The 110,765-nt window shown below is 43.2% G+C and overlaps 4 protein-coding genes across 6 annotated transcripts; 2 read left to right on the top strand and 2 right to left on the bottom strand.

Moving 5' to 3' along the window:
* Positions 1-8,299: 8,299 nt before the first annotated feature.
* Positions 8,300-94,215, top strand: TESK2 (testis associated actin remodelling kinase 2). Of its 2 annotated transcripts, XM_052800613.1 has the most exons (12): positions 8,300-8,519; positions 10,186-10,243; positions 16,608-16,911; positions 37,940-38,061; positions 46,687-46,735; positions 66,628-66,774; positions 77,291-77,373; positions 79,960-80,035; positions 81,681-81,764; positions 82,894-82,980; positions 86,453-86,588; positions 89,282-94,215. In XM_052800613.1, the coding sequence occupies exons 3-12, from the start codon at positions 16,690-16,692 to the stop codon at positions 90,292-90,294; spliced, it is 2,019 nt and encodes a 672-aa protein (XP_052656573.1). In that variant the 5' UTR covers positions 8,300-8,519; positions 10,186-10,243; positions 16,608-16,689; the 3' UTR covers positions 90,295-94,215. The 2 variants fall into 2 exon arrangements, with proteins under 2 accessions (XP_052656573.1, XP_052656572.1); XM_052800612.1 differs by lacking the exon at positions 10,186-10,243.
* A 1,378-nt stretch (positions 94,216-95,593) lies between these two features.
* On the bottom strand, positions 95,594-100,825 carry TOE1 (target of EGR1, exonuclease). The gene is made up of 7 exons (XM_052800614.1): positions 100,658-100,825; positions 100,547-100,587; positions 100,265-100,361; positions 99,920-100,078; positions 99,320-99,579; positions 97,676-97,847; positions 95,594-96,532 (listed from the first exon to the last, which is right to left on the bottom strand). The coding sequence occupies exons 1-7, from the start codon at positions 100,766-100,768 to the stop codon at positions 95,738-95,740; spliced, it is 1,635 nt and encodes a 544-aa protein (XP_052656574.1). The 5' UTR covers positions 100,769-100,825; the 3' UTR covers positions 95,594-95,737.
* A 371-nt stretch (positions 100,826-101,196) lies between these two features.
* MUTYH (mutY DNA glycosylase) lies at positions 101,197-106,782 on the top strand. The gene is made up of 16 exons (XM_052800615.1): positions 101,197-101,429; positions 101,647-101,780; positions 102,642-102,681; positions 103,046-103,119; positions 103,267-103,308; positions 103,387-103,458; positions 103,664-103,777; positions 104,052-104,149; positions 104,424-104,568; positions 104,668-104,743; positions 104,818-105,003; positions 105,209-105,354; positions 105,578-105,730; positions 105,872-105,925; positions 106,189-106,335; positions 106,425-106,782. The coding sequence occupies exons 1-15, from the start codon at positions 101,318-101,320 to the stop codon at positions 106,291-106,293; spliced, it is 1,551 nt and encodes a 516-aa protein (XP_052656575.1). The 5' UTR covers positions 101,197-101,317; the 3' UTR covers positions 106,294-106,335; positions 106,425-106,782.
* Positions 106,783-107,361: 579 nt separating this feature from the next.
* HPDL (4-hydroxyphenylpyruvate dioxygenase like) lies at positions 107,362-110,440 on the bottom strand. Of its 2 annotated transcripts, none has more exons than XM_052802261.1 (2): positions 110,393-110,440; positions 107,362-108,996 (listed from the first exon to the last, which is right to left on the bottom strand). In XM_052802261.1, the coding sequence occupies exon 2, from the start codon at positions 108,942-108,944 to the stop codon at positions 107,865-107,867; it is 1,080 nt and encodes a 359-aa protein (XP_052658221.1). In that variant the 5' UTR covers positions 108,945-108,996; positions 110,393-110,440; the 3' UTR covers positions 107,362-107,864. The 2 variants fall into 2 exon arrangements, with proteins under 2 accessions (XP_052658221.1, XP_052658220.1); XM_052802260.1 differs by having other exon boundaries at positions 107,362-109,060; positions 110,393-110,437.
* Between the last annotated feature and the right edge of the window lie 325 nt (positions 110,441-110,765).

The following is a 110,765-nucleotide window of genomic DNA, read 5'->3' as shown; positions in this document are numbered from 1 at the left end:
ATGAGCCCTCTTGTCCTGCCCCATCAGTTCTCACAGAAAGAACGGGAAGGTTTGGGGCTCCTCTGCCTGTAAGGTGCAAGAACATGGGGCCTCAGAGGCATGTGAGGGCCCCACATCATAGTGTGGTCCTTGCTGACCCTCTCTGGGGCTGCTTTGGCAGAGGTGGGGCTGTGGGTCCCCTTCTCCATCCCAATACCTGTGTCTGCAGCACCACGGGACAGAGGAGGAAGGTGGAAACAGGTATTTTTGTTCCCCAAGAGGTCTTGCATTCTTTCTTTAATGTGGGTCTCCTTGGTAGCTCCTGTCCTCAGTTCAGAGGCAGGTAGAAGAGAACAGGGTTGATCTGATGCAGAACTGATCATGACTTTTACTGGCTCTTTTGAAAAAAAAAAAAAAAAAAAAAAAATTAAATTTCAGCCCCTTGTTGGAAATGTGTTTCTAGCTGCTTGCTACTTCTCGCCACCAAAACTAGATGTACCATTTTCTGGCATCCCATTAAGGCAGAAGTAATTGGGCTTGTACAAATTTCCGAGTTCTAAGGGGATTTATTTTAAGGGTATTTACAACTTTTTGGTAAGTTATAGGAGTCTTCTGCTCCCCCCAGACGCTGCAGGGCTGCCCGGCAGAGCAAAGCCTCCTTTGCACCAGACAGGCCTGAGCTCTCGGTGCCGCAGTGTGCACCACCCAACCCAGCACCTCGGAGCCTGCCAAATCTCACCAGCGAGGGACCAGGCCATTTCCACCCCTCCCGGCACCCATCTCTGGGGAGGACATGAGCTCCAGGGGACGTCAGCGCTGCTGCCTGTGACCACGGTTCACGAGTGTGTCGGACGCCTGCAAGCTTTTGACTGGCGTCTCTCCTCTGGTCTCTCTCTGGAGATGCCGAAACAATATCCATCTCAGCTGGCTTATAGATAGCGGCTCTCAGTTGTCAAGGTTACCGGTCCCTCTGCTTTAATTAAGCGTATAGACAAGGCACGGGGCATCTTCAACAGCTGGGGGACAAGGAGAGCAATGGGCTGGCATTCCCCAAGGGGTTTGTGAGGAGCATGATAAACTTGGGCAGATGAGCCCCCCTGCAGGTCACTGCTATTACTTTAGCTGATCTCCGCACTCATTAGGATTATGATTAACACACTAATGAGGCACCTTCGGCTCCCCATAGCATGAAGGGAGTGGTTGGGAGTGAGAAAAGTGACTGCATTGGTGTGATGGCGTCTTTGCAGTGACACTGCTGCTCTCCCACCCTGGAGAAGGGAGGAAAAACAAGGGGCACTTCAACATCCTGTGGGTGCACTGCCACTTTCTCATGGAGCGAGCAAAAATATTCTCCTCAGCTCCCAGGCAGCAGCCCCCTATGTTGGTGTGGGCTATATAGGGGCTCTGACTTGCTCAGGGGGTAGTTGCCCTGGGCTGTTCTCGAGGAGGACTGAAAACGCCTTTGCAAACCCATGCAGCATGTAGATCAGGCAGGTCTGGGTAGCAGCAAGAGTTGAGGACTTAGCGTAACTTCTGAAAGAAAGTTTTGTGCTCGAAAAACATGGCATAGACTTCTGCCAGTGTCATGCTCTCTCTTGCAGTGGTTTTATTTAGGTCCTGTCCTTTGGTTTCTGGCTGGCGGCCAAAGTACAGAGCAGGCCAGAGATGATAATGTTGATTATGTTAATTTAATAGGAAGCAGCAGATAATAGAAAACAAGTGAGTGGAAAATAGTGGCAGCAAAAGAGCTGAGGGGAAGTAAGGGTATAGGTAGGAGGGAGGGAGATGCTGGCCCTGGGAGAGATGTGTAAGCTCAGTGATTGGGCTGTGTCCCCCAGCCTGGGCTACAACATGGGTTGAGTGTCCCCTGAGCGAGCAGAGCAGCAGCACAGCTTTGGTCCCGCTGCCACCATTACCCCAGCACGACCCAGTGCAATCCAAAGAGCGATCACCTCTTTCACACAGCCCAGAGGTGAGCGGTCGTAGCAGCAGGAGCCCTGGGCAGAGGCATGGCAGCTGTGGCTAGCACTGCTGGGACGCGGGTGGCTCACCTGGGCCCTGGGTTCATGTAAATCATCCCATTTTTTGCGCTTCAGCCTCTCTGTCCTCAGCCCTTCACCATAGGGCACTGGGAGCACCACTGGCGCACATCTCACCCTGCCCTTGCAGATTGCTCAGCGGATCCCAGCCTGCCCCATGCCATCTTGTAAACCTGCTTTTTCAGGAGGGCTGGGCAGGATCAGAGTTGGTCTTGGAGTCGATGGGCCAATATATCACCCCCAGATGGTGGCTCTCTCACCCTCCAAAAGCACTTCACTGTGGGATGGAGAGAGGGGCTGCTCACGACTTGGCACTTGAAGGGTTTTTTTGTTCTCAAGGGAGCTGGTAGCCAACTGACTGGAGCAGAAGAGCTAATCCAAGGTGAGTCATTCCCCCCCTCCAAGGCTGAAACATTAAAACGTTTTTTTATGAAAGGCAAATTAAATCCCACAAGTCAGAGCCAAGAAAAAAGAATTTATCAAAGAGCAGAAGATGCTACTGGGTGACTTGCAGGCAGACAGAGGGAGCATTTGCTCAGCAGCCCGGGATATTACATCTCCTCTGTCACTCCTCCAATGCAAAGAGCACTGCCATTCATCTATTTTTAATAATAGTGACGCAGGCAATGAACCTGACTTCAAGGCTAGGAGCTTGTCTTCTTCCCCCTGCATATCTGTCCTGACTCATCTTCCTTTCCAAGGACCCTTCACAGCTTTGTAACCCAGTGAAGGAAGAAAGGAAAAACAAAACCAAAGAAAAAAAGCAGATCAGGCAGCAAAGCATTGGAGATAGAGAACCGTTCTGGGAGAGGAATAATATACACCGGGACTTTCCTAGCTCAGGGACCCAGGGAAAATTAAGTGGCTGGGAGACCTGAATGTATACAGGGTCATGCTGATCCGAGAGCGGGATATCTCAGGCAGCCGAGAAGTGATCTGGTAGCAGCTGGATGCTTATAGGTCTTGAAGCTCTGCAGAAAGCCCTGGCTGGAGGAAGCAGGGGCAGACCTGAGGGTGCCCAAGCCCAGGGTAGCCGGAGGGGACAAGCTGAAGAGCTCTGCTGTGGCAGACGTCTCTGAGTTCAGTGCCACAATGGGTCTCCGCGCTGTTGTAATAGCAGAGGTAAGGGCAGCAAGTGTGAGGAGTGTAACCAGAGGAGGGGAAGCAAAAAGCTGTGCTTTCATCCCAGAGGAGCTGGCTTAGCTGGGGCATGAGGACTGTGCACCAGGCAATGCAGGAACCCTTCCAGGCCTTGGCATGGGGCAGGAGAGGTGAGACTGATGGCCACGTGGGCTGGCGGCCTCGATGCTTAATAGGACTGTATGGTCTCTTTGGGCGTCCACCACTGTCCAAGCTAGTGCAAGTCCGTATTTCTGTACTCTGGTGGGTGTTACTGTGAATACGCCTTTGTCAGATGTTTAAGGTTTTCCCCTACAAAATTAGTATTTTAGTATCAGACAACCCAAAAACTCAGGGGCTGCTGAGAGGAGCCATGCCCCAGGCCTGCCCTGAGCACTGAGGTCTCACCCTTTGCCCCTCAGTTCCTAAGGGCTGAAGCATAGTCTGATGGGCTCTCCCCAGGGCTGAAGCCACCCGGGCACAGTGACACAGGGTCAGTCCTGGCTCACCGTCCTGGTGCTTGCACAGCCTCATGGCTGGGAGCATCGTGGAGCAGGCTGGAGCAAGCCGGCCAGCTCTGTTCCGCTCCATGCCTATGGTACCACCAGGAGATTTGCTATAGCCATGCCACGGCACCGTTGCAGTGTGGACAGGCTCCAAATTGAAGCCAGGACAGCAGATGGCTGTGATGAGCAGGCAGGGGAGCACAAGACCATGGCTCCAGTCACAGCACGGCAGCTGCCTAAATGGGAATATCCATCTGCCCCAGCACAAGCCCTCTCTGGTTCCGGAGGCAGGGTGTCTGGTGCTGCTGCCAGCCTCCCGCCTGGGGTCTGCCCGGCCTCCTGGAAGAGAAACATGGAAGATGCTTGGAGAGTCCCATGGTTGCCAGGTCTCCTGCAGAGATGCGCGGTGCCAGGTTTGGGCTGACGCGGCAGCATGGCTTTGTGCAGAAGGACATGCTGGTTGCCTTGTCTGCACCGGTGGTGAGACAGAATTGTTAACGCTGTTCTTCATCAGCAGGCATGTAAATCCTCATCCAAAGGACAGCGTGCAGGCAGCCCCCCCGGAGGCCTCCTTGTTGCCAGGAGGATGGTCATGACATGACAAGGGGCACGCGGTCCAAGCGCAGCCTCAGCTGTGCCTTCCCCTGCTCAGAGCGGTGGGAAATGGCCTCTCACCCATGAGCAAACCTCACTTTGGACTGCAAAGGCCACCTGCAAGGCTGGCTGAGGGAGGTGCTGGTGGGAGGATGCGCCTCCAGCGGAACTTGTTAAGCTGCTTTTCGAAATCTAGGGGGTTTGGTGTGTGACTGAAAGCCCAAGGGGATCATTTTTCATGGCTGTCCTGTTAAATGTCCACTGAGGACAGGGGCTAGAAAAGGGACAGCGTTGACATTAGACAAGGGCAAATTCCAGGCGGTCCTGCTGGGACCCTCTCCTCCAGCTCCTGTGACATGACTCCAGGTCTCCACTGGTGTAAATCAGAGCAGGATTTGACTAATCCTATCTAAAGAAGATGTTTTTCCTTGATGGGTTTCATTACGCAACATATTTCATGGGTTAAATAACTAAAATGACCAATCTCATCACAGTGCTGTGAAGTCAACCCACTGTCTTCATCCCCTGGAAGGGGAGAGAGACAGTCCCTGTTGCCTGACACTTGTTTAATTTTGGAGCCCACAAAACCTCTCTGTCAGGGAAGACACCTGCTCTGCTACAGTGGAGGCAAATTTGCGTGGCTACATTGCAGACTCTTTCTCTTTGGAAAGGAGAAATCTCCCAAACTTCTCTCCTCCGGGGCATTTCCAGATGCTGGAGGAAGGGAATTCCCCCTCCTGCCTGCTCTCACCCAACTTCTCTTATGTCTTTTTATTGCCACCCTGTGAGTTAACCCTTGGCTGCTCTTTTGCCAAACCAGTTACATTTAAAAAGCCAAAGTGATCTGAGTGGGGAAGAGAGTCAGTCTGAGAGCAGAGAGGAGCAAACCGCAAGCCACAGAGCTGTTTTCTGGAGTGGCTGATCTTTGCATGGGGCAGCAGCCTGGGGGCAGCTGGAGGAGAGGGGAATACCCGCCGTGAGCCGAGCTTCCTGCGGTATTTACAGGCTGCCTGCCCCTTCTGGGATGTAAGAGAGAGGTCGTTAGAACAAAGTACACTGTGACATCTGCAAGACTTCGCCTTTGATGAGTCTCTTTGATGAGTCTTCTAATGCAATGTTCATTTTCCTCTCTCCGGGAAACAGAGGAAGACTACAAAAGCCACTCATCTTCTGCAGATCTCAGGGCTGCAGATTTGCTAGGGTACTTCTTCCAGCTGCAAGGAGGGTTGAGGGACTTTCTCAGACAAAGGTTCTGCTGTTGATGTACATATACACACGTGGTCACCAGCAAAACCCATGTTTTTCCATTTTCAAAATGTAGGCCTTGCCTTTGAGGTTAAGCCGTAGGAGGGGTCATAAGACTGTCTTATCTCCCTCTCAAACCAGGGATCATTAATGACATACATCGCAGGACCTGATGCAAAGTTATATGAAATATAGTAGGAGTGTTTCCAACTGAGATTTAACTTTACTGAATCACACTGGCATATTTTAATGATGTTACTTTGCACCAGCCCATGCGATAAATGCTTATTCCTGGATATTACCAGTAAGACATTTGCAGGCCAAAAGCAGGGACAACGTGTATTTTGTTTGGGAAGCAGAAAAGAGGTGAAATTTATGACAGGGAACCGGGGAAGAGAATTCATTTGCTTTAGTGCTGGGATTAGCTCCCAAAAAGAGAAGTAATAAAAACCTACCACCAGATGTCATCTTGAAGCTAACTAATAGCTTCCAAACCAGGAGGGACGAGGGATACCGGGGAAATGGCGAGATGAAACTGTAAGGCACTGGGGTTTATTTAACAGGGTACAAGGCCCCAGTGACCACTGCGCTCTGGCATAGTGAATGACCACTGAGAGGGAGGTGTTTCAGATTTGGCTTTGTAAAGTCTTTTCAACTTGCTTAGACAAATCCCAGCAAAATGTAAAGCATTGAAATTTAACTTTAAAAAATAAGTTCTAAAAAATTAGTCTTGCTGAAAAGCCGCATTCTGGAGCTCAGTTCGGCTTGAGTGTCAGAGAGCAGAAGACACTGATGGATCTGAGTAGTTCCATCTGCTTTGTCACTGATTAAAATATGATGGATATGATAATAATTGTTTAATGGCTTAATTAGAAAAGCTTTGCTGCACCCTGTGTTTGAGCTGTCATTAGAATAGATGTTTGCATGTGGTTGATATTTAACATTTGGGAGTGTGGGAAAACTTCCTGTGAAGGAAATCCAGGAGGAAAATGAAGAAAACAGAACAATTTTTTTGCCCACACAAAGTACTTTTAATGTTACCTGTGCAGAAATGATTACATTTTTTTGTAGTTAAATATACAGAGAAAGTTTCACTGTAGACTTGGGTGAAATTCTGAGACTAAATTAAATCAATAAATTGCACAGTAGAGATTTTAATCCAACTGTAAGGATAAATCTCCGTTCAGTATTATTCGTAGAGTTGGTGCTAACATTTCCAACATGAAACTCCCTCAAAGCACAGTTTGGATCAAGTTGAAAAGATGGGGTGTAAACTTAATGACAAAGGATAACAAGAAAACATATTACTAATATGATGTGGCAAGGTTGAGCGACCATTCTTGTCTGAGACCCTTTTTAGTTACAACTCTGCCAGTTTTAACTGTTTGGGACTTGGTTATTCTATCCAAGACTCTACAGCAAGGAACTTTGTTTTTTGAAGAGTTTCAGTAAAAATAGCTCAGCCTTTACCAAAGATGAGGTCAGGCAAAAAAATCAGTCCCTTGTCAATGTAAAACAAAACCAAAAGCCCCTCACGACCACTTAATGAGATGTTCTACTCCTGCCGTGCTTTGGAATGGATACTTGAAGTTCGGCAGTGCGTCCTAGCAGGAAGAAAGGTATCTTTTTCCATATCTGTTACAGGCTGCCTACACGTGGCTAAGTTACAATTTGAAAAATAACAGTCTGTAAGTGAAAATCACAGACTTACTTACTACAGCTTGGCAGCCAAAACCTCAGAATATTTGAGATGCATTAAGCAGGCTACAGGCAGGGACTGGAGGGGCTGAGCAGGATGCTCTGTGCAGTGTGCTCCTCTGTTGTGACTGGCGCCACGACTGGGGTGCAGGCAGCTGGGAAAAAAGGGAAGAGTTCGAGTAAAATGCTGAAGTTGCAAGGCCTGGAGGGAGGAAGAGACCAGACGAGGGCGTGAATCCTGTGGGAAACACAGCAGGAGGACAGGTAATTAAAGGTAATAACAGCAGGGATGCCGCACCGGAGCCCCGTTATGGTCACCGTAAAGGACGTGGCTGTCCGGGCGGAGGGGTGAGGGCTGGCGCCGGAACTGGCTGCGGTGCCGGTCAGCTTTTAGGGCGAAGAGCCGGCGGCACCTGCGGCAGGAAGGCCCGAGGTGGGCGGTGAGGGCCCGCGGGCCGCCAGGCAGCCGCTCCGGAAGGGGATGGGGGTTGCTGCCCTTCCCGGACGGACAGTCGGTTACCGGCCGCCGGCCCACACCCCCAGCGCCCTCGGCGGTCCTCAGCTCCCCGGCCCGCCGTCGCCATGGCACCCGCGCGCGGCCTGCTGGAACCCGCCGGACCGGGCCCGGGCCCGCTGCCCTCCGCGCCCGTCGGGGTTGCCCGTCCCGCTGACAGCTTCCCGCCCACCGCTGCCTATAAACATACGGGGATTGGCTCTACCGCCCGTCCGTCACCATGCGCACCACACTGCTACTGGCTAACTCGCTTATTTATAATCCGCCCTCAAGGGCTAACCAGTGAAAGCGAGGCGCCCCTAGCAACGCCCCTCTCTCTTTCCCGCAACTGGCTCCCGCTCTTCTCTCGGGAGTTGTTGTCGCTCGTATGGTTGGCCAAACTGCCTGCCTCTCAAGTGGCTTATGACCAATTAGAAAGGGGCACTCACGTGGACTATCTGCGAGTCCCTCCGCCCGTCTTCCCTTCCTCCATTGGCCGAGCGCCACCGTCCATTCAGCTTCGCCCGGCGCCGATTGGCTGCTCGGGAGGGCGGCTCCTGGTCGGGTACCGCCCCGGCGCTGTGGGCGGCTCGGCAGCGGTGGCGCTCGCCGGGGCGGACGCGTGAGGAGGAGGAGGCGGGGGCCGCAGCCAGGGAGGAGGAGCCACGGCGATCACAGCCCCGGGTCCCGCAGCTGGGCTCCCTCCTCACATGGGGCCCCCTCGCTTGCCGCAGCGGCGGGGCAGACCCTCGCCGGGTTGCTGAGGGGCCGGGGGTTGGCCGCGGGTGGGGTATGCGGCCATGAGAGGCCGCGCCGCCCGCAGGCCCTGCTGGCGCCGCCGCTCAGGTAACGGCCGGCGCGCGCGCGGCGGTAGGGGGGCAGCACGCGAGGGGCGGGGGGGGGGGGGCGCGTTTCTCTGGGGTATCCAGTAAGGGGAAGGTCCTTGCGGGTAGGGGGCACCCCCCGACGGCGGTGAGGGGGGGGGAGAGGAGCCGCTCCGGGGAAGGGCACCCTTCTGTAGCGAAGGGGAGGGGGCAGCCGGCGGGGTCCCGCCGCCATCCCCGGCAGTGCGGTGAGGTGAGTGATGCGTTTCGGTGAGCAGGTGCGGGGGGGGGGGGTGGGCTGCGTTCGTCCCTGGGACGAGGTGTGAGTGGGAGCGGGCGCTGCAGGACGCCTAAGCGCTGCGGGGAAAGCCGGCTGCGGGAAACGCGTGCCCTGATCCGGGGGCAAGGGTCTGCCTGAACACGGCTGGGATCTTTGCCCAGCCACATGAGGATTGCCTTGAAATTGGTCACTTTGCCAGGAGGTGTGAAAGCTTGGCTCGGGTTTTGCTATTTTAAGTGCTACCCTGTAAGAATACATGAATCATGTTTTAATGACAGGCTCGACTGTTCAGGTGTATGTGCATATATGTTTGCTTTATGGCCTTCAGATGAAAGGTGCTGTATAAATGCAGGTGATCACTCTTAATGTTGCATTACTTTGAGGGTGGGAACTGTATTTGCTTTAAGTACGGGGCACTTTCCACTTGGGTATTCTGATAGGTGGTACCTTGATAGTTGAAAGCTAAAATTTCAAGAGTACTGAATTGAATTTTATTTAAATGTATACCTTTCTGTTTGCCCCCCTAAAAAGACTTACAGCTAATATTTAGGCTAATTTATGAGAAGCCTTTATGCTTCAACTGAAATTATTAGTATTTTCTTTTTTTGGTAGAGATCAGAGTTCTAGCATATTTATTGTCTGCAAAATCAACAGACTTGCAGTTCTATGGACTTAATTAGGCAGTGGAATTTACAACCTCAGATAAGATTTTTTTAATGAGGAACTCTCATATGCCCAGTGGACCAGCCATAAACCTTTCCATTTAGTCATCATCTTTGGAAATTATTGTTGCATACCGTATCCTGATAGGCCAATAAGAATGTAATTTTCTGACTCTTGCAGAAGTATACTGTACAGCTGTAGACATGGCTGTGTAATTCCATTGTCCGTTTTGGTTTGTCTTCATGTAAAACTTGCATGCAAAACATGAGTAGCTTGAACTGAAGGCAGAGGGGTGTGTTCCCAGTACCTGGTGGCAAGTGTGTGCTCTCCTACACTTTTTGATTGGAATTTGTTTTGTGCTGTTTCATTAGGATGAACTGGCAGTGTGAGCGGAGCAGGAGGTAGGGATGCAGCAATCCTTGCTTCAGTGCTTAATATTTTGGTGACTGTAGAAGCAGAAAGTTGGTCTAAATGAGGTGTTCTGGTGGTATAGGCCTCCTGTCACCTAGTTATACCCTCCGATTCTATACATTTGCTTTTGCCATTGTAATTCTTTATGCAAATGATTTCACAAATTCATGAAAGAAATGCAGGGTTAAAGGAGGGGACTGTTGCTTCTGTGTCTGCTGCAGAAAAGAATGAAGCTTGTGGTTCACTTGCATCATAGGTTCCCTTTCTGTATTCTTCCTGTAGCCAAGAACCATGCATCTGCACAATGGCAAAGCTTTTTATTGTATCTTTGCAGCATGGTATCTTGCAGCCTGGCACAAAAATGAGTGCTCTTCTAGGCAAGAACCAAAAAGGTCAGTGTTCATAATTTTTTTTTTTTTAAGCCCTTTTCCTCCTTATTAGTTCCCTAACGTGCTCATTTGAAGTTGTATATTTATCATTAAGTACATCTAATAATTGGCAACTGTATCACACTGCCTCCATCTGTTGTCTGTTGCCAAGTCCTCTTTCTGACTTGGATAGTAAGCTTCTTTTCATATGGTCCTGTCGCTTTTTCTTAAGATGAACACATTTCTGGTAGTGGCGAAGCCACTTTTTGATATGATTGTCCCATTGGTTGCACTGGAGAACTGTGATAGCTCTTGCAACCAGGAGTGGAGTTAGTTGAGATAACTTTTGAAGGCTGACTTTGTACACTCCAGGTCTGTGGCTTACAGACTGTGAGTTAAATGTTTCCCCTTGGTACCCAGGGTGCTTCAGATTGATGTGTAAATACCAGCAGACTCCAATCTCTGCCATACCTTAACAACAACAGATTGGCGAAGCCCTGTTCTCATTTCAAAAATTAGTAAATAAATTAGTCAAGACTGTGTTACTGTTCCGTTAGTTCAGCTGGTGCCTGAAGCAAACATGGTACTGGGTGTCTCACCGCAACATGAAACCCGTAACACAGACTGGTGTTTCAGCTGTATTTTAAGGGTGGGTTACAGAATGTGTTTTAAATATTCGTGGAGATGATACTTTTAGCTGCAAAATACAAATATTGACTGGTTTGTGTGATGATGTGTGAATGTAAGATTGTGTCCAAGAGAGGTCAGTCAGGTACGAAATTCAGCCTGCTTACTTTATCTTCATCCCTCTTTCAAGCATTCTTGTTCTCTTTTCTTGCCTTCGCTGTGCTGGATTGTCTCACTGTCTGCATCAAAACAATAGAAAGTTGCTTCCCGTCTCCTCTGAACCTCAGTCATAAACCTGGTGGAGAGGCTGAGGGGGAAATTCCTTGATTAAGATGTTACAATACCTGTAGGTATTGGAAAGCTTTGATTCCCTTTGTTTTTCTCTAGAGCTAAGCAAATGTCAGCCTGCTGACACCTGGAAGGCATGAGCTGCTTCTCAGTGTCTTCACTGAGCTCTGTTTTGTTAGGCAAACTTAATGTATTAAAATTATCCATTTGAAGCAGCAGCTGTGTATTGTGCATGATCTACTCGAGTGATTATTTAACTCTAACGATGCTCTGTAACTAGGCTAGAGTCTGTCTGCACTGTGGATTGGAGTGACTAAAACCAGGCTAGGAGAGGAATGGATTTTTGCAAGGTCCTTCTGTAGAGGTTTAGTTTTGTATTATAATTGGACCTTAGAAACTGTTGGCAGTTATACTACGGGCATAAGGATCAAGTGGTTTTCTGTTTGTTTGTGGGTTTTTAATATTCCCCCCTCCCCAGGTATATTTGCCTTCTAAGTATGTGCCAGAATTTATACTTATGCTTGATGCAAATATTTTTAAATGTACAACCTTGGCCCTGAATCCTGAGCTCTGCAGTAAGTTAATGGCTAGTCTCCCTTACTGGTTTCAAACTTGGCTACAGTCACAAAATAAATGAACTGTTTGTTTCAGCTTAGCCTCTTGTGGAGGTTTGTTTGCATTATAAAACCACGATGCAGTTTAGCAGACTTCCCGTTTCTGGAGTGGTGTAGTAGGGCTAATGCAGGTCTCTTCTGAGGAATGTCAGCCCTAGTTGTGGGAAGCTTGTGCTATGACAGTACTGGCTCGAGCTAGCAATTATCCCCTACAGGGGGAATGAAATTAAAGCAAAATGTTACCTAAACGAAAATAGAAAATGTTGGGATTTTCATGTTTGAGTGCAGTGTCGTAACTAAGACTATAAACTGGACCCTTAAGACTTATCCCGTAAAAGTAGTCAAAAAGACTTCAGCTTCAGGATGAGCTGGGCCAAACATAGTGCAAGCTCTAGTACTTGTAGCTACCTTGTCTGTAAATATTTGATACTACCTTCCCCCCAAAGACAAGAAGCTAAGTTATGGATAAACCAAGGAACTTTCCTCTGTTGGGAAAGTGAATGACAGCAGTTGAGAACAAAATTGTGGAATGCCTGGTTCTCTTTACCTGTTTAATTTGATTTCTTGTGTTTAATTTCTTTTTTCTTTTTTTCTTTTTTTTTTTTTTTCTCCAGGGTAATGACCTCAAAGTCAATTCAGTCTTTGGAAGATTTTGTTCTTTACATTCCTTTGGAGCTTTTCTGAAATTTGCACATTACTGCAGTGAATTCTTTTCTTTTTTTTTTTTTTTTTCCTTCCTCCCCCACGTTATTTTGTTGAGTGACACTTGCCAGCATAATTCCTTCATGTTTTTGTAGTGCTGGGTTTTGAAGCTACATCAGACTATGAGTTTAAATAGTTAACTCTTGGCAAATGACTTATGTCAAAGCTTTGGCATCTTGTTCTTCAGAAAACCTTTTCAAATTAATAACATGCATCCACCAGATTTATTGCTTTCCAGGCTGAATGCCTAGCGACAGTATTCTGTGTCTAAAAATGGTTGTTGTTGTTGTTAAGGCCATCTTTTAGGAAATTGTGAGTTTGACATTTGAGTGCAAATATGCAGATATTTATAAAGATACTGGGGGCAGAAAACATCTTAGTAATGAATTGAAATGTTTTTTGGAAGGATCTTGTTTTATACCCTGAGGCATTAAAGGGATGCTGCTAAAGTTGAGAAGCCTTACCCATTTTTATGTCTATGAAGTATAAAATGTTAAGTACTGGCTAATACATGTCACCTGTTAGTTTTACATTGATGTGTGGGGTATAACTTGATGTGCTATTGTGGGATTTCCATCTTTAAATATTTGCAGGCTTAGGCATTGGTTTTGAAAGCCAAACCTCTAATTAACCAAATAAATGCCGATAGTATTTGTATTTATAGTAGTTTCTACAATTAAAAAATAATGCATTCATGCAGTGGAGAAACTGATCTTAAAATAATATTGACATGGATTTTTTTTTTTCCCAAGTTTTTTTTTTTTTTTTAAACCAAGAAATTAAAATGTAGTAGGGCATGAAACATCCTGAAATTATGCTTTTCAGTAATGTAATAAATGTATGAGTAGAGCAGGTATGCATTTTGAGAGGTCTGTTTCTAAATTATTTTTGTCTTGGCAGAGTGGGGTGCATTTTTCTTGTATAAGGATGTCAGCCAAATTGGTCTGAAAGCTGAGAACTTATTGGGAAATGTTTTTTAGAGTGTTTAGTGTTGGGTTTTTTTGTTTGCTTTTTGTTTTTTTTTTTAACTGGCTGTTGAGCACATCTTAAGAGTTTTTAAGCTGAACTTTAATATGAAAAAAACCACCCAACAGCCTTTTAGTTAGTTGCAGGATTTGCAGTTTAGTGCACTTTAGTGCACTCTTGGATTCTGTTCAGTGCACTTTAATTAACCATACAAGGTAGTAAATTAAAGTACCTCAGACTGACTTGACAGTCAATTAAACCTTGGTTGATTTCATTGAGAATGTGATCATTAGTGTAATTGGCCAAAATGACAGGAGGCCCACTTGGAATTGTGCCCACTTGAAATGTTCCTCTAATTCTGTGTATGCAGTCCTGGGCAGAGTACTAGACAAATGGAGCTCTATCCTAATAATTTCCAACGAGTTCATGTAGCTGTCTGGAAAGAAGGCAAACTAGCAGGCAAAAATGAAGGAATGGGTTACTTGGGAATCCAGATAGCAAAACCTTTTGTGCTTTACGTTGTGTGGAGTACTTTGAATCTCTTCTTTCATTGTGGGATTTGTATAGAGTTTTGCAAAGTTCACCATGTGATTTCAATCAAAAGGATGTGTATGTGTGAGGGAGGTTGGTTGTTGTTTTTCTGTGTTTTGGTTTTTTTTTTTTTCCTGTTAAATAAATTGAGAGACTATGTTGAGAGCTGATCTTTTGTTAATGGTATCTGGATACTTAAGACAGTTAGGCTTTTCCTCCTGTTTAAGATTGCTTACCTAACTTGGTATCTTCTTCTAGTTATGACAACTGCAATCTTCCATATTTTGTTTTTGCATATATCTTGCTTTGCCTGAGAACTTAAACGTACAGTCCTGATTTACAAGTTGCTTTAGTTTGCTGGGCTGCAGTGGGGATATGTTGTTTCACTAGATTTAGCAGGGGTGTCTACAAGCCGCAGGGTCCACTTTATATGGCGTTACTGGGATACTGGAGTGTCAGACTGTGCATTTCTGGGGCAAAAACTTTCCCTTCCTTGGAAAGTGTCTAGTGCATGTGGGTATTACTCTGATGCAAATAAGTTCTAAAAAATTGTTTCTTCAATTACAGCAGGTTTTCTGGTCAGTCTGCAAAGATACTTGCATCTTCTGTTCCAGAAAATTAATTGTTAACACCATGGTTTCCATCTATCCTCCTTCCATAGACAGTTCTTTATCTCCTTGAAAAGTAACCAAATGATAGTTTGTCCCTTTCAGATCAAAAGGAGTCATTTAAATGTGCCTTGGAAATTCCTGGGCATCTTCTCTACAGCTGAGGGGGTTCCCTGGGCTATTTTTCTCAGCTGGGGAGACATAACAGGCTTTATCTTCCCATGGTGCTTCTGTACCATTTCCAGACCCTCAGGGCGCACGGGGCAAGAATATGAGGTCAGAAATTGGATCCTGATCTTCTGTGTGGCAGTTGGCCACACCATAACATTCGACTATGTAGTACTATCACCTCAAAAGTACAGTAAGCTCATGCGTGTGGGAGTCTGCATATAAAATTCTGTAGGAATACCACAATGTAGGATTTGATAGAGATTAGATTTTCTTAATCAGGCCCAGGTGAGACTCTCTTATACCCACTGACTCCCATTTAGAGAGGTGAGTGTTAAGATGTTTGAAATAAACACCCTTGAAAAACATGGAGGTTTTTTTTTTTGCTGTTGGGTTTGTTGGTTGGGTTTTTTTCTTCTCTTTTTTCTTTTTTGGAGAGGACGACCTCAAATTAATTCCATGCTGTTCAACAGAGCTTACTTCTGAAGGCAGGGAAGGACTATGTGTTTTTCTGATGTGTTGGCACAGAGCATCTGTGAAAGATACACTGCACACAAAACATGGCTGTAGCAGCACTGCTATATATTCAGAAGACAGCTGGTGTGCCTCTGTTTTTGAGATGCTCTTCAAATTTAGTGTATTGTTCAGGTTCTGTACATCTGTGTAAATGGAAGTATAATTGCCTGGCCTGCTCCCTGCTTTGTGATTATTTTGTCCACCATTTTTTTTTTTTTTAATTTTATTGTTTCCTTCCCCTCCCTCCAGTTTTTCATTTGCCCTCAGGAAAAAAAAGGAGAGAGGGAGAAATCTATCCTCTCTGTGACTGCTCACTTTGTTCAGGTTTTGTAGGAGCTCACCAAATTGCTGTAAATGAACAGTGAAGTGTGGAAAAGACTAATAACCTCCCGAGTCTAAGGTTTAAAGAAAAAAAAAAAAAAGTAGGCCACCTGTCAAGTCTGCCAGTCCAAGCTGAATTTGATGGGCCCCAGAGTCATCCCGATTACTTCATCATCCTCTTAAAAAGATAAAAAAATTCCCTTACTGTTGGGTTTTTTCCTTTTTTTTTTTTTTTTTCCCTTTCTTTTCTCCTACTTGGCAAATGTAGCTTGTTTCCTGTGTTTTCAGTTGAACTGAAATTAATATAGCTTTAAAAAGAGTGTTTGTGGGGAGAATTGTTCTGGCAGTTTCTTATAAGAATATGTTGTTTTTGTAGCAGGGCTGTTGATGTTTTTATAAATTTGGGGGCTGGATCTTTAGTGGATTTAAACTTGTGTTCCTACCAGTTGAGGAATTGGTCTTGGAACAGTCACAGGTGGAAGCTTTAAAAACAAAGGTTTTGGTGCTCTAGCTACTGTTATTGACAGCTAATAATTTTCCTTATGTCAACTGAAAGTTGATCTGTTTTTTATAGTTAGGGATCCCTTGTGCGTTCCTTAATGTGAAATGGTTTCTTGCAATAGCAGTAGATTGGTCACCAACTGCTACTGAAGTAGAATAGAACGTTACATTTTGTGGGTTTCCTCCTGCTTAGTTGCTTGCTTTAGCAACCAGAACTTATGTAAAAAAGAAAGGGGGGGGGGGGGGGGAATGAAAGTTGTTTGTTACCAGTTAAATTTTGAGTTCCAAACCTATTCATCTTGTAGTAGCTAGACCATAGGGTATTTCCATGAATCTAAAGGAAAAGTTCATTACATTGTCTGTCTTTACTGATGATGCTGTGTGGTTGGTTGTGGTTGGTTTTTTTTCTTTGTTTTTTTGTGCCCCCACTTGGATATCTTCTGCTTTTTTTCTTATTCCCTTAAACTGATGTCAGCTGTGTTGGAGTCCTGTCAAAATTATTAGATATGTTTACAATAATGGTAATCTCAATATCTTGTATTTTAGGATCCAGCAAGAGTAGAGAAGACAGCAAATTACCTAAGATGTGAGAAGTCCTTCCTTAGCAAAATAAAACCTCGTTTTCAAAATGGACCGAAGTAAGCGGAATTCAATAGCAGGATTTCCACCACGCTTGGAGCGCGCTGAAGACTTTGATGGTGGTGCTGGAGGAGAAGGGACTGCATCCCAGATAGGAAGAGTTTGTACCTCTTCTTACAGAGCCCTGATAAGTGCCTTTTCCAGACTTACTCGTCTTGATGACTTCACATGTGAGAAAATTGGCTCTGGTTTCTTCTCTGAGGTGTTCAAGGTGTGTGTTTAATTCTTTCCTCTCTGTGTTGATTGCTTCATGTGTGGTGCTGAGAATGTACAAGACTTCAGCAGACGTACTTTTCACTGAAGTCGACTGTTTGTTCCTATATTTGCTTTACTCAGGATGAGTGAGTGATGAAGAGCTTGCAGGTCTTAAATATTTCCTCTGTCACCCTTCCAGCAGTTTTTTATCACTTGTAATTTATTTGGGGAGGTGCAGAGGCTATTTGGGAGAAACAGTAAAAGCTAAAAAAAAATTGGTTTATCTTTTGGTCTCTGCCATGTATTTTTGCATTCATGTAGTGTATTAAACATCAATGGCTACTGGTTCTCTCATATGTAAGTGTGAATGTGTTTAACTTAGCTATTTTATTAGTTTTGTGGGATTGTACTCATTCCTTTGGTAGTCTTTGCCTCCCAACACTAGATGCATGTGCTAGGAGATCTACACATGATTACTGAATTTGAAACCACAAAATTTATTGCACTGAAGTTACAATACAATTAGCTGCTCTTCTCTTTTTCCTTTGCTGCTTGTTATGCCATGCTTCTAACTCAAATAATCAGAGATTGGTTTGAAGTAAACAGTATGAATGAGAAAATCTGATGTTGTCAGTGACTTGCTGCTATGAAGCTGGGAAGTGGGTAAGGTCTTTGTAAAGCAATTTGTGAAACTGTACAGGCAACCTCAATTTTGTAGTTCTGGTGATATTTCTGCTGTTCTGACAGTTCTGGTAGGGTTTATCGTAGAGGAATAAGACATTGAGTTGACTCCCAGGCTTTCAGGCATTGCAAAAATAATTTGTTTCCTTGTCCTAGTTCCTGACTTTAAATGAAGTCACCTTCCAAATTATTTCCATTTCAGTGAAATGCCAGAAAACTTTATCTCACAATATATTAAGTCCATTCCATGACACTTCATGTGGTCTTTTCTTGAAGAAGTTAAATCAAAAAAACCTCTTATCAAGTTTTATTGCTGTGAATAGGTATGTGAATTAGAAAATGAAAATTATCTTAATGTTGCTTTAAAACCCAAAGGCATTCAGATCTCCATATATATCTCTTGTGTAAAGGCAAGTCACTCCACAGAAGTTTTTTGTTTAGCTAGGTATATGGAATTAACTTCCACTAACACAAGTTTTTAATTCTTTCAAATGGGCAGACATGAAGAATTTTATTTGGGGTGTGTAGGAGACTTGGTACAGGGCAGCTCTTTATAAAGTCAGCTTGTATACCAACTGGAAAAAAGGGTTTGTTTTTGGTTTTTTGTTTCTTATTTTCTTGTTTGGAAAACTTTCTGTAGTGCATTTTGTAGCAACTGTTTTTGTATCTGGACGTTTCTTAACGTGAAATGAACTGATTTGTAAAGTTCTGTGTGCCACTAGAGCTCATCTTTACAGCTTTTATGGCGAAGCTGCTGTCAAGTGTGTAAGGATACCAATAGGCTTGGGTCATCTGTAAGTAACTGGGGAATAATGACCTTGGTTTGTTTGTGTGAATTTCAGAATTCATGTTTTGGAGTAGTTTTGTTTTCGGTTTAACTCAGTGTTACTGATTAGACATTGTGTCTTTTCCCATTCTGTAAATTCAGGATTTAGCCCTCTTTAATGCTTGGATTTTCCAGTGCTTAGGTTATGAATTTATCCTATAGTGGTATTGCCTATCATATTTATGTTGGGACTTCAAAAAGTTTTGTAGTCAAATAGCTACATACTTTGTGAACAGACTTACTAGGTGGAATAGCTATAATAGTCTACCATGCCTTGATGAGCAACATCATGGAGAAGCACCCTGAGGCAAGGTGCTTGTATAGCCAGCAGAAAGGTATGGTATTAATGATCATTAGGAAGGAAAAGTAGGTAGGGGGGAAAAACTGGCTAAAAGTAAAGGTAAATTTCCAGCATTCATAGTAATTGACTTAAGAATATCTTATTTTAAGAGAGCACTTGGTTTAGTCAGGTAGTGGCATACAGAGGTAAACAGCTGTTTGAGAACTTATGTTGATTGAGAGAAATCTGTGATATCCAATTTACCTTCCTGTGCATAAATAAGTCTGCTAACTCTTTAAAAACCTTCCCCTGCCATTCCCCCTTTCAGTAAGCTAAACTAGACATCACGTGGTGTCAGTCTGCAATCAGTGGCATTACTCTTAAGAGAGCGATGGTAGTAGCCTGAGTATCTAGTGTCTGTTTTCCCAGAAACAACCACAGACCCCCTGCAGGGAGACAATGAGTGATAAAGCCTTTTCTTTCACATCAGTTTCAAACAAGGTCTCGCTTCAGTTTTGGCACAAAGGGGTGAGAATGCATTACGACCTTATCTTAGATGCAGTTCCATACCCAATTTAAGCAGGTTTCTGTTCTGGTAGTTTATCAGCCTGACCACCTCTGTCACCTACTGTGCTGATGATCAGATTTCATGCAAGAACCTTGATGTGCTTCCAGGAAGGAGAGCCTCATGGTTTGACACAGTTAAAGTTCAGTCTGATTTGCGGACTCCCAGCTAAATGATCGAACTCGAGAAAAATCCAGGATAGTTCTAGACTTACATAAGTAACTTTATAAGACCAATGGAGCTTTCACTTTAAATTAGCAAAGGTGTCTCAAAAAACCTCACGTCACAAGAGCTTTTTCAGTTATGTATTTGTCTGTTGTTTTGTGAGTATTATACATTGGGTTCACTCAAGTGATTTAGCAAAGAACCCTTGGTCTGTTTTGAGGGTTTGGGATTTTTGTTTTGCTATGTAACTGACATTTGTTTTCAATGGTTTCTTCCCCTCCAACCTTTTCTGTGGAAACTCCTTTTGTAATACAGTGGATAGAAGTTGACTTCTCTTGATTTGGGAATAGGAGTACATTACAGATTAGATGTATATATTAATGGTTATATGTGATATGAATGATCTTTTAGCATTTCTAGTGCACCTCTATTCATACACAAATTAAACTTTGTGGTTTATTCAGCATAAACTATTAAACTAGCATTTTGATTTTGTTAGCCATCACTATAACACTTCAAACTGACATTCACCTGAGTATTAAGTATTACAGAAACTAGTTTAGAAAAACTGAACTTTGTTAAACTATTAGCAGTCTAGTTTGAAGCAGCTGACTGACTAGTGCCTGTTCTAATTTTCAGCAGCAAGTGCAGCCCACTGAGGTTTGCTTTTAAGATTGAGGTAGGCAAAGACTGTTTATGTAAATGAACAATGCCCAGCCATGATCCCAAACCTTTAAATTCCTAGCTGGGAAGACCAGTAAGGGGTGATGGAGCTATAAGTAATTGTGGGGAGGATAAGCATCACACTGAAACTAAATACCTTATTAGGAAATGGATACTATTAATTATAAAATGTGTGTGTTGGAACAGCAGTCAGACTAAAATCCAGGATCTTTTTCTATTCAAATATACCTTCAGGTTCAAAGCCAGTACTAAATATTCAAGTTGCTGTAAAATTCTTTTGGGTGTTCTTGTTGGCTCTGCATTCTGTAGCTGAACTTTTGAGAGAGACTGGAAATACTTCAGCACTTTGGCTGAATGTTAAAAATTGACTTTTTGCAGTTTATTATTCATGTATACATGAAAACAAGGATCATTGGTCCAATATAGAATTGTGCAAATTCAGTCTCCTGTGTGTTTGCATGTTGGGAAGGTCATGTTGCTGTACAGGTGTGGTCACTGGGGAATTTGAGGGTTTTGTCTGTTGAGGAATGGTGAAGTCTTTTGACATCCAGGGAAGAATTCATAGTTTTGTCTTGGGCAATTCTGGATGCTAAAATAGATGTTTCACTGCCGACAGTTCTTCTGCTGTTTTAAATATGCCTAGCCATCTAATTAGCAGTACCATCAGAAGATTAATTCAAGAGGAGGAAAACAATTTGTCTGGGTCACTCCGATTAGTTCTGTAGCGCAGGGGACACCTCACTGCCATTGTAATAATGGGCTTAACTGTTGAAAGCTCCCCCCTCCCCAACAGCTAGAGAGTTGACATATGTATAACAGGGAGAAGAATAACTTCTCTTTGTCAGGGAACATGCTCTGACAAAACCGCTAAAGCTAGTGCAGCCTTCCAAAGATTATCTTTGGGACAGGCAGAGATCAAGTTTGAAGACAGAACTCACGTCAACAAGGCCGCAGTCCTGACCACCTTGAATTGTGCTTTTAACCTTGTAGGAGTCAAGAGATTTACTAATCAAAATTAGTCATCAGAGAAAAAAATTCCATCTTATGAAATACTCTAAGCAATATGTCAGTATAGTTTGTATCTTAAGCATACATGTGGGAAGGTTATTCATGTGAGCAGTGAAAAAGGTGCATACTTGAAAAAAAAAATCAGTTAGTGAAATACTTGTTTAATGGTGCATGGGCAAAGACAAGCCTATGAATATAAGATGTATAAGACATAATACAAGATAAACTGCCTTTTATAGCCAAAATACTAAGCAGCTGAGCATGGGTGCCTCCAAAGAAAAATTTTGAGATGGAAATCAGCCCTCCCATTTCAGCATACTTACTAACAGCACCAAGCGCTAAGTACGCAGTTTATGATCCCCTATAACTTGAGATCCTTTCTGCAGAACTTCTGGCTAGACAGTTTTCCTGGTTTTGCACTTGTGCAGCAAATATTTTTTTTAATTCTAATCCTGCCTCAGAAGTGCTTGGCCCTCCTTCACTCCTTGGTTTGACTTCAGGCAAATTCCTCCAGAGTCCTACATGATAATCTTACCAGTTTACCTGTGAACCACTAGCTACGCCTTGATTATGGTTTTACATTGCTACTTTATAGTAGTTCCTTCTAGATCACATTTGTCTGGCTTATTTATGAAGATGTCTTGTAAGATGCATCAAAGCCATATGAAAAACAAGATACGATGAATCTTAGTGCTGATATGACATGGATACCCATGAGAAACAAATGCAGGAAATAGGTCACTGCTATTCTGTGATGTATGGACTCCACAGCCTATGAAACTAGCACTATACAGGTGCGAGGCCTAGTCAGAAAACAAAGAGAGGGCAGTGTACTTTGGTTGACTTAACAAGAGGGGTGGTGGGTGCATATGGGTCAGTATCCTCAGGATATTCATGCTGTATGTGCTTATGGTGTAAGGCCTCCTATCTGAATACCCTGGAATGATGGTCCTCAATTCATCAATTAGTTGTTAGTCTTTATTTTGTATGGTCAAATTTATGTGCTCGTTTCAAAAGTGCTGACTGATCAGGGAAGGTGCATCTGTCTAAATACATACCTTGTGCCTGAGGTTAGGATCCTGTTCCTCATATTTATTTAATGTCTTCAAGATGCCTTAAAGATAAGCAGCATCCAGCTGTCTAATGTGAAAGGAGAAACAGGGCTGATGTGGAGCTGTGCTTAGGGGTAGTGTGAAGAACACATATATAATTGTTTTTTATCAAATACTTGTAATGTATTTAGGATAAAACTGGTAGTTCTGTTACCTCTAATGTACGCTATCTAATATCTTTTATGTTTTGTGTCGTTTATGATACTATGTCTCTCAGGCACATTGTCATGCTGGTGGGCTTGGTCTCTGGAACATCTGTGGTAGATCTGAGAGATACTACTGATCTAGCTTTCCCAAAGTGACTCATTGAGAGCAATTTTTTTTTTTTTTTGTGCTTTATGACTTTATTACCATTCTGCTTGATTAACATCTCTCTCTATGTTTGTTTATAATTTTGCAGGCCTTGAGGAGTCCAGTGCAGAAATGTTTGATGTCGCTTTCTTCTTTTGGCCTCTGACCTAGGTTTGACAGAACTTGCTAACTAGAATAAACAGTGCAGAGTAAGCAACTGTACAATAGAGGGACTAACTCATAGGACTTTGGACACAAAAGTTATGAGAATAGACAGGTCACCTGACAAAAAAAAAAAGTATGTGTCTTGGTTGTCATGAATATCTATTTTCATGTTATACTTTGCCCATTATGTCTCATGGTTAAACTATATGTTTAAAAATGAAGGCATTATGGACTTCTCAAACAGTTAAGGCTTGGAAGAGTTATTAGGTCATCCACACACACCCTGCCACATTATGTTTTACCAGTAACTGGTATTTTGTCTACAGCATATATTGATACCACATACAACACAGGTATACCCCCATCCCCCACCCCCCGTTGTTGGTTCTTTAATTCAGTTCTGAACTGAAGACCTCAAAGACAGTAGCATGGATTCCAGTGCTCAGTGTGTAATCCCCCTGTTGTAAATTTGTACCTAACTTGAACTCTCTGGACGTGCTAGTCTATGCAGTTATTCTTTGTATTGTTTTGGCTGGGCCAGTGTCTTTTTAGTACCTCTTCTTTCCTACTCTCTGGACCTGCTAGTCCACGCAGTTATTCTTTGTATTGTTTTGGCTGGGCCAGCGTCTTTTTAGTACCTCTTCTTTCCTCCCTATAAAACTTGATGTACGTTATCAAGTTAGGTTTTGACCCTTTTGGTGTGTTAAGTAGTCCCAATTTCTGTCTCTTTCCTGTCCCACCCTGCCTCTGGAAATGACCTAGTTCTTGCAATACAGGTTTAAGTCTTTCCAACATTTTCTCCAACATCTTTGTCTTTTTAAAGTGGACATCCTAACTCAGAATGCCCTAGTTTTGTTCTTAACAGTGACATGTAAAAACTATCCTTTTGCTTTGTGTCACAGTCTCTTATAACACACACTACTTGTTATCATAGCACATTAGCACCTTATGTTTAATGGGTATGGGTCTCCTGTTCTGTAGCCTTCAATCCTTGTTCATAGTGAAGTTTTTCATTTGGGTATGTTAATTTTTGCTCAGATGGACCTAAGATATGAAGTGGCCTTCACTGCTCTAGTGAAATAACATAGGGTAATGCTACAAAATTCGAAGTTTCAAAATTTTCTGAGTGGCAACTTCCATCATTGAGCTGGAAGTGAATGCAGAATATTCAGTAACAGGAGGCCTAGCTCAGTTCCTCTGGAAGCTCATTAAAAGACTTCCCTATCTTATGCTGCTTTGTCATGTACAAGTGTATCTTGAGCTATCGTTAACCAGTCTTTAATCTAGTTGTAGTGGGTTGTGGCACGAAGTCACACGTCTTACTGAAGTCTGTGTGTTCATGTATGTATATTGTTATTGTAAAACATTTATACAATTAGCTTAATAAATCTTGTCACCTAATTTTAAAATTAATGTAAAGCTAGGAAGGGATGTTATGAGAACTACTACAGTATCCTTAGCTGAGCCAGGCTTAAGTATATGTGTTCTCTTGGCAGCTATTTTAGGCCTGTCCTTTAAACTTCCATTATAGAAGATTCTAGAAACTCCTTTGGTGTATCCAGGGCATATTTTACTATTATTATTTTTTTTAACTATCCTTTTATAGCTAAAACTTCCCAGTTTGAGTTGTTTCTACAGCTGGTCCTGTCTATTTGCTTAGTGACTCTACTAGCAACTCATTACTGACAGAGGGTTCAGTTTTCCTGTGGCACTTAGTGATATATCATGTCAACGGAGGCCTTCTTCCAAGAGTAAAATGTCTTGTGAGTGTGTGGAAGGAGGGAAGGAGATATCTGAGTAGTTTTATAAATGAGCATGCAGAGAAGGGAATGCCAATTCAGATTAAAAGGAGGGGATGACTGCAAAAAGGAACATGGAAAAGGTGCAGAAAAAAGGGCAAGAGAATCTGAATTCAAGGAAAGGGAGCTGCTGCTTGGTTTTCAGCCCATGCTCAGCAAAATCCCATTGGAGAGGGTGTTGGAAACCAGTGGCTCAGAGTTTGCAGACTGCACTTTCCAGAACTGGGATCTTTATTAACTTGGGTTTTGACAGATAAGCAGGCACTGCAATATTTGAATTGTCAATGTGTTTTAAATCTAAATGTGAGTCTGTGCATTATTGCCAGTCTTTGCAGGATGGCCAAGAATAGAACTGGTGTGGAGCTCATTTCTGCGGGACAAGGCCCCAGCACACTTCCAGGATTCTACAAGCAAGTTCTTACTGTCTCCTCTCTGTGCACCTGTTTGCCACAGAAATGGGATGTTGCCCTTCAGGACTGTCAAACCAATACCTTCCCCCCGAATTCTTTGAAGGAGGAAGGGGTTAAATGTCAGCGTAAATCAAGAGATTCTGGGCATTCCAACTGGAGACAAACTTTTCTTAATCCTAACATACCCTTTTCATTATTATTTCAAAACTCAGCATAAACACTGACAACAGGAAAAAGTTCCTTTCATTGTTAATACCAAAATAAGATGAATTTGGCTCTTAGTACAACTCTGGCTTTTGCTTCTGAACAGTTTCGCTGCTTTGTCACCAGACTTTAGGCCAACATTACATTCTTCAAGGTGACATCAATATCTCCATAAAATGACTTAATTGGGCAGAATGCTTGTGTGTGTTTTATGTAGAGGAAGATGGGAAAACTACTTGTGTATAGCTGTTTTTCTTTATGGTAGGTGTTGTATAGGAGATTTAGTGTTGCTGGAACCATAGCTTGGTTAACACAGTGCGTGTATGAACTTGTATCATGTCCCCAGACTTACAGTGCAGTAACAAGAGTCTTCCTCTTGTCATTAGTAGCGTACTGGAGATAATTGCACTTATTTTTTTCCTGGAAACTAATTCTTGCCCAGTAGGCATAATTGCTTTCTGCAAGTTTTGCTTACATCAAGCTTTGGCATATTTATTACTATTTAGGCCTTCCTACCACACTGTACATCTTTATGTGTTTTTCTTTGCTTTATAGATTTGTCGAGTCAAAAGCATAGGGTTGGAAAAGACTTCATGTCATCTTGCTCTTCATCCTTTTGTCCCAGGGCAAAAGCAGCTCTATCTGTCGTTCTTTGTGGACATCTTAACCTAGTCTTTAAAGCTGATAGTAGAGATTACTGCAATGGAAGATACTAACTCCCAGGTATGTCTGAAGAATCAATTTTATTGAGCAAGAGAGGAGTGGGTGCATCATAAGCCACACTGAAAAACCTCCAGCAGTAGATTAGGCTACTCTGACTTCCTGTGAAGATGACGTGCATGAACAGCCCCTTCATCTGGTTGAGCTGGGAGGGCAGAAGCTCATGGCAGAGGGATGGTAAAAACTTACTGAAGAAGTGAGAAAGCATCTGGAAGATTCGCTTTCCATCATCTATGTATCTTTCCATCATCTCATACCTTCTCTATTTAGAATGATTGCCATTTTGTCTTAAGGAACGAAATAGTAACACTGTCGATTTAGAAATTTGAAGTACAACAAAAATACCTTTCTGCATGATTCATAAGGAAGTATTTCTGCTATTCAGGTTAAAAATATTCTGAAGCCAGCACTGAAGTAGAAGTCAGCTGATAATGTGAAATTTCACAGGAAACCTCAAATCTATCTCATGCTTTTTCTTTGTCCCTACTGCTTCTGTTTCAAAGTTGTCTCATTTTCTAATGTGTTGTTTTGAACATTCAGTGTAAGGTTTGCACTAGGAAAGTATCCTCTTCGATTGCCTCTGGAATTAGCAGCCTTATCAGGGGCCTGAACAAATGTAGGTGTTCTTCAAAAACTTTGTAAAATATTAGAGGTGAGATCATACAGTAACCTTAATATTTGTAAGACTATTTGATAGGCTTAAAAGGTATTTTATTTTACTTACCCTATGAAGCATTTGTAGGAAACTGTCTAGTTGTATGTATTAAATACTTTTTCAACATTGGATATTTGACTTTTCTAAAGCTGGATAACTGTAACACTTGGTGTCAACATATGGGGAAAAATAAACAATAAAGATTGGTTTAATAACTAGAAAAGTGATCAGTGAATTACTTCAGTCTTAATGTGTTTGGTGTATAAAAAGCGATGTCATTACAGTGCATAAACAGTCTTAAAATGAGAAAATAGTTGTTTGAAGGTTCTCTTCAGTGTAGTGAAAAAAAGGCATAATAAGGCCTAATGGCTAGAAGCTGTAATAAGAATTGTGTTTATTTTTAAAAATTAAATGGCTGTGGGAACAGCCTCACCAACCAGAAATTATCTTTTCTGTCCTGTTGGTTTGTTGATGATATTTGTAGCCATCTTGTTTTTTTAAAATGTTCTTGATTAGGCTTGGCAAGGTGTTGAGAAACTTACAGCTACCAACAGTTTAAGGCCACCAATTTTGGAAACTAATGGTCTAGACAGTTGGATTTTTGGTTGGTTTTTTTTTTGTTTGTTTGTTTGTTTGTTTGTTTTTTACTGAAGTGTTTGGGTTTTTTCTCCTTGAGATTGGTGTTGCTACATCAGGGAAAATTAGATACTTCAGGCTCTGATTATGACATACAGTGGCAGGAGAAGTCCTCGTAGGTTGGAAAATGAGTAGGGAATGAGTAAGTGGATTATTCTACATATTGGTTACGAGGATCTAATATTTGGTCTTGTAGGCATGCGGAATATACCTTGTGACTGAGAAGTGACACCCATTTGAGCAGTGCGTGTCTTCCCTCACTCAGGTGTGGTGCATTGTTCCTTTTCTGAATTTCATTCTGCCACAGTGGGATAGAGCCATTGCACTTGTCACTGCTTTCCCTGTGTGATGTGATGCCTGTTTAAAGACAGCAAATCTTGTCCACACATGCCTTTTGGTCTCATTTCAATGGGATTCAATTTTGAGCTGAAAATCTTCCCCTATTGACTAGTAGAGGAAACTCTTTCACCTTGCTGAGGATGACAGAAGCAAGGTATTTGAGGCTTAAGATCTCTTATGTGAATTTACAGTTAAAACACGCTGCTAATTGTTTGCTTGGGAATACAGTCACTCTGTGTATTATATAAGCTGGCCAAGAAGGCTAGAATAACTTTGAAACTTCATTTCAAGCTCTTGAGTTATATTAGCTAGGTGGTTCTCATCAGTCTCTTTCTACTCTGATGCTTGTCAGGAGTAGGAAGTACCATTCTGGAGCTGAGATGAGGCATAAATCCTGAAGATGCTGGTGCTTTCTTACTCAAAGTAGAAGTCTTGTAAGTTTGGTTTGTCTCACACTGATGTGTGAAGTATCAGCCTTTTGGAACCCTTCTACCGACTGCTAAGATGATTTGTATGGTAACCACTAAACCAGACAGGTGTCTTCCTCTTGCTAATGATTTTTTGGTTATTGAGGTGCCAAGTCGCTGTCATCCTAGTCCTTGTCACTTAATTAGCCAATGCTTTTATAGGGCTTAGGCTGTGGGGAGAAGTAGTAATAAATAGGCCTTACTCCAACAGATCATTAATACAGGAATTAAAAACCTCATCTGTGTTATTATTCTTTATGGATTGTATAATCAGGGCAAAATACTCACTTCATCCCTACTCATGAGTATCATTAAAATTCAGAATTACCTGTCTGACTTGCAGGGCACTCTTACATTTAGCAGAACTGAGAATGCTTTGAAATACAAAGTAGAATGGAGGGCTAGTTCACATTTGTTATCTGAAATAAGTTCTGATTTTTATTTATTTATTTTCTGGCTAGAAGTCTTAAGATGTGTGTGTTGTAATCACCTTATGACATCAGCTGAGGAAACACTGGGAGTCACTCAAAAGCTGTCACCAGGTAGCAGATCTAATGAAAGCCTTGCCTTTTGCAGTGGTGTTGAAAAATTTTAAGAAAATTTTCAAAATCATATTTCTGTCATACTTTTTCCTACAGTCCTACTTGGCATTACTACAAGTAAAGTCTAAAAACTACACTGAGTGAAGCAAATTAAAAAAACGGGGGAAAGAGTTTTGCTTATATTACGTTTCACTTTCTCTGGTTTGGTCAGCCAGCTTCTCTGCTGAAGAAAGAAGTCTCCGGAAAATATGGCAGAACTGTCATTATACACTGAAAGTGATGGATTTTTTTCTTTAGTAAAAAGCCAGAACAAAAATCACTGAAACCAACTTGATGCTAAAAGAATACTCAGTCAAAAAAATGAATGTAAATTAATGTAAAGTTGTCCATTTTGAAATGTACTTATCATCTGTTTGGAAACTTGGCCTCTTCTAACTCTTGTTGAGCAGCTGGTATGTTGAATGTCCGAGGTAAGTCTTTGTTGTCCTCGCAACTAGAGAGAATGCTCACAAATTCTGTCAACAATAAGAAAGGCTCTGATACTGTAACAAGTGGGAGCTTGCAATAAGAGATAACCCCCTGGTTGGATTTTGTGTTTAGTACAGTGATTTCTGTAGTTCAGAGTCCTTTGGGCCTTTGATTTTCTTCAGGAAGAAAAGTTGTGCCAATCTGAGTATCATCGCGCAGTTTCCCAGGGGCAAAGCAGGTGGCAAGAGTCCCTTGGCATAGAAATGTTTGTGTGCTTTTTGTCTTGTTTTCCGTAATAATTTCTCAAGCACAGTTAAATGATCTGTTTAGTTTTCTGTTCTGGATGGAGATGTGCTGGGTTGGCAGCTCTGGGATTTTCTGCATTTTGCCAGCTGGCAAACATGCACATTTGTGTAAGCTCATTCATAGCTGATACTGAGAGACAGGTGCTGATTTACTGTTCTTCAAATAACTGTGCTGGCATATGTCCAGTATTGACAGGACTGTGCCTAGAGAACAAGAGTGCATCACTTAAGATCATTGTGACACGCCTCTCTGAACACTTGTTTACTGGTATGGGGGGGGGGGGGGGAGTTAAATATATTTCAGTGATGGATTTCACTGCCTATGTCTGGAGAATGCGTGTGTGACAGTAATATACGTGTGCGTTACTGACTAATATGAAATCTAAAAAATGAGAAGTGCAAATTATTATTGATGGCAGTAACAGAAAAGAGACGTTGTTTACAGTCTCAGATCCATAGGGAATGCTTCCTCAATAGCCCCTTGATAGCCATTGGTAATGAATGGAGAAAGGAACTCCAAAACCTGTATGATATGGCTTCTGTTAGTCTTTACTGCTTCAGTTGTTGGGAATTCTGTATGCAAGTCATCCAAAACATTGTGTTTCCAGTAGCTGCTGAGGCCATATCCAAATTATATGGACTCACTTCTGTCTGTGTGAGCTCCCTGTGTCTGGGAGTTGCCACGGCTGCTGACCCGATCTCGCTGTGCTTGTCACAGCCTGAGAGTGTTTCAGGGCGGCTGCATGGCCCTTCGTGCTGGGCAGCAGCAGTAGGCATGGTTCTGCACGGGTGGAGCCTTCTGTTTGACAGCCTTGTTGGATTAGGGGTTGAGGAGAGGACAGAGCTATGAAACATCCGCTGGAGTAATCGATACTGAGACAGCATTGCTTTGTTAACTAATCCGTAGCTGACAATATGTCTAACACTGAGTCACTAATGACAGTTTGTAACTTTCACATCAGCTGCCTGCAATTAAGTCCTGCAAATCCAGTTCTTGTGCTTCCTAGCCCTTACTGGCAATGATGAGACACATAAGAAATTGCATGGTATACTTAATTAGCTGCTTTTTTGCTAGGAGAGCTTAATTCTCAAGAGGAGCAGTTCCATGAAGGCTTAAATAACAAGAAACTACTTAGAACTTTTGGTTTTGGCTATAGCTTGAAAGTTATTAAATGTAGCAATTTATCAAATCTTAAGTATCCTCAAGTAAGCAAAATGTAGCCCCTTTATATTCCCTGCTCTCTTCTTACTTGTGGTTGTGGTCAAGTCCTAGTGCTGTAACTGTGATTATAGTAGCAATAGTTGTATGCCAGCAGGCTCTGTTCTGAAATGTGAGATTGACTTCCTTACTCACGCATGGTAACATTTATTTGCAGGATTTATAAAGGGAATGCAAGGAAGTTATTTCTGCCCCAAATAAAACTTTCTCTCAAGGTTCCCATACAGATTTTGGAAACAAACTCAACAAATGTGTTAGATGAATAGCAATGATGACATCATTGGTACAGTGGGGGGACTGCATGCTCAGTACCAGACTGTTAATATACTGTAAAAGACTGAAGGTGCAATTATATGTCAGGAGAACTCAGCCTGAAGTGTTTTTTTTTCTTCAAAAGCATCTGCAGATTATGTAAATTCCATCATTTTTCATACAGGATAAACCCATAGTAACACAGGAAATATTTAACCGTAAGTATTAAAAATTAAATAGGAAAATATGGACACAGATACAGTATCTGATTATGTATTATCTTTGCATATTACAGTAGTCATTTGCAGATGTCAAACTTCCAGTTGCCCTGGCAGGCAGATAGCAATATCACCTCCATTTTATAGATACAGTTAAAGAGGGAATGAAAGTAAGTGAAGTAGCATGCCCAGTGCTGTTCAGTGAGCTGATGATAGCTCATGATGATAGCTAACATTAAAAATGAAGAATAAGCTCTCAGTTCTGTACTTGAAACTCAGTATTTCTTTTTCTTTCCTGATTATGACATTAGACTCAGCTATGAAGTACATAGTTGAGCTATATACTGAGATTGTGGTGTAAGAATGCTCTTCTGCATTTTCTTGCCTAGTACTTAAGAGGTGGGTCCATGTTCCTTCTCCTGGATTGCAAAGGGAAACTTATATAGTTACATTCTGCTGAACTGGCTACAAAATCAGTCAACTTCCCCATCCGGGCTGTGCCTGTTTATATCTCATCTCAAACTGTGGAACAATAGTCCTCTGATTAATTTGTGCTTTCTCTCAAAATAAGACTGTAGTCTCTTTTTGCCTTTATGATTTGATTGAGATCAAGTTAACAGCAGAGAGATATGCACAGATTCCTATCAATAAATGCTTTGTTTAAAATAAGTGAATGCTGTATTTTGGGCCCTGGTTCTACATTACAGGGGGCAATGAAGAAAAACAAAATACAAAAGAAAAATTGAGGTTTTTTTGGCACACACAAATGGATTTACAAAGTATCAATGGTACTGCTGTCTCACTAATTATAAATTCACTTTAGTTTGACAAAAAAATTGGAGAACTTGTTTGACTGTAGGTGTGGAATATGCTGTAGTAATTGAACTTGTTACTTTGCTGAACTGGTGATGCTAGAAGTTACTAAAGTTATCGAATCAGAATCTTTGATGACAAATACCAAGCCTTTGTACTGGTAAAGGTTCCAACTTTTTTCTGAGTATTTCTCACAACTGTTTTTAGTAATAGAAATTAGTGGAGTCACAATTACTGTTGGGCTTTTAAAACATTTTGGGTTTTGTTTTGTGCCTAGTTTCAGTACATCGTCTGAACCTGTGCTACAGCTCTTCTAACACATGCTGACTAGTTTTGTTTGGCAAAGTTTTGTTACACTTGGCAGACTTCTCTCTTGCTGCAAGAAGTTAGAGTATAGTGACATCATATTCTACTACTCTGAAAACAACCACAACCCAGTCTGACTCCCTAGGATCAACATAGCAGCTTAATATTATCTGGACTGATGTATTTCTTTAAGCTTCTATTTGTCACTACAAATTTTCCTAGTGACTGAGATTTTTGACTTGATATAGGCATCACTACTATGAACATGTGTATCTGACTGTGGGTACATTTTAATATTTAGAAAAACATTTGAGATTCCAATTTTACAAACAGTGTGATCTGAGCTGAAGAACACGTTTGTCTTCTCAATTAAAGGGACCTTTCTTCAATCAAACCTAGAGTTCGGGCATTCTTTTAATACATTTATCCTCAAAGCATGAATATATGTCCATATGAGCGTGATGACTTGATGGTTTGACTGTGACACTTGAATAAAATGCAGTGAACCCTAACTTTTTTTTAAAGATTCCTTCTGCTGTCACAGCAAGGAAGTAGGCTGTTTTTGAGAGAGGTCTTGCATCAGAGCCAAATGCTTGTCTGCTTCAGGACTGTTTCCCTGTCGTTTAGCAGGAAGTCCTATGATGCAGCCTTTTCTCTTTAATAATAATTATTTTTATCATCTCATGTGTCTCACTAGCTTTATTGTGGACTCAGTCAAAGTTATACTATATAGCATAGTTAGTGCAAACGGCATAGGAAGGTAACTAAGGTAATGTCTTCATCTTTTGTTATCGCAAGAGAAAATACTCACAAATCAGATGAAGACACAGATTGTTACAGAAGAGAGATTGATAGAAGGTGGCATAGATAAGTAAAAAGCTATTTGAACTTTGCTGTATATGTCACTAACATGAAGGCTGCAGGCTGAATGCAGAGGAAATATTTGAATTGGTGAGTGTAAGGTTGGTGAGCCAGTATAAGTAAAAATATGTGCAGCATTTTTGTGGATAATACAGTGAGCTCAGAAACAGGAGGCAAACTCAGGAAAGGTCATATATTTGGACTAGAGAGGGCTGCTTTTAAAATGGTACTTTGGACACATGTCAGGAAAGGTGAAGGTGAAATGGCTAGATGAAGACTGAGGTGTGTAAAAGAATGAAGAAAGAATTGGTGTGGGTGCTAGAGCTAGAAGGGCAACATGATTTTATGTAGTAGCTGTGTAAGTAAAGATCTGTAAGTGTAATTAAGCAGTGAGGCTGGATACCAGAACAGGGGAAGGTAAGGAAAAACTGGAAAGCAATTAAATGCAGTTTTGGAAGAGAATAGTGACAAAATACCTCCAGCTATATAGTGAAGATTTGGAAAATAATGCAGTGAAAAACTAGGGGCAAAGCTGAAAGCTGTATTGGCAGATTTAAAACATCAGTATTAGGAAATGTTTTTCAGATGCTTATTCAAAGGCCACCTGGAAAGGTACAGTTAATACAGATCAAAAAGGCCTTGTGAAAGATGAAATCAGGCTAGATTTCAGCTATTGCTTAAATGCTCCTCCCCTTCAGTCCAGGCAAAAAGCGGAGGTAATATGAATGTTTGGATTTTCAGAAAGCCCTGACATGTCTATATGACTTAGTAAATAATTATCTAAATGATATTTACAATGTTTTTAATAATAAAGAACCTTGTAGCTAAGCAGCAAGCTGAAAATTAAACCCACCAATTTTTGCAGGATGCTGCTTGTGTGAACTTGGTACAGCGTTTATATAGCGACTGGTTCTTTTGAATGTAAGCCCTGCTCAAACACTATTATGAGATTTCCTACAAATATATTACTCTCTCTGTACCTGGATCCATGACTTCCTCTACTTCTCACTCTCTTCTAAAGGAAGGGGTAAGGTCCACGATCAAAACATGGTTTGGAGACACAGTGAGCAGGCAGGCCATGCAGCTAGCCATAGCCAGGTCAAAGTGCTGACAAAGTACTTTGAACCTAGAAGAATCAGAGTGCAAAGGGACAGTTTAACTGCCTGCCAGCAATAAAACAGGGAGGCAATATCTGGTTACTGTGACCTCGGAGATGGAGACACATAGGTAAGCAGACTGAGAAGTCAGAAGCGTGTGCAAAGCAGCATGGGAAAGCAGCTGTAGGATTGTCAGAATATTTCTAAGCAGAGACATGATCATCCAGACATCGCTGAAAGGTTACTTGCTCTCATATGCAAGGAACCCTAATTAATAATAATGTCAACAGCTTTAAAAGCTTTACAGCAATCTGCAAGTTGCATCAGTGAAAGGTTTGAATTGCATGAGTGAATCCCTGTTTATGTTGAGTATACAGGCATATGCCTGAGGCAGACTGCCTTGTAAACAAATGTTAAATTGGATCAGCAATATTTTCAAAATATTTACCAGTTTTGCTTCTGGAGCAGTCAGGTGTTGAAACATCACTTCCATGGTTTCATTGCCCAGAGGTGGCCTGAAAGGAGATGAAGGATTAAAACTAAACAGTTTGGCAGGGTTTTGGCAAGGGATGCCAAACTAGACCCAAATTTTGTCTAGGGTATGACTGACGGGTAAGTGAGCACAGAGGGTGGTGTAACTGATAGCTCTATGTAGATGATCCGGAGCTTGACCAAGACCCTCAAGATAGGACCTGTCTGTTCCCTGTTGGCAGTCCATTCTTTCCACAGAAATACTGTTTGCCAGCAGTGCTTCAGAGGAGAGAACACAATTAGCCTTATGTATGTTCCAAGTGATTAGCATTGTGTTCCACAATATATAGTCTGGTATTTGATTTTATTCATAGTATTGGGTATTGTCCTCTTGAGAAGATGCCCTCCCACCTCCAGTTCTGCTTCTTCCTCCTTGCTTAAAGGGTAGCTAGCACGAGAGGGTCCCTGTTTCCCACCTCTCCTTTGGTTTGATTAGATAATTTGCTGTTCTATCAGATTTGGCAGGAATACATCCTTCAACATCAGAACAGTATACAGAAGTTCAAATAAAATTGCTGGCATTACCTTACCGTGTCCCTTTGAAACAAAGCACAGTGCAGTGGCAGGTGCTGTTTAGAGACCAGTTATAGGGAGAGAATATGCTGTATATGCCAGAAATCTGAGCTATTTCCAAGCATGGGGAAAATGATTTTATAAAACGAATGAAAAAAACCCCAGACCTCACCACAGAACCTTGTTCAGTCTATCAAGACTGAAAAGCCTGCAGAATATCCTTCTGAAATGGAGGATGAAAAATTTTGTCTTTGCAAAAGTGGCTCAGTTTTCTCTGGAATGTGGAGTTAGTACTGTGGACAGTCAGACCTTTGAGAAGCAGTTGCTAACCTCTTCCTCTTGCGTATCAGACCTGAGAATGCGGGAAGAATGCAGGGGGACAGTGCCCCAAAAACTTACCCACCCTCTTTTCTGATGTTTCCCTAGCTCAAGAAGAGCGGTCAGAACAAGGAAAAGGCAAAGAACAAGGAAGAAGGTCCTACGGTAGATTCTACTTTTACCTCAGAGTTGAGGCAAAAGAACTTGAAATTTTGGCACAGAACTGAGTGAATTATAGAAATGGGCAGGAAATTAAGAGGTAGCTAGCAGAGTTAATGAAAAGGCAAATACTGTTTAAGACCACACTCCATCTGAGTTCCTGCTCACCTTCTACCTCTATTCATTCCCTGTTGGCAGGCCTTCAGGCTTCTGTGTTAGTGGAAAGCTGATTTCTGAGGAAGTTCTGTTGAGAGCATCTCTTTGCCTGTAGGAGTTAAGTTCCTTCAAATTCTTTCCTATTCCCTGCAAACCCCAAATTACTCCACCACAACACCCAAGATTCCTAACCCTCCTCCCAGAGGAAGTGTGCTGATTTAGCAGCTGTGTATAGATTCAAAGCTTTTAAATTGTCCTTTTTTCTTAATTTAAATTTGCATTGTTGGAACAAATCTTCCTTTCTTAAGTCTATGAAAGCATTTTTTAAATTTTTTTGTTTCTCGACCAAAGCATTACTGCTAATAAAACTAATGTATAACTAAAATATATGTTTGAAAAGTCTGTACATAGACATTGACCTCTCCAACTTACCTTGTTCATTCAAATTGGCTGGGTATGCAAAAGCTGCGTAAAATTAAAAATTAATGAAAGCACACAATAGACTCAAGAAACCTGACAAGTAACAATAAACCTCATCAACTTAACATGCAATCATCCAGCTTAAAACCAATAAGCATGCCAAACAGGCAAGACAGGTTGTGTGCAGAAGGATTCTAGATTATCTTGTTATAATGTAGTAAAGCTGTAGTTCAACCAGTTTTATTTTAAACCCAGTATTGCCACTGAAAGGAGGAGTCCCATGCTTATGAACTTGCTGTTTGTTTCTGCTCTCAGTGCTGGTTTCTGTATCCTTCTCCACCTCCTTTCTCTGATCCTTCTTGCACTGGGATTACTGGGTGACTGTGGGTGAAGCATTGGAGGAGCTCCTGTGCATGGGCCGGGGGGAAGCAGGAGAAAAATCATCTGTGGGCTATTTTTCTACTCACTCAGTCCCTCGATGTCGTTTTACCACTTAACTGCCATGTTTCCAGTGCTACCCTATACTTCAAACTAGGACCTAGGACAGGAATAGGCAACTCAGAAGCGTAAAGCCAGGCACACATCTGAAACATGAGACACGCTTTCCTCCCAGTACATCCCTGTGCTGAATTCATGGTGCTTTGTGTCTAGGTGAGAATGTTTAGCTGAAATATGCCCCTTGTTCTTGAAGATACAGTGTGCGAATAAACCTTGAAAATGGGTATCACTTGCTGCCTCAGACCTACCAGTGAGCCTCACCTCCAAAAAACATACCCAGCTTTCTTCTTAATCTGCTTATCGTGAGTTCAGCTGTTCTTTCTGTAACTCACATAGCACAGCTAAAGAAGCCTTTTATTGGAAAATTGTTGCATCACAGACTTTTCTAACCTTTTTCTAATCTCAGTAAACATGAATGAATTTGCCATGGTTGTAGTTCAGTGCTTTAAGAAGTACACATTTTCTTTTTATGGGCTGCAAGTACTGATGTAGGAAGAAAATAATGGGAACACAATTTCCATGAATACTACTGATATGCATGTGGAAACGCTCAACTGCAAGGAAATTCTAAGGCTTGGCAAGTCTTGCACTATTGTGACAACTCCTTTCTGATAGTAGCACACATCTACATAACATTGGTCTGTTTGCTGATGACAAATAGGCTAGTTTGAGAGTATCAAGTTAGAAATGGCCACAATCATGCATTTCTGACTGGGGAGGGTTACTCTGAATGGCGTGCTGGTTCTGTGCAGTTGCTAGAGAAATCCTCTTTTTCATGCTGACGCTCTGCAGCCACTGCTAACATCCCAGACTAGGTACCGTGTCCAGTAACCTCTCTGCTTTGCAGCAGGCGTTGTTATAAATGCTTTCTGTCCACTGAATGTATAATCCGGTTTGTGGTCTTGGTTCAGAAGTAAACATTGAATGCTTCTGAAATCTGCCCTGTAGCTGTAGCCAGCAGGTCCCCTCATAATACGTTTTGTGGAACAATGACACCAACCACTGCAATGGGAAAAGAAGAGGGATATGGGTGGAATGAAGGTAAGTTTTATAGGTCTTGCAGTAGGAAACTATCTGCCTGGACAAATAAGTGGCTTCCTTTACTTGTACTAAGAAGCTGATAATTTTTTTTTTTTTTCAACTTCTCAAGCTTTCTGTCACCACCAGTTTCAAGAGAAGAGCAAAATACCTTTTCACATTTGGATACTATGCTTATAGAAAGTCATCTGTGTGAGAGACTACAGAAATCAGAGCATAGATCAAGTCATTTGTCATGAAGGATCTTTAAGTTGTACTACAACATTACTGGTTTTTCAGTCTTGCATTTCATATCCTTACCATTTTTTGTTTGCATCCTGTAGGTAAGGCACAGAACTTCAGACCAGGTCATGGCTTTGAAGATGAACACACTGAACAGCAACAGAGCAAACATGCTGAAAGAGGTTCAACTTATGAATAGACTCTCACATCCAAACATCTTAAGGTATACTGGCTTTTTTCTGAATCGTATAGAGATAGGTTGTCTTTAGTAGAGCTTTCCTGTTTCCATTTTTTATTTATTTTTTTTTTTTTTTATTATAGCTTTATCTGTTGTGAATGTATTAGGATCAGCTTTTAATTTAATGGAAGAAGGGGAGGAGGAAGAAAAAACTTGAGCAAATTGAAAATCCACATGATTTTGGTATCTGGAGTTTACCAGTAACGAGTAACTTATTTCAGAGAAAAACAAGTTTTCACATCATAAATTTCTGATGAATCAGTAAAATGGTATGAAGAGTGAAATTTGGCTTCTTTTCATGAATTTAAATTATTGCAAATTTAACACCATTCGTATAAACAATGGTTACTAACCTTGCAGATTAACAATGCAAAGTGCCATAGCTTCCTCAAATTTTTGGGTCTGTTTTATAGTTTTTAGCATTTTCTTAGTGTAGTATTGCAAGGTGGGATAAGAGGGACTGAAGAAAAGGTACTAGAGTTGAACTATTCTGATTTATCTGCTCTTGAAAGGAAAAAGGTAGTTCTTGTTTTGCAATAGATTTACTGGATGCAAATCCAGAATGTTTCAATGTTTATCTTCTTATTCCTTGAATCTTTTCAGTCTTGGTTACTCTTTTATGATGATGTGACACTCAATTAACATCATTAGCTGAAGATATAACATTAAGAAGTTTAAAGGTCCACCAAATAACCAATTCTCCTAAACTGCTGTTGCACAGCTGGGATCCATTTTGATAGTCTCAGGCAGTATAGCTCTTTCTCAAAAGGTTTGGAGACACAGTGAACTTTAAGTAACTTAATTTCCTTTTCTTCACCGGACTGTTAAATAGTACAGGTGTAGTACTGATTTCTGAAGTCCTTTATAACCAACTTTTCTCATCCTTGAAACCCTGGTTCAGTCTTCATCAACCGATGTGTAACAATATTATCTTGTTTTTTTTCCTTCAGTATTTATGAGGAGACATGTCAGAAGCATTTGGACTATCTGTAGGGAACATTCCATTAATTCATGCCTATTTTCTATTTTTTTTTTCCTTAAAACCCCCAAAACCTGTGAACTTAGAGAATTTTTACTCATAGTAAACTGTATTGGTTTTATCACAAATATATTTATTCAAGTGTTGTAGTAATCTGTCCCCAATTAGAATTCATAGTCTGTTTTCTCTGATCCAAGGTGAGGTGAGTTCCCAGAAACTCCTCTGGCTCTTCTGTTTGTTTGTTGGTGGGTTTTGGGGTTTTTTTATTTTATTTTTTATTATGTTCGATATCTGGCTTTTTAGGTTTCAGGATCATTAATTGTTTCTTATATCTATCCACCACTTCCTTTCCGTCAGAATCCTTAGATAAGCAGAGTATGATCCTGGGGACTGATACAGCTGCTTTTTTAGTAAGGTTTGTGGCAAGAATAACTTCATGGGATTGGCATTGTCAGAATCATGAAGTCAGTACACTTCATCAGTTTCTTTATCAACTTTGTGTGGTTTGTAAATCTTATTTTAAAAAACATCTAGCTTTACAACTCTGTTCAAAATAAGGTATTTCATTTGGGCTGGGGTGAGGGAAAGTAGGAAAGGGATAGTTTCACAGGCAAAAAGCATTCAGTTGCAGCTTAATGTAACCCTGCCCCCCCCCCCCTTGAATGGAGTTACACAGGCGTTGCTGAGAACAAAAGTTATTGTGCTTAGTTCTGAGTAATTGCTGAAATTTAAATGCCTTATGATGTCTGAGAGATCATACCGATGATATACTGGTCCCCTCTGGCCTTATAGCCTATGAATAATTTGAAGTCAGTGGTGTTGCACAGATGGTCCTGAAGAAAGAACAATAATGTATTGATTTATGCATGAAGGAGAAAAGGAATTCCATTTGGTCTCCCAGTTATTACACCGGATTGATAGAGAAATCTTTTCTTCTGTGTGCTCAACTAAGCAGTTATGAGTGAATACATAAGAAATAAATGACTTAAATAGAAACGGTTTATCTTTGAATAATTTGTTTTGAAGAATAAACTACACTTGCTTGATTTGAGGTTTCTTCAAAGAGAGTTGGTTCTCTGGTAAAAAATACTGCCTTTTTCTTATGTATTAGGTAAGTCCCCTTGCTGCAGGGAGCAAGGACATTCCTACAGAAAATGCAAATGAGAAAACTGTATTTAGTTTTAGTTTATTCTTTTATCAAATAATAATAATCAGTAAAAACTATTATTTTTCTTTCTGTAGCGGATAACTTAGTGGTTTTGTGTGTTAGTTATGTGTCATTCTATTTTTGGTTTAAAATCACTTACTGCAGTGTTTCCAGTCCCTTTATATCTGGGAGAAGATTTTGCCCTTTTTAAATGTTACTTGCCTATGTGTCTATATATACCTGTATATATACACACACATGCATGCAAACATCTATGTTTCAGAAACCTCTAAATCATTGCTGCTTCTACTAGTGTTGTAAAAATTAGTTTAGGACCTATTTCCCACTTTAGAAACACATTAAAAATAATATTTGATAATAATTTGCTTTTATAGTAAAGTGGTGAGAGGTGAAAACATTGTGTTGTCAAGTAAGAGCTGCTGGAGTAGTATTACTCAGAGGTCACTAGGAAAATGTTCTACAACAACGTGTTCCTGCTGAAACATTTTCTGGGATTATTTTTGGAAATTTTAACCTTGGAAGAGGATCATTCACTTTAAATACTAATACAAGAAGTTCTAATGTATAACTTCCCCTTTCCAGGCACTATGACCTACCTCAGTTTGCTGTTAAATGTTATTTTCTTAACTTAATTTCTGTCCTTTGAAGTTCTTCCTCTATATTACTGAGTAAGCTGTTTTGTCACTAGCATCAAGTTTAATTATTTATTGATTAGTCACTGGATCTCATCCACATGCCTTGAAGGCGTACTCTGATTTTATCTAATACGTACCTCTGAGCTTCTTCATCTTCTGTAAGCTTTAGGACTACCTACTGTTAACTTACTCTGTAAACAAGTTACTTTCCTTAGTGTTGATCTGTTGTTTGCCAGTAAGGGTAATAGTGGATTCTTAGGCTAAAATGTTGAGATCATGTTGTGCAGCGGTTAATTGTAGCAGGTAGAGGGCTGCGAGGTGCTCTGATATCAAATGGTTTGTAAAATTATGAAACTGCATAGCTACTGACTTTGCAGCATACAAAATCTGCTCTCAGCCTATTTCAACAGGTGCAGTTCAGTGAGTTAATGTTTCAGAAAGTGAATGTCAGGTTCAGCAATGATACATTTGTTTTAGTATGCTAAAGTCTTCCTAAATCTGGGTGCGTGGTTATGTTTTTGAACATCCTGATGCTTTGGTACCTAAAATTTGTAATTGAATCAATGTTTTTGTCTAGAACTCTTCCCTAGTTTATATGAACTAAGTCATATGGAAGAGAGAAGAGATTCCTCTTCCTAGTAGTGTATTTGGTAGCCAAAGATCATTATTATCCTTTGGGTGATTAAAAAACCCATCCCTTTGCCAGTGCTGGAAAATACATAGCAACTTTTTACAAGCTATCAATTCCAATGTGCCCACAGTTAACTTCAATATGTTATTGCAAAGATTCTTGTATTTTTGCCATTGATTGCACTGATGTGAGTAATAAATATTGCTGACTATTAGAAACTGCTTTTGTTTCTGTGCTGTCTGTATCAACTCATTTTCACAGTTACAGATGTCTGTTGAGGTTTTTATCCTAGCCTGCAATCACCATTCTGGAGTGTGAGTTTGTCAGTAGTTGCTGACTTTCTTCCATTCCTTAGCCTGGTAGAGATTACCTAGAGGCAGTCTGTGTTTTTATCTTGGTGACACTTTTGTACTGCTTTAGGAGATGGAGTTGTGTCAAGGTATTTCAGTTTCACTGCTTCTAATACTTGGTGAAGTATCAATCTGGTTATTTAGGCTTTAAAAATAACATGTTTCTGGGCATGGAGTGAAAGGCTAGCTTTAAATATCCCCACTCATTTTGGTATTTCTGGGCTCAAATTCTGCTCTTGGTCAGCTATGTAGATCCATTTTGATCAGAAAGGTCTAGTGTATGCTTGTAAATGTTTTTTACCACTTTGCTGCTTCTCTGAATACCAATGTGCTGCCGTAGTCATTGAGTTTTTACCCAAATCAAAGTAAGAAAATAGGGCTGGAAAGGACTCAAGAAATCTCCCTCGTTGTGTCCTAGGCTGGGAGCCTTAGGGCTGCAACCTGAGAGACCTGATACCTTTTCATTCTGGTAATGTCTTACAGGTGTGTTTTTCTCATTTTCACAAATGAAGTGGTGTGCTAACACAGATTCTCCCATCTCTTGTGCTGTCTCTTAAATTAGCGTACCTTCAATTTTGAGATAGAATTTCAGTCTTTAATATCACTACTGTTTGCATGAAAAAGTATTTCTTTATTTGATCTATACCTTGGGGACTTCATTTAAAACATTGTGTACACAGAAAGCCTTAGCTCATGTCTTAAGTGCTCTCATGGGAGCGCTTGGAGGTATTGCTGCGTGTTTGGCAGTGAGCATGCAGGCAGATTGACTCATTGATTAAATCCACCTTCTTGTGTGCGCATGCACACATACTAAAAAGCAAGCAGTGTGCATATTACATGAACTTTTTTCAAGGAGAATTTTATTTCACCTCCTTTCAGACAAATCTAGCACCCTGGGAACACAATACCAGGTTTTTTTTGTGTGCAGTTTTCTCCTCTCAAAGCTTCCTTTTTGTGAAAGTACTTGTGATGGACTTTGTTACAATAGGCAGAAGAATGGCTTTTGTCTTTTAACATCCTTTGTCCTGTATTGAACGGTGCTTTAACACAGAAGAAAAATACTTTTACTTCTGTGTAGTGTGGTCATCAAAAAGGAGTATTTTAGAAATGCTGTGCACAAGACAGCAGAAGAGAGGCTGTATGCATTGTGCATAATATGTTACAGAAAGGATAGATTAAATGCCTTACCTCTGCATCTGGAATCAAAATGCAAGTGTAGAAAATTTAAAATAAATTTTTAACATAGCATGGTGCCTAAAACATTAAGGAGGGTCTTAATGCAAACTTAATATTCTTACTCACCCTCTTCCTTCTCCAACAATCAGTGCAGTGAAATAAGCATGTGTCTTTTGACCTTGTTTCTCTTCGTGTTACTGAGCTCATATGAGAGACTTTTGCATTGGTGTGTTTGGTTTGTTTCTTAGGTTTATTGTTATCATCAAACTGCTGATTTTTCTCATGCAAGCAGTAGATTTCAGAAGGCATCATTTTATTATGTTGGACTGTAGCTGCCCCAGGTTTATCCACAGAACAGGAACATGTCCCAATGAAGTTCTTTTAATGGGAAGCATGTGTTCAATGTCTAGATGTCCACAGTGGCTGTATAATCTGGATATTAGTTTTCCTTGATTTATCAAGGAGGCAAAAATTGCAGACCAAGGCTACAGTTCTTAGTCTCCCCTTTCCTGTCCACAATTTTCTCCCTTGCAGTCTGACTGACCTGAAAGCAGTTTGGGTAACTGCTGTAACAGACTAAGGAATATCCAGAGTACCTTCTCTTGCTCTTGTCTAGGAGGGTAGGTATTCCAGATTGACTGAGGAATAACTTGGTTTATGGAAAGAGACTTCCAACATCTGAACATTGCTGACGTTTGTTAGAAAGCATTTTGTGGTGGAAATGTGCTGTGCTGTATTTAGTAGGGTGGACTCAAATAGCATCCTTCATATTTGCAGCTTCTGGAGAAGCTTTTCCAACCACTAGTTAGGATTTTGGAAGTGCTTCAGCTTTCCTGATAAGGCCAGATACTGTCTTGAAAATAAACTTCCTTAAACTGCAAATGGTTTCCTGTTTTGTGGATGACGGTCATTGAAGCTTCTTCCAACTAGAAATGCTTATAGGAAGTATAACCTTTGGCTGACAAGACATTCTGCTGAAGTTCACCTACGAGCACATTTTGGCTCTGGAGACAGTGCGTCTAGCCAACAGGAATAAGCTCAGCTGTACTGGACCAGCATGTCAGCTTCCTATCCACAGAACTTGGAATCTCATCTGGGGCATTCTCAGAAATTGAAATCTTATGTTAAGTCTTGCTTGGTAATTTTATTTCCTGGTAGCAGCTGCATGTATTATCTTTTAGTGAAAATGCTTTCCAGCAGTGTTTTGTAGCAGTACTTGGCTTAACCAAGAGGCTTATTACGGCTTGATACAGCAGCTAAGAAGAAGTTTTCCAGGAATTTGGATTACTAGAGATCCATTCCATCAATCTATTTTCCAGAGTCTGAAAACTGAGATTCTTGACACAAAGTTTAAATGGTTTCAGTATGTTGCTTGTAAACTCATTAACTCTGTCTTTATCAGTGTATCTGGTTTCTCTTTTCCTGGGTAATAACTTCTAAATATGTGTGGTTTATAAATGTATCTTAATGTCCAGCTTTTTTCCATGAGATCATGATATTGAGCTTTGTTTTTAATTTCTGATTTAAAGTTAGAACTGTATGTCTGTTTCCCAGTAGAAACCCTAAACGTTTAAGAATTTTTGAACTCTTACTTTTAGTAACTTGAGCCAGTGTGTCTTTTCTGCCTTAGGCGTAGGTTCACAAAGGTAATGAATATGTTTCCATTGAGACTTCCCTTGACCAAAACAGGTTGGCAGAAAAAGTTAAGTTCTGCCAGTCTTTGGGTGACAGTGATGTGTTTCCTGCTTGGTAAAGATGAGACAAGAAATTTAATTTTGCCAAAATTTTGATAAATTCTTAATTGCATTCATATTTTAGAATTAAGTCAATTACAATTAATTCCTGATTTGAAAGTAATGTAATAAACCTTTACAAAGGAAGAGTGGATATATAGATGAAAACATTATTATTTTTAATTACTTAGCCTTGTTTTTTGTTGAATGAAAATACTGCAGTACTGGGTTAACCATGTGTCATTAGCATGTTTCATAAAAGAGAAAATAATACTTTCAAAAGTTGTCTAATAGTGGAACTCGTATTTTGGATTTTTTTTTCCATTTTTGCTTGTGAATAAAGCTATTAACACCATGCCTGATAGCTCTGGAGACTTTCAGAATGCATTAAGGAAGAAACAGATTTCTGCTCTGGAGGAGTCTGGATTTCTTGCTCTCAGGAAGCTTAATTTGTCAACTTGTTTTACAAAATTGTTCATATACAATTGCTGTATGAAGTGAAACTTGGAAACATCAATGTTTTGAGTAGATGGTATATCTAAAAGAACCCTTCTTCCCCTTCCCCTGAATACCTGGTTGTGCCCTATTGCTAAGCATTAAACAAGAGGAATTGGATTTTCACTGTCTCTCAAATTAAAATTTGCATATTTAATTCAGGGATTGTTATTTGAGGTGCGAGCAGGGAATAGACATTCAAATACAAGTCTTGCTTCTTTGGTTATAAAAACAGATTTCCACAGCTCAGCTTATGCAAAGGACCTTACCTATATTTTTTTCTTTGGCTGCTTGTAATTTACCAGTCAGCTGTTAGACAAGAGAACAGTGAGGATCATTCATTTCTTCCAAAGCAGCTTAGCTGAACTAGTACTACATGTGTCTTGCATCATTTTGTTTTTAAATTCGGAAGTGTTGGAGTATATAAAAGGTCCTTTTCCTTCAAATTGTTCTCCACAAGATTCCCGTCACATTTAATGAAATCATGCATTTCTACCCCTTGCTTGCAAAGTGGAAATTTCTGAATGTTGTGGAAATGACAATGTGTTTGTTCAGACCAAAATCTAAATGATAAAACTGCAAATTAGTTAATCTAAAAAGAACCAATACTTTAACTGTGCAGGGAGGGCTCTGAAGTGCATACAATTTAAGTTTCACTGAACTTTCTCATGGGAGATGTTTACCATTAATATTAATTTGCATTTTGTCACTTTTAAGTTCAGCTTGTATGGTGGTAAAAATGAGCTTTCAGTTGTTCCTCGTATGTTAAATCTATGGCACATTCCCTACCGCTTCCCAGAAAAATCAAGGGTGACAGTCATTACTATTAACAGCAGGAGTCTGAAACTTGTGCACTGTTGGTAACTTTTGTGGAATGTGTGTATACTGGATACCATCGAAACTTGCTTCAATCCAGGGGTTGGAAGTAGGGGGTTGGAGAGGGGAAGTATGCTGCACGTACGTGCCCCCATATTCCTGAGTGGTTAGGAATGGGATAGGAAGAAACAACTTTATGCTTAAGCAGCAAAATGCAAAGGGAAGTAATTTTCTATTTATGCAGACCAGCAGTGGATTACTTGGCTTAAACTTCCTTAAAACAGAACTCTGAGACTGTTCCTTTTTGCGTAAAACATTATATGCTGGCCTTTGCTTGTAGTCAAATTAGTAACTTTCCGTCCTGAGTTTGAGCTGTCTCCTGTGCTCTCTTGGAACTGCTAATTCAAATTCATTGTAGTGTACACACATGATTTTGTTTCATGCTGAGATGTTTAAATAATCAACATTGAGGTATGCAGTATCTGTGAGTCTGAATTTTTTCTTTTACTTTTTCCCTTCTTTCTTGGCATATCCAGTACTTCTTATTATATTAGTTTCTTCACAGAAAAAAAAAAAAAAAGAGGGGGGAAAAAGCCCAAACCACTTTTCTTTTCTTGTTTCTTATAGGTTTATGGGTGTCTGTGTACATGAAGGACAGCTGCACGCACTTACTGAGGTAAGACTATTTCATGATACGCATACTCAATATGAAACAGTTCTCAGGCCAGATTCTGCAACTGCTGTTCACCTTGAGTTTCTTTGATGGTGACTAGTGACATGCTACTTGCTATGCAGTGGGAAGACTGCAGAATCAGGCCTCGGAACTGTACTTGGCTCATAGCTCTTGTATGTCTTTCCTCATCAGAAGCGCTTATTAGGATAAAAAAAAAAATCACAGTAGGAACATAAAATTTCACTGATAATATTTTAAATGAGAGATGTGGATTACTGTTGAGCTGCCCCTAAATATTATTTGTTTCAGTGACATTGCTTTGTGTTTAAGTCTTATTTATACTCTGGTTGTGTGTACATTTCACAGGTGAATCAGGGATGTTTCAGCTGGGTGATATTAGTGTATTCAGTCCCTGCCACTTTCTTATTTGAAATAACATCAAGATTACAGCTTAATCTGGGTCCCATAAAAAGGAATTATTCCATTGCCCATATACTGTGGCCAAGATCTAGGTATCAGATGAGAAACTGATGTCTCTGTTCACATGAGTCTTTCCACCAAGTTTTACCAGGCTGTATGTTTAATCCACCCGTGAACTGCTCAGAAAAAACAAGATGGGAGTATTCTCTTGTTAGGAATAGCGTTGCCTGTTTTGAGTCAAAATCAATAAAATGTTTTTCCTGCTGTTTTAGTTTGAGTACAGATTGAGGGGAAATGCGTGTTTTGTAAAGTTAATGTTTCTTATTTACTTCTGTTTTGTAGGAACTGCTTGATTAAAAGATTAACCCTTTTCCACCCCCAAAGACAAGTATGTTATTAATTAGCAATTAAAACAGATGCCTGGTATGCTTGCCAAGGCCTACTGTAAAATGAGAAGATTGGATAGCTGTATGCCAACTGACAGAATACGTGTGACCATCACTTTCTGTAACTTCCATATGCAACTCTGAGGCAAAGATGCACATATGTGGGCAGTGAATTTCTTCACCTTCTGGGGTGACAATTCTGCAATTCTAGTTCTAGCTACTATAAGAGTGATGCACACTAGTTCACAGTGGCTGTATTTCTAGTGTTAGAGCAAAGGTAAAGACACATTCAAGATACAGCACATGTGAGGGGTCCTTTGATATGAGAGGGACAGTTTATTTGACACACCCCCCCCCCCCCCGTGCTCAGTAAAGGAAACATTTCTAAGATTTGGCATTAGATGGCTAATCACGTCCTTCAGGCAGGCTTTGCTAACTTTATTGCCAATTTCTTTTGGACCTCTGATCAGTTAAAACAGGGAGGTTTCAGGCCCTTCCACTCACTAAACATGTCCTAGAAGAGAGAGAGCTTCCTAATGCTTCGTTCTGGCAGAACGAAATCTTGGCAGATCTTCCTCAGTGTGCTTTTTTAGTTTTTGGGGTTTTTTGTTTGTTTGTTTTTTCCTCCCCTTCATCCCAGTTGCTTGCCATTTAAATGTCCCTCCCCACCCAGAAAGCCAAGAAAATGAAACCAGCACAGATGCTTCCTCATGGAGAGCTAACTTTGTAGCTGCTTGCTTTGTTCAGCTATTTTTGAGTTCTTGGCAAGCAAATAAATCTAAGAAAGACTTCAAAGAATAACTTTTTATAGTTATAATTCAGAACAACAGAAGAGATTCCTGAAACATCTTGAGACCAAAGAGGAAAAGTTTTAGACTGAAGAAGGTTGCTGCAAAATTCTGAGAAACAGAATAACTTTAGTGACATATTATAAAAGTACATGTAGTGATTACTGCTTTTCTGATGTGGACCAAGGTGGACATTTAATGCCTTTAATAGGAAAAAACAGGACTGGAGGCCATCATAAATTGATGTTGTAGGGAATCCACACAGAATTTTGTCCAATACAGTTGTTGTTCTTTGGTTTTACAGAGCTTTTGAAAGTTAAGAGCTGTGTATGTTCCAAGTGGTGGAATTAGTTGCGTTTTCTGGCAACAGTAGTGGCATTTTTCATGTTGAAGTGTGTGTAGAGTAATAGTCGAGTTCTGAAGACTTCTGGAGGTTAGAGAAGGGGGCTAAAATGTCTGGCTGAAGGAATTATCAGTAAGATGGACGTGGTGAATCACCAGTTCAAATACAGCCCAGGAGGATAAACAAATCAGCCACTGTCTCATGGCATTTTTCAGCTTGTGGTCCAAAAAGGTGGTCTCCTAGCTTCCAGTGCTCAACATAATTGATACTAGCCTGACGCTACTAGCACTTGGAGAACTTCTGCCAGGGTTTTACTTTTTTGGAGATGAAACTGTTGATTCAGAGGCCCATTGCTCAGTAGGTGTCTGAGTCACTGCAAGGAGAATCCTCTCTCGTACTAGCCTATGCTGGACCTGTTCTGTAAGGAGCTTAATTATCCATTCTTGTGTTTTGAGAGTACAGTTGATGATATGCCTAAGTAAAAGGGATACAGCATCACTTAGAGCTTATGTCTGAGGGTGCGATGGGGAATCATGTTTGTGTGTATATGCTTCCATAACAGAAGTTGAGAACTTGCGGCAAATGTTGAGTGAATGGATTTAGATGACTTGTGCTTAATAGCCTCCTGTGCTATTAACTGGCAGGGCAACAACCACAAATGGTGTTAGAAGAGTCTTGAGGATTTTATAAGCCTGTTAAGGGGCTACATTAGTAATATACAGCACTTTATTATTGGAAGGCAGAGTCTGAAGTGTTACAGATTTCTTTTCTTGCATGTTTAAACACACAGGAGGCTAAACACAGTGGATCATGCAAAGCAGGTTTTTTTGCTTGAGGAAGGTGTTGATCATATATAGGCCTTGGGTTTTTCCCTTTTGGCAACATTTTACATTGTTTTAATTGTCCTCTCAAGTGGCTTTTGTTTTTAAAACTGTTGGGCAAGAAGCAGTTTCTGTTTGTTTTGGTTTGTTTTTTTCAAAATAAGAATGGAATTGTTTAATTATAGACTGCACTAGGACTTTGGCCTTGGTCTGAATCCACAGTCTTATCAGTTTTGAAAATCCAATATTGTTTTTGAAGTTCTACTCAAGCCAGAAGCTATGGCATACGCCTCTTCTGAAGTAGTTCAGTATCTATCCTTAGAGTCACAGAATGGTTTTGGCTGGCAGGGACCTCTATCCTTGCAAGCACATAGTTAAGAAACATTTAAGGAAAGTGAAGTAGATGCTTTAATAGATGTACCGCTCAGATGAGTTGGCAGGCATTAGACTGCCTCACTAGCTTTGAGCTGATGAGCACATATTTGCTGTGCTCGTTTTCTGTAAAACCAGGAACTGGGTATTCCTTTCTCAGTATTCAGTTCTAATCTGTAGCTAGTGATTTGTTTCTGTAGCTACAAGAATCTGCAGGGCTTCCTGCTGTACTTGCATGCCTCTCCAACCTAATTTCAGCCTCTCCTTCAAGCCTCTGTCTGTTTTCCGGCCACCTTCCTAATCTGACAACTCTATTTGCTTCCATTTCTTAATTTCCTGGCACACAGCATCCTCAGACTTGGAGAAACTTCCATAGTAGTACAGGCTCTGGTGTCAGTTAGTATGAGATGCTGCTGAGCATTCGGAGACCAGATCTGAGCCACTGCCAGGAGGTTAGCAGGCAGCATACGCTGCAGGGGACGTGAAGCTGTGAGCCAGTTAGTGTGGAGCAGCCATGGTTTAATAGCAATAGCATACAATCTTATCCCATACACATTTACCATGGAATGGATGGGTGAGGAAGCACCCATTTTAGATGAGAGGCAAACAAATTTGTGCATTGCAGGTTCTATAGGCCTGTGCTATTACACTGAAGCAGATAACATAGCATACAGTCTAGCATATAAAAGCCACTTAATACCTTTTTGCAGATCTTAAATTATTTGTTGAACTCTGTTAAGCAGGTTTATCTGAATTTCTGAGAGGTCAGGCTAAAATCTTGGTACAATTAGATGTACATATATGCACAGAATGAGTCATAGAGCTTGATAATTCCTTCTTGAAGGAAATGAAAGCCCTGACAGCGGTGTGTATAGAAGATGAGGAAGGGAGAGTTATTATGTGTTGATTGGGGTATCTTGAAATTGCAGTGCTTCACAAACAATAGCTGATTGTTACAACAGAAGTTTTATGGCTATTAATTCATACTGGATGATAGTAAAAAAGTGCACAAATGCTCTGCTGCCACAATGTGAAGCTGTAGCTTTACTTGCTCAGTGCAGGATCTGACATTCATTGGAGCTTTCTCAGGCAGGGAGCAGGGCTGTGGCAGTGTGATAGGAACACATGATCTGTGATGGAGGGGTAGATGGTATTGTGTCAGCCAGCAGCTGGATCTGCTGTCTGCCTGACATGCCTCTCCTGCAGTCTTTCAGTCTTTCTTCTTGCTGGTGTACTACCTAGTCAGTCCTTCTGATTCCATCCCAGGTATCTGGTGTGGTATTGGATATTTCATGGGTCTGAGAGTATATTTGGGCAGCTTTGGTTTTAAGGTGCTGGATACATAGCATTGGAACAATGGTGAGATAACTCTAAGGGGCGAGCCAGCCTTTCTGTGCACCTGGCTCCTCCTGTGCATCCCATTCGGTGAGTTCTCCTTATCAGCTGCCTCATATACTGCACCTCACAGGTGCTGTGTGCAGGGGTGCATTAAAGTGCCTCGAAGTCTAAAATGTTTCCTGGGTGCTCAGAGTGGTGTTGTCTGCAATAATGCATGCTGGCAGTGTATAATATAGACAACACAGTTTAATGTGGCAAAAAGTGCTGTAAGAAGAATCTTGACTGCTGCTTTAACTTTTTTTTTTTTTTTTAAGAGAATCCACAAAATTCTTTGAACTCGTGCACATTTTCAGTTCAATTAATTTTTTTATAGTTGTGTCATAAACCCCAGGAAAAAAATTTACTATGGAAATCCTTCCAGACATGTTAATTTTTGTCTTGGACAATTTTGACATGTTGCACCGTAATAGCTTACTGAATTCGACACTGCTGTTTTTACCATCAACCACAATTCATTGTTTTGAGACAAGAATGCTGTTATGTAGCAGTTTGGAAAAGACTTTTTTTTTTTTTTTTTCCTTCCTTGCACAGTGTATCCCTTTTGTACTCCTAAAGCTCATCTTAATGAAAGAGCCTGTGGCTTTTGAAGTGAGAGGTTTTTTTTAAGTTCCTCTCTGATAACTGAAAACTTTCCTTCTCTGCTTTTCCTCCCAACAGCAATAATTTAAGTAAACGATAAATGCAATTAGTGGAGTTTCAGGTGTTCGGAGACCTTCCATTTTTTAGTATTTTTTTTACTTTTGGAGATGGCACTGATTGGGAAGAAAAAATATTAAAAGCTTGAAATCCTCAGAGTTGTACAATTGTGCTGAATTATCCTTTTACAAGGAAGGGAAAATAAGTTCTTCAAGCGAGAAGGTCCTTCTGATACACAGCTTTCATAAGCAGAATCTGTCATTAAAAATATTTAATTTTCCTTCTTTCATTTTTCCTACCCTCAGTTCTTAGGCACCTTTCTATGGAGAGCCTTTGACCCTGGAATGGAGAAAAACAGACATCACTTAGGTCTCCTCTTCTAAACTGTTATGCTACAGCAAAAATTGTAGGCATACATTGCCTTCCAGGTGGCAACTGCACACTTTTGAGAGTTTTAAAAAGCCCTGGAACACCATTCCTTCTCTATTCCTTCCTCCCCCCATCTCCTGTAACACTTGCTATTCCCTACTGTTATTCCACCAGTGTGATTCACATTGTTTGAATAACTTTAGTTTTAGTTGTGTAGCTCTGCAAATATTTAACTTGGCTTTGGTGATCACAGTAGGCTAGCCTGTCAACCCTAGAGAACTTAGTGTCTTTAGAACTGTAGTTCCTATTATCAGTCATTCTGCAAATATTCCATACGGCAAAGGAATTGTTCCCAGTTTAGGTATTACCTGTTTACCAGCTCAGGTTAAGTTCCTGCCTAAGATGGCTCTGGTGGTTGTCCCTCAAAAAAAGAGAATAACTGCAGTGTTAAGTTGATTAGCCTGAGCTTGGAGACAACTGAAGAGAAGATGAAAGTTGTGTTAAAGGTGGCACCAGGTAGAAAATTAAAAGAAATGAAGGCACTCTCAACTTCATCCTGTTAGAAAATGTTACTCATCTGCTGGATACTGCCATACAGTTTCTAGCAAAAAAACAATTTAGAGAATTATTAGGGAAGCCCTTTACTTCATGCAAGATAAAAGGTTTAGGTATTACCTAATGTGTACAGTCAAGCCATACTGATTAGAGGCTTCCAGATCAGTTTGCATTCCTTAATATCTTGTGCTTTTCATTAGCTACCCTTGCATATTGAAATCTTCCTTAGGCACTTTATATAGTCTTTCTGGCTGTAGTATTGAAAAAAGAAAACTCAAGAGGAGGAGCGAAAAAGCCGAGGGGTGGGGAAACTCTAGAGATGTTTCGGTCCTTTTTCTCTCCTCAGATTTGGTCCTTAATTCTGGTCCAATTTGGTCTCATTTGCATACATAAAGCATCTTCCTTGAGTGTATTAGAGGTCTCAGGCAGTCTGTCAAGTTATTTACTTTATGGTTTTGTGGAACTGGCAACTGCTGTGACTTTCTGGAGGAATGAAGTGAGCAACAGTGCAAACTTTCTTTTGGATGTTTTTGTTGATGGCTGTGAGAATATACCTGTTAATTCTAAATGTCTTTGTTTTAGGGGAATGAGTCTTGATACAGAATAGCGTAAAAAAGATGGTATTTACTTTGAGGTAACTTTAAAAAAAATTAGCATGCTATGATGACAAAGGATATCTTTCAGATGATTTTCAGCAGCCAACAGCTGGCATTTTTAAATGTCTCCTGGCTGTAGGGTGCTGCAGAAGGACTGCTGTTTAAACTTTGTAAGAACTCTTAAATATGTATAAAATTCTGCAGATTAAATTGATCCTTATGATCTCTCAGCCAATGAATAGCATGACCTGTGCATTAATACTGTAATAAATCTCTACTTGCATGCTTTATTCTTTTTGTCCTTAGTTCAGATATTTTTTGTAGCATTCGTTAGAGCTACAGCTTCATTTTACATACTTCCCTGGGAATAGGAAGGAGTTCTTTCAGTGGTGCTGTACTGGTGCCAGTGCTGAAAAGTGTAACATGTAGAGGCAATCTGGGCCTTTGCAAGTATAAAACCCAAGTACCAGAAATGTAAGTTTAGCGTTACCAAAAGCATATCAGAGGCATCGGATCCTCTGTTAAACTGTCATTACTTTGTACCCCTCCTGGTATGGACTTGGGTGTTAGAACTGAATGTATTTAATTCCAGGAAGGTATGCTTTGATGACAAGAATGGTGATGTGGTATTAAACTAGAGTACCTATTGCTATTATTTGCTTGCCCCTTTTGCTGCTTTTGTTGCAGGACTGGAACTCCAGCCAGCACACATCTGTGTTACTTCCTCTGTTAATTTGGTTGTTTGGGTTCATTAGCTTTTCCCTTACAGGAGTCATTAAGAGCCAGGCCTTGCATATATTTGCTTCAGGGTCAAGAGAAAACCATTCATCTGGACCCCAGGGATTTGACCTCTAGAGAAGAGGAATGGTAACCTTGTCTGATGCAGCAGTAGTTTTACTCCCCCTTAATGACTGAGGACTGTGTGAGAAGTTCACTGCAGGACCTGAGGAGAAGAGTAAGGGTCATGGCAGGAGAAGTAGGATTTAAAACAGAGTAGGAAATAACTCTGGTGTTAGGAAGACTAGGCTAGTCTGTAACGTAAAAGGTGAGAAATCACTTCATTTCATTGCAACTGTTTTTTCCAGCACTAAAATAGAATGAATGCATCACATAAGATGTGTGTTAGGACTGTTCACTATCTGCATAGTGTTTTATGCTTCTGTTCTTGAGAAAAAGCACTTCTTATCTCACCACAGAAAAATTGTTGCAAGCTAATAGGTGCTTTGAAATATCTAGTTAATTCTATCATCCTTTTTAAAAATACATAGAACTGTGAAGTCTTTTTACTTTGGGGAATAGAGTTGAGGTGAACCTACAAGATGCAAAAATCTCTGTTACTGTGTGCCTGCTTACTGGAACTTGTGAATATCAGCTCAATCTTTTTGGGTTAAAAAAACCAACCAACTGAACGTGTACAGAAAGACAAATCTATTGCCTGCACTTTCAACTTCATTGCACATGAACACCAGGGCTGAATTAGGAAGAACTGAAAGTATCACCTTTGTTGTCGCGTACAGCAGCTATCAGGAAACAGACATAAGTAATAGGGACTCTTCTTAAAGCCAAAAAGTTAGGAAGCTTCTGTTTATATTCCAAGATGAATGTGTTTATAACATGGTAAACCAAGTCTCTAGCAGTATCTTTTTGAAATTTTAAAGATCCTGAATCTTTAAAGTGATAAGCCTTGGGATGTGCTTCAGATTTCTTGTACCAAAGTATCACTTTTAGCTTTTGCTTAAATTATTGTGACATTAAAACAAAGAGATATGTACAAATTTGAATATTAGGTACTCCTATGTGTGTATGTATCTGAAACAAGTTATTTTAATAGCTTTGTCCAGGACCACATGTAGACCTTGTGCCTTTTCTTGTTCCTGTGAAGCTTGCAAGATGATTCCTAGTACGTCTTTGATCATTTTGAAATACAGTTATAATTTTTTTTTTATAAACTTGGTTCAGTGCAGACACTTCCCTTCCTCTCTTGATTGTTTATAATAGAATTTTAAAAATACTTGTCAACACTTGAACCATATTTGGTCTTAGTTTTGCACTCTTCACAGCATATGGACTGTCAGTTTCAGTTTTGCTGTAACAGTTCACTTAGGTTCTCAGTTTAATTTATAAAAAGTGGCTGAATGCACTCTCAGCAAATGTAGATTGATGCTTGATGACCACCTCTACCTCATCCTTTCTCTGTGCTATACAAGGCATCATACTGTTTCATCTTCAAAGTGGTGTTGTTTTTACCAATGGATTCATTCTCTTTAGAGGAGTACAGCATGTCTCTCTTCAACTTGAGAGATCCACGTATGAAAGGCTTAATATATCTGACACTTCCTGGCTTGCAGAATTGAAGAGATCCATTCCTGTGCCATTGATCCTTGTCAAGAAGCATGGGTAGCTCTAGAAGCACCCATACGCTGATGCAGTATTAACTAGAGAGTGCTAGACTAACCAACTGCATTGGTTTGGGGGGGAGGGTTGTCTGCCCTAACTATATTTTTTTGAAAGGGTGCGGGGGGGGGGGGGGGGGGGGGAGAAATCCCATTTCCAGTAATGATTCAGTCTAGATTATCAACTCCAGGAAGACTGAGTGAGGGTTAGAACAATGTGAGTACCATCATGCTGTTTTATCAGCTAAACACGTTTCATTTTTCTTGAAGTAATGCTGTAGACACTTGTACTGAGCCTAGATGACTGGTTATTCCAACAGCTGAAGAGTTGCAGACTCCGGTACCCATCACTGTACCTTGTATGTGAGATTTGAGTTAGGCTGATTAAAGGTAGAAGTAAACCTGACTCATCTGTATGCACCAGTGGATGCAAAATTAAATCTAAACATGGTACACGTAATAAGTAAATTAGACTGTTCAAAGTAAGTAGAGTTTAAAAAGGTCATAGAAAAGGGAGGGTAGTGTTGGTATTTGGAAAACATCACACTGTTTAAACCTTATGCTCTAACTTTAAGGCTTCATGAATTATTTTGTAACACAAAAAAGCAGTGTGTCTAAGTGAAGTTATTTCACAGAAGTTAAGACAAAGTACATATTCTTTACTTTGTTTATACTGTTTTCCGTAGGAACCAAATATTTTTGTGAATTAGTTAAAAGGAAAAAAGACTTCAGTCCCAAACACAGCTTGATGCGCTGCACATACCAAAAAAGTCCATTTAAAATCACACAAGGGGGCCTGGCTTTCAATGACAGGAGGCAGGAAATTTAGTCTTTTGGCTGAAATTCCATCTCCAGTTCATACTCTTGCAGCCTGATGTTGTGGCATATGTGGTGTGCTTGACCCTTTAGTTCTTTCTCCAGCAAAAAATGATACAGGCCTCCACAGGAGTTTCAGCTAAGGTCTGTCTGATTTGTAGCTTTGCAATTTTGAGTGCTTAAATATCAAAAGTCAGGTTCTTGGAAAGCCTGTAAAGGATCTTACTTAAGTTAGGTGATCTTTCCATTTTTTTTCCTACATCTGATGGCTATTTACTTTTTCATGAATGAAAGCTATCTTGTCTGATTGTAGTGATGATTAAAGACTTAGGGGTTTCCAGAAAAACACTAAACAGAGGATTTATTTATTTATTTATTTTTAAACTTAGATTTTGGGTTGGTTATACCAAGTTAGCCCCACAGAATGCAGGGGCCCCTGTGGCATAGCTTCAGTTTGATAGGAAGTTAAATGCTGCTGTACCTGGTCACGACACTTGTTCTGAGGACAAGAGGAACCTTTAATTACTGAATTTGTATGTGTTTTCCTGTGGCTGTATGCCTAATATGATTTGACCAGTTCCCCCAAAATGCATCTTTTTAAAGAGAGTGATTTTCTATCATGTGCATGTGCAGAATTAGAATAATAAGTAAGAGAGGTTCAAGTGGGTCCTTGCTTTACAGAAAGGTGGAGTTAATTCTCAAAAAGCTGCAATAAAAAGCTCAGTTGTGGGAAACAGAAAGCTGACAAAAATGTTGGCTTATGGAGGATGCAAGCTGGCCTTACAGGCCCTCTCTCAGGAGGGAAGTGCTGGCAGATCAGTTAAAGGAAAAACCTACTGTGGATTGGTGGTGGCCAGGTAAATTAAACACATGGGGACAACTCTACAGAGAAAGTCTATCCTTTTACGAAAAGCAGACAAGCAACAAAAGTTGTTGAAGCACCGCATTGTGCTGAAGGCACAGGGAAACTGCTAGATGCATTTGCAATATGTGGTTAGGAGAGAAGGATGGGTTCTCACAAAGAAGTAAGTTCAGCTGTAAAAAGTACTATAATCAGAGACACTAAAGAAATCGTCATGTAAAGACAGAAGCCAAGACTTTGAAAATATGAGTCTGACTTCAGGCGCACAGTCTATATTTATGCATGCAGGTGCTAGATCAGAACTGATGAGCAACCAGTTATTTCAGTGAGAACTTCTGGATGTGCAAGCTTTTGAATTCTAGTCTTTTTCTTAAATGTCTGTGTATGAGCTTAAGAGCTCACAGTTAAGTGCGCCCCCCCCCCTTTTTTTTTTAAATCTTGGCTACACAGGCTATATGTTGGACTTAATTCTTTTTTTCCCCTCTCATAGGAGGATGATTGACTGTTTCATCACTTCAGAACCTGTAATAGTGCAGAAGGAATCTTTTTTATTTAGTATTTTAATTGAGATAGATGTATCTAAATATGTTGTGTTCTAAGGAAGGCTTGCTAAATATCTTGCTGGTGGTAACCTCTTCCTCCTTCTTAGAATGTCTCAAGGATAGGAGAAAGTAAGACAAGAGGCAGATAAATGTTGAACTGCAAACAGCAAGCTCCATTGTCTCATTCCTTCTCTTCCTTCCCTGTATGTGTGTGGCACACATGTGGGTGGTGTGTGTGTGTGTGTTGTGTGGGTTTTTTGGGGGTGAGGGATTTTTAGTATCAGTGTTTTGACACTCAGTGTAAGCCTAGTGGACCATTTGGCGTTGTCTCAAGCAAAAAAGAAAAACATTCTTGAACTGCAACCCCTGCAATTCTTTTATTGTTGCGTTCTGATATCCTGGAAATATGTCTAGGTTAATAAGATTGAGAAGATGCAAGCTTCTCAACTATTATGGTATGAGGGGGAGAGAGGGGAGGAGAACTGAATACTGCCTTGAGGACTAGATTTTCCTGTTACTTGTGTGTATGAAGAGATGCAGTCCAAACAGATACTGTGATGCTGGCGCTTTAACTTTTTGTCTGGGATTTTGTTCTTATATATTTTCCAGTAAATTCAGTTTGTACTGCTTTCTCTTCCTCCCCCACTCCACTTCACCCTGGACCCCAGGAAACATACTCTTGAATTAACAAGTGTTCTGTCGTTTCACTTCCTCATTTCACTTTACTTATCAGCCATCCAAGCCATTCAGAAACTGAGTTGTAGAAGAAAATTCCTTTAATGTTTGCTTTTGTACACCACTATTAATAGGGGATCTTGGTGCATTCTATAATTGCTAATAAAGTGTTTGAGCACCCTCAAATGTAAATGGACATTGTGGCACAGCTGGAGTGTTGAGGCTTGGAAAGCCACTCTGAAACAGCTCAAAAAAAAGTACTCCTTGTGCAGAATTTAAACAAAGTTTGTACTATGAGCAGTGTTTGTGTGCTATAACTTTGCACTCAGTAGATTCTTGTAGCTGTTTTACAGCCTTCAAAAAATGAAGCAAACAGGTTATTTATGTGGAATCTTGCAGGCATATAATCTGTGGGCCGCTACTGCTGGTATCTTTGTGGGGAAGGTGAGAAAGACCTTATTTAAATAAGAGGCTCCTTGTCGGGGACTACAGCTTGCTTCTAGGCAGAACTGAGTGTCTAGAATGTTCAAAATGCTGTCATTATATATAGAGCCTTCTGCTCTTAACAGAAGTGTTATTGTAGAAATGCTGTTTCTCTTGCCTGTGTCAGCAACAAGGTACTTTATCTTCTGTGCCTGTGTGCTAATTTATGCCATTGCTAGCTTGCCATATCCCAGATTCTTATCTGCACTGCAACTAGGCTCTACTTAGAATCCAAATGGTTGTGACTTCAGATTATAAATGCAGGGTTTTTGTTAGGCCTTCTTTGCTTTCTGTTTTTTCTACTAATATAATTACAGGAAAAATGGTTATCAAGGTCAGTTTGTATAGATATATTGGGAGTGTTTTCCGGTTCCAACAAAATAAGCTTATCCTGAAGTATTTCAAACCCTTCATACGTATGGGTTGCAATAGTGCATTGTTGCTATGTGCCTGCAGTTGAAGCCTGATTTACAGTAATCTGTTTCTTGCAGCAGGCAAGCAAGTGAACATTAAATTTTGATTGAATGGAATGACAGGAAAGGGATAAATTCAGCATGCTGACCATGAGAGCTGTTGGATGTAGAGAATTAAAGGAAGACAAATCTTGCCATATTCTTTTCCATGCCAGCACTTAAATGTTTGGAATGCAACAAATGGTTTTCATTACAGCTCCTTCCTGAGTTAGTGCATGTTAATTCTTGTTTGCCCTTATAAAATAAGCCATGTCTGTACATGCCTTTTTAGAAGGAGGAGCCAGTGAATCAATCAATGCCACAACTGACACGGAAGAAGAAACAGAGGTAGATCTGTTGCATTTCTTGGCTTTTGGTTCTGAGTTCTGATGAGTAACCAGGCTATGGCAATTGCATGAGGAAGCTTGCCCTCTCCTCTATGAGTAGCTGACACTTTTTAAAGCAAGATTATTTTAATCCTGTAATGGTTAACACCTTTAAAGAAAATACATCATTTTTTATTAAAGAACTGAATTGTTTGTATTGGTTGAAAAGCAGAAGATAAATTGACTTTAGGTTACAGACCTCTTTTCCTTTGGTTTTCAGCAACTGAGGCTCAGGAAACAAAAGTGGACTTTAGAGGAAGACTTTTGGCTTTTCTTCTGTCCTTTCAATCAGGCTATTTTTCCTAGCCATTTGAGCCCTTCTGGTCTCTCATGAAAAAGTTTGAGCTTTGTTCTGAAATGTGCTCGCTTCACCTGCATGTTCTGACTCTTTCAGTACTTGTGGTTTTTCTCCCTGGCAACTTTAGTTCACCTGCTGTCCAAAAGTATACTTGTACAGCCCAAATTAAACATCCAACTTGTTCTGGTTTAATGTTTAATTTATTTTGTTTGGTGTGTTAGTTATTTAATGGAAATGGAAGGTTATTGCTCAGAGGTACTTGGGTGAGGTGGTTTTGTAGATTTTTTTAAACTGTTTTGTTTTTTTTTTTTAACAAGTGGAGGTCTATGAACTAACTTTAAAAAAAAAAAGTCAGTTTAATCTGGTAGTCAATCTGTGTATCAACTTGTAGTATCTCATCTTGTAGTTTTGAACATACTGATACTGTCGTTCTTTTCTAGTTCTGCACAGTTGAAGCTAATGAAAACAGTTTGGGAAAAGGAGGATATTTCCAGTCCTCCCACTGTAGCTAATTATGCCAGTTGTGGCAGAAGGGTACATTGGCTTGTTGTCTTGCAGCCAGCAGCCTTCAAAGTAGTCACTTAGGGAGTGCTGAGTGTGACAGATGACTGTTAAACATATGAGAACCCAAGATTGGGTTGTGTCCTCCTTGAAATGGGTAGTTTAAAACTTTTTTTAAACTTCTGCAGAAAGCTGAGTGAAAAGATCTCAACTTTCTTTTATTAGGCACGAGAGTTACCTTCTTCCAGCATTAGAAATGATACAAATATGCAAGCTCTATCTCTTTCAACACTGCTTCAGTGCATTTGTCGCCAGTGTCTGCCATGTTACTATTTTGCTTTCCATGTTTCCCTTTAGAGTCCAACTACGTAGTCTGGCTTTTGCTCTGACATCTCTCCTACTTCTCCACACAGCCATGATTCTAGTTTCTCCTTCCTGCTGCTTCTCTGCCTGTGTTTTTCATTCGGCTTCTCCAGTATATTCATTTGTTGCTATCTCAGTGTTTGTCTTGTGGTGTTCTGGGTCCCCGCAGCTCTTATTCTTTACTTACCTCATTTGGTCTGTCATAAATGCACTCTCCACACCTACTTTTCTTAACCACTTAATGGGTTGTCTTTGGCAACATTTGGGCTACTGTATAGGGGTGTCTTGTGGTTATTTGTTGCTTTTTAAATGGCAAACTGCGACATTTAAAGCTGAGTAAATAGCAGGCCAACTTTTTTCTGGCTTTCCTCTGCAGTATTTGGTGGTTTATTTATATTAGACCTACACATTTTCAAAGTAGCATTGAAAACTCTTTGCAATTCCCTTCAGTCTTCCCCCTCAGTCTTGGCAATATTTGGAGTCTTTGTTCTTGAGCAATAACTGCTGGAATCATGTGAATCTGATGCGCCTTTTCTTTAAAAGCTTCTCGCTCTCATATTAGTGTGTTCAAACCTTTATTTTGAAGGCTAAAATCTGACAGCTGAAGTTCAGTATTAGTCTCTTGAAATGAAGCATGTAATGCTATGTGTAAGTACCATTATATGCTGAATTTCATTCCATTCCTCATTTCATATGCTTGAGTCTGATAATGTGACTGTAAGTGTCTTGCAAGAGAGCAGTCCTATTATCCTATTCGTAAGTTAAAATAGCATGTTTCCCTATGCCCTGACTGTTGTGTGGGAAAGGGTTATATACTGCTGCTTTTGCATTCCATAGCATTAAGCTATAACATCAGAAGACTCCTCAACGCTCTTTGATCCAGAAAGCACCTATAGCTTGGCTGAGCTTCTGGGTAACTTGTCCTTCAAAGAAGCTACCGCCCTCTTTCCTCATAAGGTTCAACAGAGGTGTAACATACACAGTTTCATTCTAGCAACAAAAGTATGAGCTCTTACCATGGATGAATTTGTAGGAAAAGCATATTTTTGTGACCTAAAATGGTGTTTTAAACCAGTGTTCAATTTGCTGTGTTAAGTTGTAGTAAATGCAAAAATAACCTAAAGCACACACTTTCAGACTCTGGCAACCAGATAAACTGACTGTTGGTGTCCTGTTACATGATAAAAAGCTAGCAGTAGGAATAATGGGTAGCTGTTTCACTGCAACCTGATGATACAGAGTTTGAAAAGGTCTGAACACTGCTCCATTTAGCTGTGAGGTCTCTCTATGAAATGTAGTGACCTTTGCTTTCATTGTCATAGCCGGATCAGATCTCTGCTCCAATTGCTTGTACGCTTATGCAATGGCTGTTGTTGTTGTAGTAGAATAATGCTTTGAGATGATGTGTGCTCTGTAGCCTTACTGTACCAGCACTGAAATGTTTCTGGGACAAAACAGAATCCAGTATTCTCTTTGGGAGAGGTACACTTACTATCCTTTAAGATATTCTTACCACACAGCACTGGTTTGTGCTAGTAAGAGATTGAGAACAACTATTTTTCTCTCAGTTGCCTTGGCAGTTAGGAAATAATGTACATAATTTTGTGTCTATTCTGAAAAGGCATTGTTGAAGGGCTCTGAAAAAAATAGGCCATCGGGCTGGCTGTTTGCATTATCAGCCTGAATGACCGGAAGAATTGGATTACTTAAGTGACACTGAGGGAGCACTGAACTCTGTGTGGTGCTTGCCTTAGGCACAATTCAGGACTCTGCATGTAAATATTACCTGCTGGCCAGCTAAAATCTGAGGTCAACTAGAGTCTTAAAAGACGTCTATAGGAAAATCTTAGTTCAGTTGTTCACGTGATGATTAGCCCGCTGTGCTTCATAGAAGTATACTAGAAATCAGAGCCAAAACCAGAACTCAAATCTCTAGTAAATGAGGTCTGAGCACTTGCTAGGTGGCAGTTTTGGATAGGAGCCTTAGTGGGTTTTGTATATGTGCTAGAGTCAGGTTTGATTCTTGCTCTTCCAGCTCATGCATGCTGTGTCCTCTGTGTGTGTCAGTTTTCACCCAGCCCAAGCTAGAATCCAGTCCTTGCAGTTAAGATGGCTGAATGACCCTGCAAGGCAATTTGACTGGAGGAGTGCTGGGGAAATAGATAAATTAGATGCATTTAACGAATATGACAGCAATTAATCAAATCAGTAGGATACCTTATTGAAAAGGAAAGCACGAGCATGCTCAAAATAGTAGCTAGCTATTGTCACATTCCAGTAAGTATGTCAATACTCTTACGGATTTCTTGTTTTATTTTATTAGCATTTCTGGAGCAATTATTGTCATGGTATGGCACAGTTTAACCTTAACCAAAATAGAAAGCCAGGCCAGTGATTCCCTTCCCCCTTGCATTCTCTTGCCAACAAATTTAAGTATGGCAGTGCTATATAGATGGTCTGTTGTTGCCCAGTCAGAAAGGTGAAATGGTTTGAGATAATTGATAAGCATCACTTTATAATTGGCTTATTGAGCTAGGTGCTTTAGTGCTTTCTGTTCCAGGTTGGATTTGATGATTTGAATGTAACTGGATGAGAAGTGCTGCTCGCACTGTTCCATGGAGGCTGGGAATATATATGAAGTTAATGTAGAAATCTTATTCAGTATTTTTTCCTTAAGCATGCTATCAACTTGTGATTTAAAAAAAAAAAATTGAATTATATTGAGCAATGTTTTTTTTCTTGAGTGCTCTGTAAGGTCATCTAGCTCCCTTAGTGGTTCAAATAAAAGCAATGAGAAAGAAAGATCAAAGTTGGAAAAGCTCAAAGCAGCATTGTTTCCAACATTAAGTCAGGTTGGCTGTAGCTCTGTCTAGTTGAGTCTTGAAAATCTCCAAGGATGGAGATTACATAGCTTCTGAGTGACCTGTTCCAGACCTGCTCCGCTCTCCTGACACACGAACTCCTAGCATAAGGGACAGGTTGTTTTGGATCTCTGGCTTGCACCAGCCTGCAATTTCTAGTTTCCAGTGTAGTCATCTGATCAACTCTCTTCCCCCCCCAGCTGCAGTGCCTAGGCTATAGCAGTCCTAAACATTTCATTTTTATCCTTGGTGTGTTAAGTCTTGTTTGCCTTGATTTTTGGAGAGGGGCCAGTAGGCATTTATTTTGCAAAATGATATGCACTAAGCGCAAATTTCTGAGTAATTAAATTATCTTGACTTCAGCACAAAAGAGAATAGTTTGATAGAAAATTTTACTGCTTAAGGACAGGTTAGTGCATTTTAAAATGTCAGTCAGATTACTCGAGAGTTCAAGAGCTTTCCTTGCCTAATTGTAAAATACAAATACTCTTTGCCTGTTTGGTCTAGAAATGGTCAATACGAGGAAGCATTCTGTTTCTCTGTACCTTATTTTGAAATCCTTTCCTGTATATCATTGCACTCTTTCTCCTGCTGTTAGTCTAATGCAAGAGATATGAAACAGCATTTTGAAGTGGTCATAAGAACATTAAATTCCTAAATATTGGAGCATTCCCTAGACCCAGGCACCTTTTGTGGGATTGCCTCCTTTGGTATGAGAAGATAGTTGATAGCAGCTCTAAAATCTGGTCCAGACTGGAGCCAATTGTCAATCATTCTTTGAAGAATTGAGTGCAAAGAAGGAACCGTTGTACTCACCCTTTGCCTTGATTGTTGCTCAAGGACAAAAGGTGGGTGCACAGCACCGTGATCAGGCCAAAGGTTCATACTTAAAGGTAGAAAAGCAAATGCTGAGGGTGAGGCTGCTTTGTACCTGCCGTGTCCATGTGCTGCATGTGTATTTCCCGGCTTGTCCAGCAGTCGACGGAGCTTCTGCAAGAGAGAGGGGTCTGGTCCTGGACTGCCAGTGAAATGTGCTGCTGTGCATAAGCTGGGATGAACCCCGTCCCCGAGGGATGTGCAGTGTAGCCGAGGGGAGCAGTGGAGCCCCACGGTGCTTTGTGGTGCCCCCTCCTGGTAAGCTTTGTGACAGTTAAAATTGGTTTGTGCATCATCTGCCCGAACATCTGCCCGAACAATTTAACCTCGTTAAATAGTGACCTGTGAAAGTTGTGTATCTGCTGAAAAAGGTTTTCAAAATTAACCGATGAGCTCGGAAGAAGAAAGGGCCTGACTGTAAGGAAGAAGCTGTTTTTTGTAGACTATCCAGGAGGCGAGCCATGAGCCCTGGATTTACTAGTAGAGTCTGGCTTACGTGTGCATAGTCTGAGGAGATCAGCTATATCCATGCTGCATGATGTGTGGTCCACGTTTGCCTTGTGCCCAAGGCTCCAAGACACAAAGAAGCCCAACAAAATGCAAGCAAGTTCAAAGTTTCTGAAATAACAAGAGCTGCAATTACGATTTTTATTTTAACGTGATAATGGTGGCACATGTTTTGTCTGGGTGAATGATACAAGAAAGTGCAAAGCCTCTTCAGAGAGAGTTGGAGAGCTGTCTAGCACAGAGGAACAAAGTTGGTGCAGCCTGCTGCAGTGTTACATGCTTGGACCAGGCTTGGGAGCAAATTGTCCTGTCTGCTTTGCTTGGATTTTCTTGACGAAGTCACTGCATTGCCGCCAGGTTTTCCTTCTGGAGTGAGCTAGTCTTTTTGCTTTGTCGCTGGTGAGGAGACTGGGGCTGGGAGTGAAACAAGAAGCTACTCAAACATGGTGTAGCTGCTGTTGAGGTGTAAAGGGTCTATACATAAAGCATAAGCCCAGTGTTGCTGTAATGATTATTTGAGCAGTAGAGCTGCCATGTCTTAACCCTGGGTCATAGATAACTTAGCATCATTTGGGTGCTGCTTGGTTTCACTGTCTCTTGTAGCATTTATCTTATACTTAATGTAAGTTCCTTTTCATGAAGGCTACCATTTGATGGAGTTGATGTAGTACTGAACACAGTGGGAGTCAGATTGCTGATTAGGACTTGTAGATAACAGCAGTGAAAAAATGTAATTTACAGCAACATGTTGTAATATTTTTCTTTGATGCTGCTTCAGTTTAGGGACTTGATATCCGGGAACTTGATCAGGCTCCATGACCTGCACTTGGATACTTAGCCCTCTCTTTGTTGATTTATTCTGTATGAGAGCCAGCTCTTCATCCTTTTTGCCCCCATTTTCCTCACACTGAAATAAGAGGGTGATATCATAAATATCAGTTATTTAAATACCATAGAGTTAATGCAATGGTGGCTGTTGCATGCACCTTTAACATAAATATATTTGTACAGGTGGTGAAGGGAGAGATTTTCAGCCTCTCTTGGTCTGCAAACTTTGTGCCTGCCTAACCCTTAAGAAACAAAAAAAGTTTTTAATGTGTAGCTGAGCTGAGAACACTTATGTAATGATGAATTTTATATTCCTGACAATATATGAAGTTAAATAATTAATTACAAATATTGCTTTGTCTTTTCAGTACATCAACTGTGGTAACCTGGAGCAGCTATTAGACAGTAACCAGCATCTGCCCTGGACCGTGAGAGTGAAATTGGCATATGACATTGCTATGGGAATCAGTTATCTTCACTATAAAGGCATTTTCCACCGAGACCTTACATCCAAGGTACTGTTTATAAAATTAAGGGAACTTTTTAATGAAGGTACTATAACTGGTTGTTTGGTTCTTTCTCCTCCTTCCAGCAGAACTGCTATTATATCGGGTGTGATCTAAGACATTTTGAGAAACAAATGGAAATACAGTTTATAGGATTAAAACTTTCCTTAAAACATGTTGATAGTTTGTATGGGAACTGGAGAAATAGCTATCCTGAAGGAAGGTCATTCCTCAAATGAGTTCAGATTAGGATTTCTCAGAAAGCAGCTGCATAGTTTTTAGTTCTGAATTATGGTTCAGTAAAGTATTTAAATCCCTGGATAATTAAGCGTAACAATAACATTTGGAACAGGTCAATCATATAAAGAACCCAAACTGAGGAGATTATTACAGCGCACTTTAAAATCTCCTTGTTGGTTTTATTTCGCCATGTATTTCACAAATCTTCTTCAGTAGGAAGAGTGACCTTTCAGTACTAATTCAGCATTAAATGTTGTCCACAATCCTGGTTTATATTTCTTTAATTTCTAAAGTCAGTAAGATCAAAATAGTTTACCTAAAATTTTCAGATTTAAAAATTTCCTCCAGAATGATACTTCAGTGGCAGAATTTTCAATGGACATAGTTTTTTTTTTTTTTTAACTGCTTTGGTGTCAACTTGTATGAATTTAATTGGCTGAAGTAGCTAGCTTATTCAAACTCAGCTAGAAATATTGACATAAGAGCACTAAGCTCTGTGAACAAATTGCCCCAGTATTCACACTGGGTCTTGCCATCCATTGCAGCCTATGCTGAGGGCTTTGCTGTCCTGTCTGTCTTCTTGTCTGGAGCTAATGAGCTAGTTTAAGCTCAGTGGGGACTTGCAACATGAAAGAACTCCAAAACTGTTATTGGGAAGACTTCATAATGTCACTTCAATCAAAAGCATTCAGAAGAACATTATCTTAGCCTAAAAGGAACTATTTTTTAAGATTATAAACAGCTTTTAAAAATAAAAACACAGCACAGTGTGTTTGCAAATGCAAGTGACTACTAGTCCTCTGCCCAGGGTAGTTTTTTTTAAAGCTACCGCAGTGCAGTGTTAAACAGATGAAGAATGTGCATTTAGCCAAGAGGAAAAAAAACTGTTCAACTGGTAGGTGAAAGAAGTATTTCAGTGAAGTCATAAAATACTTCCTTGGGTGTCCTTTCAAGTGAAAGGTGCTTAATTCTGCAAGGAAGAATATAAAATTTATGAAAAATGCCCAGACTTGGAGTCATGTCACTTTGACATGATACGCTCAGACAGCTCCATTTCAGTCACCTTGGAGTGTGCAGGTAAGAGATGCGTAAACATAACTGAAAAGATAACTTGACGTCCCCCCCCCTTTTTTTTTTCAGTTCAAGATGTATTTTAGTACATTTAAGAATGGGGAAGAAAAGTTACTGCAAGGAACCAAAGTAACTAAGGAAAACTGTGTGCCTGCAACATTTGTCGTAATGTAATGTGTACTGTGATGGCTAGTCATATGAAAATCCATTTCCTGAGACCTTTGTGAATGCCTTTGTTCAAAGCTTTACATAATTGTATGTCATTCTCTGGAGTGTCCTACCAATGCCTTAATGTTATCTATTGTTGAATGTCAATTGTTTAGTAAACACACCTGCTGGGAGGAGTGCGTGATTTCACTGCAATAGCAAACTATTGGTGGCCACAGGAAGTAGTAAGGATCATTTAAAAACAAACAACAAATGAAACTAAACCCTTAGAATTTACTAGCAGTTATGCTATATTTGGATGGTTCTTAGCACTAAAGGTATAGTATCTGTGTGGGTCACATTGGAAGCTGTCAGGATAAAAGTTCAAGTCATCAGCTATATTCTGTATTTTCCAGTTTCTTGGGTTTTTTGGGTTGGCTTTTGGGAGGGGGGGGTTGGTTGTTTTTTTTTTTTTTAATTTAATTTTTTTAAATTTTTGAGGTTATGTGTGGACTTGCTTGTTCTGTTTGGGAAGGGAAGTAGATGAAACACCTGGCCTTAAAGGCTCGGGTACTTGTGAATTTTATTAGTGTGTTATTGTGTTGATGAAATATACTTTAAAATCAAATCTGTTGGGCAAATGACTCTCCTTTGGGGCAAATGTTTGCCCTGCTGGCTGGCTAAGTTTTAAAAAAGTCACTTTGTTCCAAAGCAAAAAAATTCAGATAATAACCATAGCAAAAACCTGTCACCAAAATTTTCAACTCTTAGACTGTGGTTTTTGGCTACTGCTTGAGGAGATGCCTTGCATTTTATCAGGTTTGTACTGGTGGTGGGATGAGTCATCTTCATTCTTACTAGTAAATATTCAATGTGTGAGCAAGCTGAAGGAAGATGTGATGGGCTCTTTCCTTGGGAGAGAACTTGTGATCTGGATTGAACAAGGGCAGGTTCAATACTGTTCTATATTGTCCTTGTTTCCTTGGTAAACTTACGTAATTGATGTGGCTTTCTTAGTCAAATGAAGGCAAAGGCAAGGATTTAGACCTCTGCAAAAGCTGGAACAGATACTGAGTTTGCAGGATGGGAGAGTGAGGTATTTTTCTAGGAAATGTGCTGGTCTTGACTGAACTGTGAACAGAGTGAATCTGAGACTTTCTGTGCAGGAGCATCTCCATGCTTTACCTATTACACTTAACACAACAGCCCACTGGAAATTATCCCTCTAATACAAATTTTACTATGAAAATTATTTGGGATTTATTTAGGCCCATACTTCTGCCTTTCTTCTTCTGTTTCTGGCAAACCTCCAATTCTTGCAGCTTCCTGGAGCAGGTGACGTGAATACATAAAGTTTATTTTGTCAGTTACGGCAGCAGAGTTGTCTTGCTCTGACAGTAGCATTATATGTGTCCATGTACTGGATGCATAAAAACTTAAAAGAAGGGAAGGTTCTTGTCCCCTGCCAAACTAAGACTGAAAAATAAGTGCTTTTGGCAATTAGTATACACCAGGGTGATCTCTCTTCCTAATTGCATCGTGGGGAGAGTAGCAGAACAGCATTGACACTGCAGAAGGCCAGAGGGAAGAAAGACAGAGAAGAGTAGATATAGGTCATTATAGTCGATGTGGCAGCCCACAGGGGATGTCAGCCCTGACATCCCACTGGTGCCCTTCCCGCTGCCCTTCTGTCAGAGAGTGAGGCAGTGCTTGTTAGAAGAGCGTGTGCTGCCCAGACAGCCAGTACTTACCATGTCGTGAGCAGCTCAGTCCTTGGGCTCTGGGCTTGGGCTGCTGTAGCTGATCAGGCTGATCTGCCCTGATCAACAGCAGCAGCCTGACTTGAATCTGTCAGACGGTAAGAGTGGTCAGATTGGCTGTTTTCAGCCTGCAGATAGCAGGTGTGTGGGCAGGGTGACTTTTACATTTTGTAAGCCAATAAATGTGGTGTCCTCACTATTGACTTGTCGTAAAGAGATTTACACAGAGATTAAGCCATAGATAGGTTATGACAACCAGCCTTATTGGCTCATTCCCTGTCCTCTATCTATATCACTACAAGCCCTGTGAATCGTTTTTTATTTGGGGCTTGTTGTAATGTACACAAGGAAGATTTGCATCCTGGAATCATGAGGATTTTCTTTGTCTTTCAGTGATTCTCAGGGAGGTCTGGTTATGAATTTTAACTCTGAAAGTCTTAGTCATGGAAGATGCAGTCATTAAACCAGAAATCATAATGTGAAACACTGGAAGTGTTTCAATAGAAGCCAGTGGATTGTGATAAAGTTTTTCTTAATCTGACTTCGTTTTGCAGCATTCTGTCTGTTGTTACCTACAGTTAAAATAACAGTGTTTGGAAAAGCACAGGGAAAAAGCATCCAGCTTGCAAAAAGAATATAGCAAAACCGTTTTGTACCCCACCCCTCAAAACAAATATCTTAATACTACACAGAGAGTTCCTTCAACACCTTGTTTACACTGTATTTGCATTGCCTTCAAACCCTGCTCTGGAAGCACTGTTGATTTCCTTGGCAGTTTACACCAGTGACTGCCCTAATAGCAGTGAATTTATTTTTACAGTATCTCTAAGATGAGGGAGGTGAATAAACTCAGCCTTATCAGAACAGATTAAAAGCAAGAATATTGGTGAATATTGGGTATGTGTTTTAAAACTTTGTTTGGGGTATTTGGCATTTTATGCATGTTTAAGTTCAAGGCAATATGCTCACTGACCTCAGAGGCAGTTGGAGGCGTTTACAGCACTTATAAAATAGTCAGGTTTGACTGCTGGAGGCAGAGAAGGCACAAGATTAGCAACTATCTCTGACAGATTTTGTTAAACTAGCTTCCTTGTCACAGAATCCTCCTGTGATGCTGAGGAAGGCCAGAATCCAGATCCTGGGGCAACACTGCAGTAGTCTTAACCACAAGACAGAAGACCTTCATTTCCAGCCCAGACTTTCTTTTTCATCTCTTCCCAGCCTTCCCTTCACCCTACTTTTTCTGTGGCAAGAGTGGCCAGCGTCCTGAAAATAGTGGTCCAAGTGTCGTATGTACGGCCCCAATTCACTGTCAGTTTGAATCTGTTGTGTGCACTAAAACACATAGGTGCCAGGTGGAAAACTGTCTGTGTGATCATGTAATTAAGGACTTTACCTTAATGCGTATGCATAAGAGGAAGAATGAAAGTTGTCACAGGAACGTTTACATCCCATCTTTTGTGCAATATTAACTTTTAGATGTAGTGTATGTTGTGTGCAACTTCCTCCCAGTTTAAAAAAAAAAAACTGGAAAAACTAATGGCATTATGCATTTCATTTGCAGGGTTAGAAGCTTGAGATTCATGGCAGAGGTGTCTGCTGCTTTAGTTAATACAGTAACTAATACATGAAATATTTTTAATTAGTATTTATTGCTACTGTTAATTAGTGTTACTAATACACATTGCATGTTTTTGCTATGGAGCAGGAATAGAGAGAGGAGGAGCGACTCCTTGGCAGCGAGAAGTGAACATCTAGGAGTCTGCCCATTTTTCCAAGACCGATCACACCTACTCTGTAACTATCCAAACCTTTCTGCTAGTGTACAATGCCAGCCTCCAGTCAAGCTTTTCAGACTTGTTCAAAGGCTTTTCCTCTTTTCGCTCCCAGTTCGTGCCCCCCAGCCTTCTTGTCCAATCTCCTTGTCTGGCTGACTGCAGTTACCCTCTTGCTATTGCTCCTGCTTGATGCTTTATCCAAGCTATCTTTCTGCATTCTGGTCTTTAATATGTTTAGCCATTTCTAGTCTCCCTCTTTTCTGCTGCTCCAGGTTAGCTCTGTTCCTCCCTGCCCCCACCTGTTTGCTATGCCTGCAGTTCTTATGTCCTCGTAATAGTCTTTGGGGTTTTTTGCCCATCTCAGGAACCAAGCTAAAGACCCTGGTCTTGGTCCCTGACAGCCACTAGCTTGGACTCCTGCTCTGTCTTGTCACCTTATTCACTCTTTCAAATTCCTCACACAGCGTATGTCCTGTCCCGATCTCCTTTTTGCAGGGGTGGCAAAAAGTGCATCTTACACAGAGGTCTCGTCACGTTTCAAGTTGAGAACATGCCAAATCTGGTAGGATACCATAGGCTAATATTTTTGAGGATTTTTTATTTTCAAAATTTGCTTGCAACACGTATTCTAAGTTTGTTCTCCCAAGCAGCTGAGCTGTCTTAGCTAAACACCCCCTCCCCAAAAACACACTACCAAAGCTCTTGATTAAAAACAAGCAGGCAAACCCCCAAACAAATGCCTTTTAGCTTTGCAGAATTATGTACAATTGAAAACAAGGTCTTATAATCAGTAGTAGGTTGTGAGCAGTTTTAGGGAACATTGTGAGCTCCATTGATGATAAAACCTATGGAGAAATTATAATCTCTAGACAGAGAGAGAGAGAGAGAGAGATACACACATGCATACGTGTGTGTATTCCTGCCAACATCTGCTTTCACTTCACAGGTAATGTGTAATGGTTCACCCTTCTTTCATTGAGAGAGGAGTAGTCTCAGTTACTATGGGACAGAATCATGCATGTAATCAATTACTGTGGATTATCTGATGTAACATAAATTCACTGCCTTTGGGCTTGAAAGTGACATACCCTGACTTCCTACCTTGTAGGCTGTTTGCTTGTTTAACACAAAATAAAACCCAAGCAATGAACAGAATCTTTGTCTGATGAGTCTCATACTTGCTGCTGCGGTTGTAAGGTCCCCTTTGTGCTAGAGTAAGCTCTTGCCTGGATATTTTGCACTGCAGGGGAAGGCTTACACTGAAAAAATTAGCTGTTAGAGATGGTTATTTCTATCATTATTCTATCATTATTTCTAATGATAGTCGCAATACTAAACTTTCACTGGTACTTTGGGACCCAAATGGAGCCTGTCCTTTAAACATAATGGGTTTTGTTTCAAAAATGATTCTAGTATTGTAAACTTCCTGTTGTATATTTAATTGTCAATGGTGTTTCTTCTGGGGGATAGCACTTTAAAAACAGCTGTTACATCTCAATTGGCCTTTAAATATTTTAATTCAGTAACAGTTATCAGAGGGTTGCAAACGACACTGCAGTAGTGTTCCTGTCTTTTCTGGAGTGCAATAAAATCTCTGAGGAGTTTAGATTGTATGTCATATTGTAAAATAAAACGATGGGATTTCTTCATCTAAGCAACTTATTTTTAACTCTGAAACTCTTGAGTCTATTTTCATTTTTGTTTATGTAAAAGGGAGAGTAGAATATTGCATTAGTCTTAGTAGGATTATGCTGTGCAAAGCAGATGTTAAGCTCATGTAACACACAAAGGGGGCTTTGTGTTCTTTCACATCTGTCTCTGCATAAACAGCTCTGTTAACTCTTTAGGGCTCATGTACAGAGCTCCTTGCTTCTATTAAGAGACTGCCTCAGGAAGGACTGATGGGGTCCCCATTTCGGGGAAAAAAACCCTTGAGAACCCAACTGAAGTCAAATACTGCCCTCTTTGATGGTGTGAGCTGCCAAAGGAAAGAACATCCCTGTCTGCAGAGGTCCAAAGAGAAAGCTTGGGAAGGTCGTCATGTTTTATTGCCTTGCAGCTTATACAAATAGTGCAATAGTAAGTCGAAAGCGTTTTCTTAAAGCCGGTGTTGTAGAGCTGCTTGGCACTGCATCTTATAGGCAGTTCTTGAGAGGCTCTTTGCACTAGAGAGGTGTTTGAACTCTTGTGTCTCAGTGCCAAAATCCATTAATGAAACTTCTTCATACCAAATTGATACACATATTTCTTTGTTGTAGAAACTGAGAAGTATCACTTTGTCAGAAGAAACAGTGCAATATGCTCTATTGTACTTTTCCTACTAAGATACCACCTCTAGCTTAAATTTAAAAGCTCTTTTCAACCTTTTAGTCTCTAACGAAGCTTTGTCCCTTTTTTGGTTCTGATTTATCTCTGCAGTGGAATGTGAATGCTTAGAAATGTCTTTCATTGAGTGCACATGAACTGCCAGTTACTGCGGGCTGTGTTAAGTCACTTTTTTATAAATTGCGTCTTAAATCTGGTAACTAAATTATCTGTGCTGTGGATTTGGTGCGGTGCTGTGTAATGGCTTTACTAGGGTGGGAAGGGTGGAGAAGGAGTATGGTGGTGCTGAGGGTTGGCCTTGAACACTTGGAGAATCTCAGCACAGAATGAATTATTGCCATCTGCAAAACTTTGTCCTGAATGAGCAGTACAGGCTTGAAAGGTGACATCTGACCACGCTAGTATCCGTAGAGGGTGTTTACTACTGGTTTTGGTAGGAATAGGCTTCCGTCCTTTCTGGGTTCCAAGAAATTGGTGCTTAGCTACATAAAAATTTGCACCAGTTGAATTAAATCAGTTTAGTTTCAGTACAGTGGGCATTTTTAGTGACTCCGGCATTTTTTTGTCTGGTGCGTGTTACCTGCCTATGGCTGATTTAAGTGTGAATAAAAAAGTCACTCTTGTACTGGAATATCTATCCTAATGAATTTAAATTCACACTCAGAACTTCTTCATATGCAGAGAAAAGACAAGCTTCCACAAGTGAGAGAGAATAGTTTAGCTTCCTTCTTTATGTCATTTAACATTGTGCAGCCCACCACAGCAGAACAATTGATCAGTACTTTATAGCAGAAATGTTGCCCTAGGCTTTCCCCCATTGCCTTGTCATGGTGTACTGGCCTCTCCTGCAGGACGTCTGGACCCCACAGCAATGGGGTGTCTGCTCTGTTTGGTTTCTCAAAAGGCCTGCACTGAAAGGGAGCCTAGCTTTGCTGCAGGCAGCTCCTGCTCATCTGGGAGGGAGCTCAGAGCTGTCAGCTAGCATTACTTGGCAGCTAGAATGGATGTGCTATTGGTTTAATTTATGATTTATCTAGGAATAATCTACTTGTGTAACAGTTCAGTGCTGTACCTGAGAGCCGAGACTGCCTGGGGCTTGGTGGGGGGATAAGATTGTCTTCAGTTGGTGATGTATTGCTGTCTAATGGGATGTGCTTGTATACTGGTAAGAAGCTGAAGGAAAATTTGCTGTCAGGATGATGTTGCATTTAAGCCTCCTTTTGGTGTCAAAGTAGCCCTCTAAATTATTGCAGATCTTAAGGTCAGTAGAAATGTTTCTATGGATTTTTAGCTATGTTGAAAATAATTCTTGGTCTGGATTTAAATGTCCCCCTGAAATTTTGGAGAGCAGGTGTTATTGGGGAATAACCCTAATCCACAAAACCCAGAAGGCAGAATGAACTACTGCAGTCTTGCTACTCAAAATGAACAAAATGTAAATAGTCAAAGGTAATGCAAGAAGGAAATCTAGATTTTAAAACTAGGGATTTTTTTATGAATCATAAAAGTGGTTTTTTTAAAATGTCAAATTACGAATCATCTTTAATTGCTGAGAAATGTATGGCAGAAAATAACCTGGTATTTTGCTGCCTAAGATAGTATCAGCATTCTTGTACACTGCAAAATCTCTGGTGTCCTCATGGACTTGTTTCTGTGCAGTACACGATGAAATTCCACTTGTCTGAATCATTTGAGTAAGATTTTTTAGAAAAGTTTTATCCTTCTCAGTTTTAAGTCCACTTAACAGTGACCAAATGTTTAAACAGAGGCAAGCTGAATGAATGTGCTCTTTGATAAAAGATAACAAAGCCCGTAACTGACAAGCTTTGCTGCTCTTTGGGCAAGCATGGTTGATTTAACTTGGTACATGTTTATGAATCCCCAAACTAACTGTACTTATTACACTTGAGTCATGCTAAACAAATGAAACTTTGCATCTCAGGAGCCCGGCATGTGTTTCAAGAGGCTGGCATGCATTTTCTTTACATGATTGCAGGAGTGGGTTGCTTAACCTTCTAATTGGCAGGAAGAAAACTCACTTCATGGCCTGAGCCACAATCATCTCTGAATAATGTAAACAGTGATGACCTGAACTTGATCTTTTAGACAAGGGACTCACTTTTCTTGGTAGTTGCATTATACAGACATGCTAATGCTCTGGGGTCAGCGAGGGGCTTTTGTACATCCAAGCACAATAAAGCTGGAAAGTGTTTCCTGCTGTTCAGCTAATTAATGCAGGGTACCACGCTGTAGGAGTCGGCAGTGGTTTTGCTGCCTGTCACTGCTATTGTACTGCCTACAGAAGGATACAGAGCAAGGCATGTGGTAAAGGAGTGAATTCTCTGTGTTGTTCCACCTACTGCAGGACAGAAAAAAACTTAGGGAAGTCGGTCATCAGTTCATTTGGTGAGAAGGGAAAAGATGTACTGGAATGGTCAAAGCATATTTTCTCAAAGTTGTAAATAAATAACAAAAATAAATCGATAATACCCTGTGTGTGATGTGATGGTGCCAGACCAGAATTATCTGTGTGTGTCCTTAAATTGCCCTCCGTCTTGACACTGGAGGGCACATGTGAAAGAAAAAGATTGACAGCTTTTCCCTATTAAGACTTTTCCCTTAAATCATGTTTTATGATGTACTGTAGAATAAAGAATTTTATTTGAGACTTTAAAAGCACATATAACTTTGTCACATCTTGTATTTTCTCGTGAAAATCTACTGCAAACCAGCGAGTTCCTTTGCAGTAGCTAATGTAGCAAAATATACAAAGACATTTAGAGTCTGCCCTGATCTTGTATTCTGGTCAGGTACAGGCAAATTGTAAAGAGAAAATTTAAGGTGTTGTAGTGAACAGCATGTATTGCATACTTGAGCAGTAAGGGACCTAAATCATCTTAATTCTTGCTAGAACCTAGCTGGGTACATGCTGCCTGTGGCTGCTTGCTTTCTCAGCAAGTTTTTAAGTGGATTATTAACTAAGTGTAAGGCTGTTTGCAGCATCTTAAGTTTGATAGACATGTGATTGTGCAGGGGGGAGGGTAGGGGGAAAGGGTGGTTGCTTTCAGACAAAAGGTTCTCATAGATGAATGTCTTCCGAACAATATCTTGTAGTCTTGTGCCAGATTAAAAATAAATGAAACAAACAGTATATGGGTTTCATGCCCAGACAATAACTCTTCTGGTTTTGTGTTTTTTTTCCAGAACTGCTTAATAAAACATGATGAGAATGGATACTCAGCAATAGTGGGAGACTTTGGTTTAGCTGAGAAAATTCCTGATCACAGGTATGTGAACTAATAAAAATACAGCGAGAGTTGCAGTGCGGTTGCAGGTCAGAAGCAATAATGAGCCAGGTTCCTGAGGCCATTGTTGTATTCTGATACAAAATTTGCAAAAAATATCCTTAGTCTTCAGTCTAGAACTGCAGGCTGGATGACCAAAATGTTCCAGCCTTAATTACTGTCCATTTTGATAGATTTAGTGGTGACATTTATTCTTCAAAAACTCTCCAGTGAGTAGAGAATTTAATCAAGCTTTTCAGTAAATCTTCTAAGCACGTACTTGGGAATTTTGGTTTTAAAAAAACCCACAACAAAGCAAACACAAAAATACTCTTCAACGTTCTGGATTGGGATGATTTTGTGATAAATGTCCTCTGTTGATTCCAAACAACTTTAATTAGCTTCTTTCCATTTTCATAAACAATATTCAGTGGCATTCCAGTGTTATTCTCTTTAACCTCTGGGTTAGTTGTTAAAATCCAGGTTTATAACAAAGAGATATTAAAATTACTGCCTAATAGTAGCTCACCATTTTGCTCTCCCTAGGATGAAATTATAATCTTGACTCATTTGAGGAATGCACAGGTGACTGTCACAAGCTATTGTCACAATTGGAAATAGTCCTTTTGTCATCCCTCCGTTAGGGAGGTCAAGGACAAGGATTTCATTGTTCTCTCTGTATATTGACTTCTGTATTTCAGAGTATTCTGCCTCTGAAATCTGCTGTCAGATTTTCTCCAGTGTGTTCTTCTGCGTAAAATAAATAAAAACCCTTCAGCTCTTTTGACTGCAAAGAAAACAATAGAAGTTTATCTCAGCTATGCACTGTTTTTAAACTGCACATATCCTAAAAACGTATCTTGGGAGGTCTGAAGGCTTGCATTAATGTTGATGAAATATTGATCTAAAAGCTTAACAAAGTGAACATCTTAATTTCCAAACTACTGATAAGTACAGCCAGTGTGTATCTTGTATGCTGCAGTGGAATCTCTGCCCTTTAAGGGGCTGAAAGCTTCAGCTGTATTTGTAGGAACCCATCACAAAATCAGGAAGGCACCACAGGTGCCTTAAGATGTTCTTAATACCCAGTTTTGAGATGCCTTGAAAACTGAGAGTACAGTAATAGCTAAAGTTAAGGTACCTTGATACTAAAACAAACAACATAATAAAACCATTACATTAGCCACCATTTTGGTTTGATCTAGTCTTACCTCCATTTTCAAATGCCGTTTTGTTGTTTCCACTTTGCTGGCTAGCAAGCCATGCTATTTTGAGGCCTTCAGAGGCCTTTTTTTTTTAAGTTATTCCTTCAAGGTCAGCTAGGTGGCAAGCTGGAGGCCTTTCTTAAGGCCCCAGTATTCAGCCACGTGGAAACATTGCATATTTTTCAAATTGGCTGTATTCTGATTACTTTTAATTTTTCCCTATTAAAGGATTCATCTGGTCAATCTTGACTTTTTTTTAAAAATACAGTTTGCAAGCAGGCTGTGCTGAATACTTTCAGAGCTGCTTATTGGTCTACATGTAGGGATGGATACCTGCACGTCTTGCTGCATTGTCATGATTTAACCCCAGCTAGCAACTAAGCACCACACAGCCGCTCGCTTGCTCCAGTTGGATGGGGGAGAGAATTGGAAAAAAAAGTAAAAGTCGTGGGTTGAGATAAAGACATTTTTAATAGGACAGAAAGGAAGAAAATAATAACAATAATAATGAGGAGGATAATAATGATTCTTATAATGATAACAACAATGACAACAATAATAATAATAGTAATAAAATTGGAATATACAAAACAAGCAATGCACAATGCAAATTGCTCACCACTTGCTGACCAGTGCCCAGTTAGTTCCCAAGCAGTGATCCCCCCCAGCCCCACTCCCCCCAGTTTATATACTGGGCATGACGTCACATGGTATGGAATACCCCTTTGGCCGGTTTGGGTCAGCTGCCCTGGCTGTGTCCCCTCCCAGCTTCTTGTGCCCCTCCAGCCTTCTTGCTGGCTGGCCATGAGAAGCTGAAAAATCCTTGACTTAGCATAAACACTACTTAGCAACAACTAAAACATCAGTGTGTTACCAACATGCTTCTCATACTGAATCCAAGACATAGCACTATACCAGCTACTAGAAAAACAATTAACTCTATCCCAGCCAAAACCAGGACATGCATGAATGGAGAGCTTGACATCTAGCCTGAAAATGATGTCCCAAGCCTTTCTATGTAGATGAAAGAGCCAACTCTGCCAAGAGTTTGGAAACTATTGAACAGCCGTGACCTTAAAATAAAAGAATTTTTTTTTTTTAACTGGCCAGGCACTTAGAAACTGGAAATAAAATACGAGTAATTGTTTGAAGTTTTCATCTTCTTCCACCTTCTTCTCCTGCTATTGAATGTTTCAGTGACTCCAGTAGGAAACCAGTGTAAAATACAGTATGTTATGAAACGCATTTGTATTGACTTCCCCCTGGTGAAAGCTTCTGCAGATACTTAGAGTTATGGAAAGTAATGCCTGAGCATTTAATTAATGGTTCTTCTCTCTCTCCCCCCCCTCCACCCTCCCCCCCCATCTATCCCATATCTATATAGTGAGAAGTTACCTGTGGTGGGTTCACCCTTCTGGATGGCACCAGAAGTTCTCAGAGATGAACCTTACAATGAAAAGGTAGGTACATGATATAAATGGACTTTAGTTGCCAGATGTTTTTCTTCAATACAAGATTTAGAATTTCCATAATATTAAAATTATTGTTATTTTCATTTGTGACATTTCTGTACTCAGTAGGTCATTCAGACTAAGGGAGTGTGTGAGTTGAATAGCTAATATTTCAATTCATGTTGTGGATTCTTATACAGAAATAGAATTACCTTTAGCATAATTCACTGTTACGCTATTTCCGTTCTGGAACACCCCACATGCAGAAATATGGTAATGGATTGTCGACCTAACACAACTTAATTTAACCAAGTCTCATGAGAAATGTAGTGAGGTTGCTTCCATGACCATACATGAAATCTGGGTTGAAGTAAAAGGTCTGTATGTAAACTTGTACAATTATTTTAATTAAAAATAAAAAAAATCAACATTTCTCAAGGTAAGATGCCTGGATAAAAATGTTCTCCAAAGGTATTTCTAAGTTTTGCTATTTGTGGCATTGGGAAATGTTTCTTTCCGAGGAGGATCAGATCACACTGGATTTTAGAAATAGTATTTTCAATAGAGCTCTTCTTTACACAGGATTTTTCTCTCCCATGTGTAACATAGTCTACTTCAGCCCTTCAAGTGCAGCTTTTCTGTGATAAAGCCCGCATCCTGTACCTTTTTATAGCTAGTAGTCAATAATCTGTTTAATTGGTGGTACTTTTAACTTGCAGGAAAGCAGTAGCTACCTCGGTAATGAATGTAATAATTACCATTTCAAAGCTTTTTTGAGAGTTCCAATTGACCTAAATTAATAATGAAGTACCCAAATCCATGGTGCCACATTCTTCACTAACCCTAGGGCATGGAGGACTAAAGAGGAAGCAGGTCTCATACCCCATCAGAATGAAAGGTGACATATAAGCTTGCCTGATATGTAAGGGATGAGGGATGCTGGCTTCTGCACTATAAACTTACATTCCATGTTTCCCTAAATTATATTACATGGAAAATTCAGGTGGGTGGAAATCTGAGGAACTGTGCAGCTCCAGGGGTAGTCAGATAAGTGATTACTAAGTGTCATGGAAATTTCAATGGAAATTGATGCTGGTATACAGTGTTATTAGATCTCTCAAGCTTTGGGAAAGACACTGTTTTCTCCAGAGGTACTGAACTGTGAGATGAGAAAAATGTAGTTTTTCTTAAAAACAGCACTAATGTTCTGGATAAGCTGGGACCATGTGTATTCTAAACCCATTTTTCTAACCACAGTGATATATAGGCATGTAATGTTTTGGCTATGTTTTTAATTACTCTCATCTGTAAGACATCAAATGCAATTTCACCATTCTTTATGCAAGAAAAGATTTTTTAATTTTATTTTTATTTGTTTACACTGCTGAATTAGGAGTGGTTTGCTGGGTTTTTTTCTTTTTTTTTCTTGGAAGAGTTTTAAAGTTATTGCTGTTTGTGCATCAAGAATGCTTTACTGTGAGCACGTGTTCACACGGAAAATGTTAGCTATAGTGCAGTTGCTTAGTGTAAGGCTGTGGTGTTGGTTTAGTTGTTTCACGATAACTGTTTGGGGTAAGCATAAACTCAGTGGCAGATAAGAACACTGAGTATTCATAGCTGAACCATGTGGCTATTTATTTTTTTTCTCTCTCAGGCGGATGTGTTCTCCTATGGTATAATTCTGTGTGAGATTATAGCAAGAATACAGGCAGATCCAGACTATCTCCCTCGCACAGAGGTGAGTGGTTACATTTATAACATTGGTGGGAGGTGGTTAAGTATGCCATGATAACGGCTGGCCTTTAGAACTTCTGGCACTGCTGCCACAGATACAATGAATAGGTGTTACATTAAAAATAGCCTGTAAAAGGGTTTTGTTCTTCTGTGCTGTTACTATAAGAAGCCCCACTGAAGACGCTTTCACAGAGACTTTGTCCAGCTGCAGTCCTCACGGGGAAATCCTGTCTGCCCCTAACTGGCAGAACATTGATTGCATTGCAGTGACCTTCCTTTTGCAGAGTGATAGCTCATGTAGACTTCTTGCCTTGTTCAGAACAGAGCACTTTTGGCACACTGCATCCACTAAGCAGCCAGCCCCTTCTTGTGGAAGGGGCAGGAGCTATGTTGGCAGCAGTTAAAATAAGCTCACCCTTATTTTTGTATAGACTGTGCTAAGCACTGTGGATCTGAGCTAGAATTGACTAATCAAACAAGATACTTCTTACTTTCCTTAGTTGCCTTTTGGCTGAGACCCATCTGCAGGGCAGCTTTTGGCCCTCTATGGGGGGGTCTTCCAAATTGTCTATCCCCTTCCGGTTCTGAAAATACAAAATTGCGTAGGTCTTGAACTGCAGTAAATAAGAGATCCTTTTGTTTCTCTGCCCTTCAGATTTTACAGAAGTGCACTTAAGGAACTGGATAATTTGTATTACCAGTCTATCATCCACTGAAAAATTAACCATTTTAATTGATATATTTTCATCATAGTGAAGCCTCTGGTTTTATAGCAGGCTGATAATTTACACTGTGAAACTCACCATGGTGAAACATCATAGTATAAGATATTGCTTCCAGATCCACACGGGCAATATTTCAAGTGCAATGGATTGCAGTTGAGTCCAGGAAGAAGGATGGGCTTTGAAGTCAGCTCATTCTCTTACAGGTATCTTGTATCAAGTAATCCCCACTGGGAATGCTGTAGTTGAGAGTATGCATGAAGTTTTCTCAAAATCCTCTGTATGTGGCTACTGAGAGATGGTGTTCATGGTTATTCCTGATAACTCCATGTAGGGACCCCCTGAAAAGAAGATGCTTTGGGCCAGATAGCAGACCTCATTTATCTCTGTGCTGTGGTTTTGTTTGTACAGAATTTTGGATTAGATTATGATGCCTTCCAGCACATGGTGGGAGACTGTCCTCCCGACTTCCTCCAGCTGGCCTTCAACTGCTGTAATGTGAGTATCTTACTTGAAGGGGAGAGGCCTAAACTGGAGTTCTCTAAATCCCTCTGGCTTTTGAAGATAGAGCTTAAAGCATTTACAGAAGAGACTTGCAGAGCCTACCTAATAAAAGCAGCGTATGTTCTGATAACCCAGAAGGTCCCTTGCAGTTTTTATAATCCTTCCCTTCTCCTTGCAAAAGGGTCTATCTTGTGTTTTTGCGATTCTGTGTTCTGTCATGCCAAACAAACAGGTCTGGCGCACTGAACAGCTTCTTGCAGGCTGCTCAGGCTGATCATAACCAGTTGTATGCTATTGACACTGGCTGGCCCTCAGGCTGACAAAATCCAGCTGTTATTTTGTACAGACTTACTGAGCTGTGAAGAAAGAATTCTGAGTTGTTCTCACAAACAGAGGGGACAAACAGATCAAGAGCAGGCACTATACTCTAAAGTTTCTACATGCTGCCTTTTGGAAAGTGGGATAAACCTTCAAATCCCTAGCCTGTGTTCCAGAAAAACAAACTTGGACCCAAATGATTTAATATCAGTAAGGCTATAGGCAATGCGCTGTATGGAGTAAATTTTCTGCCAATTATTCAAGTAAAACTGTGATAGTTCATGGCTCCTCAGTGTGAAAATTCCAAGGAAGTGTGATTTCTTTTGTGGGTTATCCCATAACAGAAGTTGCTAGTGCCTTTGTATATTAAACTGGTTTATATGAAGTAAGAGAACCCGAGCTTCCACCAGATTTAGCTGAAGTTGGGAATGTCCAGTTTGCACAACTTAATTTTTAGAAGTTGCCTCAACTTCTATTGCAGAAAACTTTGCCTGGGACTCCACAGCCAGGCCGTGCTGGAGCCAATACCAGCACTGTGTCCAAGTGAGTGTTCGTAAGAAAAGTCTCATCTCTCCATGCTCATGATGCTTATTTTTGTCCTGAGCGCTGTCTTTACTTTGTATTAGTACAAATGCACGTGCTCAAGGGAAGAGCAGTATAAAGGTGAGGATGTGAGCAGGTGGGGGTGACTGCCGCTCTTGATGCAAGATAGCATAATTTAATTCTAAAAATGTTTGTGGAACTTACTCTGGACAAGCTACTTCACTCCTCTGATTTCACCTTAGTACAGCTTCACCAGGACAGTGGTATGTCTGACTCATGTTTATGAAGTGGTTTGACTATATAAGCACTAAAGGGTTTAGCTAGAGGTAAAATTTGACTTTGGAAATCTCAGCTCCCACCTGTAGACTCCAGAAATCATACTGTATCCAAACACATGGTACATGATTCAATGCAACTTTTCAGCACAGGTGAAATTCAGTGTAAAACTACTCATGAAAAAAGGGGAAGTGACTGATTTAATATTCTCGTGTAAGATTTTGGTGTGTTCAGAGAAGAAGGATTTTCTCCTACTGATTATTGTCAAATGCTGCTTCCTGTATAATAAACATCCCTTCCCTGGACTGAAAGTGGAAATCACTGTCTTGCTATAAAGCCATTCATATGCCGATTTCAGTGTTGGGCATGCTGTAATTCACTTACCACTTAGCTAGTAGAAGGAAAAAGGTGGTGAACAGATAAGGCTTTCTTGTATCTTCCTAAGCATGCTGTACTTCCGTAGTAGGTGATCTGTGTGATAATTTGCTTTGAGACATGGACATTTATATAGCTTTTTATTATTTAATAGGTCAACAAACAGTGTAAACTGTATTGATCAGCTGAACTAATGTGCAAACCACTGGGGTTTTCTACAGCCAGGAAATGTGTTTTAGGGCAATTTAAGAAAATCAGTAAAAACTGACATGTATGAGCAGTGGATTAAAATTTCTTTAATTTTCTGTTACAATATGTTTTTTAAAATAAGTACATGCAAGGAAGGCTAAAACTCAAGACTCCCCAACAACTATAAGCCTACTAAATGTGATCATGTATGATCATGCAAAAAGCTTAGCAGCAGGACCTGAGCTGTGGGCAACTGCTGCCTTGAGGAAGAACCTTCTATTCCATTTGAACAGAATATGGACTGCTCAGGGAGAAAGAGGCAAATGTTGCTCTGAGTCACTTTTCCATTGCTGTTCTCATCCTGGATCTTACCTAGCACAAATTAAAATAGCCAGAGAGCTCTTCTTACTTCCTATAGCTTACAGCAGCTCGCTAAGCTTCCCAAATTAGTAAATTTGTCAGAGTACAGAGTGTGTGCTTTGGTGTTGCCCCTGCCCTACTCTTTCAGTGAAATAGGGAAAGCAGAAAAAGATATTTTCCTATGCCAGGAAATTCCAGCTGCTGCATTAGAACAACTTTCTTGCTGCTCTTGAGCTCTTCAAGTGTGATTTGTTTGGTTTTTATTACTGTATGTGTGAATTTTTAGCCCTTTACCTTGTGTTGCTGTTCATACTAGATTGCTTCAGAAAGATCCATCTCATAGGACCTGCAAGGCAATATCAGGGAGGTCTTTGGGGTTTGTTGTATACAAAGCACCACTGTTCCCTTTGTACTAGAGGTGAGATCTGTCTGGGCTTGTCTGCTCTGAAAAAGCCTTTAGAGGGCTGGAAACAGGAATCAGGTCAAGTGGAATCTATCTTGATAGTGTAATGAGGTTAACTTTCAGCGGCTGAATTAGACATTGCTACCTACAGTAGTTAAACCTGTAACATACACACAGGGTCAATGTTCACAATGATGAAATGCCTTCTAAGTTACTACTTAAATTAAGCTGCTTGCCCTCTAGTACAATTTTAGTTTTGGACTTTGTTTAGAGATCTGTTTCTACTAGGGTGAATAAATAAATACATACTGATAAATACAAACTGAATACATACCGATGACTGGAGGGGGGGATATTTTACTTGGGCAAAGATGGATTTTTTTTCTATTGTATTACTTTGTCAAATTATATAACCAATCTTGCTTCCTCACAAGACGGACCGGTACACCAAGTAGTAAGGCTAATTAACGGAAGGATACAACATTTTAAACTTTAAAATCAGCAATGCCATTTAGGTGGGTTTTAATTCAAGCCACAAGGAGATGATGGAAGAATTACAAACTTTTAGAGAATGACATAGCCAAGTTGCTCTGTTTAATCCTTATTGCTTCAGGCACATTTTGAAGTAACATTGATGTATAATCTCTGACTGATAACTGGAGTCCAGAAAGAAGTCCTTGAACTATGAAAGCTGTTTAAAACAAACAAACAAAACCCCCTTGCAAGCCCTGAATCTAACAGCTTCCCACCTTTTCAATTTAAAATGCATCCTCTTCATAGAATGTTTACAACTTGATAATTAAATGTGAGGGGTATAATAGACATAAACTAGGACAGAATACTACTTTCCCCCTGCTTTACTTAGTTTTTTTGCAATGACAACACACTTCTTAAAACCGTCTTGAATTTCCTCAGTTCCTTCAGATTGTCCCTCTGTCCATGTGTAAGTAGAATAGCATGGACAAACCCACATGAACTTATTTCATTTGTGTGCATTCACAGATGGATCCAAAGTTGCGTCCTTCATTTGCTGATATTGTCAAAACACTGGAGGAGGTTTTAAACCGCCTGAGAAATGAGGACTCGGAGAGAGAGAGAAAGTTTTTGAACCTTGACAACAGTGAAAGAAAACCCAAAGGTAAGTGTCTGTATTGTACAAACATTGCTGCAGGCTAATAGCAAGAAGATACAATGCTTCGTATTTTGAAGACTGGGATTTCAGCTATATATGGTATTATTTTCAGCTTATGAATGACTTTTACTCAAAGCCTGAAAATGATTCTGGAACAATGCTATATACTTTGTACTGCAGAGTGTCCTTTGGGAAAAAACAGCTCACTGTTTCTTAAAGTGCCTCAAAAGATTCTGCCCACAAGCTCTTGAAAGGAAATTTAGAGTTTATTTGGAAATGGTTTTGTAAGTTGCTAATAGTATATGAAAATCTATCAATTTCTGCTTTGTTCCTGCCATACTTAGTCCATATACATAATTTCTTTGGTGTATGTTACATGTAACACTTAGAAGCTTCTTAAATTCCTTCATGAGGAAGAGCAGAGAAGATGCAATACTCTGAAAGACTGGGGAAAAGATGTATCCCAGATCTGCTTGGGAATGTTGGCCTTGAAGGGCTTTCTCAAAAGCTGTCTAGTGCCACCTGCTGTGGGGGGTATACTGCAAGCAGTTCTTGTAGGCTGGGGCGTATTCTGACTTAGGTATCTTTGATGTTAGTAGACTTCTGGCATTGGAAACTTAGAGTACAGTAAAAATAGTTTCTCGTATTCTGTATCTATAAATACACAATATATATACATATCTATCTGTAATATGGTTATAGATTGAAATAAGTTCTGTATTTCAAACCACACGGAGTGCATGCGTGTGGTAGTTCTCCCACATCTGGAAAGCATCTAAAGGAGATGCGAGTTAAAAAGGAAAATTGTTTGTTTGCATGGTGGTTTGTTTTGTTTTGTATTTTCTTTTTTCTTTTCATTTTCCTGGCATTCTTCCTTTGGCGTACATGTCAGATTTGCATCTTCTTGGAGAAGTGTTACGTGCTGTTCTTTGACTTGCATAGTCTTTCCTAGGTGGAGTGACTACAGTTTAAACTGTGGCAGTATTTAAAGGGAAAAGCAGAAATCTGTATGTGCTTATTCTGGAAATGATTTGTTATTGCTCTACCACAGAGGCACCTTGAGAGCCAGTGGCAGATGCATGTTCCAAACACTCAAGGAGTTAGCATCTTTTCCTGAACAACTATGATTTTTCCCATCCTGTTCTAGCAATACAGCTTTTATTTATTGTTGTGGTTTAACCCCAGCCAGCCAGTGGGATGGGGGAGAGAATCAGAAGGAGAAAGGTAAAACTCGTGGGTTGAGGTAAGAACAGTTTAATAGAACAGAAAGGAGAAGTTAATAATGATGATGATGATGATAATATTATGACAATAATAATAAAAGGATTGGAATATACAAAACAAGTGATGCACAATGCAATTGCTCACCACTTGCCAACCAATGCCCAGTTAGTTCCCAAGCAGCGACCCCCCACAGCCCGACTTCCCCCAGTTTATATACTGGGCATGACATCACATGGTATGGAATACCCCTTTGGCCAGTTTGGGTCAGCTGTCCTGGCTGTGTCCCCTCCCAGCTTCTTGTGCCTCTCCAGCCTTCTTGCTGACTGGGCATGAGAAGCTGAAAAATCCTTGACTTAGCATAAACACTACTTAGCAACAACTAAAACATCAGTGTGTTACCAACATGCTTCTCATACTGAATCCAAAACATAGCACTATACCAGCTACTAGAAAGAAAATTAACTCTATTCCAGCCGAAACCAGGACATTTATATATATATACACGCACACGTGTGTGTGCGCGCACGTGCACACATGTGTGCAAATAAATACACACACGCATATGTACAGCTTTTTAACTCCTATTCATTAGGGTCACTCTCTCATATATCCCTAGTTTCTGTATTGGATAATGTACTGAATGAAGGCTGGGATGGAATGATTTAAACTCTTTGTGGTATCAGGAGGGGCATTTATTTTGGTCTTAGACTTTTCCCACCAGGGTGAAAAAGTCCCAATTCCTTTGGCAATTATGTTTTGTACTTGTTCTCTTTTATGCTCAGTATCATCAACAGATCTTGGGCAACCTCTGCTGGAAGCCAGGATGATAAATCTAGAAGCATGCAAGTTGTTCTTCTCTAAGACCACCCTGTGCCATCTCTGCTGTGTCAGTGTACTGGCAGTGAGGAGGTTTGAAGGGGCCCTAAAATACAGGGTTTGGGTAGAAGAGGGAAAGACTTCCTCATTCCTACCAAATCTTTATACAGTTTCCTTTCCTTTGTTTTGTCTGAAGACAATATTGTCTTGCCAAATTAGCATCCCCCATAATGTGGGTGGCAAATTTGATCATAAAATGATAAAGAAGCAGTCCGGTTTCAGTGCCCAGGGAAGTAAGATGGCATTAACTGAATCTGCGTTTCCTCAAGTCTTCAAGTTGACTTTTAATTAGCGTGAGACATGAGTAAAGAGGAGAGAATATTTTAAATGTAGTTTTGACTGCCTTACATTTAAAAGGTCCTGTGGACAGTGCTGCCAAACCTCCACGTTTGAAACCAATAATACACTGAGGGGAAGAGAATGGTGTGTTTGTGTTTGTGCAGGAACTTGTAAGGAACAAGCAGACATGTGCTTATGGAAGATACTTTGGAACATGAGAAATGCAGCTTTTTCTTTACAGTTGTCATGAAGGCTCTGTGAGTGAGCAGATATGCAGGTATATAGCTCCTTTAAGCTAAGAGTATTTCTCTTCTACTCAGGGCCAATGGAAAAAGGACCAGGAGTAAAACGTTTGAGTTCACTGGATGATAAGATCCCACCCAAGTCACCCCGTCCACGTCGGAATATCTGGTTGTCACGCAGCCAGTCGGATATCTTCTCCCGCAAGCCTTCCAGGAAGATAAATGTGCAGGACCCCTACTATACGCCAAACAAAGGGTTAGGCCGGAAAGTTAATCCCTTCAGTGCCCGGGAGGATCTCAAGGGTGGGAAGATCAAATTCTTTGACATGCCAAGCAAGTCTGTGATTTCCCTGGTGTTTGACTTGCATTCGCCAGAGGCAGGTGGAGGCCTGAAAGCCAGCCAGTCCCAGTTCCGGCAGGCGTATAGCACAGACTGGCAAGAATTTTCCCTCCTTCCTGGGAGGAGATGCAGATCACTTCCGCTCTCTCCTGAATTGCCACACAAGGAATATGGCCTGTTTGGGGGACTGTCTTCAACAGTCGGCAGGTGTGACCCAACCCAGCTAGGTGCAGAGGTTCGGCAAAAACTCTTGAGTAGCAGTAAATATGGTGTGTCAGAGATTCCCCCCTTTCAAGCCAAGTCTCACAGGCCAGAATTTCTTCCTGTACCAGGACAAGAAGAGGATATGGACTGTTCAGATGTGCTGGTGGCCCAGGAGGAAAACGGGTTTTGCCCTGTTGAGAACACAAGTGGAGATCCAGCATGTAATCAACCATTAGTGCTGACCCAGCCTGAGCCGCTATCTTACAAAAAGCTCCCAGTTGAGAATTCAGTCAACTCTGAGGGACATGGCTCCTCACAAGTGTTTGCAGGTTGTCTCCCTTCTGAAGAGATGGAGGTGGAAGATGACCTACTGAAAAATACTCTGCTAGAGTCTACAAAGCCTCTGTTCAGTGTTAGTCCTTCCACCGAGCTGAAGAAAGAGGCATGGCCCTTCAGGGAGCAGGATGGGGATGGTCCTGCCCCATTGTCTCAGACCTCCTCCAACATCTCAGCAAGTGGCAGCACACAGTCAACTTGTGACATATGAAGAGAGGGCTCAAACTGAACGTGTCCTTGAGGGAACAGTTGTTCCCAGTCGCTTAAACTCTATTTTTCTATAGTGCTGGGCTTCACATTTGAAAGAGACTCAGCAGATGGTAGAAACTGGCTGTCAAACAGATAGCTGCAAGACAGCGTCTGGAGAAGACTGATTATTTTAACTTTATTTCAAACTGTGCTTATTCCCTTCCCTGATTTGCATTAGGAGGGGAAACTACTCCAGCGAGAATGGCCGTGTGGGCCCCACAGTCCTTCCAAGAGACAGCAGCCAGAGCAGGCACCATGTAAACAGTTTGACCTGGATTCCAGCATGGAGTGTTTCAAGGCCTTAAGCTCCATGTTGGGTAGAAAGAGTGACCCTTAGGTTTTCCCTCTTCCTCTGACTGAACAGCTGCTCTAAACCACTGCAGATTTTGCATTAATATTCTGCAGCAGTGCACGTGAGTCGGAGCCTCTGCTTTAGAAACAGGCACAGAGATCTTTCAGAGCTGTGTTGAGCAGATAGGAATGCTCTCTGGTCCCAGGGCTGCTGTGAATGCTGTTGCAGCATTAAACAAGCTCTTCTTTCAAAAGCAGCAAAACCAAAACCCCTTATGCTGGTCGCAGTCTGCAGGCTGAGTCACATGACGAGTACTTTGCAATTAACAAGAAGAATTTGTTCCCCGGTGTTTCATTTTCCCTTGGGATTTGATAATGATGTGTAATATGTTAGTGCACGGAAGCAGGATGCGGTAAGCACCACTCTCCTCCTTGCACAGCTCTGCATGTACCTCAACCTGAATGTGGAGGAAGATTTGCCGAGGGCACAAGAGGAGAGCTGTATTCCAGGTGTTGCCATTTCTGGGCTTCTGGAGAAACTGCCAGTGAAAGTACCAGTTGTACTGAGCTTTTGCGGGGGGTGGGCTCTTACCTCTGAAGACATGAATGGACATCATGATCTGTTTCTGCAGAATAGTTAGTTAAGTCCAATATCTACATCACAGTTGACTATTACCACTAAGCTAGAAGGGTCACATTCACCTCCCTCTCTGGTACAACATCACATCTCATTGATATCACTGCAGTAATGATGGCTCCTTATTTAAAACCAGATTGCTTGATAGAGGACAGGAATCCCCTGCTCAGGGAAAGTTGCCAGCAGTGTTGCAGCCACACAAGTGCTCTTGGAGAGGATAGGCAGTAGACTCACAGAAGGGCTTTGAATTGTCAAGTGAAGAAAATTAGCTTGTCCCAAATTAACGTTTTTTCTTTTACAGAAAGAAGCTGTTGTCTTCATTGGCTTCTCCTGTCACTGAATAGGATGATCTTTTTCTTTTTTTCTTTTTTCTCTTCCCTCCACCAGCAGGTGCATGTGAAAGAAGCAGCAGCATAAGCTTTAATGCTGCTTGCTGGAACTAGCATCAGAGATCCCTGCTCTGGGATGCGATGTATGGGAAGGCTTGTTCTGTGATGACGTTTGTGCAACATCCTGCCCTTTTCCACTCTTGTTATCCCAACAGCATGGGATTTTTTTTTTTATTTTTTTTTTTTTAACCTACATTATCATTCCTAACTGAGGTATGCATTGCATGCCTGCTGAGCAGATGGTGTTGCAGTAGAGTCCAGAATTTCACCCAGGTAGCCTGTTACACTCTTTTCCTGCTCTCTTGTAAGGATGGAAAATGTAAGCTAGTCTCTGATGGAAGCCAGACTATTCCTACTCTTTTCCTATCTCAAAGAAAGGATGAAGGAGAAAGCCTTAGTTCTTTCTTGGCTGAGATGCTTATCTTGCCAGAGGTGTAGGTAACTATTCTGTGAGTTACAATTATGACTTCCTCTTGTGAAGTATGTGTTAACCTGAGCAGCAGTTTTCCCTTTGCAGTGGCTGCGAAGAATTAAATGAGAAAGCCAGTGTTGCTGAGTTACTTAGCACAGTCCATGCCAGATTTGGCAGCTGTTAGTAGTTTGAAAGAGAAAATGCCTATGCTTAGCAAGATCACCCTTTTTGGCCCACACCTCTCTGCTTCTTGAAGGTGCTGATCTGTAGAGTAGTCTGTCTTGTGTATCCTGTCTGCAGAGTGCAGAGCAGCTTGTATGGCTGGCACTGTATGTGTAATTTCCTTTGAGGACAGGGAAACAGTCAGCAGAACTCAATTGCCAGCTAGTTGCCTGCCTGGTGCCTGCTTTTTTTTTTTTTTTTTTTTTTTAAATCTTTTTATCTTTTATACAATTGTAGTCTTTTGGGAGGGAAACCAGCAGCACCAGCTTCTGTTGTCACAAGATGCATTTAGGTGTGTGACTTCAGACAAACAAGCAATAATAAGGAATAGTTTACTTCTGGATCACCAGGCTGTGAGGAAGCTGTCCAGCATCCTACAACTGCCTGCAGCCTCATCAGAGAGCACATGAATGCCTCTGGCTGCTCTGTGGCTTGCATTAGCCCTGATAGTCAGCGCTGACACCTTATCATGAAGCCTGTTGCCCTCTCTGACACTGACTGCAAAGCTTGTGCAGTCAGGCTTGGGGTACCTCTGTGGCACCCATCACAGTGACCTCTTCTGTTTTCTTACACCACTGTCTCTTAAAATGCTTCCCTGCCCTGAGTAGCTCTCTTACAAAGCAGCATGGCTAAAATTTTATTTTCTTAAATATCCACTCTAAGCACAGCCAGCTGACATGAATAGGGCACATCTCTCAACTTTTCTAGCTCTTTTTACTGAGGTGGAGATGTCAGAAAGAGAAACGCCAAGGAATAGCGGCTCAGGCCTTTCCTGGATTCTTGGTCTGCATGGGGAAAGAGGCATGTGTACGAAACTGGAGTAAAAGGCCATTTAAAAACAGCTAAGTGCTTGCTAAAATCTAGTGTTTCCAAGGGTCTGGATGCAGTCGGCATTCACTGCATCTCATCCCTTTAGTTGTGTAAAGCTCAGTCTAGGTTGCACCTAGTAACTACCCCTAGGTTTTCTGCCTACCTGAGGGTGCTTTTCTACTGGGGGCAATTTTCTGACAGCTACTGATGGAACATGAGTATGAACATATGGTCAGGAAACTCCTTGTTTTATAGTGATGTGACAAAGTTTTATTGTGATTGGATTTTATCATGATTTTTGACTTTCTTACGGGAGCAGTCCTTGCTCTTTTAAAACACTTTCTACACATTGCTAGGTTCCCTGAAGAGATCAAAGATTTTTTAAATTCACTTTAAATCTTTCTATGTTGAATTCATTTAAATGTCTGTTATAAGCTATTTTTGTTGTGGTTGCAGGTTGATAAAATGCAACTAAGAGAATGCATGTGAATTGCTGCCCCTCAAAAGCAGTGCAGACAAGGGGCTATAGTAGACTTATACTTGTTGGAGAGGCATTGATGTATTATGTGTAACAGAGCATTGGTATTTTTTTGCCAGTACAACTAAAGACACTTGAATAATTCCTGTTTGCACTTAATGCTATTGTTTATATTGCATGTCACTACATTTCTATGCAAGACAAATAACCTTTTTTTTGGGAGGAGGGGCAGCCAGATAGTTGATTAAGTATAAAGATCTTTGCAAGATGATCTATTTTCGTATTTATGAAGGAGTTTTACGTCTTAATATTTTGCAGTCTGTAAATAGCTCAACTTGTAATTAAAGGCTTAGGAACAAGTTTGTAGCCTGTGTATAATAGTAAGTTAACACTGCCAGAAAAAAAATCTTTGCAAAACAACTTTTCTAATATTGTGGATATTTATGAATATGTAAAGAAAGCACGTCTTGTTTTTATGTTGATTGACCTTCTGACTTTTTTTGAAAGATAGAAATGGTGTATGTTTTATTGGAACTGCAATAAGAAGTAACCAAAGATGAATCCAGTTAAATATTTTCATAATTTTTTCTTGGTCAGGTTTTGTAAACTTTCCCAACTTGCTTTCAAAATAAAAATAAAATCAAGGCCTGAGTCTTGTGATTAAGAGGGCAACTCTAGGTTAAAAAAGCTGGCTCAAATGCTTACTTAAGCTATGGATTACATTAATACCTGGCTTGAGATAGTATTCACTGTTACTTGGTGCTGACTTATAAACAGGGAGAACTGTCATCCTTATTTAGTGTTATTTCTCTCCTGCATCTTACTGAAGTGTTACACTATTAAATCCATGAGACTCAAGGACTTTTTTTTCTGCTCTGCCTTATAGTGCTCTGAAGAGTAGGCAGTAGCTTGTGACAAAACAAGATGGCTTTTGATAGCCAGGAAGCTTGCCATTGTGGCTGCTCTGTTCTAGCCCTACAGAATAGCTTCAGCAGCACAGAAAGCAGTGCAGTTTAAGAGGACCACATCTGGCTTTAAGTCCCACTGCATCACCCCTTTCTTAGAAGTTTGAAGAGCTGCTGTGGCTTGGTTCTGCAGGCAGTTACCCTGCACTAGAATCAACTAGCCCATTGGGAAGGAGCTTTCTCCTTCCCCTCTCTGCTGTAGGAGCCAAGGTCTCATCTGTGTATGCTGTAACCAAGATTAAGGTAAAGTACAACTATGAAGTGGGATAGCTCTCCCAGCTGCACGTTCTAAACCAACCATGGTGAGTGGCTCTTGCCTTTAAAATAAAAAAAAAAAAAACAAAACCAAACAACCCCCCCCAAAAAAAACACTTTTTCCCTTCCTGACTTCCTTAGAAAGACAGGAAATAATTATGAGGGTTATAGGGAATTACCCTGCCAGCAGTGACTGAAAGCAGTAACACTTGACTAAACATTCATAAAAACATATGCTTTGCCTGAAAAGCAAGCCTGCTTTCATCTGGTGTCTGGAAGAAGCATCACATCTTCCTCCAGTGACTGTTCATAGCATTTCCTGTCAAGCTGGGTGTAGGGGTCAACAGCTTGGAGCTCTCAGATGTGTTTTTGTAGGTACTTTGACCTTTAGCACATGCTCCTTTTGAAAAGGTCAATCCCACCCTAAACCACTATGTTAAGTGGCACCATGTAGTAAGGCTGTAGGTGCAGTAAGGATAAGGGCAAGATCTGGGAGGAGGCTGGGGCTCTAACATGCAAAGAAGTTTAAATGGGAAGCCCTGGCCTCTGTCTCCTCTTGTTACCAAGCGATTGCCCTCTTCATCTTCTGCAAGAAGTGAATCCCATGCTAAAGCAGCTAGCATACGGCCTTTCCAGAAAAGCAGCCCTAGGTTGTTTTATCAAAACCCACTTTCAGTGCAGAGCACTCAGCTGAAACTTGCAACCCTGGGTGCAGTTGGAGAGGTGCACTTTTCCTCCCTCTTCTCCAGCCTCACCCCTGCCTTCACAGCCCAGCGTGCCACTAAGGAACAACAGGGGGAACTCTAATTGAGAGCAATTTAATCAGTCAGAAGTTAAAACAAAAACAGTAAGAAACTTGCTCCCCTTCTAGTCAGTTCTTGATGGAATAAAGAACTTCAAAACTTGAGGGGAAAAACAGCCCAGCTCACTGAGGAGCCCTCTAGCTCTATCCACTGGCCCAGGCCAACTTCATCTTCTGGCTGTGAGCTTTGGAAGATTTAGAAAACAAGCTCTTCACTATTTGAAGTGGCACCGATTTCCCACTGAGGTACAGTTTATTGTGGCAGTCTGGCAACCAGGGCCCTGCACCAGCATCTGTGTTTTTTCCTTTCTTGAGCATCCAGACATAAGCCATGATGTAGCCAGTCATGAATGCATCAAAGCCAGCTCGGTGTGTGCCCCCCTGTGAAGGTGGGCCATGGGTTTCCTTTTCTGCAGCACATGCTGCTTCAGTCTTGGGGATGTCTGGGTGGTTGACTGAGCCCACCCCAGCAGGAACCTCTGACTTCCCCTCCACTTGGTCACTGTCAGAGACATTTCCCTTGGCAGAAGGGCTCACAGCAGCTGCTACCTGGGCAGCAGTTCCTTCGGTGCTCCCCAGCTCCTCTTCCCGTTGCATGCTGGTGTCTGAGCTGACTTCTGGTTCCATGTCCGTGGAGTTCTCCTCCAGTGGCCTGCCCTCACTGTTAGGTGTGATCTCTGCGAGCTCTGTAGCAGCTGCAGGCTCGTAGCAGCTCTGTTTTCGTGGTGGTCCCTCCTCCCCATTCTGAGCTAGCTCAATTTCTTTCCCTGAGCTTTCCTGTTCAAACACCTTTGCAAGCTCTTCTGTGTTCTTCTGACGCTTCCATTTGTGCTTCCGTTTCTTCCGCTTCTCCTCCCAAAGCTTGTCATCCTCATCAATTATGAGGTCAATGTTATGGGACTGTGGACACTTCACCCCTTTTGGACACCAGCCATAGGCCTGGGGGGGGGGGGGGGGGAGAGGGGGAGAGAGAGAGAGAAAGAGAAGTCTGTAGCCACCAGCCCCCTGCTTAGAGCAGGCTATCACCAAAACATGGAGCATAGCTAATTATTCCCTTCTACTGAGGGCTTGTAAGGCTGTATCGGGAGCACTGTGTCCATTTACAGCCCCACAACACACACGAAAGGCATTGACAAACTGCAGTGAGTGCAGCCGGGAGCTGTCAAGATGCAGCACACAGCGTATGAGAGGCCAAGGAAGGTGGGTTTGTTCCACCTGGAGAAGACAAGGCTAAGGGGATGGGGATATCTAGTTGCTGTCTGCAGCTACCTAAAGCAGAGGTTATAGAGATGGTGGAGCCAAGCTTTCCTGAGGGGAACATAGAGAAAGGTGAAGTGTTAACAGTCAGGGGAAATTCTGCCTAGATATATAGGAAAACATTTTTCACAATGAGTGGTCAAGCGCTGGAACAGGGGCCTGGAGGGCGTTTGTAATCTCTGTCCTTAGAGATTTTCAAAATTCACCAAACAAGGCTCTGAGCAGTATTGAGTTGGTGGTTGGATGAGAAACTTCCAGTGGTTCGTCCAACCTATGTTATTCTGAGACAGTAACGTGCAACATCTGGAAGAGCTCCTTTTCTCCCTGAAGCATCTGAAACCAGTTATGATCTGATCAGACAGGCTCTTTGTTTACTACTGTAGCAGCACCAGGACTCGAGATGCTGTGGATCACACTGTGCTACAGTGCCAGAAGCTGCAGACAGGTAATATTTTTTTTATATCTAATGAAAATATGGGGGAGGAAAGAGGTGGCATTTCTTGCTCAGAGAACAAGCCAAACTAATTCAGAACTTGCAGCCCTCCCAAGACAATGATGGGTACTGTAACTCATACCATCCCACTGTTTAGGGCCATATAATCTTTCTGAATCTTCATGTCTAATGTAGCCTGTGGAATTCACTGCCTCCAAACAGAGCATGCTATTGCCCTTTCTGTCATGAAGCTACCTGAAGCTTGAAAATCTTCCTTGTGCTGTGAAGCAAGCAAGGGGAAGCTCCCAGGTGCTTTCCTACCTCCTCCTGCTCTGACCATATGTGGCTCTTTCCATGGAGCCAGGAGGGAAGCAGGGATTCACGTTACTTACCGAAAATTTCTCACAGACAGGCACCTTATTTCCCCCTCCCACGTTGTGGCTTTCTTCTTCCAGAGAGCAGTGGCGATAGTCGATGTAACGGGACATGTTGGCAGGGTAGTTGCAGAACTCAACGGTGAGGTGCGGGCCACTGGAGTCCTTCAGTTTGCAGTTCTCTCGCTTGCTGGAACAAACAGGAGTACACAGTTACTGGGGTTAACTCGCTGAAGGTACCACAACGTGCAGCTGGTGCAAACACGCTGCTCTCCACCAAGTCTCAACTCCACTAGTTTCCTGTTCTTGAGCTCTAGCCCCAGCTTGACAGCCTGCTGGAAAGAAACTCAGTCTCAGGACAATAGCTTTAGTAAGTAGTTGCTTCCATGCTGATGCAAAGGTTGGTTTCTCTTAGGCCAACGTACAGGCAGGGACAACGGTGTCTCCAGTGAAGCTATGGGAGAAGGGGACACATAGTTTGATTTTAAATATTAAGGGCACTAAGATACATGTTAGTCTTCATAATGTTAACGGACAAAGAAAAAAATGCCCCAAAATGAGGTATCACGTAGAGCATCCAGCAGCCACTGCCCAGACAGGTTGAACCTGGGCAATGCAGACAACAAGGAAACGTTTTCCATCTCATGAGAAAAGAACTGTTTTGTCCCAAGAGCTGGCTAAAAGGCCCAAAACCTTTGGAAGGCTCCATGTAACTAGACTTGTGGGTTAAAACATTTCAGAGGGCAGTTTAAAAAGTACTTTTATCTTGTCAAAACAAAGCATTCTCATGTTTGAGAACAGCCATCTTGAATGTTTTCAGACCTGTCAAAGTGGCATTTCCTGATGTAAAACAGTCACTAAAAATACCATTTCTTCTCTACGTAGAGCGTGACTTCAGTTTAATGGAGATTCAAGGGGCTGTATCACTGCCAATGGCTTGTTTAGATTGTGTGGGGAGTGCAGAACCAGGGGCCAGACTGACACATGAAGTGGACAGACATCTCTGCTTCTAACATGTGTCTGCCTGGAAGATATCCACGAAGAGCTGGGGGCAGGAAGCAGGACAGGATGCCGTGGAACAAGAGCACAACCTTTGCTTGGAAGGAAAGCAATGGGAGTTGTAGCTGGTTGTACGCGAGTGTCACATGCAGGACGCATGACACAGCCGGTCAGCGTCAGGAGGTCCAGGGTGCGCTCAGCCTTTAACTGCACTATCCCTTACAAAACCAGGTTATAACTAGCAGATGCTTCAGTCACAGCCCTGTTTTCGTTTGCTCTCTGGCCGAGTTCTAAGGGTCTCTTTTCTGCCTGTGTTCCTGCCACGGCCCTGTGGCACTGCTGGACCAGGGCCAGGCAGGGAATCAATTCTTTTTCAGTTAGATCAGGTCACTCTGTGGTCAAAACTGCTGCCAGCGGAAGACAGAAATCCTCTTTCAGCAGCTGCTCACCAAACAGACAAGGCATATTACAAAATGCACCCTGATGCATTCAGCACCTGTCCTAGAAATGGGAAGAGCATGGGGCAGAGTTACCTGAAAAGCACCTTCCTTCACTCATTGGGATAATACAAGAGCCAAACCCCTTGCCTGGAAAAACAAACAGAACACTGTCGTTCTCTTTGCCTTTCCTCCCATAAGCTTTAAATACCAGAGTGCTGCTCACCACTTCTTGTAAGCGTACTCCAAGTAGGATGCTACAAAGCGAGTCTCAAACTCTGAAGCATACTTAGTGTCGTATATTCCTGCTGGAAACATTTCCGAAAGATCAGCAGTGAAGGTGCCGAGGTTGTCTGGGAGGTGAGCATAGAAGCACTGGTACAGGAAGACCAGATCGATCAGGCCGTTATGGAGAATGAGAGGCTTCTTCGCTCGTATGAGCTCCAGAAAAAAAGTCCGAACGCTCTGGCTCTGGTTCTCATTGCCCTGCAAGAGGAAGCATTAGTCAGCGAGCCTTCATGCCTTGGCTTGCCATCACCCTGGGAAGTCCTCGGAGCCTGCTGTAGCAGAATACTGCCTACAGCTATGACTTGCTCTGACCAAACAGGGGCCCAAATATTTGGAATAGCAACTGCAAGAAGTGACAGCCTGCATATAAAACGGCAGGGAAGTGAAAGGGATAATGCTGCACTCAAGACCCCAGCGTGAGCCCACCTTCGCTCAGCAGCTGCGCGAGGGAGACACCAGGACCGGGGGAAGCTAGCAAACCTCCCCAGCAGCCTGGAGCAGAGCTGGCAGAGGTGTCCGAAGGAGAGTCGTTCTGTACCTTGTCGTTGCCCTTGTGGTAAGGAATCCCCTGGGAGTACTGCTTGTTGAAGTCGAAGCCGTGCTGCACCAGGAACTGCACCGACTGGGGTTCGACAATATAATCCTCCGTGCAGAGGAGCGTCAGGTTGTAGATCTGGCAGAGGTACGTGTTCTCGGACTGTAGAGGGAGAGCATGCAAAGCCATACAGGGATACCTGTGGCAGGCAGCTGCCGAAAAAGCCAGGGGCGACTCCGCGGAGCACGGGTGGGTTGAGTCCCGTCTCCCAGTGGAGTCCCAGTGCCCGCTGCTCCCTCGGAAAGCGGGAACGAGAGGAAAGGGCCGCTCTGCGGCCCGTGTGCCTACCTTCTCCGGGAGCTGCTTGAAGCAGGCGACGCCGAGGGAGAGGACGGAGCGGGTCCTGGCCGCGCTGCAGACGGCCCGGTACCGCTCTTCGATGCACCTGGGCGGCAGGAGAACGGCAGCTGACGGCTCCCGCCCCGGGAGAGCCGAACCCGCCGGGGGAAGGGAACCGGGCAACCGGTACCGGGAGGGACGCGCCTCGGAGCAACCGCAGCCGGTAAGTTCGGCTGAGCGACACCACCACCCCGGCCGCCCCCCCCCGCCCCGCACGACCGGGGCACTCACGGGCTCAGCAGCGACTTCCTGGCACCGAGGCCGCTCAGCTCCTGCGGGGAGACACCCGTCAGCGGCCCGCCCGCGCCGCCGGCCACCGCCCCCCGGCCCGCCCCGCCTCACCGTGTCCACGGCGACGAAGGTGGCGGTGCGCAGCGCCAGCACCATGGAGGGCCACAGCTCCGTGAAGTTGTCGTTCTGCACGTCCACCACCGGCACCCGCCACCGCGCCATGGCCGCCGCCGCCGCTGCCCCGCGCCGCTCCCGGGGCCTCTGGCGACGCGGCTGTCCGCCGGCTGCCCGCTCCCCCGATGGCCCTTTCCGCCCCACGCCCCGTGCTCCCTGCCCGCTCGGGAGGCCCGGTTCCTGTCAGCCGCCAGCGGGTTTGTTTTCCCCTTCTCCAAAACCCGTTGTCCACCGAATGTTGGGGTTTAAGTAAACAGGCGTTTAGCTCGGGCAGCCTGTTGGGGTCCTTGCCGTGCGGCCGCTGGGAGAAGGGGCGGGGCCAGCCTTATTTTTCTCCCCCGGAGCGCTGATTGGCTCCGGCGCGCCGGGAGGTCCCGCCCCCCTCCCCCGGGCGGCCTGAGGACGGGAAGGCGCGAGCCCCCAGCCCCGCGCCTCGCTCCGATTGGCTCACGCGCGGAAGGTGGGCGGGGCCGCCCCTCCGATTTGTCCCCGCGCGGGGGCGGGGCGCTGGAAGGGAAACATTTTCCCGCGAAAGTCTCACGTGGCGCCGCGCCGCCCCTGCGCCCCAGCCCCGCCGGGGAGCGGCCCGGCCCGGCCATGAGCCAGCTCCGGGCGGCGGCGGCGGCGGCTGGCAGGGGTCTCCGGCGGAGCGGCGGGAGGGCGGCCCCGCCTGCGGGGCGGAGCAGGAAGGGCGCGTCGTCCCGCGGAGGTGCCCGGTAGCGGGAGGGCTGGGGGGAGCGTGGGGTGTCCTCTCCGGGGCAGGGGGCCGCCAGACCCGGGCAGCTACCGGTGCTCGCTGCGTCCTCGTAAGGCCCGGCACTCGGTCCTCGTCCGGCCGGCAGCGGCTCTGTCGGGCTCCCGCCTCTGGCCCCGCAGCCATTCTCCATCCCCCGCCGTGCCCTGACCCCGCGCTGCTCTCCGGGCAGGGGCCCCAGCTCCAGCGCCTGCTCCGCCGCCCGCCCAGCATCTCTTCAGCGACCCGGCTGAGATCGAGGCCTTGCGCGGGAACCTGCTCGCTTGGTACGACAAATGCAAGCGGGACCTTCCCTGGAGGACACTGGTAAGGGCAGGCACCGGGAGGCACCGGGAGGCAGGGCTGCCGTAGCGGGAACCAGTCCCTCTGCCTTAAGGGGGTGTTGCTGAGGTGACCGCGGTGTCTTTCCCTACGCGACGGATCCTTAGCTGCATGGAAGTGGAAGACGGTGTTGGAAAGGGGAGCGTGCTCCCAGCTAGTCCTGGCCGTTCCGTGGTGGGCGGTCTGTAGTCAGTCCCTAGGTACGAAGAGTGAAGCAGGGCAAGAGGGTGAAACCACACTTCTCAAACGTAGCCTCTAACCAGGAGTACTTTTCACTAGTAAATTTAGTCTAGTCTTTTAAACCTGTTTCGTTCCTGCCTCCGTGGTACCCTGCAGCAGGGAGCGCTGCGTGGAAAAGCTTTTCCGTGTATTTGCTTTAAGCCTGCCGAGCATTTTTATTGGAGCTCCTACCTGCTCTGTGCTCAGCCTGGCAATGAGCGGCGAGGCGGTGATTGGGGTGCTGGGGGTGGGCATTAGTCTGTCTGAACGGTGCTGGGAACTGCATGGCCCTTCTGTGGGATTCACATCTGCCTGCGACTGCTTCCCGTGCAGAGGGGCTCGGGTCTGGGACAGCTCCTCTGGTGGGATCTTTGAACCTCTAAGGTGAACCCTCGCTGTGGGAGACGTGTGATATCCCTCGTGCTTTGTCAGGGGGAAGGTGCTTTGGCTGCCACTTGATTAACTCAAACTCAGAACTTCTGAGCGTTTAGGGGAAATATTTTTTTTGCAGATTTCTACACAGTGTTCAAAACACACCACAGGCAATTTTATTTTATACGCAGGTCCCCTCTGCGGTGGGGTCCTGTGTCACCTTCCTTCTTATAGTCCGTCTTCTTCCCTTTTCAGGCAGCAGCTGAGACGGATGCCGACAGACGGGCGTACGCAGGTGAGGAGCAGGGACTGCACCCCGGTGTGTGTGGGGTGCCCCGCTGCATGTTGCCCCCTGACACGGATGTGCAATATGGCCTCGTGAGGAAACGTGGCTTCAGTTGCCATCCTTGCAACAAGCTGCCTGGAGTGGCCACGAGAGCCACTGACCCCCCCCCTTGCAAGGCGCTGAGGGGGTCAGAGAGCTCACTTTGGGCCTGAGGGAGCTCCTGTGGGAGAGCATGTGGGGCAGGTGAGGGGTAGGAAGGGGTCCCATGGGTTGGATGCTGGTGCAGTGCTTGTACCCAGTGCTAACGTGGCCACGGCATGGGGTGTGGGTGGTGTCGGTGCCTCTGCTCTGATCCCTGCCCTGCTTCCTGCAGTGTGGGTGTCTGAGATCATGCTCCAGCAGACGCAGGTGGCTACAGTGATCGACTACTACAACCGCTGGATGCAGGTGACTGTTCCTTACAGAGTCCTGTGCCCACAGGCTGCTCCTTTTGGAGACCTTGTCCACTGCTCTGTGGCAGATCCCCAGCTGCAGACCACGGCTCTGCTTGTCCCTGACTTGTCCCCGACTTGTCCCCTTCCCTCTGTACCACAGAAGTGGCCGACGCTGCAGGCTCTGGCGCAGGCGTCCCTGGAGGTGAGCGTTGCTGGGACCGGGTGCTCTCCCTGCCCTCGTGGCTCTTCATCTAACACCGCACTGTGTCTCTTGGAGCAGGAGGTGAACGAGCTGTGGGCTGGACTTGGCTACTACTCGAGAGGGAAACGTCTTCAGGAGGCAGCAAGGAAGGTGCCCTCATGCTGGGGCATGGGGAGCATTTCCAAAGCCTTCTGCGGCCCGTGGGTTGGTGCTGGCTCACATCTGCCCTGCGTCGCTGGGGCTGTGTGCTGCTGGCACAAGGCTACAGAGGCTGGGATCCCATCTTACCGTGGGTAAGATGAGTTGCATGCACACGCCCTGGCTGCTCCCCTGATCTCGGTCTCCTCTTTGCCAGGTGGTGTCCGAGCTGGCCGGCCGGATGCCCAGGACAGCTGAAGACCTGCAGAAGCTGCTGCCAGGGGTGGGCCGATACACGGCAGGAGCCATTGCATCCATCTCATACGGGCAGGTGAGAGCTGGGTATCAGTGAACGTGTCTCCCCTCTCTGCCACCCAGACCCACTCCTGGCAGGGTCCTGCTGGCAGGTCTCACAAGCCAGGAGCTCTCCAGGGCTGTGCTTGGCTCTGGCTCTCCCCTGCTTTGTGGTGCATCTTACCCCCCATCCAGCTCGGTCTGTGGGTCAACCTTGTGTGTATCCCCGCTCCGTCCTGGGAGCAGCCCAGCTCTGCCTTGCCAGCAGCACGGGCACCTCCTGGCGCAGTAACCTCAGCTCCTGGTCCCAGGCTACCGGCGTTGTGGATGGGAACGTGATTCGGGTCCTGTGCCGCCTGCGGTGCATCGGTGCTGACTCCAGCAGCCCGGCCGTTGTCGACCGGCTCTGGTAAGGGGAATGCTCCGTCCCCACTCCCAAGCTGCAGCGATCATGGCTGTGCTTGTTGGTGGCTGAGGGCAGGACCACTTGGGAGCTATGGGGAGCTGAGCCTGCGAAGGGAGAGAGGCGTGGGGTGCAGGAGCTCGTGGGAAGCTGGTGCTGCTGGGAGCGGTGGAGAAAGGAGCTTACCTAGGAGCATCCCCCCTGAGAGGCAGGAGGCAGGCAAAGGTCCTGGGGCCCTCTCCTCGCAGAACCCTGTGCCGCTCACTGCCGTTTCTCCCAGGGACATGGCCAATGCCCTGGTAGACAGGAGCCGCCCGGGGGATTTTAACCAAGCCCTGATGGAGCTGGGGGCAACTGTGTGTGTGCCCAAGGCCCCGCTGTGTGGGGAGTGCCCCGTGAAGCAGCACTGCCGAGCACGGAGCAGGGTAAGTACGATGCCAAAGTCTGGCCCTGAGAGGTTGCCATGCGTGGGGACAAGGTGGGCTGGTGGATGAGCCTGTCCTCATTCCTGTCCCCCCTTGCAGGTGGAGAAGGAGCTGGCCTTTGCCTCTCAGAAGCTGTTTGGAAAACCCGCCCCAGTGCCTGATGTTGAGGACTGTGGTATGCGTGTGGGGAGATCCCTGTTGTAGCTCCGGGTCTGGACCCTGTGGCAACTGTTATGTGGGTGTTTGCAGGTGTTGGGGGCTGCCCCCTGTGCCCCCCAGCCGCGGAGCCGTGGGACAGCAGCCTGGGGGTGACCAACTTCCCCCGGAAAGCAGCGAAGAAGCAGCCACGGGCAGTGCGAACGGCCACGTGTGTGCTGGAGCGGAGGGGCTGCCATGGGGCCCCGGAGTACCTCATTGTGCAGAGACCCAGCTCGGGTAATGGGGCTGGGTGGGAGGGGGGTGAAGGCACCGCGCGGCCCCTTCCCACCTGCACAAGGGACAGAGCAGCCTGGGAGAGGGATGCACCGGTAATGCGCTTGCTGCTGCGGTGAGGAAAGGAGGCCTTCGGGGCTGTGATGCGGCTCACTGTCCCCGTATGTGCCCCCTGCCAGCTCACATCCCCGTCATGCCCCCTCCCCAGGTCTCCTGGCTGGGCTCTGGGAGTTCCCAAGTCTCACGCTGGCTCAGGATCTGCAGGAGGAGAAGCAGAGGGAGGCACTGGCAGATCACCTCCAGGCCTGGACAGGGCGGCCCGTGGCAGCCAGAAGCCTGCGGCTCATCGGAGAGGTGAGCCTGGAGCCAGACGGATGCAGTGTGAGCCCCCTGTGCTTAGCCATGGGGGACATAGCATGGGGGGAAAAGGGTCCTGCTTCCCTGCTGTCACTCCTCCCAAGCCTTGCCCCACTCCTCAGAGCCCTGGCAGACTCAGTGCACTTGTAGGGCAACGGAGCAGTGCATCCCCTGCTGCCTGCCAGCTGCCCTTTTCATACGCCTACCCATCTCTTCACAGGTCATCCACATCTTCTCTCACATCCACCAGACGTATGTGGTCTACTCCCTGCCCCTGGACGGGGACGTGACGCTGGACCCTGCCTTGTCCCCATCCCGCTGGGTGACGGAGGAGGAGTTCCATGCCTCGGCTGTGTCCACAGCCATGAAGAAGGTACTGGGGGGCACCTGGGCCTTTCCTCTCTTCCCTCTGTCTTCCTGGGAGAGCCTCTGGCATCCCCCCAACCTCTGCAGGCTGTCCTGGCTCCAGGACCCGGCTGCTGTTCAGCTTTGGGCTCTCTTGTGCTTCCTTCAGGTGCTGAAAGCACATGAGAAGCAGTGTGGGAAGGAGAGCAGCCAGGTGGGCAACGCTGGAGGGTGCATGGGGAGCCCAGGAGCTGCTCCCTTTTGCTGTGGGCCAGCCTCTGGTGTGTGGTGCTGGAGCCCCCCTGGAGTTTGGGGTCAGGCCAAGGAGCATCCCCAGCCTGGGGCAGGGCTGCCTCTGGGGGATGTGCCTGGCTGGCATTGTCCCTGGATGTCCCCAGTACCAGGGGCCCCTTGCTCCAGAGGGGATCCCTGGAGGCTGTGGGGGCCCTTGGGCTTCAGCTTAGCCCTGCTGCATGTCTCCCGCAGGGCTCCAAGCGGAAGCGGGGGGCAAAAACACAGGGAGCAGGCAGCACCTGCCCTGGGACACAGCTCTCCCTCCGCGCCTTCCTCCAGGCACCGACTGCCCCATGATGGCACCTTCCATGTATGAGACCACCAGAGACCCGTGCTGTGGTGAGTCCTGCCCATGGTGTGGGAATGGTGTCCCCCATACTGCTGTGAGTCCAGTACACGGCCCTGTAATGGTCTCCCACTCCTTGCAGCGTCCACTGGCTTCCCCAGCTCCCCCGTGGGAGTTGCACCTTGATGTGGCCTGGAGCCAGGCTTGCCCTCCCTCCTTGGCTGGAGCCCTCCTGGGGTTATTCAGCCCCGTACAGCCACTGCTCCGGCACCGTGGACTCATGGCAGCAGGGGTTTCTCTCCAGCAGCAGGAAGGCTGCGGTCACATCACTCCCACAGCCCGGTACCTGGCTGCCTGCCTGCACCTCGTCCACCAGCCAGCAATTGTGGATGCTGCTGTACTCTTCCCAGCCTCCCGTAGCCCTTTTTATACACTTGTTTTTACTGAACCTGAGCCACGGGCTTTCTAATAATAAATCTAAAGCATGTGCAGTTTTTAAAGTGGCTTTCTGCCTCTGTTGGACTGTGCTAAGCTTGGGGTGTTGGGCAGCCTGTGGTCCAGTGTGAGGATGGCTGCTAGGATCCCTACATCTGGGCTGGAAACAGCAGGGGTTTCTTTGTTGATGCACCCATGAACCCCTCAGCTGAGCATTAACTGCCAGTGACCCCAAATAATGCACCCAGAGCACATCTCCTGCAAGGGCAGGCATCAGCCCCTGGGGCTGCGCAGCTCCTGCCTGTGGGCTGCTCCTCTGTGGGGCCGAGCAGCCGTTCCCTGGGCTCTTTGTAGGGTTTTATCCCCCTTTTTTACCTTTTCCATCAGGCTGTTCCTCACTGTGTTCATGCTGCAGCTTTCCCTGACTGTGATGCACAGTAGAAGCCTTGCAAAGGCGCAAGCCCAGGGGCTGGCAGGGGCAAGGGCCGGTCCTGGGGGGTGTGCAAGGGGCAAGTGGCTTCAGTTTAGGGACTGTGGGACTGGAGATCGGCCTGCCTTGAGGGGCAGAAAGGGCCCTTTCATCCTTGCCTGGCACTCAGCACATCTTAAATGGGACGAGAAAAAAAACAAAGCAGCGCTTGCAAGTTAATTTTTTAATTGCGAGGAGCAAGAGGCCATCACTTGCCACACACCGGGCCTAGCCATGCTCTGGGTGGTAACTGTTGACAAGTGGCCGTGTCCATGGCCCCCGGGTTATCCACTCCCTGCTGGCAGCCCCTCATCCCCCTACATCTGGGGGTGTTGCTGTGCCTGTGGTGTTCTTGGCCATGCTGCAGGCACAAATCTCATTAAATTAAGATAAAACTAAGGTAGCAAGTTCTGCACATGAGGTCAGTAAATCACCGGGAATCCAGGGAGGGGGAGAAAACACCTTCCACCCTGGGGGATGCTCAGAGCCCGCTGGACTTGGCCCTGAGCAACTTGCTCCCACGCTGAGTTGGCTCTGGGTTGACCTGGAGACGTCCCTTGGTCCCTGCCCACCTGGGTCATGCTGCAGGCACCCGCTGGTATCTCTACAGGTGCCTATTGCCCTAGGGTTGGACCGGAGAGGATGGGGAGCTGAGGGAGGAGGATTGCAGCGTTGCCACTACTGCCGCTGGTCCATATAGACCTGCACAGCTTTCCACAGTGCCTGTATATTGCCTTCCCCGAAGCCTGGCGCTCCCCGCCGGTCAATGAGCTCCAAGAAGAAGGTCTCCTCGGAGAAGATGGGATGGGTGAAGATCTGCATCAAATACTCCTGGGAAGGGCCCTCTGCGGCATCAGTGCCCGGCCGGCCCTTGTCCCCAGGTGCTGTGGTGTCCAGCAGGATGCCGAGCTCTGCCAGCCTGTGGGGGTCCTGTCCGGCCACCCGGATCTCCTCTGCTTTGCCCCCCTGGCTGTAATAGGTGGCAGGGGGTGTGAAGAACTGTGCACCCCGCTGCTGCAAAGCCCTGGTCGTGGTGACAATATCGGTGGTGCAGAGGCCGACATGCTGGATCCCGGCCCCGCCGTGCTGCTCTAGGAAGGTGTCGACTTGGTTGGTGCCATCCTTTGAGAGGGACTCAGCGAGGATGAGCTTGCAGCCATGTGCCGGGGCGCCCTGGGCGCTCTGCAGAGCGAGGAGCAGCATGCCCACCCCCTGCCCCCCGAGCACATACCCCTCGGCTGGCCTCTCCTGTGGGTTGAGCAAGAAGCGGTGGAAGCCGAAGCAGTGCTGGTACCAGTCCAGAGCCGCCCGGGCGCCGCCCCGTGGGCAGACGTACGTGATGTGGTCGAAATGGGTGATCTTGATCCCATCCCCCGTGGCCGAGGGGGCTCTTTGGATGGGCTGGAAGCCGGGCAGGAAGGGTCCCCGGTAGCGGGATCGGTCCAGAAGGGTATGGCTGATGTTGCCCACGACGGAGCTTGCCACCCCGTAGGTGACGGAGCCGCCGTCATCCCTCACCTCGGTGGGGGGCACCGGCAGGGAGCACCCCCGGCTCTGCAGCCGCTTGCAGAGCCCTGGCACGTCGTCCACCTCGAAGCAGACGTTGGAGGCTGTGCCCAAGGTGGGCCGGGGGTCCACGTCGTAGAGGAAATCACGGGAGGAGGCGCCGGCAGGTCCCGGCACCAGGCGCTCGTTGACGAGGAAGATGGCGGATCCCCGTCGCAAGGCCAGCTGCCGGACCCGGGGCGTCTCCCGCATGGCCACCGGCTGGAAGCAAAAGGTGTTGGCCAGGTCCTGGGCCCAGCCCTTCCTGTAGGGCATGTGGAGGGAGATGAAGCAGGGGCGGCTCAGCAAGGCTGCCATGGCTGGGCAGGCTGCGGGGAGGACGCACGGGGTCAGGGGGGGCTTGCTGGCCGCAGGAAGGAGCCATTCCCCCACCTGGCACAGAGCCCGAGTGCATTTGCACGCACAGATGCACATGCGCGTAAAGTTGCACCCCTTAAATTTGTGTCTTTTAAATAAACGGGTCTCACGGGCCAATATGCATTGTGCAAGGGCACCCACCTTTGGGACCAGCTGCAAAGAGCTGCCCAAGGAGGCTGAGCTGTCCCGCCACCCCTTCGCTACGCTGTTCTGCCCCACGCCTGTGCCTGGGGTTGCAGAGGAGGAAAGCCCTTAGCCTTGGCTGCAGCCCAGCAGGTCCCCTCTGGACCCGTGTGTCCCTCAAGGGTGCCGCAGGGAGGTTAGCGGGGAATCCAGGTGAGGGAAGCGTGCTGCGTGTGTAAGCAAGACTTTGGGGACAAGGGTTGCGGGGGAGGGAAATGTCCTGTACCAGCAACCGGGAACATGGAGGTTGGACAGGTAAACATGGAGCCACACACTGGTTACAGCTAAAAGGCTCCTGTGCTGCCCCAGCGCTCGTCAGTGGTGTCCCACAAACGGCAGAGGGGAGCAGTGGGGTCACGGCAGGCTGGTGTGCCCTTCCCCTCCCCAGCAAGGACAGTGTGGAGCTACCCGGGGCAGTGACCTTGCCCTAGGGGCACAGAGGGCGAAATAGGAGGGATGCTGCGGGAAAAGTGACCTCCCTCCCCACCCAAATACCCGTCACACTGAAGGGAGAAAAAAAGCTCTGTCCAAAACCGCACTCCGCATCGCCTCTCAAGAGCATCCCACTGAGGTTTCCCGACCCCATGCTATGCACCAGCTGCCCTGGCCGGACCCCACAGCGGTGCGCTTAATATTGCCATTTTAATATTAAGCAGGGGACCTGCTTAAATATTTCCTTCCACCTGCCCCCAGAGAAGGGCTGCGCACCGAGCATACCCTGCGCCGGCAGGCACAGGGCTCTGCCAGCCTTGGCGGGGGGGACGGGGGGCGGCTGCGCTGCAACCGGGCACCCCTGCCTGCCACGGGGGAGCAGGGGGCCCCGCGGTGCCCCGTTAGGACCCTCAGCTGCTCCACACCAGCCCGGGGAAGGGGGCGGGAGATCCCCTCCGGAGCCCCTGCCCCAGTGAGCACATGGGCAGCGGACAGCACTCCCTCCCCCTCCCCGCGGCGCTCCACGGGATCACCATCGGTCCGGCATCACCGTCGGTCCGGCCCTGCTCCCCCCCCCCCCCCCCGTCACCCCCAGTCCTGCCACCCACCCCCTGCACCCACGGGGGGGGCCTGCAGGGCCCCCGGCTCGCCCTCGGCCTGCGGCTCACCGGGGTCAAGGCTGCGGGCGAAGGGGATGCCGGGGCAGGGGCCGGCCCTGGAGAGGCGGTGCAGTTCGCTCCTCCCCGGCACGCAACAGGACATGGCGGGACACGCAGGGGGTTGGCGATGCCAGGGAGGCTGCGAGGCAACCTGCCCGGCCACGGGGAAGCTCTCCCTGGCGGGAGGAATTGGTGGGAGCCATCCTGGGCAAGGACAGGGCCGGCACACGCGGCGTGGGGCAATGCCGGTGCGGCGTGGGAGCTGCCGCGGCACGTTTAAAGCCAGGGACGCGTGGCTGCCAAACGCTGCGGGTGCCGAAAGTTTCTCTCGACCCCGGAGGTGCCGGGCTGTGTTTGCAGAACAAAGAGCTGCCCACGCTGA

This window comes from Harpia harpyja, chromosome 11 (genome assembly GCF_026419915.1).
Source record: "Harpia harpyja isolate bHarHar1 chromosome 11, bHarHar1 primary haplotype, whole genome shotgun sequence".
Taxonomy (NCBI): domain Eukaryota; kingdom Metazoa; phylum Chordata; class Aves; order Accipitriformes; family Accipitridae; genus Harpia; species Harpia harpyja.
The sequence above is the reverse complement of the archived record's forward strand: the minus strand, read 5'-3'. Positions and strand labels throughout refer to the sequence as shown.

Coding starts and splice junctions, on each gene's coding strand:
- TESK2 (XM_052800612.1), top strand. CDS start 16,690: ATGGACCGAAGTAAGCGGAATTCAATAGCAGGATTTCCACCACGCTTG. Junction 80,036..81,680: donor ATGAACCTTACAATGAAAAG/GTAGGTACATGA, acceptor TTTCTCTCTCAG/GCGGATGTGTTCTCCTATGG. Junction 81,765..82,893: donor ACTATCTCCCTCGCACAGAG/GTGAGTGGTTAC, acceptor TTGTTTGTACAG/AATTTTGGATTAGATTATGA.
- TOE1 (XM_052800614.1), bottom strand. CDS start 100,768: ATGGCGCGGTGGCGGGTGCCGGTGGTGGACGTGCAGAACGACAACTTC. Junction 100,362..100,546: donor AGGAAGTCGCTGCTGAGCCC/GTGAGTGCCCCG, acceptor CCTGCCGCCCAG/GTGCATCGAAGAGCGGTACC. Junction 99,580..99,919: donor ACCACAAGGGCAACGACAAG/GTACAGAACGAC, acceptor TTCCTCTTGCAG/GGCAATGAGAACCAGAGCCA.
- MUTYH (XM_052800615.1), top strand. CDS start 101,318: ATGAGCCAGCTCCGGGCGGCGGCGGCGGCGGCTGGCAGGGGTCTCCGG. Junction 103,309..103,386: donor TGGCGCAGGCGTCCCTGGAG/GTGAGCGTTGCT, acceptor CTCTTGGAGCAG/GAGGTGAACGAGCTGTGGGC. Junction 103,778..104,051: donor CATCCATCTCATACGGGCAG/GTGAGAGCTGGG, acceptor TCCTGGTCCCAG/GCTACCGGCGTTGTGGATGG.
- HPDL (XM_052802260.1), bottom strand. CDS start 109,049: ATGGCAGCCTTGCTGAGCCGCCCCTGCTTCATCTCCCTCCACATGCCC.